Raw genomic sequence first — 136,418 nt, 5'->3', positions numbered from 1 at the left:
CTTTGCATTTATCCTCTTTTGGTGATTAGACTTGAGCCGGCATAAAGCTATTGATGTATCCTTTTGATATCCTCCTTTTTGGAGCCCAGTATCATTATGAGAAGGTTTAAGCCAGCCTCATAGAGAGACACACAAAGAGAGAAAGATGCCTGGCCAGCTTGCGTTTATTCTTCCAGTCCCAGCTGTGGTGTCTCCAACATGAGTGAGAGAAGAAGTTAACGGGATGTTCAGCAGCTTGAAATCACTCCGATGATCTTGTTAACTCTGCACACTCACAGAGAAGTAAGTCAGACTTACTTATTTTTCTCTTTATGCCATCATTATTTGGAACAATGTGTCACTATGTAGTCCATTGGCCTGGAAGTCATGATCTTCCTACTCCAGCCTCCCGAGTGACAGATTACCACAACTCCCGATTTTGAAAGCCACCAAGTCAGTCACCAAGCAACAGTTAATGGATCAGCATCTCTGTGTCTGACGGTCCAACTGAGCTGACAGTTTGTGACTCATTCCCTTTCATTAGTGGGACAGGCTAAAGGCATCGTACACTCTTTAGCTCAACCAATAATTTAATTTGTGGTGTTGGAGGGACTCCAACCTGTGCTGTGTAATCACAGAACGATAGCACTGGAAAGTCCTCAGCACTTATTCTGACTTCAAACCCCCTAGTTTAAAAAGTAAGGAAAAACAAAGCAGCCCCCTAAAAGCCCGTTAAAGCCTAGGAAGGTTAACCTGGGCAAACGAGTCATGTTCTGTGGGTGTCAACACGACACCATGTGGGTGTCAGTGGTTTTTAATACAGTTACGAAAGTAGAATGCTCTCGGCCACATCTGCACTATAGAGATAGTAGATCAGTATACAACATGACGTCGTTGTGCTTTTTCTGCTAAGGTTCATCTAAACTTCTAGATCCATAATTCCAGCCACAGTATGTGCTGATGACCAAGTTTTTGAGAGGAAAGGGGTGAATTTATCGATAGCATGTCCATAGATTCTCTCCTCATCAAAGTAGCAGCTGTGTTGGTAGTTGCTCCCCCAAAACTCTAGTAACCTCCAACTTGAGGGCTTTGTTTGTGTCATGGTGATACAGGGGACTGTGTACAGGCTTTCAGAGAACTCTCCTCTCTCCCTCTCCCTCTTGCCCTTCCCCTCCCCTGCTGCTCCCTCTCAGTCTCTGTGTGTGGATGCACGCATGCACGTGTGCTTGCCTGCCTGCCTGCCTGCCTGCCTGTCTGTCTCTGTCCATATCTTCCTTTCACTTTAGAATCACTATTATGATATACTATCGAGGTTTAAAATGCAATTTAATGTATAGTCATCAAAATGACTATAAATTTGAGGCAATAGGACAATAATGCCGTAAGACAACATTACACAAGTCTGTGTGTTTGCAAAGGTGCATAGAATCGGGGGTGAACATTTGCCTTGGCATGGAAGCACACATTTTGGAATATGTCACTAATCAAATTAGTTTCCATTCAGACGACTTCCTGTTTCCGACACTGCCTCCGTCCTAGTTCTCTCAGAGAGGTCTGCTGGCCAGCCTGTCACTGATAGTTTTTAGTGTGTTATTATTCTACCGATTTTTTTTTTGGATGAGGAAACTAAATTATGGAAACTTTTAAAAGATACACGACATGAAGAGATACTTTCTGTAATGTGAATTATATTAATAACAATGACTAAGAAATAAGTTCAAATCTTGACTAGTGATTTATGTATCATAATATAATGATACAGATCCAAAATGCAAGATAAAATATATTTTCCTATCATAAAACTTTCTGGACTAAACGATAAGTAAAATGTAAAATACAGATTCATATTTGATTTATTTTGGGGGTTAATAATTGTGAATTTGCAATTAAAATTTAAATTTATTCAACAGTATACAAAGTTCTAGTTTTATCCTTCAATATAAATACCACTATCTGTTATGAAAGTTTTATCTCCTTTATAAATATGTATTTCTTGGTTCCATTTATCCACAGACAATTCTTTTGTGTACTAGTTACATTATGTCTTACATTTAGATCTTTGTACAAAAGACAGAAGGAGAAGGCCGGTTCCTGATTGTCCTTCCTATGTCTTTGACTATGTATACATTGTCTATTTAACTTAATTAATTTATTATTTAATTATTTTTCACTGCGTGTTCATGATCATATGTGTGTGGTCACAGGTATGTTATAGGAGGTCAGAGGACAGTCGCGGGCTCCCGTTCTTGCCTTCTACGTTGATAGGATCTCTTGTTTGCTGTTGCATATGTAAGGCTGGCTGACCCACAAGTTTATTTTCCCCTCTCTGCCTGCTCTCTCATTGCAGGAGAGCTAGGATTACAGACACAAGCTACTGAGCCTGAATTTATAGGGGTCCGGGTAGTCTGAACGCAAGCCCTCAACTTGTGTGAAAAATGTTTTCCCCACAGAGCACCTATGTTTATTCCATTATTATGATTTGTGATCACAACTTTCTAAATGATTATCAGTAGTTTTCTTGTATGTGTGATGGAGCAACAAGACGTTGACTTACTTATATGGAGGCAGTCAGCTGTTGGAATTATAATTCTAAACTGTTACTGGGCGAGGTTCAAGAGGTGCCTAGGGAATAGTATAACCCTTTTTACTCAAAAGTTCAGCTGCTTAAAAAGTTAAAGTTTAATAAATACAAACAAATAAGTGATACAGAATTGTAAATGGGAGTTTGAAATATATAGTTTATATAATCACATCTGTGATAACATGTGACTTCACGCACACTTTCAGTACCCAGTTAGAGATCAAATAGGTGAACAAAACAGTGCAAATTATTAGAATGATGTTATTCTTAGTACTTCCCCATTCTAAAAATGAAGATGGAAAAAGTATGTGAAATAACTATTTTTTATAAGTTTTACCTTCTTTCCTTAAATGAAAAATAAAAACATTTCATTGCCAAAAATATATAGTCAAGATCAGTGTATATGGTTTTGTAACTAATAGATCTTGCTAGGAACTCTGGGTTTTTAAGATGGGAAAAACAAACTAACAAATCCCTGAAATTCAACCACAACATAAACAAAAGGGGAAGGGGCAGAACTCTTGAGTGTGCATTGGAGAAAACACCTAAGTCAGTGAGTTAATGAGAAGCAGCCACAGAATAGCTGTGCTATGCTGTCACAGCCACTTGTGAAGTCTTGAACATGGAATTAGAAATGCAGCTAACCTTCGATGAAACTTTTTGAAGTCATCTTTACAAAGAGGAAGTCTTAGGTAGAGAGCGCGTGTTTGGTCTGGGAGAAGAGCTTGGATACTCACCATGCAGTCATCATTTTCAGGGGAAAGTGCAGATGTGTCATGCACCAATTATAGCAGGTATGGGGTTTGGACCACACAAAAGTCTTTAGCATCCATGTCATTTGCTTGCTTACCATTATAGAAGCTTCAAAAATTCATCTTTAACGTACCCAGTGTCCTAGAAGGCAAGATCACATATGACTCTGTTATTGCTCTGTACCATACCATATATGCAGAGATCTTCCAGAAAGTTCTTTTATCCTGGAAAGGGTACATGAAAGTCTAAACCCTCACTCTGCCCAGACACCTCACCATGAAACAAAATAACAAACAAATCTTAGAGGAAGAAAACCAACACGGTTTAAGCAAATCCACTCTGTTGTTCCTCCCATCCAACTGCCCAAGTGCTCCTCACTGTGTGTCCCTCCCAACTTCACGTGTTCTGTGTTCTTTATTTTAAACCCATGAATCCAATTGGTGCTACTGATAGCTATATGGGTATAGGCCTATCCAATGAAGCATGGACAACTTACCCTAGGCTATAACCCTGAAAAATAGAAGCCAGTCATTCCTTATCTAGGAATGTTCACTGGCTTGATATTGTGTGGGTCTTGTGTGCAGTCATAGCCACAGTGAGTTCACATATACATTGGCCCTGTAATGTCTTCAAAACATTTTCCCCCAGCGATCCTCTACCCCCTGATGCTCTTTAAAAAGCTTTTTAAAAAAAGTTGTTCTTCTCTCATACATCTTGACCACAGTTTCCTCTCCCTCCTCCCCTCCTAGTCCCTCTTTCCCACTTCTCCCCACATCTACTCTCTCTCTATTTCTCTTCAGAATAGGGCAGGCCTCCCAGGGAAATCAACCAAGCATGATATATTAAGTTGCACTAAGACTAGGCATCTCCTCTTGCATTAAGGCTGGACAAGGCAACCCAGTAGGAGGGAAAAGTTCCCAAAAGCAGGCAAAAGAGTAAGAGACAGCTCCCACTCCCATTGTTAGGGGTACCACAAGAAGACCAAGTTACACAACTGTAACATATTTGCAGAGGGCCTACGTCAGACCCATGCCGGCTCCCTGGTTATCCATTCAATTTCTCTGCGCCTCTATGAGCCCAGATTCTATTAGTTTTCCTGTGGTGTCCTTGACCTGGCTCCTACAACCCTTCTTGCCTCTCTCTCGATAAGGATTCCCCAATCTCTGAGTGATGTCTGCCTGTGGATCTCTGCATCTGTTTCCATCAGTTGCTGAATGATGTCTGTCTGATGTCAATTAGGCTAGGCATCAGTCTAGGAGCATAGCAGAATCTCATTAGGAATCATTATCCTGAACCTGGTAGAAGGGAAAGTAGGGAATAGCCTTGAACACTTTGGCACAGGAGACAACTTCCTGAACAGGATGCATTAGTGCAGACACTAACATAGACAATTAGTAAATGGGACCTTATGAAACTGAAAAGCTTCTGTAAGGTAAAGGACACCTTCAATAGGACAAAATGGCAGCTTACAAATGGGAAAGGCTTTTCACTAATCTGACAAAGGGTAATTTCCAAAATAATTTTAAAAATGCAAGAAACTAAACGTCAACAAACCAAATAATCCAATTAAAAAAGGGACACAGATCTAATCAGAGCCTACTCAACAGAATAATCTCTAATGGCCAAGAAGCACTTAAAGAATGTTCAACCCCCTTAGTCATCAGGGAAACGCTAACCAAAAAGACTCTGAGATGGAGATCTTACCCCCATTAGAATGGCTAAAATCAGAAGCGTAAGTGATGGTACATGCTGCGGAGGATGTGGAGCAAAGGGAACACTGCCCCCACGGGTGGTGGGAGTGCAAACTGTATAGTCACTTTGGAAGTTGATACTGTGGTGTCTCAGAAAATTGGTCATCAGTCTAACTGAAGACCCAGCTATAATATTCCTGGGCATATACCCAAAGGGCGTTGGTCCATCCTACCATAAAGACACTTACTCAATTATGTCTATAGCAGCTTTTACTCATCATAACCAGAATCTGGAAACAACCTAGATGTTCCTCAACCACCTCGGGTTCTTACAATCTCTCTGCTCCCTCTTCCGAGTGGATCCTTGAGTGTTGAGGGGTGTGGATGTGGTATAAATGTCCTCTTTAGAGCTGAGCACTCCACAGTCTCCTCTTCTTTGCACAATGAACGGATGCAGGTCTCTGAATTAAGTGCCATCTACTACAAAACAAAACAAAACAACAACAAAACAACAATCAAAAAAGCAACCTTCTCTGATGAAGATGGAGAGATGCATGAACCTATGGTTAGCAAGACAAGTATTTGGAGAGCAGGTTGCTGTTGTGTCCATCTATCAACATGAGAGAAGTAGAGTCTCCCCTAGGACATGATCTTTATGATGGAAATGTTACGCAGTAAGGCAAAAGTACAACGGAAAATTTGGGAAGAGATACATAAGAGGGACCTAAGTGTATTCGTGGCTAAGCCTGATTTGAACCCCAGCTTGACCTCTTGGAGGCTTGAGATTCAATCTGAAAATTTAGGTTCATACGGTTGTTATCCCTGTAGGCCTACTGTGGGGTGGTGTGAGGCATCTGTACATTGGCTCCTTTGGTTCTTAAAAGGTTAGGATATTTTCAGCTTCTTGCTATTTATGCCCCTGATTTTATCGATGAAATGAACATTCGAATTTATAGTAATCCTGACGTTGAGTTGTAATTTTCAGAGTCTTTTTTTTTTTTTTGTTTTTTTTTTTGTTTTTTTTTTTTTTTTGCAATGTTAGATTTTATTTTTTTTTTCAAATGCTAATTCAGACTCAGGTTTATTATTGCTTCTTTTTTTTTTCTTTTTTTTTTATTAACTTGAGTATTTCTTATATACATTTCGAGTGTTATTCCCTTTCCCGGTTTCCGGGCAAACATCCCCCTCCCCCCTCCCCTTCCTTATGGGTGTTCCCCTCCCAACCCTCCCCCCATTGCCGCCCTCCCCCCATAGACTAGTTCACTGTGGGTTCAGTCTTAGCAGGACCCAGGGCTTCCCCTTCCACTGGTGCTCTTACTAGGATATTCATTGCTACCTATGGGGTCAGAGTCCAGGGTCAGTCCATGTATAGTCTTTAGGTAGTGGCTTAGTCCCTGGAAGCTCTGGTTGCTTGGCATTGTTGTACTTTTGGGGTCTCGAGCCCCTTCAAGCTCTTCCAGTTCTTTCTCTGATTCCTTCAATAGGGGACCTATTCTCAGTTCAGTGGTTTGCTGCTGGCATTCGCCTCTATATTTGCTGTATTCTGGCTGTGTCTCTCAGGAGCGATCTACATCCGGCTCCTGTCGGTCTGCACTTCTTTGCTTCATCCATCTTGTCTAATTGGGTGGCTGTATATGTATGGGCCACATGTGGGGCAGGCTCTGAATGGGTGTTCCTTCAGTCTCTGTTTTAATCTTTGCCTCTCCCTTCCCTGCCAAGGGTATTCTTTTTCCTCATTTAAAGAAGGAGTGAAGCATTCACATTTTGATCATCCGTCTTGAGTTTCGTTTGTTCTAGGGATCTAGGGTAATTCAAGCATTTGGGCTAATAGCCACTTATCAATGAGTGCATACCATATATGTCTTTCTGTGATTGGGTTAGCTCACTCAGGATGATATTTTCCAGTTCCAACCATTTGCCTACGAATTTCATAAACTCGTTGTTTTTGATAGCTGAGTAATATTCCATTGTGTAGATGTACCACATTTTCTGTATCCATTCCTCTGTTGAAGGGCATCTGGGTTCTTTCCAGCTTCTGGCTATTATAAAAAAGGCTGCGATGAACATAGTGGAGCACGTGTCTCTTTTATATGTTGAGGCATCTTTTGGGTATATGCCCAAGAGAGGTATAGCTGGATCCTCAGGCAGTTCAATGTCCAATTTTCTGAGGAACCTCCAGACTGATTTCCAGAATGGTTTTACCAGTCTGCAATCCCACCAACAATGGAGGAGTGTTCCTCTTTCTCCACATCCTCGCCAGCATCTGCTGTCACCTGAGTTTTTGATCTTAGCCAATCGCACTGGTGTGAGGTGAAATCTCAGGGTTGTTTTGATTTGCATTTCCCTTATGACTAAAGATGTTGAACATTTCTTTAGGTGTTTCTCAGCCATTCGGCATTCCTCAGCTGTGAATTCTTTGTTTAGCTCTGAACCCCATTTTTTAATAGGGTTATTTGTTTCCCTGCGGTCTAACTTCTTGAGTTCTTTGTATATTTTGGAAATAAGGCCTCTATCTGTTGTAGGATTGGTAAAGATCTTTTCCCAATCTGTTGGTTGCCGTTTTGTCCTAACCACAGTGTCCTTTGCCTTACAGAAGCTTTGCAGTTTTATGAGATCCCATTTGTCGATTCTTGATCTTAGAGCATAAGCCATTGGTGTTTTGTTCAGGAAATTTTTTCCAGTGCCCATGTGTTCCAGATGCTTCCCTAGTTTTTCTTCTATTAGTTTGAGTGTGTCTGGTTTGATGTGGAGGTCCTTGATCCACTTGGACTTAAGCTTTGTACAGGGTGATAAGGATGGATCGATCTGCATTCTTCTACATGTTGCCCTCCAGTTGAACCAGCACCATTTGCTGAAAATACTATCTTTTTTCCATTGGATGGTTTTGGCTCCTTTGTCAAAAATCAAGTGACCATAGGTGTGTGGGTTCATTTCTGGGTCTTCAATTCTATTCCATTGGTCTATCTGTCTGTCTCTGTACCAATACCATGCAGTTTTTATCACTATTGCTCTGTAATACTGCTTGAGTTCAGGGATAGTGATTCCCCCTGAAGTCCTTTTATTGTTGAGGATAGCTTTAGCTATCCTAGGTTTTTTGTTATTCCAGATGAATTTGCAAATTGTTCTGTCTAACTCTTTGAAGAATTGGATTGGTATTTTGATGGGGATTGCATTGAATCTGTAGATTGCTTTTGGTAAAATGGCCATTTTTACTATATTAATCCTGCCAATCCATGAGCATGGGAGATCTTTCCATCTTCTGAGGTCTTCTTCAATTTCTTTCCTCAGTGTCTTGAAGTTCTTATTGTACAGATCTTTTACTTGCTTGGTTAAAGTCACACCGAGGTACTTTATATTATTTGGGTCTATTATGAAGGGTGTCGTTTCCCTAATTTCTTTCTCGGCTTGTTTCTCTTTTGTATAGAGGAAGGCAACTGATTTATTTGAGTTAATTTTATACCCAGCCACTTTGCTGAAGTTGTTTATCAGCTTTAGTAGTTCTCTGGTGGAACTTTTGGGATCACTTAAATATACTATCATGTCATCTGCAAATAGTGATATTTTGACCTCTTCTTTTCCGATCTGTATCCCTTTGATCTCCTTTTGTTGTCTGATTGCTCTGGCTAGAACTTCAAGAACTATATTGAATAAGTAGGGAGAGAGTGGGCAGCCTTGTCTAGTCCCTGATTTTAGTGGGATTGCTTCAAGTTTCTCTCCATTTAGTTTAATGTTAGCAACTGGTTTGCTGTATATGGCTTTTACTATGTTTAGGTATGGGCCTTGAATTCCTATTCTTTCCAGGACTTTTATCATGAAGGGGTGTTGAATTTTGTCAAATGCTTTCTCAGCATCTAATGAAATGATCATGTGGTTCTGTTCTTTCAGTTTGTTTATATAATGGATCACGTTGATGGTTTTCCGTATATTAAACCATCCCTGCATGCCTGGGATGAAGCCTACTTGATCATGGTGGATGATTGTTTTGATGTGCTCTTGAATTCGGTTTGCCAGAATTTTATTGAGTATTTTTGCGTCGATATTCATAAGGGAAATTGGTCTGAAGTTCTCTTTCTTTGTTGTGTCTTTGTGTGGTTTAGGTATAAGAGTAATTGTGGCTTCATAGAAGGAATTCGGTAGGGCTCCATCTGTTTCAATTTTGTGGAATAGTTTGGATAATATTGGTATGAGGTCTTCTATGAAGGTTTGATAGAATTCTGCACTAAACCCATCTGGACCTGGGCTCTTTTTGGTTGGGAGACCTTTAATGACTGCTTCTATTTCCTTAGGAGTTATGGGGTTGTTTAACTGGTTTATCTGTTCCTGATTTAACTTCGATACCTGGTATCTGTCTAGAAAATTGTCCATTTCCTGAAGATTTTCAAATTTTGTTGAATATAGGTTTTTATAGTAAGATCTGATGATTTTTTGAATTTCCTCCGAATCTGTAGTTATGTCTCCCTTTTCATTTCTGATTTTGTTAATTTGGACACACTCTCTGTGTCCTCTCGTTAGTCTGGCTAAGGGTTTATCTATCTTGTTGATTTTCTCAAAGAACCAACTTTTGGTTCTGTTGATTCTTTCTATGGTCCTTTTTGTTTCTACTTGGTTGATTTCAGCTCTGAGTTTGATTATTTCCTGCCTTCTACTCCTCCTGGGTGTATTTGCTTCTTTTTGTTCTAGAGCTTTTAGGTGTGCTGTCAAGCTGCTGACATATGCTCTTTCCTGTTTCTTTCTGCAGGCACTCAGCGCTATGAGTTTTCCTCTTAGCACAGCTTTCATTGTGTCCCATAAGTTTGAGTATGTTGTATCTTCATTTTCATTAAATTCTAAAAAGTTTTTAATTTCTTTCTTTATTTCTTCCTTGACCAGGTTATCATTGAGTAGAGCATTGTTCAATTTCCACGTATATGTGGGCATTCTTCCCTTATTGTTATTGAACACCAGTTTTAGGCCGTGGTGGTCCGATAGCACGCATGGGATTATTTCTATCTTTCTGTACCTGTTGAGGCCCGTTTTTTGACCAATTATATGGTCAATTTTGGAGAAAGTACCATGAGGAGCTGAGAAGAAGGTATATCCTTTTGCTTTAGGATAGAATGTTCTATAAATATCCGTTAAGTCCATTTGGCTCATGACTTCTCTTAGTCTGTCTACATCACTGTTTAATTTCTGTTTCCATGATCTGTCCATTGATGAGAGTGGGGTGTTGAAATCTCCCACTATTATTGTGTGAGGTGCAATGTGTGTTTTGAGCTTTAGTAAGGTTTCTTTTACATATGTAGGTGCCCTTGTATTTGGGGCATAGATATTTAGGATTGAGAGTTCATCTTGGTTGATTTTTCCTTTGATGAATATGAAGTGTCCTTCCTTATCTTTTTTGATGGCTTTTAGTTGGAAATTGATTTTATTTGATATTAGAATGGCTACTCCAGCTTGCTTCTTCTGACCATTTGCTTGGAAAGTTGTTTTCCAGCCTTTCACTCTGAGGTAGTGTCTGTCTTTGTCTCTGAGGTGTGTTTCCTGTAGGCAGCAGAATGCAGGGTCCTCGTTGCGTATCCAGTTTGTTAATCTATGTCTTTTTATTGGGGAGTTGAGGCCATTGATATTGAGAGATATTAAGGAATAGTGATTATTGCTTCCTGTTATATTCATATTTGATGTGAGGTTATGTTTGTGTGCTTTCATTCTCTTTGTTTTGTTGCCAAGACGATTAGTTTCTTGCTTCTTCTAGGGTATAGCTTGCCTCCTTATGTTGGGCTTTACCATTTATTATCCTTTGTAGTGCTGGATTTGTAGAAAGATATTGTGTAAATTTGGTTTTGTCATGGAATATCTTGGTTTCTCCATCAATGTTAATTGAGAGTTTTGCTGGATACAGTAATCTGGGCTGGCATTTGTGTTCTCTTAGGGTCTGTATAACATCAGTCCAGGATCTTCTGGCCTTCATAGTTTCTGGCGAGAAGTCTGGTGTGATTCTGATAGGTCTCCCTTTATATGTTACTTGACCTTTTTCCCTTACTGCTTTTAATATTCTTTCTTTATTTTGTGCGTTTGGTGTTTTGACAATTATGTGACGGGAGGTGTTTCTTTTCTGGTCCAATCTATTTGGAGTTCTGTAGGCTTCCTGTATGTCTATGGGTATCTCTTTTTTTAGGTTAGGGAAGTTTTCTTCTATGATTTTGTTGAAGATATTTACTGGTCCTTTGAGCTGGGAGTCTTCACTCTCTTCTATACCTATTATCCTTAGGTTTGATCTTCTCATTGAGTCCTGGATTTCCTGTATGTTTTGGACCAGTAGCTTTTTCCGCTTTACATTATCTTTGACAGTTGAGTCAATGATTTCTATGGAATCTTCTGCTCCTGAGATTCTCTCTTCCATCTCTTGTATTCTGTTGGTGAAGCTTGTATCTACAGCTCCTTGTCTCTTCTTTTGGTTTTCTATATCCAGGGTTGTTTCCATGTGTTCTTTCTTGATTGCTTCTATTTCCATTTTTAATTCCTTCAACTGTTTGATTGTGTTTTCCTGGAATTCTTTCAGGGATTTTTGCGATTCCTCTCTGTAGGCTTTTACTTGTTTATTAATGTTTTCCTGTGCTTCCCTAAGTGTGTTCACGTCTTTCCTGAAGTCCTCCAGCATCATGATCAAATATGATTTTGAAACTAGATCTTGCTTTTCTGGTGTGTTTGGATATTCCATGTTTGTTTTGGTGGGAGAATTGGGCTCCGATGATGGCATGTAGTCTTGGTTTCTGTTGCTTGGGTTCCTGCGCTTGCCTCTCGCCATCAGATTATCTCTAGTGTTACTTTGTTCTGCTATTTCTGACAGTGGCTAGACTGTCCTATAAGCCTGTGTGTCAGGAGTGCTGTAGACCTGTTTTCCTCTCTTTCAGTCAGTTATGGGGACAGAGTGTTCTGCTTTCGGGCGTGTAGTTTTTCCTCTCTACAGGTCTTCAGCTGTTCCTGTGGGCCTGTGTCTTGAGTTCACCAGGCAGCTTTCTTGCAGCAGAAAATTTGGCCTTACCTGTGGTCCCGAGGCTCAGGTTTGCTCGTGGGGTGCTGTCCAGGGGCTCTCTGCAGCGGCAGCAACCAGGAAGACCTGTGCCGCCGTTTCCGGGAGCTTCAGTGCACCAGGGTTCCAGATGGTCTTTGGCTTTTTCCTCTGGCGTCCGAGATGTGTGTGTAGAGAGCAGTCTCTTCTGGTTTCCCAGGCTTGTCTGCCTCTCTGAAGGTTCAGCTCTCCCTCCCACGGGATTTGGGTGCAGAGAACTGTTTATCCGGTCTGTTTCCTTCTGGTTCTGGTGGTGTCTTAGGCACAGGGGTCCTGCCGCTCCTGGGCCCTCCCCCACGGGAGCCCAGAGGCCTTATACAGTTTCCTCTTGGGCCAGGGATGTGGGCAGGGGTGAGCAGTGTTGGTGGTCTCTTCCGCTCTGCAGCCTCAGGAGTGCCCACCTGACCAGGCGGTTGGGTCTCTCTCTCACCGGGTCTGGGAGCAGAGAGCTGCTGCGGGCCGGGATCCGCGGGTGTGGGACTTCCGGTAAACACAGACCGTGCCCGGTTCTAGAGAAATTCTGCTTCCGTGTGTCCCAAGCTCACCAGGCAGCTTTCTTGCAGCAGAAAATTTGGTCTTACCTGTGGTCTCGAGGCTCAAGTTCGCTCGTGGGGTGCTGCCCAGGGGCTCTCTGCAGCGGCAGCAACCAGGAAGACCTGTGCCGCCCCTTCCGGGAGCTTCAGTGCACCAGGGTTCCAGATGGTCTTTGGCTTTTTCCTCTGGCGTCCGAGATGTGTGTGCAGGGAGCAGTCTCTTCTGGTTTCCCAGGCCTGTCTGCCTCTCTGAAGGTTTAGCTCTCCCTCCCACGGGATTTGGGTGCAGAGAACTGTTTATCCGGTCTGTTTCCTTCAGGGTCCGGCGGTGTCTGTGGCAGGGGTCCTGCCGCTCCTGGGCCCTCCCCCACGGGAGCCTAGAGGCCTTATACAGTTTCCTCTTGGGCCAGGGATGTGGGCAGGGGTGAGCAGTGTTGGTGGTCTCTTCCGCTCTGCAGCCTCAGGAGTGCCCACCTGACCAGGCGGTTGGGTCTCTCTCTCACCGGGTCTGGGAGCAGAGAGCTGCTGCGGGCCGGGATCCGCGGGTGTGGGACTTCCGGTAAACACAGAACGTGCCCGGTTCTAGAGAAATTCTGCTTCCGTGTGTCCCAAGCTCACCAGGCAGCTTTCTTGCAGCAGAAAATTTGGTCTGACCTGTGGTCTCGAGGCTCAAGTTCGCTCGTGGGGTGCTGCCCAGGGGCTCTCTGCAGCGGCAGCAACCAGGAAGACCTGTGCCGCCCCTTCCGGGAGCTTCAGTGCACCAGGGTTCCAGATGGTCTTTGGCTTTTTCCTCTGGCGTCCGAGATGTGTGTGCAGGGAGCAGTCTCTTCTGGTTTCCCAGGCTTGTCTGCCTCTCTGAAGGTTTAGCTCTCCCTCCCACGGGATTTGGGTGCAGAGAACTGTTTATCCGGTCTGTTTCCTTCAGGGTCCGGCGGTGTCTGTGGCAGGGGTCCTGCCGCTCCTGGGCCCTCCCCCACGGGAGCCCAGAGGCCTTATACAGTTTCCTCTTGGGCCAGGGATGTGGGCAGGGGTGAGCAGTGTTGGTGGTCTCTTCCGCTCTGCAGCCTCAGGAGTGCCCACCTGACCAGGCGGTTGGGTCTCTCTCTCACCGGGTCTGGGAGCAGAGAGCTGCTCTTTCAGAGTCTTTTTAAAGATTCATTTATTTTATCTTAGGTGGGTTTTTTTTTAATCTGCAAATGTGTGTGTGCCGCATGTATGCAATGCCCACTAAAGTAAAACAAAAGGGCATCAGATCCCTTGAAAGTGAAATTACTAGTTTTGAACTTCTGTGGGGGTTGGGAATTGAACTTGTGTCCTCTAGGAGAGTAGCTAGTGTTCTTTACCATGCCACCATCTTTCTAGCCCTAGTTTTCAAATGTGTCAACAGACTTTAATCTGTGTTTGCCTTACAGAAACAAAAAAATCTGTTCCTTTCTTAACAAAAGTTTGGTGCTTTTTCTTCTGACTTGCTATTTAAATTAGACAGAGAATATGTCAAAAAATCTTCATTATGCCACTCTTTGAAGACGAAATCAAAATTAGTATACATAAGGTAATCTTGAGACAGAGGCTGCAGGATGGGAGTAAGAAATTAGAGGCAGAAGTCCAAGGTCTTTTCTTTGTTTCGTTTCTATTTTTGTTTTTGGTGTTGTTTGTTTTGTTTTGGTTTAACATGAGTAAAAGCAACACAGAGTAGTTTCGAATAGCTGGAGCTGGGAAGGAATTAAGACACCACTGACCTTAGTGCTCTGTTGCTGTAAAGAGACACCATGACCATGACAACTCCTATAAAAGAAAGCATTTAATTGGGATTTCCTTACAGTTTCAGTGGTTCAGTACATCATCAGTAAGGCAGAAGGCATGGCAGCATGTAGGCAAACATGGTGCTGGAGAGGTAACTAAGAGTGCTACATCTGGATCTGCAGGCAGCAGGAAGAGAGAGATTCTGGGATTGGCTTGGACTTTTGAAGCTCGAAGTCAACACCCAGTGACATGTGTCCTCAAAAAAGACCACACCTCCTAATTCATCTCAAGTGGCATCACTTCCTAATGAGGATGAGCCAATGGATGGGGTAATCCTACTCAATCACCACAACCTTTTACATATTCTCAGCCAAATCAAACAAGAATTGGAAATAATATTGCCAGTGTATTAAAACAAACCCAGGGAAATCTAAGGATATTGAAACATCAGCACGTGAGCAGAGGAAAAATCTCTTTGAAAGTTCTTTATTTATTAAGAGAAATGCCTGTGCAGAGAGATGGGGGCAGGGCAGTTAGTGTACAAACCAAAGTGAAGCTATTAACTTTGACCCTGAACTAGAAGATAATCAAGATAGTTTGGCTAGCACTCACAGGGTTCCTCCTCTTTCTATGGATCACCAATATATGGTGCCCTCCCCCACTCTGGTTAATATTTTGTCAATTTGACAGAAGCTAGAGAAAATACTTCCTTCACTTTGACCTGTAAACAAGGCTGTGGGGCATTTTAATGGTTAATGAAAGATGTAGGTGTGCCCAGTCCAGATGCAGGTATTGCCACTTCTGTGTTAAGTTGTCCTGGGATGTCTAACAAAGCAGGCTAGCAAGCTAGGAGAGCAAGCCAGGAAGCAGTGCTCCTCTAGGGCTTCTGGATCAGCTCCTGTGCCAGATGTGCTGCTTCGATACCCTGCCCTGCCCTGACATTCCTCATGATAGGCACAAACCATAAGCAAGCCTGTTCATCCCTTAAGTTGCTTTTGGTCTGTGTTGTATCACAGCAACAGAAATCATAACTAGGGCAGTAGAGAAGAAATTAAAAGTCAGCCCTCACCAATGTTTCTTGCTTTTACCCCATTGAAAAGGGTGAACAGCAGTTAAAGATGTTTTTATTGCAGTGTTGACAGCATCTCACAGGACGTGATTTAGACACATTGTGAGTAGACTACTAATTGGCCCAGAGGCCTTGAACCGTTCGTGGAGCATACACATGAAGTGAAATGTATAGCTGCCAATTCGTGCTGTGGTACATAGTTCTTCTACCTGTTGCCAAACAATCCATTCCCTGCCTCTGGCATCTTTCACAGACCTCCAATCTCGAGATTCCTGAGGTAGACCTGTTTCTAATAGTTCAGTGCTGCCCCTTAGTTCAAAGACCAGTGTTGCCCTCTGTGAAGTTGGAGAGTTGGGGGCTGCTCTTGGTCATTTTCCCACTCAGCACATGGACCACCGCCTCGAATCAGTTCTATGCTCTCTTACCTATTGTCCCTCAGGTTAATTTACTCACTCAGATGGCTATTGTTTCCCACGGGAATCAACTCAACTGGTACAGGCTACAGCCTTCTATGTAGAGCACAGCCACAGTAGAATTTTTAAAGTGCATATGTATGTGTGTGTGTGCGCATGTGTTTGTGTGTGTGTGTGTGTGTGTGTGTGTGTGTGTGTGTGTGTGTGTGTGTATCTTATAGTGCAAGAATACTGGTCAGAGAGAGAATAGGAGAATGTTTAATTCCTTTCTTTTACTAGGTGAGTCTCTGATATGGAATGCAGGTTGTCAGACTTGGAAGGATGTGTCTTTATCCACTGAGCTATCTTGCTAGCCCAGAGTGGAGGTTTTTCAAAAAGAAAACCTAGTGTATGGTGCTTCACAACTTAAATGTTATAATGGCTAGAACAGCACACTACAGACTAACTTTCTCAAGAATGTTGGCAAGGCTACAGACCTGACCCACATTCATCTCTTCAAACCCACTTCCTACAATTTTAGTTCTAAGAATGTTATGCAAACAATTGAAAAAAATCTGTATTATGTCATGCCTGATTCATTGCTTCAGTTTTATTTCTCTTTTGCATATATGCTGAGATAGAAAGGGATATCTTTAGACATGCATATGTACAAATACATTATTTATATATGTCTTCCTTTAACACAACCATTTTCTTTTATCATTTACTTATTTTTTCAAATTGTTAAACAATTATATCACTTCCCCCCTTCAATCTTTCTCATATACCAGTTCCTTCTTGAAATCATGGCTTCTTTATTTGTATACACACACCCACATCCACACCCACACATCCACACACACACCCACATCCACACCCACACATACACACACACACACACACACACACACACACACACACGTCCAGGAGTTGTGCTGTAGATGTATCTGTTGGGACCAGCTATTCTACAACCACTTGCCCTGTGCACTTTGACCCATCATGGTTTTTCTGTCTAGTCTAGCCTATAGATCAGTTACAGAGCTGACGTGAGTGCCACTACTGTAACTTAGCATTAGTATGCCATGCAGGTTGCCACTGGGGTGCATAGGCATCGTAACTGGTCAGGATTCTTGGTTGCTTCCTTCCCTTGGAAGCTTGTGTGGCATTTTCTGGTACTATGGGAAACATAACATCAGATACAAAGGAAGTTAGTTCTCAGGGAGGAGACTGATCTTGTGTCCAAAGTACACCATATCTTCAGTAATAGGTATTTGCACTCCATCTCTGGGAAGCAACCAGGGGCAACAACAATAGCCCATGTTGTTTGTGAAGTCTCTTGGTTGTGGGGTTTTTGCTAGAGTCTTTGATTCTTGGTGGAGTAGTATCAGCCCAAGTGGTAGGACTTCATTTAAGCTATAAATGTGTATGATAGACATTTATGTGTTATACCTAATTTTAGGCAAATAGTAATTGCTTGGGCTTTCCCAGACATATAGAGTGTTAATTCACCCTTCTCTTTCTCCTGCTCTATGGATATCCCTTCTCCCTTCCCAGGTACATCCCCCATTTTACCCACTTCCCTCTGCAAATCACTTTTACCCTGCTATTCCTCTCTATAGCACTCTCAAGTTCTCCCTTTTACTTTCCCAGGGTTTTGCTATTGCATTTAGCAGCTGTAATGCCATGAGGCATGATGATGCCCAGCCTGGCACAGGAGCTCTAAGGTACAATAGTGGCACTCTTATCAGCTCTGCAATTGGTATGAAGGCCAGCTCATCAAGAGATAAACCATTCCTACACCAGGTTGTATATCCGCATCTGAAGGTGTAGACTAAGAAGTACAGATGCAGCAGGGCAAGTGGCCTAGGTCTTTCTAGACCAGGGCTGCCACATTCATTATTACATCCCCCTGAGTTATCATCAGCATTAGTCAGAGATGTCATGTATACTAGTTCATTAGCAAGCTGGCATGAGTGTTCGCAATCTGAGAGCCATTAATATTCATTTATAGTCTGAGAGATGCAAAAATCAGAAAATTCTCTTCCAGAATAAATTATGACAAGATCTGAAATCAAAGAAGGTTGTGATTAGATGAGGTCTTCACCATTTCTGGTTTTTTTTTTTTTCAATACTCTAAGAATGTGTGCTTTATCCAACCTAATTCCTGGAAAGTAAGCCCCTCCCTCCAAACTACTCACAACTAAAATTAACAAGTTGTAGGCTATGCGTGCTCTGTTTTTAAGGGAAGAATATGAATGGACACAAGAGGCAACCATTAAGCCGACAGCTGATTGGGGTTCTTGTTCCCACTAAATAATTCAGTGTCTCTAATGGGAGTCCGATCCAATGTCTCCCCAACAGATGAGCGTTACCTAATATTCAGCTAGCTGAACAAGGCTTGCAGAGAATAACAGCAAAGTATAAGGTAAAAAAATATTTTAATGGTGGTATATTCTCCTGGGTGCTTTCTTGGCGTGAAGTCTCTAGCTTCCTGGCAGCTGTTGCCATTGTGAGGAGACAGGGAGAGTGAGAGTAGGAATGAAAATCAATATTTAAATGTGAAGCAGCCAAAAAGGTCAACAAGGGATGCGGGTATTAACACGTTTTGTGTAGGCATCTAGCCTTTCAAAAGTCCCTGCTTAAGAGGACAGAAGATACCCTGAGTAAACAAATCATTGGGAATCAAACAACCAGGTTTGCAGAGCTCAACATCAACTCACTAAATCCAAGGAAGTGAAGTCATGTGAGACTTCACCGAGAGATGTCTGCAACAGAATGAACTGTTGCATAAAGTGGTGTGTTGTTCTCCCTCTCTCTCCTTCATTCAAAACAGGAAGAGAATATTGATTTCCTAGTCTTGGCCACCAGCCCCACCTCCTCTCACCATAAGTACTGAGATGAATGAGATCGAGTCTCTCAAAGCACTAAGCGATGTTCAAGAGAGTACCGCTTTATAAATTGAGGAGGGAAAAAGAAGGAGAGAGAAAAGCTGTATTATTATGGGGTAGAAATGTTAGAGAGAAAGTTGGAGCCCTTATCAAAGGCTGTTGGTGCCCCAACATTTGCTGTCAGCTCTGAAAAGGTGGCTGTGAAACTCATTGTATCCAGTCCTGGTTGGCTTTGGGCCCAGCATACAGTGGGATTTCTGGCCAATGGCCCCTTACAGTGGAAAGGCTGGCGCCTGGCCCAGGGATTAGAGAACTTTCATTTCTTTGTCTCATTGATATTAGTCACAGAATCTCTCTTTTCATGCACAATCCAAACCCATGTGGGGCGGTGCAGGGGTTGGGGGGGGGGAATTGCAAACCGAGCTCTCCGGTTCCCTAGGACTAAGGGAAAATGTCTAGTTCTAACTTGCTTATTCAACATCTGTATCTATTTTGTTATGCACATTTATCAGGAAATGAATAGGATGGTTCTTAGGAGAAAAACGGTCTTATAGATATAAGAAACTATAAATCAATCTTGAATAAACAAAGAAGTCAGTATGTCTGGCCTTCTCCTCTCCCCTCTGACTCTGCTCTCCAAGTTTCTCTCTATCACATTCTCCTACTTTCAGGAATTAATGACTATCCTGATATTATATCTCCAAGAACAATTTGGTGAGGATAATTTATGGGCACATTTCCTTCAATGCCCCCCCTTGTCTTTTCCCCTGTGCCTTTGCAGCCACATGTAACTCATTTGTTGAGAGAGCTTTCGATTCCTTGCATGGCAGAATCCATCCATGTAATGATATCCTAGAGCCGCACTCCGTTTGAATCTTGGAAAATGCTGTGCTGCATATCATCAGATAAAGTTTGGTTTCAAATAATAATATGGTCTTAAATATTCATGACTAGTGGAAACTGAAAATTGTTTCCAAAATCAAACTGGGACGATGAATCACCAACCAGCAACTGATTTGGAAGTAAACCAGAGAGCCTCAGCAAACCATAACCAAATGACTATAGTTTGTATTTCTTTGCCTGGTTCCCCTAAACATGTTTGGGTACATGGAAAGGATTAATGACTTAAAGAACGTCAAAATTGAGTACACATCATAATCCTGCCTGTTTTTATTATATTGCAAAATTGCCATTAGCACATAACACCAATTTATTTGGGCATGGCATTTTCTGGCACCAGTGGAGAGGCAGAGGAAATTGCATAAGAATTCCCTAATAAAAAAAAATCAATTCCCTCCACGATTAAGTTACCACCATCCTCATTAGAAGATTTCACCTCGAGTTCCTGTGACATAGGGACAATGATGGTCATCCTCATACAGGTCACGGTGTGTGTTAGATGACAAATACATGGGAAAATTCTGCAAACATTGCTGCTGCACTTGAGGCTAGTTCTCAACCTTCCTAATGCTGTAACACTTTAATAGAGTTCCTCATGTCGTGCTGACCCCCAGTCATAAAATTGTTTTTATTGTTACTTCACATCTGTAATTTTGCCAGTTATGAATCATAATGTAAACATCTGATACTTCTGATGGTCTTAGGCGACCCCTGTTAAAGTGTTGTTTGACCCCCAAAAGGGGTCATGGCCCAGAGTTTGAGAAACACTGCTCTAGCTTATAAGGACTGACAGTAAAAGGGAGAGGTATTCTGTGGGCACATTCCTACACTCGGTGGAAAGGTTAAAAGCTGCCTGTCTCACCTGTCAGATCAAAACGAAGGCAGGGCCAGTGCTCTTTTACCCAAAGTCACAACATGTTCCAGCAGCGGGGCAAGGAGACCTGACTGCTCACCTTTGACCCTTTGTCCTGTGCCTGTGTTCCTTCTAACTGACAACCATTTGTTTGACTCAATAAATAATGATCTGGAAGAGAAGTGCTGTCGATGCTCAGGTTGCTCTATGGGCTGGGTCATCCTGGAAGCCTGCCATGGTGAATGAGGATTGGGCTGAAGTCAGTGAAGTACCTACGAAGACAGAGAACAGCAAGGGCAGACCTAGGAGCCCCCAGAAAGCATGCTGTGTTCAGAGGCCACAGAGAACTGTCACTGGCTTTGACAGAAACCACACACTGGGCTCTATAAAGAAATATGTGTCTCAGGACAGACTGGATGCTGTTTCAGATGCTGTTCTCCAAGTACGTTCTCCTGATGCTACAGAAGTTTAGATTCACAAGTGGAAGCCTGACAGCATAGCGGCCACTTTTTGCCTTTTCATCCTTTTAGGATGCTGTCTCCATGTTTCTACATATGCCCAAATTTGCCTTTCTACATATGATTTGCATTAAGTCAATCTGGAGCTTGGAGTGCTCCCATGGCTTTGTGCTATCAATAGCAAAGGCAATCTTAAGACGCACTGCAAAGTGGACTTCACGGTCCTTCCAACCCTCTGCTTGAGTGGACCCAGTCTCCTTTTGTTTATCCTAAGCTTTGGTAGTTTTTTCCTTCTAACTGATGGAGCTCTTCTTTTGCTTTAAACTCAAAAGCATTTGTTAGTAATGTTATCTGTGTCATCTTTCGGCAGACAGGGCCTGTCACTCTAGGTGAACAGGTGGAGACACAATCTATGCTGCTTAGGTTTTTTTTGGTTCTTTTTTTTTTTTCCGGAGCTGGGGACCGAACCCAGGGCCTTGCGCTTCCTAGGCAAGTGCTCTACCACTGAGCTAAATCCCCAACCCTTAGGTTTTTTGTTTTGTTTTAGTTGTTAGTGTCCTGTTTCGTCTGCTGGACAGAAAGCACGATAATTTGGGAAGAGAAAATTTCAATTGAGAAAAATGCCCCAATCAGATTGACCTGTGGCAAGTCTGTAGAGTTTTTTTTTATCAATTAGTGATTGATGTGGGAGGGTTGAGCCCACTGCAGTCATTGATACCACTGTGTAGGTGCTGGTGAATTGTATAAGAATTCAGGCTGGGTAAACAGTATTTCTCCATGGCCTCTGACTCATGGCTAAGCATTCCTCTGCCTCAGTTCCTACCTCCAGGTTCCTGCCTTGAGTTCCTGTGTGGCTTCCCTCAGAGAAGAGCTATGATATACACACTGAAACAAACCCGTCCCTCTTCCAAGCTGGCTTTGGTCGGGATTTAATCACGGAAACAGAGAACTAAACTCTAGTAACATCCTTCCTGGTTGACTGTCAATTCACTAGCTGTTAATGTTAGACATTAGAATCTAGTTCTTGAAATAAATGAATAAATAAAAGTGAATTGTTAGAGTGACACTGCTCCCTTTCGACATTATAGAGCACACAGTCTTGTTATGTTTTTGAAAGGGAATGTATGTCCTTAAAAATGAATTAACTCCAAAACAGGATGAATGAAAGGACACCAACACTTAGCACATGCACTGTGGCACAAGTGTTTGCTTAGGTTTGCCAGCTGGAACTGAGGAGAAGTGATTCAGAATTAGCAAATGGTCCATTTGGAAGTGGTGGCTATATAGGACATTTGTCAAAAGTCATCAAGCTGGGACGTTAAAATAGATTCACTTGACTCTTAAAGGATCTGTTACTTCATCATGTATGTTTTTTTCTTTACTCACACACTCTCCTGAATGCAGTGTTTTGCCCAGAATTTAATGTGATAATTAAAACAAACAAACAAACAAACCCACTACTCTCTATGGTAGTTAATCATGTACAGACAAATGAATCTATTTTAACTTTACAGCTTGATGACATTTTGAAAAATGTCTTATGTAGTCACCACATTGACAGACGATTTGCTATTCTGATCGTTTCTCCTCACTTTCAACTGCTAGGGCCAAGCAAACACGGATGTCTCTTGTAGCCACGTAGGTTAAAATTTCTTTTTTGTAGGGTATCAATATTAGAGTCACACAGTGTGTGTTAAGTGTTGGAATTCTTTCCATTCATTATGCGTTTAAAATCATTCCATTTCTTTGACTGTGTTAGCTGTTGTTTACTGTGGAATAATATTCAATAGCTGTGTGACATTTTAACAATACATCATCTGCTTCTTGTTTTGAGCTATGACGAATAAAGATGCTATGGACACCGATGCACAAATCTTTCTGTGTGAGCAGCTATCTAACAATGAAAAGTCTAATAATGTAAAAGCCTGGCTATATGCTAGATTCATGCTTAACTTATAAGAAGCTGCCATACTGTCTCTCAGAGTGGTCATGTTCTACGTCCCTGTCAACGCTTAGGGTTGGCAGTCTTCAAATGTTAGCTTAATTTATAAGAAGCTGCCATACTGTCTCTCAGAGTGGTTATGTTCTATGTTCCTATCAACGCTTAGGGTTGGCAGTCTTCAAATGTTAGCTCTTTGCTGGTGAGTGCAGTGAGTAGCTCATTAGAGCTTTAGTTTGTATTTCTGAGGTGGATCAAATAAAATTAGGTATTTTTCAGGAGCTTATGGGCATTCATCTATTTTCCCTCAAGAGCGTCCGAATCATTTGCCCAGTTTTCAGAGCATTGGCTGGCTTCTGATTATCAAGTTTTATGAGATATTTTAAAAATCCCAGGTTACAATTTTTTTTTGTCACACAGGCATTTTGAGAACATTTATTATCACTTCCAGAATTACTTTGTTATTTGAAGTGATCATTTTAAAAAGGATTCACTTATTTGTATTTAGTATGTGAGAGTATTTTGCCTGTATGTATGTACATATACTAGATGAATTAGTGACACCTACAAATGTCAGAAGACATCTGATTCTCTGACATTGGAGTTACAAAATGGTGGTGAGTCACAATTTAGGTGCTGGGAATTGAACCTAGATCTGCTGAAAGGCCAACAAGTGCAACTAACCACTCACTTTTTTCTTTAGTCCTCCCTCCCCCGTCCCCCGCCACCCCGTGATCTACTTTTAATAAAATTTTCTCTTGGGTATCAAATCATCTTTCTTTCCAGATATATATCCAGTTCTTCTTTTTGATTACACACACACACACACACACACACACACACACACACACACACACACACTATTAGGTCCAGTTGGTGCCACACATTTGTGCATAGCTATCGGGGTCATTCACCAGAGCACGGAATTCTGTTACCATCCACATCCCTTAAAGAAGACTGAATCTCTCTTCTTTAGAAACTGCCAACTGCTACTAGCTCCTCAGAGATTATCTACTCTATTGGTATGGGAATTTTGCCTGGCTTGTGCAGGTCATTGTAGTTGTCATTTTGAGTGCAATAGCCAGGCCATGGCTAGAAGACAACATTTTACACCATTCTAAACCTTAGGAATCGTACAAGGTATGTATCTCCCCTCTTCCATGATGTTACTTGAGTCATGGTGGTATATTTGATAATACAGGTGTCTCATTTAGAGCTGATTACCCAGTCTAGCGTTCTCTGCACTTTGAGGAACTGTGTCTCTATTGACTGGTTCTACAATTACCTAACCAGTGGGCATAACTTGCCTAGTAAATTGGTATAGCATATACTTAATCCTGCACTTTGTAGGACCATTGGTGTGTTTTTTTTCCCCCTGTAACTTGCATTTTACTGTGTAGTCATGACTGGTAACCAAAGGCAATGACAGTAGCCTTTGTCAGTGGAGACTTCTGGGGTCTTTCTGAAATCACCCTTGAATGACAGTGCATAAGTAAGAAGTGCTTCACCGAGAATGCTTTCTGCTTTCTGCCCACCATGAAAGGCAGTGACAGTTGCTTTACATTCACATGCTGAGCTGCTTGGCTCTTCTGTCCTTGCCGTGATGGATTAAAATCCCCCAAACCATGGGCCAAATAAACTTCTCCCCACATAAATTGCTCGTGTCCAGTACTTGGCCAATGCTGATGTGAAAAGCACATCACACAAATTTTGAATTTCACACAAAATCAAACCTTGCTATATAGTTTTATATGGTTTATAAATTGCCTACATTGATATGATGATATTTACTTTGTCTGTCTCATCCATGTTCATGGGGATGCTATTCTGTGGATTTTGTTGTCTTATCATGTGGAATCTAGGCCTTGGAGAGATGACTCAGCTGGGAAAATGTCTTCCTCAAGAGCACAAGGGCATAAGCACAAGGGGTGTTGGTGGTGCAGTCCTGTAACCCCAGCTGGGGGTGAGCAAAGAAAAATGGATCTGTGAAACTCATTGGCCAGAGGGCCTAGGGAGGTTGATAAGCTTCAGGTTTGTTGAGAGACATTGTTTCTAAAACTAAAGGTGGAGTGTGGTCAAGAGCAAACCCCTAACAGTGACCTTGGACCTTCACAGGAAAGCACTTCTGCCCATGCACATGTTAATATATCCACACTGACAAGAACATGTAGCACACACAATGATAAGGACAATGTGCACATGCACGTGCACATACACACACACACAGACAGACAGACACACACACACACAGACACACATACACACAGAGACACATACACACACACAGACACATACACAGACAGACAGACACACACACAGACACACACACACACACACACACACACACACACACACACACACAGGTGCACACACACTTTCTGGGTATTTTGGGCCTGATGTTTTCTGTTAGTCTGTGTGTTGTCCCTGATGACACTTGCACTTCTGTGTGACTTTGACAAACAAACCTGTTTGCCTACAGTTTTTAGTCAAGAAGGACCAATTCATCAGCAACTGACTGGTATGGTTTTAGTATGTGAAACATATAGACTAATTTTTTCTTAAGTAGTTAATTCCAGATATTTTTCATAGGGTGAAAGTCTGAGGAATATAGTCTGCTTACCTGGTCATGTTACCAAGTAGACAAAGCCAGCAAAGAGAAGAGGCAGGATTCAGGAGGCAACCAACCATACATGCTAAAATACATTTCTGTAGATGTGTTCCTGGGATTGTCTTTGAGCTGTGGTAACTTGACGAATTTCCTTTGCATTCTAGGGAGATGGGATAACTGAGGAGCTGAAACCGAGAATCCAAACACGACACCAAGCAGAATGTCCAGGAGATCTGCTGCCTCTGGTTTCTGTCACTAAGGACAGTGGCCTTGTTTTCCAAACAAGCGTAAGCCATGACGGTTTCCCTGGTTTCAAATCGCCTTCCATTAATTACATGTTAGCCTGGTAATGCACATGCCTGGGGTCATTAATTTCACCTGCAGAGGCTGAGCAGCACAGAGAAGCCAGTGCTGACAGGAGCTTTGAAGAGTGAAAACTTTTGGAGTTAGTTTCTCCTGGCAGCGGAGGGCAGGAGGAGGCATTTAGTCATGGAAGAATCGCAGAACCTCCTACTGGGGACCCTGGGTATATTCTTGCTCTTCTGTCCTGTGTCTGTACCCCAGCTAAGGGGACCCTATGAAACCAGTCAGGGTTTGTCATTCTTAGCGGCACCCGCACCATTTGGTGTAAACTTCAGTTGCTCACGTGGACACAGGCTCCCATGAGCTGAGTCTCTTACTGTTTGTTCTGCTAGCTCTCCAGCTGAGCCAGTTGGCGCCCTTTTGGCTTGGAGGCTCTTCTTGGTTGTTTACACGGCCATTTTCTTCAAGAATTTTAGGCTACCACTCAAATTTTAATTTCTGAAGTTTACTTCCTACATCAGCATATGTTTTCATGTCACTAAATCATATCATTTTCCCCTGATTTTAATTCGTTTAAACTGAGAACAAGCATAAGTTTTCTGCACACCAATATTTTAACATTTTTCTTCAGGGCTCTATCCAGTCAAATACTTAAATGCTCACCAGTGATAGTCAACTGAGAGAAATGAATAGAAATCTGGAATCAATATTCTCATGACATGTGGGCTTGAGGTCAGGCATCTCAGGATGCATTAATAGTGTTTTATTTAAGCCTTAGTGAGAATATTGAGTTGAATTAGATTGCAATGTATTGCCTTGTTATAGATTTCTACTTATGAAAGGAAATACTCTTTTTGTATTTTACATTTTCAAAATACCATGGAAAAAAATGTCATCAGTGCTTCTCAACCTTGACACTATTTATATTTTGGGACAAGGAATCTGTGTGTGAGTGAGTTTTGGTCGTATGTTAAGGCAGGCTCACATGTGCCTAAACCCACACACATACATATGTGCACGTATATGTGTGCATGAGGCTAGAAAATGATATCATGTGTCTCCCCTGATCCATCTCCCTGCTTTCTTTGCTGAACCTGGAGCTTACTGATTTGGTTAACTAATGTCTTCCAAGAAGTCCCTATTTCTGCTTCCCAAATGTTGGATGGGATTACAGGGTTGCAAGTTGACCACTAAGCCTGTCTGACTGTTTTGATGGGCCCTGGGGATTCAAATTCCAGTCCTATAATACTTGCATTGAAAACTCTGTATTCACTAGGCCATAGAGATGTGCCTGTAGGATGTTTTAGTGGCATTCTTTTTTCTTTTTCGTTTTATATTTATTTTTATTTATTATATATAAGTACACACCACAAGAGGGCATCGGATCTCATTACAGATGGTTGTGAGCCATCATGTGGTTGCTGGGATTTGAACTCAGGACCTCTGGAAGAGCAGTCAGTGCTCTTAACTGCTGAGCCACCTCTTCAGCCCTAAGTGGCATTCTTTACCTCTATTCACCAGAGGACTGATGGGATATGTCCTAGCTTCCCTCAAATGGTGATAACTGAAAATGTCTCCAGACATTGCCAACTGTCTCCTAGAGGATAAAATTGCTCCCATTTGAGAACCACTGCTGTAATTAATTTTTACACATACCTTTTTAGTTAAAATGTTACATGTTGACATGGCAAGTGAGATAGAGTTGACATCACGAGATGCTCATGCTTGCTTTACCAACATCATAATCAAGCACCATAATGAATCCAGCACGGTTCACGGAACTGGCAGTAGCAAATGTTAAAGACAAAGATAAAATTAAGGGGCAAAGAGGAAAAGGACAGTCTTTCTGTCCTGTTCTTAGAATTCCATCGTTGTGGAACTGTAGGACTGTTGAACCTCTCTTACAGTAAGGGGGCTGGCCAAAGAAAGCTTGTGAGTAATTCATGATGTGCACAGGTGAAACCGGATGCACACACATGCACTGCTTCATGGCACAGGTGAACTTTCAAACAGGGACGTGCACAGTCTGGGAATTGGTCTTGAGGAAGGTATGCGTGAAGAGGATAGTCTGTAAGGAAGACAGATCAGGTGTGCAAATGAATTTCCGCCGATTCTTTCCTTGGGGGACATGGGGAGGTGGAACAAACCAAGACTGATGGACTAAAAGCTCTACTCCTGCAGGGACACCTTTGTCTGGAGATGACTCTTGTGCACTGGCACAGGTATCAGTCAATAGAAGACCCGCAGTCCTTAAAACTGCTTGCCATAGACTAATGGTTCTAAATTTAGGAAAGGAGTGGTCTTGAGACCTGAGGGCTTAAAGCACCTATAGAATCCATAGGATCTACCAGTTGAGTTGACGAGATGTATCTTTGGGACGGTGAGAAAATTGGAGCCAGTTTTATAATTTGGACCTGTTTGGGTAAATTGGAGATTTACGCCATCTTTTCCCATCACTTTCTATGTGACACTCAATACTGGTCTGTCACTTTATGCTCTCCTTGGTTAAAGGAGAGGCAGATCTCAGAACGCCAGGAGTGTCCACCCTCTGAGTCTTAGAAAGCCCAGAGCTTGAGCCGCACTGATTATAACCCTGCGTTCTTTGCCAAGAGCATGTCAGTGTCACAAAATATGTGACCCCGGAGGCACCGAAGAAGCCAGGAATGGAAAAATCCCCTAAAGGAAAGTGACATTTAATTGGGAATGTTCAGAGATCTGTCACTCCTTGTGACAACCCAGAAAAAGTGCTTTGGGGCTTTGTGACTGTAGGTGAGCTGCAAGTAGCAACTGAAGTTAGCAGGGACTCCGGGCAGGGAGGCCTTTAGGGGTGGAGAGCAAGGGACAGCTGCCTTTGCACATCGCTCCCTCAAACCTGAATATCATGTTGTTGTTGTTGTTGTTGTTGTTTTCTTTTTAAGCGCCTGACCAAAACTGCAGTTTAAAATGCAATCAATTTTCCGATTAAGAAATTAAGATATCGGGGCTGGGGATTTAGCTCAGTGGTAGAGCGCTTACCTAGGAAGCGCAAGGCCCTGGGTTCGGTCCCCAGCTCCGGAAAAAAAAAAGAAAGAAAGAAAGAAAGAGAGAGAGAGAGAGAGAGAGAGAGAGAGAGAGAGAGAGAGAGAGAGAGAGAAAGAGAGAAAGAGAGAAAGAGAGAAAGAGAGAAAGAGAGAAAGAGAGAAAGAGAGAAAGAGAGAAAGAAAGAAAGAAATTAAGGTATCCAGATCGATAAGTCGAGGTGTGGACCCATGGGAGGGGGAAAAACCAGTGCTTGGGAGTTTGTACAAGAAATACCGTGCTGGGTGGATGCTAAGAACAAATGGTCTTATATCCCATGGTCTTTCTACGCAAATCCGTTTGGGGAAAGACTGCCCCCAGAGTAGCCGGCTTTTCATAAGCTTCCCAATCAGATTTCGGGGGCAAAGCACTCCCCCCTCCCTCGCACAGCCTGCTTCTTCTCTCTGCCCGCTCTCTTCCCTCCCATTCTCTATTTCCCTCCCCGGCAGGGTGTAATTGAGTGAAGGCAGGATCAGGTTCCCCGCCTTCCCGTCCAAAAATCCCGCCAAGGAAGCCCCAGAGCACAAGAAAATCCAAAGTGGAGAGAGGGGAAGAAAGAAAGCACTGAGTCATCCATCCAGAAGGGGGGAGAGCGCAGCCGCCCAGGCAGGAGCAGCAGCCAGCGATACCTGGAGTCCGTTGCAGAAACCTCGCCCTGCACTTTGCAACAAAGGCAGCCTGCTAGTCAGCAAGGACATCTGCAAGCCAAAGTAAGTGCAAGGCACCCTGTGGATTTCCCCCAAAGGGTCTCTGGTGGAGTGTGCCTACCCCAAAGCCACTTTTCCTGGCAGCCTGCAGTACGTGGGGGTTGGAACTGGAGAGAAGCTGCCTGGAGTCCGCTAAATAGGACTGCCTTTAAGAAACGGACTTGCTCCAGAAGGCAAACCAGCCGAACGGAAATTTGGGGGGACGAGTTCAGTAACCTAGCCTGTGCTTGGATGGGAAGAAGGAAAGCAGCTTTTGTGCTGAGGAGGGAGAGTGCATGGGGATGGCATTCCTGCTACCTGCTGGAGCATGCAAAGCGCGGGAGAGGGCACATTTGTGCTCTTTGTAAAGCCTGGAGCTTTTGGTGGGTGTGTCTGGCCCAGTCGGCGAGAGAGAAGGAAGGGTGTTCCAGCAGGCAGGTCTCATTTTCCTGCCTCCACTTCTCAGGTTGCCCTAGAGCTTGCCAACTGCCAACTGCTGCCCGCTCTAGGTGTGGTACATGCCTGGCAGCCTGCCCCTCCTGTGTCTGCTGATGGAGAAGCATCTCTCCAGAACAGCCTGCACTCCCTAGCTTGCCTGCCCGCCGGCCCAGGAATGCTTCTAGAAACAGTTCAGTCCAAAGTTTCAAAGACATGCCTTGGATTCTACCTTTGCTTGGTTGGGGTGCTAACTGGCACATGAGCACTTACATTTTCAGTTTTCGCCAAATAAACCAGGGATGTGGTAAAGACTAGTTTGGCAGACACACAGAATTTCTGAGGTGATATCCCAGTTGTTACCATAATGTATTTATGTATTTTGAGAACGTAGTCACTTCTTTTTTTTTGCGCATAAAACATAACCTTTCCTCTGTTCTAAAATGTGTGTGCGTGCACACACACACACACACACACACACACACACACATTTCTACAGAATATGATGTGGAACATAAATACAAGAGCACATGTGTAATTCGCACACAGATTGCTAACTAGTTCTTGTCTCCCTAGTAATAAGGACTTTGGAGCTGTAGGGGCAGAGTGAGACGGTGGAAGTAGAGTGGGTGCCTCAAGGAAGGAAAGAATGCTCACCTCAGGGGAGAACAAAGTAAGAGCATTCTAACGGGTCGACATCTTTCCTCTTGAAACTACCAGGCATAGTTTAAGAAAGTGTGTGTGTGTGTGTGTGTGTGTGTGTGTGTGTGTGTGTGTGTGTGTGTGTGTGTGTGTGTGTGTGTTGGAGGGAAGTGCCTGGGAGGCACTTCAGGAACTACCAAAGAAAAGCTTTTGAACTAACAACATAATGGAGCAATTTCACAGGCAAATGTGGAGCTGATGAAACGGTACAGCCCATTTTGGCCCTTTGATCATCTGGGAATGAATTGTTTTGTGAGAATATTAAAAGGTAATGAGAACGAAACAAAAGAGAAGTCGGCCAACACAGACTAGAAGGCTGGTCTTTTCCAGATTCATTATGTCCTTTTAAAGTAAATGATGTGCCTTCAAGGCCAAGCCATTAGAAACACTTATAGTCCAGTTCAATTCAAGGGAAACTAGGGTATCCTCCCACTCCTCTTTGGGACCTGTGTTATTTTAGACCACCAATAATGGTTATTTCTTATCAAAATGAAGTCACTTTATTTTAAAACCCCAATACCATGCTTTTGAACTATAAGAAACTTTAAAAAATTCTCTCATCAGAGTTAAAGTCTTTAGACGAAGGCAATCTTTCTCCTGCTGCTCACAGACCAGGTCTTTCTCACCTAGCAGACTGCCTTTATTTACAATGCCTTCTCCAGGCCCCACCCAGCTAGCTATAAACCCTAGCCCCTCTCTGGATCAAAGTGTTTCTTTGTGGCTCAAACACTTTATATTATCAGTGGTAGAGCTGTGAGAGAAACAGACCTACTGTTAACACGAAGTTTCGTCATCTGATTCCTAAATAATATCCCATGGGGGATGAGAATAGAATATTCTACATATTGTATTGTGTGTATTATATAGTATTTAATTGTAATCCAGAACCCCAATTTACCTCTTTAGTGAAAGTTTTATGTTTCTTTTTTCTTCATTTGTTTCTTTATTGTTTTCTTTGTTTCTTTTTTATTTTATTATTATTGTTCAAGATAGTTTCTCTATGTAGCCTTGGCTGTCCTGGAACTCACAATGTAGACCAGGTTGGTCCCTGACTCACAGAGATTTGCCTGCCTCTGCTTCTTCTGTTCCAGGATTAAAGGTATGCACCCTCACCTTCAGATAATTTCCATGTTTCTTATTTGGTCATTACAAACAACAGTCTGAAGCAAGATCTGAATTTTCTTTTTTGTAACCGGGTAATTGTTTCCTTGCAATTCAACGACATGGTTTGCATTTTCACAGAAACCTGTACACTGAAAATAACACAAGATCCCCAAATAGTTTGTTTCTATCAACAAAGTTAATCTTAGAAATCAAATATTTTAGGTTTTTAAGTTTTTATTTTCTCTTGCAGATATTTCTGATTTCTCATTTTAGTAGCAATCCCGCTTGGCATTCATGCTCTTATGCCTCTCTGTGTTCCCTGGAACACTCTAAATTTGCCCGAGCTGTTTGAGCTGCTGAGATGCTAACAATAGGCTGAAGTCAGAAGTAAGGTTACAAGTGGCAGCTCCCCAAACACTTGTGCTCTTAACATGGCAACATGGTAACAAGGGTCTTATCCTTGGCTCTTGTACTGATGATAAGGCCCAATTGAGACTACTCAGGGCAGTGGGGCAGCAAGGGTGCTCCACACCAAGGAGTTCCCCTGACTTCCTTTGAAGAGTGCTTTATACTGGCTCATCCACCAGGGCAGAGCTCTGTACGGCTTGTGACCCATGCTTTGTGGGGAAAGCTGGGCTGGGTGAGGACACCAGTCTCATGAGCAAACGGAAGAAGCACTTTTGTATCCTGTGGTACAGGCCGTGCTTTCTCCCTGGGAGTGAGGGTGAAGGAACATGTGGTTATGGGCTACTTCTTTGGGAGCTGGGTCTGTTTTTTCCATCCTGGGTCAATTGGCTTGAGGACAATTAGGGAAGTCTTCCAATTCTTGGTGATTAAGACTTGTCCAAGATACCATTGTGTTGGGCTATTTTTCTAGGCACTATGAGCCAGACTTGTAGATAGCAGTTTGCATGTTGCTACTACAATCTTTCTGGATCAGTAACTACAACAGGTCTTTCATGACTATGTGAGGTATTTGTTTAAAAGGGTAGCTATGAACAAACACCATTGAGGGCTTATACCTATGGCAACACTTGAAAATTTGATGATGCAGCTCACCTTTACTGTAATTCCTCATGGATTAAGGATAGGCAGGGATGGGCTGGAGAGATGGCTCAGCCATTTAAAGACTAGGCTGACGACCAAAAATATAAGGCTAGGCAGGGATAATGTAAACAATAGTTCATGCCTGAGACATTTTGAACAATAACGTTTAATCTTGAGCAATAAAGTTTAATTTTTCCTAGTGATGTTTGTGTTTAGAGTCATTTTATTGTACCGAGTTTAAATAAAGTCCCACCTCAAATAGAAAAAGAAAATACAGATTTTCTAAGAGTAGAATTCTTAAATTCTTAAACTTCACAAATATAATAATAACAACAAAAAGTGGCTACTTGGTATTAATCTTGAACAATGTGAGTCCTGGCAACAGACTCTGGCTTTTGAGAAGTTCTCTTAATAAATACCCAATCACAAACATACATGCCTCTACCCCTTTGCTCACATACTTGTTTGGAAAGCTATGTTAACTTGTGGGATTCCTTACTAGAAATTCATCTAAGACGAATTCTAGGAAACCACAGCTCAGTGGACTCCCACCTGTGTCTGGGGAGAATAATCCTTTAAAAGCTGTAGGGGACTCCGTCTGGCAGCCATTTCCTCCTTTTCCTTTGCCAACCATATAACAGTATTGCCTGCTAACCCTGCCTTGTCTTGATCATCATCTCTTGTGATCCCCATGGTGCATCGGTGTCTGACCTTTCCCCCAAACCTCTGTGCACACTCACCTTCTCACCTATTTGTTCATTTCTCCCCAAAGCTTCCAAATGGGCATTTGCTTTAAACTTTCCTCTCCCTTCATCCCAACTTCTAAGTGTCCCAGTGCTGCCACAGCCCTTTCTGATTCCACAGGAAAAGGCAACTGTCTCTGTTTTTCTCTAAACGGAGTTCTAGATTGCCATTTTTGTGGTGGTGGTTTTGATTTTGTCTTTTTCTAAGACAAGGGCTCACTGTGTAGCCAAGGCTGGTCCAACATTCATGCAATCTTCTTATCTTCCCTTTGTTCCGGGATTATAAGTATATACAGATTTAGATTCCCTTTTAAACTCTCCCTCAATCTCTTCTTCCCTCCCTTCCTCCCTCCTTTCCTCCATACATTCCTTCTTTCCTTTCTTCCTTCCATCCATGACTAAAAACTGAAGGGAATCATTGTGGCCCAATTCTATTTTGAAGAAAAACTTGATATAGAATTGAGTGTAGTTTTATTTCTAACAGACTTGTACAGCTTCTAAGTACCCCCATTGTCGTCAGATATTATGTTGTGTTTACAAAGACAAATGAATGCAACTTCATGAAGTTTATTATCTGTTTGATATGTACATAAGGCAGTTAGCCACAGCAGGCAATATAGCAGTTATGACTTTTATCCTAAGTGGTTCCGGTGAGAAATAAAAAAACAGAGCCCATGGTGGGCTTTATCACATTAGGCACATATTTCAAAAGCATCTTTGATTTAGGATGGAGGATAAATTAAACTCTCAATGCCTTCATGTTTTCATTTCATATTTGCTGCATACTGGGCCAGGAATACAAATGGATCTGATAGCTTAAGAATCCAGTCTGAGTTTATTTAGAATAAATATAATTTTAAAATATGATGCCTCACATTGGGTGTCCTCAGAAAGATTTATTCAGAAACAACATGATTGTACTCTAATGAAATGCATAGGTGGAGGAAAAGAAAGCAATCTGACCCCAGTTGTCACAAGTTAAAGCCACAAAAACTGGGCCAAGTCCAAATCCCCTCTATTTGATGCTTGATTCTTCTTCCCTTTCTTTCTGTGTCTCCATCACCCTTGTCAGAGAATAGCTCCTTTCCCATCAGAGTAGCCACTGGATTCAGCTGATTCCCAATCAGTAGTAGCTCCACTCAGCCAATCTCCACTTCTCACCCAAGACCCCTTAAAGGAAAGGCCAATCTTTCTTAACTCGAGAACCTTTCAGTTAGCAAAAGCCCATCAGGGGTGCTTCACAGAAGGCTGAGAAGTGAATAAAAGATAGACAACCCTGAAGACTAGCCATTTTCTTTGTTAATCATGATCCAATCCCACAATGTCTTTTCCTGATTCCTCTTTCCTCCCGACAAACATCATGCATTATTACTGATCTCCTCAGGCTTCTAGGGGAAATGTCTCCAAGTATCACTTTCCTGCTTTCATTTTGGGGATCCAGTTGACCTGTAGGGTCTAGTCCTCTACACCCCCACCTACCTTTATCCTTTACTTTGCCATGGTTTCTGACTCCTGATTGCTTTGAGAGTAAAGAGAGATTTCCTGCTCTTGTTTAACTAACTCAACATATTATTTTCTTTACAACACTGGCTATGAGGCTTTGACTCTTGAAATTTCAAAAAATTAATTCCTTACTTTATATCTGTAACAATATATTCTTGTATTCTGAACAGGGAGTGCTTAGAGGAAGCAATGTGGTACCTTTCAAGAATGCATATGCAACAGAACAAATCTTTAACTCCCTAGTTTGAATTTTTTTCCCTGTATCAAATATAACCATCTCTCTTTTGGGTCAATTAATTGAATGTTTCTCCCATTAGGCTCTCAAATCAAACCAAAAATCCAAAATATGAATAATGAGAAGTCAAAAAACCTAAAACAGCCTACTCTTCAGTGTTCATTGGATTAACTCAATGTGTGAGTATCCAGATGTCTGTCTGGTGCATATCTTCAGAGTTCCTGTCTTAATAGGAGGACTCAGAAGTCCAGAGTGTCTGATGAGAAGTCTGGAAATGGACAGCACGAGATGCAGGTGTCTCCTTCTACTGACTTTTTCCATCTTCTCATTGTTCGTGTTCTGCCCTCCAACACTCCCTACATGATACCTTCTGCCTTTTTCAAGAATGCTCCCTTTTATTTTCCTAGACCATTCTGCCTTTCATCAATAAATACAGTTTAAAATTAAGTATGCTCAAGGCCTGGGATATTTAGCAGGTGAGATCTCCAAAGATCTTGACTTTTCCCATCAAATTTTGGAGACCATTTTTCATAGAGGGAACTCCCAATCACAGGTAGAGCGGCCAATGGCTGGCATTAGCCATATGCATAATGAGTCCAAGTTCTTTCTGGGGACCTGCTGATGGAGGCTGCAGTGGAAATGAGAGACTAGAGGTGTAAAGTCAGAGACCAGCAGGTCAGGATGTTATAATGAGTGTGTTATTCGAGTTGTTTGAAAATTGGAAATTTGTTTTTTAAGTTCAGGTTTGGGAATGCTGATGACACTCCATTTCCTCTGTGGGTGTAATACTTACAGACTGTAAGCCATCCTGCTCAACATAGGCTCATATTATTAAATCCCACCTAAGTAGACTCTGTTTTTCTCATTTCCCATGACTGCTGCTGTCTTCGTTACTGTCACAGAATACCTAGAGATTGCTAAAGATGCTGGGAGGTATGTTTGACCTAGTGAAGTGAAGAGGAGGAGGAAGGATGTGTGGCAGGAAATAAGAAAAGGAAATCTGAATCACAGCTTAAAAAAAAGTGAGAAGACAATCCTAAAAAAGGCTAAACTTAAACTGGCATGACTTCTTTTATTAAATACCAGTGTTCTAGTTAAGCCCTTAAAAGTCTTAATGGACTTTTATGCACTGCGTTTTTTAATTGGCTATTATTGCCACATTTAGGTCTTTAGAGTTCTTGGCACCATACATGTACCACTGTGACTTTAGACAAGTTGTCCAGGAATTTCTCCCAAATGAAGGTTCAAATCTCCTAGGTCTCCCCGTGGACTGCATATACATGTCTGAAGATTACTGGTTGATGACAGTGTTTAAGGCTGGGGAACTCACTTTGAGTAACAAGACACCTAGGTTTGTGTGATAAGCCCTTCTTTTGTCATAACTTTCTACACATGACAATAGCTTAATAAAAATCATGAGGCTCCTTGGTGGAAACCGTCTTGCTACATGCAAAATGTATTCACACCTCTCTTTTCAGCGTTTGATTGCTTCTCAAAAACTTTTATATATCAACTATTGACTTGGCTTCTATAGTCCAAGTGACCTGGTCCCATGCACAGGGGTTCACTTGAGGAAGAAAAGGATTCCAAGTGTTGTCTCCTAAATTTTCCTTAAAAAATTACTAAACATGTTTGGTAGACTTTACTCTTAGTATTGAAGGTATATATAATAACAGATTTTCTTAGTGTTATTTGTGTCAGTATTATGACATCTACCATGCCTCCTGTTCTCTTCTGTGTCATAATAAAAACAGGGCAGAGATCCTCTTTCTGTGTGGTGCCCTAAGAGACTTTAGACAGTCCAGATTTAAACCAATAGTGAATATGACTTGGTAATAATCCCAGGAAACAGAGAAAATCTTTTAGTATAAAACAGAAATTATGCAAACATTTAGAACAAAGATTTTAAAATAGCCTGCCTCATATGCTGAGAATTTGGACTTTGCTGTATTCTCATCATAGGATTTTGCTTTGGTTGCAAGAACATTCTTGGGGTTTGACATATAGTGTCTGTAGATGTGAGCATAGTGAACAGCTGACCAGATGTGTCCTATAAGCCATGATTAGAATCTTTGGCTTAAAAATAAAAAACACCATAAACTCTGGAAAATCTGATTTAAATATTAATGTTCTTTAAACAGAAAGGAAGGAAAGAGGGAAGGAAGGAAGGAAGGGAGAAACCTACCATAAAAACACAACACAAACTTATTTTCTATGGGCATCCTATTTCTTTAGAAGTACTTCAATACGGAAGCTTTATGTTTCTGCAGGAAACAGGGTAAGTAATTCATTAATTTTAACCCAAAATGCATGTTTAAATTTTGGAAGGATACCACAGTCTTCCTTCCCATCCTCTTTATTTACCTTAAATATTTAATTGTTGAACACTGCCTGAGAATACGTGAATAGCACAGAGAGCTCAGTGTAGATCAGACTTGTAAGTTGATTAACTTAAATCATCTGAAATATTTTTTCACTATATTTCTTATCAGGAAAACATATATACTTGAAAAATATGTTTTTCGTGTTCTAGAAAAACACGTTGATGGTACAGTTTAATCAACTTTTATGAGAAAAACTTATATTCTTTGAATATACATTGTGTATTAACACTCACAAACTTTTACAGATTTTCTGGTATAACTTAACATTGGTTATGTGCATAATTGTGTTATATGCATAATTGTGTGACCTTCTTTTCTATCAACACTATAATTGACTCACGCAATATTTTAATAGACATACACACATTAACATGTACATTCATTTTCACCAAATGAGCTAATGAAGATGGAAATTCAATTTATTTAGCTTGATATGGGTAATTTGGAATCACAAAAATGCTTAGTAAGTTATGGATTCTTGATGGAAATAGGAAAATGCAAGCCAACATCCATTGCAACAAACAAGAAGAGTCTCTGTATCAGCAAAGAATAACGTCTTTAGATGGGAACAAGTTATCTTGAAGAATTAGTACATACCAGTTCAAGGACAAGCTGCACAAACAATGTGTTCCATTTTTACCCGAAGGACCCTTTCCATGGAGTCAAGAGAGAAAGTCTTCCCAGGGAAGACACAGCTGTGTGGTCCCTCCCAAGACCCATCTAATTCTTCCACCAGTCCCTGGGGCCTGGGAAATTTCTGAGCTGTTCCAGGGTTCCAGGGTGGGTCTAGCTCACTGCAGGTGGGTAAGCTCCAAGGCCAGCAGACCTCTTTGATGCCTGTCGCTCCAGGGCTTGGCAGCCTTCAGGGGAGTTATTTATTTGCTCTGTTATTATTTGGAGTGACTAATGTCCAATTGGCTCTAGTTGAAAGTGACTTGGATCAAATTGGGGTTTGACAACCACATTGTTGATCACAGAGGAGGGGAGAAAGTCAGATGCCTTTCTTGTCTATGCCAGTATTAGGATTCCCACCAACTTTAGCCCTAAGTATTTTTCACTCTTTTTAAGTAGACTGTTGTTCTGATGGTGAGAAGACTTCTGATATGTGATATCTGGGGATTTGGAAATGTACTTCAAGGCTGTTATGAATGAATTTGGTTTGGAAATGTGGATCAAAAACAGTTGAGCAGAATAAATGGATAGATGTGGATTTCTACTGATTTCTTTTGAAACAGACATTTCCCAAGAGTGAATTGGCTCTGTGGCTTCTAATGATTCATCCAGTGAGTTCTCTCGCAAGAGGTTAAACAGGAGCCATTGACTTCAGCGGCTGCACAAAAGAAGGGACAAAAAGAATGAAAGAAAAGTGAATTTGAGCAGAGGTCTTAAAGGAGCATACAGAAATGGGAGAGAGCCCAGCTTTATGCCTGTAAAGAGGAACTTTAGACCTCAGAAAAGTTCTGTTTAAACAGTGTTGAAGATTTTTCCTCCTCAGACAAATGGTCTAGGGCATGATGCTATGTCCTTTTGGTGGCTTTTGTTGGGAAATTTTTCTGGAAATTTCACTTTTTCAATCCCAGGCCTCTAGATACTTCTTGCCATCACAATTCCATGAAGCCAGACTCACACTTGGGAGCTACCCTGTCCCCTCCTTAAACTTCCCAGAGGGAGTCTTTGAAGACATAGTTGTGTCAGCTGCACTTGTAAAGTTTCGTGTCTCAACCAGGACATCCTAGATGCAGGACCCAGGGTTGAAGATTCATGGTCCGTGAAGCTGCTCCTCCTTGCATCCTTTTTATCCATCTATGTATCCCAGCCCTCAATAAAAAAATAATTAATTGAGAAAAGCATAGGGGTCTCCTTCCTGTGAAGGGGACACTTCAGGGCCCCCTCAGGGCCCTCTTCAGCTCAGTGCTCAGCTGTACACGGATCTATCATCTTCCTGACTTTGCTTTATGCCTTGACTTGTATGTACCAAGTGTAGTACACAATGCTAAACAGCTTCTTTTCACTGGGAACTTTATGCTTGGACAGTTTTGTCAAAACTTCACATATAATTATGAAAATCAAGCATGGCTCTCTTACCTTCTCATCTAAACTGCCTCCTTCCTCATTTGATATTCAAACTTATACCAAGGTGTGACCATTTTCATGATTACCATCCAGTGGACATTGAGTTGCACCAAGCAACTCAAGAGAGGTCCAGGAGAGAAGATGGGAGGTTTTTTGGTTTGTTTGTTTGTTTTGTTTTTCTTTTTTTGTTTTTGTTTTTTAACTCAATGAGTGTCAGCCTAAGAATTAGAGGTAGTTCTTCTCAAACAGGAATGGATTTTTGGTCTTGAAACTTGACATGGGATGGCTTATCTTGCCACTTGGTAGTATTTAAACAACATCACACTTTGCTGAGAATATTAGAATATTCTTACCTAGTCTGCATCATATTATAGCAGTTGTATTGAGGAATCTCTTAGATCTGAAAAAAAGCCCAAAATCTTTGGTGCTGGATACTTAGAGAAGCATGCATAGCTTAGGAAGGTTGTAAAGACCACTAGTAAAGTTTTCTCAGGGTGTAAATGGAGAAAGGATGAGACTGATTTATCAGGTATACCTGAGATTTATTGAAATGAGGAAAACCCAAAAAAGAGGGTCACATATAACTGAGAGTCATTCAAATTACACAGTATGAAAACCGAGCATAAAAGTGGGATTTATTTTATTTGATAAAATAAACCCCCTGATCTTGAAATATATCCCACAACATAATATCTAGCTGGAATAATCTCCTCTTGGAGGTTTTTCTATATGAAGCAGCTTCAATCATTAGGTCACTTCAGATACTGAGTATTTGTATTTACCGAGCACCAGTCACATTAGCTGTGGATTTTAAGGCTATGCTTCTTTATGTCCACCACATGATTAGCAATGTGTGTGGACCACTCTCAGTCTACTCCTGACTGAAGTAGAATGAAGTTGATGCTCAGTCCAAGCTTGTTATTGGACTTATATGGTTAACCTTTTCTGTAGCTTCTGTCTCTCCCATTCACTCCTCTCTAGGTCTCTACGCATCCTAACAAGTCAGAATATTAACTGGATGCTAAGCTGAAGACTGTGACAAGCATGCTTCTTTCCTTTCCTTTTTGTGTCTGCAATGTTTCTTTCCTGCTCTTAAGGGACAGTTCTAGTATCTATGCCATTCTCAGTCAGAGTGAAACCTCTTGCTACTAAATAAAGAAACGTTTTGTATCTGGCCTCCTCTCTGGCCATTGTCTCTCTACTTTCCTTGTTCTGCTCAGAGACCAGTGGTAGAAAGTAAACATGTAAGGTCTACCACTACCTTTGAGGCATTGCTCCTTAGCACTGCTAGGGCAGGAGTGGACTTTGTCCCTTACCATTAGATAATTCTCCTCTTTCTTTCTTTCTTTCTTTCTTTCTTTCTTTCTTTCTTTCTTTCTTTCTTTCTTTCTTTCTGTCATCTATCTATCTATCTATCTATCTATCTATCTATCTATCTATCTATTATGGAATCCTATTTAGCACCAGTGACAACAGGTAGTATTTACTGAGTGCTTTCTCTACAGTGGCTGGCATGTTATTAGATCTTCGCATTAAGGTCTCCAGTGTTGCAGTTAAATTCTTCCAATAACTCTGTGGGATAAAGACCATTCCCTTCCAAATAAAGGAACTGAATCTCAGGTTGGTCACAGGTCAGGTGGTAGGATGTGGCATTGACATTTTAGTCTAAGTTCATCTAAAACAAAGACATCCAATAACCCAGTCTTCTACTTCCGTCTCTCAGTCAATGACAAATGTTTGAAGTATTTTGGTTCAACATTCCCTTCTTCTGCATAGCCAGATCCAGTAGCAGATTCTCACACTGTTAATCTATTTCTAACTCATCGATATTTGCAGAATAAAGGGCTGAGTAATGAATGTTGCTGTCGGCTGAGACACCACCCACCCAGTTGCATATTATCACATACTGATTCGTTTCTAGCTGTTTTTTACCTGGCCTGGTAGTTTCAACATGATCGTGCTAAACAGAGGGCTCCTTCTGGGACTGTAGGCAAGAGCATGTTTAAGAGCTACTGTCTGATCCTCTGGCCTGCCATCACCTGACTCAATTGTTGGACTGCTGTATTCCAGGCCTGGGGGAGGCCACAATACTGTGTTTGTTTGTGTATGAGAGTCCCTGGCTTTGATTAGCAGCAAGCTACAGTGCAGCTGAACACACAATAGGGACCAAAGGATAGGGACAAAAAAAAAATCCTGCTACAGTTTCTCATTGGAAAGCATTCACTGTCGAGCTTGGACATCCAACAGTGGGGCACAGAGGAACAGAGGCTGGGAAAGGTTAGGTGATGGATTCTCCACGCCCTACAGCCTGTTCTGTGCAACAAGGTCACTCTGTTACAGGAAGCATTGAGCCTCTGTCCCTCATAATGTCTTTTATGGTTTGGCTTAGAGACTATTATTAATGAGCTTTGAAGAGGGGCAAAGCGTGCAGGGCTGGCAACTGTGAGGAAACCCCAGGATGACAGGAAAGAGGGCAAAGGCATTGAAAATGATATACCAGACACAAAGGGCAGGTCTGTGCAGTTAATGGTATCATTAGTCTGACTGCATGGAAGAGCTGAAAATAGCCAGAGCCTTAGCTCAATCAATAGAACAAGGAAATAGGAAATATCTGTAGATTAAAATTTATTTTTTGACTGAAATATAATACATAAAATTGTACACATACATGTATGTATGTATGCATATATATATGTACATATATATATATATATTGCTCTGTGTGATATTTTGGTTTATGGACGCATTATGTAATGTTGAAATCAGGTTAAACATACATAGCTTTTCAAATACCCTTTCTTTACAGTGAAAACACTCATGTTCCTTTATCCTCAGTTTTTGAAATATATAGCATATTGTTGTACTAGATCCTCACGCAATTGAACAGGAGCACATCAGAATGGAAAGTAAAAATGTTTGCTTCACACCATAGACAAAGTCAGTGGTTTCTAGTTCCAAATAACACTTGTATTTCCTTCTTCTGCATGGAATTAAGTCTTAAATCTACCATAAGCACCGCTTTCTTTCAGAAGGTATATAACCAATATCTGCTTGAAGGACAGAACTCTAGTTATTCTGAGAGGAACCCTATAGTAGATAGGATTTTTAACATATAGACTATTTGCCCAAGATATTGTCTTTGTTACAGCAAGACCTCACCTGTTATTATGGGCTGTGGATTCCTAGTGGAGACCTCCTAAGAGAAAAAGAATATTTGTGGCTAAAAAATAAAATCAGATAGCCATTCAGTTAAGGTTTTCAGAGGAGGAAGACCTACTTTCTTTGAGAGAAAAGAAAGCCAGGTCAGGGTTAAGCTTTAAAACAAAACCAGAGTTGGGTTGCCTACAATAGAAAGACAGGGAGAGAAGATGGAAATAACACCAAGTGTTAAGATTTGGTGTGAAATGTCCCCCACACTTGTGTGTTTGAACACTTGATCCTCAGCTGCTTGTACTGTTTTGAGGTTTGTGGAACCTTTGGGCTTAGGGTATCTCTGGTGGGCATAGGCCATTAGAGGTGGGCTTTTGGGACTTATAATATTGTTCCATCTCTAGTCTAGCCCTGTCCTCCCTGATCTGGAGTGGCGTGGGCCCCAGGTGAGCTCCATCATATCTTCTCATTATAGTGAACTAAAACCATAAGCCAAACCAAACATCCTCTTCTTTAAGTTGCTTCTGTTAGGCATTTTGTCACAGCAGTGAGGACAGTAAGTAACAGACCAAAGCACCAGGGGTTGTGGGTGAGGAGGAACGTGCCTGGTTTGGATAGGATAGCCAGGAATGGACACTAGAGTTGGGGAAAATGTTTAAAATAATAGTATGGCTTTTTAAGGTGCCTTGATTAGAGAGCAGGGAATCACTGAATATCCTTTAAAAGGGAGAAGAATCTTGGTCAAGTATAAATAGGAAAGATTATTCCTGAAGTTACAACTGAGGTAGAGAAGGTAAGTTGGGTTATGAAGGGGAATATTTTGTGGACCATCCCCCCTCCAAATCTTTGATCTTTGCAAGTTTATAAATATTGTTATACTTTAATCACTTGTCTAATTGCTATCTTTTCCATGAAAACTGTCTTTACTGCCCTGTATTTCTTAATTTTTTCTAAAAGTTTGTTTGTTTTCAGGTTGTCTATTGAATGTATATATATACATGAAAAATATATAAATCATCAAAATAGATCAAAGGTGGCTTCCAGAAGAGAGAGTCTTTTCATTTGTGATTGAAGAATACCGAGAGGAACATATTGTAAAGTGATGATGTGAATGCTTAATTCATTCTTGTCTGGAAATAATTACATTAATCGATACTCCCTACTTAGCTTGTCTTTTAAGGTTAATGTCTTTCATGATCAAAATTCAATGAGTAAGTTAATGGATAATGGAGCGAATTTCCAAGGTCTGGGTCTAAGTGGGAAGTTAGTAAGGATCCTTTCCCCAGGTACTTTTAAAACATAAAGAAAAAAAAATCTGGGATGTAAGTACCCTGATGGAATATAGGGAATTGAAGATGAGTAGAAGATGAGATGCTGAAAACAACCACTTGGGAGTTCTAGTGCTGTCATTAGAAAGGGGGTACATGTAGGGAGAGCTTATTTGGAGAAGTGAGTGTTCCTGGTCTAAAGGAATTACAAAAGGCAGGATTACCACTGGAACTGAGTGGGAGCTGGGCACCAGTCTTCCACATGTTTCTGAGTTTCACTGCATCCTTGATGCCTGGGAGTTATGAGAGGTACCAGCCTCAGACTTGCAATCTCTGGTTGGTGGTAATTTGGCTGCCACCTAGACTCTAATTTCCCAGGGTCATAACTGCAAATTCTGTAGGAGTTTTGAAAATAGTCTCTCTGAAATGTGATAAGACTGTACTAATGATTTTACTTTCTGGAAGATGTGTTGTGTGACGTTGCTCCTTATCTAGGGGTTCCTTGGATTCATGAACTTTTAGGAAAACCCTAAAGTCAGGTCAAGATATTCCAGATAAGTATGGAATCTTCCAAAAGAGGCCAGTTGACACAGAAGAGTCAACTTTTATTCCAGAGTCCACATTTCTTAAGCTCACTGAGTCAGTCATAGAGATGCCCGTGTTGTTCATTTTCCTGTGTCAGAGGAATGTTCTTCTGGTCATGTCAAGAATCATTACTTGTGCAACTAGTGGGAGAGATAGATCCACTCATGAAATTCAGCCCAGGAATGGCGGTGAAAGCCAGACGATAGGACTTAGTACACACTGACTACAATCCTCAGGATAGAGCCAGTTTAGGGTTGTAGTAAAAGGCAGATGCAGCCCCATTGCTCTTGCCTGAAGGGCTTCTGCCCTGGGAGAACCTCCAGCAACACAGTTCGAGTTTTATGGTAGACTTTTGCCCTTCCATGTGTCCTGCAGGGAGTCTAAGATGTTTCCTTCCTTTTCCCACTTTCTTCATCCCATTCCAGGTTCTTCCCTCTCACTGAGAGCAGGAAGATGAGGACACAGATCAATTTTATTTTTTCTTCCTTAAAATTTATTTGTCCAGCTTGGTTAAATGGAAAGAAAGCCCAGGAAGTAAAAGTTGTCTGGGTTCCAAGCCTCAATTTAATCATGATTCAGGAAGGGCAGGAAGTGTCCTGGGGGACCAGATTAGAAAAGACATTTTTAAAAAGAAAGCCACTTACTTGCAATCTGTTATATTTAGTGTGATTACAGATGAAAGCCTTTAGTTCACAATTTCCAGGGCGGTCAAATAATAGATTTCATTGAAGGTTTGTCTCCTTGGTTTCTTTGAATAAGGTAGGGTGAGTCCACTGTAGTGACCCATTTGATATGTTGAAAAGAATCTTACATTTTATTTAGACTTTTAAAAAATGATATCCATAACTAATAATAGTATACCATGTTTCTATCGAAAAAAATCATTTTTCTCCATCTACCTCATTATCACTCTTAAAAGATTCTATAAAACCAGTTGGATTATGATCCTCTTTTCTACACATTAGAATAGTGAAGTTCTGGGAGTAGACGTCTACATAGAGTTCCTATAAAAAAGAAGAGTGGAAGTTACCTCACTTGCCTTATAGGCTCTTCTGGAGATATTATTTATGATCCATAGAGAATATATGGCTCAAAACAGAGTATCTGGCTGACACAGTTCATTGTCTTTTTTCTTCTTTTTTTTCAGAGCTGGGGACTGAACCCAGGGCCTTGTGCTTGCTATGTAAGCGCTCTACCACTGAGCTAAATCCCCAACCCCGTCTTTTTATTTTTTAAATTTATTATTTGTTTGTATATATGTGCACGTGTAAGTCTCAGACAACTTTGCCAAGTTACTTTTTTCTGTCTACCCTTATTTGGGTTCCAGGGACCGACCTTAGGTTAGGTTTCCATTACCTGGTAGCAAATACCTTCACCCACAGAGACATCTTGTGGCCCAAAGCACTGTTTTAAAAGAGCAGTTCAGCTGGGAACGGTGGTGTACACCTTTAATCCCAGCACTCGGGAGACAGAGACAAAGGCAGGCAGATTTATCTGAGCTGTAGTCCAGTCTGTGTCTAAAACGGAGGGTCTCAAATTTGGTCCCTGGTTTGATGTTAGGTCACCTAGGAGCTCATTAGAAAGTCACACTCTCAGATACCATCCAACTCTCTGAAGGTAGGGTCAGAAAACTATGCTTTGGTAGTAATGGTGGCTTTAATTTGTGAGAAAGTTAGAGAACTAACGATTTGAACACTTGAGTCTGCCTAGCCAATGTCAGGGTACTATCCACAACTGCCCCGTTTGTCTTCCTAAATCTGTGAGTGAAGGTTTGTTGCTGTTTGTCTTACAGAAGGGCACAAAGAAAGTTTATCTTTCTTTCCTAAAAGTCACTTCCAATTCTAAGAACTGCGTTTCCTTGTTTCTAAAATAACTTGTTCCACATATACAAAGTACAAAGGTCACTTGGAAATTCTGACAGAGAAGCGACATTTTTAGTTACTGGCAATTTTCCCTTTTCTTGGATTCATTTCACAGCTGAAGTAATTGACATTAGGTGTCCAATAACATAAACCACACGTTAGTGTCTGAACCAAAAAGTAACATGGACAATCTTCCTAAGACAAATATGCTTTACAGTTACTGACCCGTCACATCCTTTCACTATTCATTCATAGTGGATCACTGCAGATCATTTATTCAATTAGGCACAGAACCCGAAGGATGTGGTATGCATGTCTCCTTATCTCCCAGGAGTAAACTCATAGTCCAATGAGTTTTCAGAAATGGGCAATCCAAAGAAATTGGCTAACAGAAAAAGAAGTGAAGACAAGAAAGAAGGGATTTAATGGGAGAGGAAACTCAAATCAAACGTAAATGGCATGAGACAAGTGTGAGAAACACTGACACTGTGTCTGTCTGAGAGATACTCTGTGTACAGCAAACACACTCCATCAAGACAGGAGGTAAACTAATCCATGTAAATGGGAGCACAGGCCTGACAAAAGAGAAGAGACTGTTCCCAACGGAATTGAAGCTCGCAACAGAATCACTTTAATGGGATTTTAAGGATCTGTTTTGCAGTAGTGAATGAGTGAAGAGTAGAATGTTGGAAGCTAGTCCAAACCTAGAATGGTGTCTGACATTTTCCAAGGAAGGAAAGGACAACTGTTACATGTTATACTTTTTCTACAAGACTGGGAGAATGAGCTGTTCAGGTCAATTCTGTTAAGTTTCCCCCAAATCTTCAAATCTCACTGTCTTTGTTTTATGACAGCATAGTAAATAAATATTGTATATATCTTAGTTTTTTTTTAACCATTTACAAACAGTAGTAAGGGGACCTTAGTGATTGCATGCAATTTTTAATAGGTAATTCTCCCAATTCATTGTTAGAGTTGCTTTCCAGGATTTCTGGTTAAATGATCATTTCTGCTGTCCCATAGAACCACGCAAATTTATAGCTTCTTAGAGTGGTCCTGTCCACATGTCACTCCTGAAGAGTAAAGAATTGAGTTAGGTGTTATAGATTTAAACTAGAGTTCAGAGGTCGAAGTAAAACACGTCCATCCATTTATCTATCCATAAACTATGGGATGCCCTTCCGTGTTTACAGAACACACAGGTAGAGAAATGGAAGGTACCTGCTTTCATTCTTTGTAGATTAAAGGCAAGCCACACAATCAGTCATTAGAAAGAACTGTGGAGAGAATGAACGAGAACACGGAGATAGGGGACCAGGGCACATGAGAGAAGGAGGTGGTGAGAACAGAGTGTGGAGAGGGTTCTGAGGCCCAGTCCAGTGTGTTTTCATTCCTGGGCTGAAGTAAAAGAAAACAAAACAAAATAAAACAAACAAACAAACAAACTACAAGTGTTAATCTCATATAACTTCAACACTGCAGCCCAAACTTCTTATTTTGAATTTTTATTAATAGATCTTTATAACAAATGAAAATCTATTAATATTCAACATATCATTTGATATTCAACATATCATTTCTTACTCTCCTATGGCTTATTTTGAGTAAAGCTTCAAGAAAACAATCAATTTACAAATGGAACCTTAAGACTATGATGTCTTTTTCATAACTTAAGCATGAGACAAAGTTTTATTTTGCTGTTTTCATATATTTAAATCTGGATCCCTGTGTTCTTTAACCAATGCCATGTTTGTAGTTCCACTAAGATGTGAATATTAAATACAACTGGGATGGGAAGAGAACTACGCTTTGATGTTGATAAAATAGAGGAAGGTCAAATAGACAAAGGTCAAATAGACAAAGGTCACTCATACTGTAGTCAATGTGCAAGGACGCAGCATTGGTACAGATAAATTATGAATTTGTATAGTGCAGGCCATCTTTTAGCCTCATCTATCTGAGAAGCTGGCGTCCATACTGAACACTAGCTATGTCAGCAGAAATTTCAGCACCACTAATTCATTTTATGGTTAGTAGCTGGATGCCAGGGAAGACGATGGGCTAACATTTCAGGCTATCATATATGTAATAGGACCTCCAAGGAGGTAAAACACATGCATTTTGCTGAAAAAGAAAAACAATAACAGCAACAGCAAAAACAATTTTAAAGCCACAGAGGAATCCATTCCACATTTGATTACAAAGACTTTATTCTAATAAAACAAACATCTCTTTGACTCTTAGCCAAGCTGTGAGCACGTCAAGAGGCCGGCCTTAAGAGACCTTGATAAATGGTATTAACCTCCAAGTTTGGAGCTGACAGCAGGAGGTGACCTCGAAGCTTCTTTGCTTGTTTAGCTGTGCTTAGCTGTGCATGGGTTATATAATTCACTACCACCGGGGAGCAGGAGAGCGTAGCTGACAATAAAGCAAGTAAGTCCTACCAGCTGTCGAGTCACCATCTTACCTGTCCATTAGCCCTGGTACTCTGAATGGGACACCAGTGGGCACAGAATGTACTGTGGGAATACTCATTAGAGCCTGAGCACATGCAGTCCACCTCAAAGTGAGCTTTGAGGCTGTGAAAGACAGGCAGAGCTCGTAACATGCAGAGTTCCCTGAGCCCAGCTTGCCCTGTAAGAATGACCATATCAGGGTGTGTGGGAAGGATAACAAGGTACCCTGTGGGCTGGCTCCACAGCGAGCCGCAAGATCATATAAAGCAGAGTGCTTGTTTGTGAATGGTCACTGCTGTTAGGATTGCAATTCAACCGACAGGCGAACGACAGAAAACCAATCGAAAGTTTCTAATGTGAGGTTGAAAATAAAAGAAAGCCCACAGAGGAGTTTGTTATTTATCTCTATGCAGTGTCCAGAGTTTTGTCTCTCCATGCTAGTACTCTTTTTCTATCTAAACACCTTTGAAGATGCTTCCTACCTTTTAGAACGTCTCTTAGCAATTTATTTACACTTGATTCAGTCCACGTGTTTCTAATCTCTGTCATTCAGAATACACTATGTATTGCTCGTATAAAGGGCAGGTGTGAATCTATAGGAGAAACCTGCAGTGCTCGATCCCCTAGGAGTGTGAAAAGGTACAGTGCAGCTGTAATATGGCCGATTGGGTAGTCAGAGCACACACTGCCCATTCAGGAGGTGACACTAAAATGTGATGTTTCATTTTACAATGTCACAGCCATGCTCCTTCTCCCTGGGCCTTTCACTGTTTCTCTTTTCTTTTTTTCTTCTTTGCTTTTATTTTCTTTTGCCTCTTACTGTTTCTAAATGACACGTGAGAAGCATGTTTTTTAGGGGAAGGAGTTCATGGGAGTGATTGGGTGAATTTCAGTGAATGATGGGGAGAAACAGAAAAGGTAAGATTGTTTTATCCCCTTATGGTATAAATCCCAGTGATAAAATTGAAGCTACTGAGTGTTTGTTTAAATATGAATGCATCACACTATGTTTTCTAAAGTAGCAGGAACGTCATAAGCATGTGAAGAATGTGGAAAGGGATTGTATAGCTAATAAAGGCGAGGCCATTGTTTTTTTTTCTTTGTTTTGTTTTATTTTGGTTTGGTTTGGTTCGGTTTGGTTTGATTTGGTTTGGTTTTTAAAAAAGTCACTGGACACAGACATGAAGTCTCTTTGGTAATGGAATGTGTTTAGATTGGGTAGACCAGAGAGGTCAGTAGTTCTGAAAGTAGACTGAACGGAGCCTAAACCACTCAACTTTGTATGTGACCCTTGGATGTCACAGGACCAGCTGTTTAAATGCTGCTGTGAATGTTGGCAGAACAGGTGCCTGCACACTGGGGAGCAGGCCACACACCTGGCTTATTTCAGCAACTGGGCTCAGGTCTTCTCTGTGGTCTTCCCCTCCCCTCAGCCACATTCATCAGCTCTGAGGAACGTGTTCTTATTCTTGTCTGTACAGGTGTCAATGCTCTTTGTAGACACCAAGAGACAGTCTGAGAATCAATTGGATTCTAATAAAATAAAATAAAATAAAAAACAAAACAAACAAAAAGCAAAAAACCCAAGATCCTATAGGGGAGAAATCCTGGATTTTTTTTAAAATACAGTTGTTATATATCCAGAGGGAAAACTCTCTCTCTCTCTCTCTCTCTCTCTCTCTCTCTCTCTCTCTCTCTCTGAGCAGAAAGAGGAGAGCACAGACACCTTGGGAAAATGACAGAAATGTTTGCTTTTAGCTTTTCAAAACACTTTGATTTAAAGTCAAGTTGTAAGTGCTGCCCCCCACAGATCTAAGTAATGCTGTCTTTGGAGTCTTAAGATTCTTAACAACCGATGGAAGGGAGTCAAGACCAACTTTTTGTAACATTGAACATCTGGATCAGAAACTCTGATCAATGTTCCACGTATCTTGTGAGTATATATTCATATATTAACTGATTCAGTTAATCCTTACAGGAACTCAGAAAGGTGTGAAGATTACTGGGCAGCATGTCAGAGATGAGGACATTAACACATAAGGGCATTAAGGAAACTGTAGGTCTTAAAAATACACAACCTACAGCTAGAGAGGAAATATTTGTATTGCTCCAGAACTCAAGTAGTTGTCTGTGATATCAAGTCAGAAGAAAGGGAGAGCTTAGCCATTATTGGGTTAAACTGTTGAGTGAAAAAATAGTGGTTAGGGCTGAAAGAGCAAGTTCATAGGAACATCAAAAGGATGACGCAGGGCATCAAAACCCAGAGAGCAAACAAGGAAATGTAGGTGCCATGGGGGAGCGCTTAACTCTCTTTGTTACCATATTAACTGCTCTTATGCACTTTATCTTACTCAGAACCTAACTGTTCTGTTTTACAAGGACTGCAAGGGGGGTTGTTTGTTGTTTGTTGTTGGTTGTTGTTGTGTTGTTGTTGTTTGCTCCATGCTTTTGTAAGTTAGACTCATTTCTCAAAATCTTCAGCCAGTGATTAGCAAAGACTAGAGTTGAATTCAAGTTATCTGTCTCTGAACTCCATGCCACTAACATCATCTTACCAAATGAAAGTCAACAGCTCTGGGGAGGGGCAAGTTCCCGCCACCCAGAAAAGCCTGTGACCATTTGTCCTTGCTCACTCACTATATATGATTTACATCTCTGAACAGCCAAGGAATTCAGTTTGTTGACCTAAAACTATATACGATGATGAGCTCAATGGATTCCCAAATGTCAGCATCTAGAGACACAGAGGTAACTACTACACGGAAGACAGTGGAGTATTCTATGTGACTTCCCTATTTTGGGAACTTTCTGGAATTGCTGCCTTACCATGGGGAGTAAAGGAAGGGTGGGTTACTTAACCACAGAGTCATCTTCTTACACCTCAGCCATGTGCCTTCTGCCACCACAGGCTTTCTGCCCAATCTCTTCAGGGATATCTTTACATGCTCTTTCCCCTGTAACATCTGAGTTTCCAGGACACCGACTGTTTCTTATCAGCCTTTGTGCACATGTCCTGTGGTAACCAGGGTCAGACTACATTTATTTTCTTCCTTCAAAGGTTGTAATTTATTTAATGCAAAGATTTTATTTCTTAAAAGTTGTTTTGAAAACTTTACTTTAAAACCTTTGCAAATAAAAATAACACCACACACAAATTAATCAGATGCAAAGTCTATATTCGTCTCAGTGGCCTTCCGTGCCTTCTGAGACTGTAGAGTTTCACAGCGGATTTTACCCTTTCAGAATGTTATTTCCTTCGCATCATAGTGCCCTTTGAGATTGCTTTGTTAATGTATTGAATGCTCCATATGTAATTATCTTTACTATATCTAATTAATATTTTGTTTCAAGAAGGTTCCGTGAAATCCACAAAGGGAAAAAACAAAAGAGCTGTCTACCTGTTAATGCCCGTGTTGATGTGGGACTGGCATATTTTGTGGTTTCTAAGATGAAAAGCAAGCAAGTAAAGTTTTTAGGTCTCCAGGATTTCCCCAATAGGGGTTCTTAGGTATGTGGGCAGATGATCTGATATCTGGGGATTACCGGACTACCCACATACTCATACCCACTGCTCAGCTAAGACACTTTTAAAGAAGAGGTTTGGAATTAAAAGTACCTGAAGATTTAAGAAGTCTTGTTGTTCAACTTTAAGTCAGGGAGCACATAGGGAAAAAAATCCAAAAACCTCAACCAACTATATTTTGATTCCTTCACTGGGTAAAGCAAAAGACAAAGACAGAATGACAAATGGCTGGAGGCTAGGAGAGGAGGGAAGCAGAGCCGGAGTTGAACACCTAGCTATTGCTTTCTCTCCTGCTTCCCCAGGTCCGTTCATCCTACCTCTCAGCCCTAGAGTATTCATCTGTGCCCTTAGAGCAGCTATAGGTGATGAATGTGCTTCCAATTAAGATTGTTGTACATGTGTGGAAATGGGGGTGGAGGGAAAAAGAGAGAGACCAACCCTCAACCTGAGAGCAGCCCCACATCCAACAGAGAGGCTTGGCTTGGGGACAGACAAAGCAGCTAATTGTGAGCAGTTCCACTAAAGAGCCTGGGAAACTCAAGCACAGAGGGGTGGCTGTGACCCATTTGGCACTAGCAGGGCTGGCCTTGCATATTTCAGCACCCTAGATGGTCAAACACCTGGAGTTTCTCATGAGTGCAGCCCTGTTCTTGGAGATTTATGACATTTACCAGATCTGGCAGCTGGCTAATCTGCAGGAAAGGTAATTCTTTAAGGGGCCCAGTCTGTAAGGCAGGGCTCCCCAGGAGGGCTCTGGTTCCCTTCTTAGTTCCATTCAAAGCTTGGGCAGTTTGGCTGCAGTGAAAATGCTGTGTGAAGCTGGAGGTTTGGGCTGTGTGGGTTAAGTGTCCGCTCTGCAAGCATGGGGACCTGAGTTTGAAAGACCAGCTCCTAAGTATAAAAGCCATTGCTATGATCCCAGCAGTATGACGTGGAGACAGGAGGATCCCTGAAACTTGCTGGCCTGCCAAGGCAGTCCAGCTGAAATGACAAAGCTCCAGACAGTGTCTCAAAAATAATCAGGTGGAAGAAGACATCTGACACTGGCCTCTACCCATATATTTATGTATCCAACACACAGGTATAACACAGAGGCTCGTGTGCCTCTAGATATGAGAAAGACCACACAGTACTTGTCCTTCTGAGCAACACACACACATACACACACACACACACACACACACACACACACACACACACACACACCCCTAAGCATTGCATTTAAATGTCCATATTCTTAGCCTGAAGTTACAAAATGATGGAGAGTCCTCTATGGTGAGTCTCTTGCTTTTCTTCTGTGGCTTGAGAGGAATTAGCTTGGGCTTATCACTCTTGCCTGTAAGGGTTCCATTGACCTAATAACCATCATTGCCCCAAACGGCTAAGGACACCTGCTATCAAGACATGCTCTTCCTTAGGCTGGGAATCACAGATACCCACAGGTGTGCATCTGTTTGATGGTGATGTCATCTCCTTGCATAATTGTTGGCATTCTCTTTTCTACTGGCAAATGGTCCTTCTCTCTGTTTTCAAGTCAAAAGAACAGCAGAACCTTTCACTAACTCCCCTCTCTGGGGGTCTAACTCCCGATCCGTTGCTAGCAACTGTTTGATTAGTACCAGCCAAGAAATAAATCTTATCATTCTAGCAGAGGATGAGCATACATTATAAAAAGCAATGTGCAAAGTTTTCAGTAGTATACACAATAAACATCGCCAGTGCTACCACTGAGAAATTGCAAAGTAGCATCATATATAGGATGGATTTGGACTTGAGATAATAACTTTCAAATAGGAAATAGATACACTATACCCTACAGGTATTTTGCTTTGGATTTTAAGCCTATTCAATATCCCAAGACAGATGGAATTCTTACAGCTCTTTTTACTTGACCATGTGTACCTTGAATTGCGGTATGAGTATTTTATTCATGTATACACTCTATTGAATGTATACATGGCACTGGAGGCTCTTGTTCACCTCTGCCCGCTGCCCCAGGGCCTATGAAAAAGGACCATAATACACGCAGAAAGCAGTAATGAGCCATGCTATTGCCGAATCTGCCTTAGTTAACAGAATACTTAATGCACAGCCTGCTCCAGGAGAGCTGGTCTTGGGCTTGTGTCATTTAGGGTATTATGTGGTCTCCTAAACATTTTGGTTATGATTCGTGGCTTAAAGCTGAGCTTCGTAGATATTTTATTTCTTCTTTTCTAATGAGATGCCTCCATCTTGCTCATCACCCGGCAGCTCGACAATAGACTGGAATAACACGCCAGACAAAAATAACGTAACAGCTAAAATAAGCGATAATTTCTCTCCTGCTACCCAAACGTGTTTCTTAGGCTTCTGCTCACAATTCAGACACCAACTGAAAGAGGCTGAGTACAAAGAGGGGCTCAGGCACAGCCCAAGGTGACTACACCGAGGTTATATCTCAGGAGAGTGTAGGTTCCCCTTGGGTCCCAGGGAGACTAAACAAAGCTTTTGCCCCAACAAACACTCCATCTGTAGCAATCAGATCTTACAACTTTGTTGGAGATGGAGAAAACCTTGTCGTAGCAATGATCAATATTTTTAACGTGGATAAGAACTGATGTTTCTTTCACCCTTGGCAATGAGGAGAAATTTGGTTGATAGCAGAGTTTTATAAGGGAAAATGTGAGAACAGACTAACTTTTAAAAGCTGCATACAGAAAAGTCCTCGATAGATAGTGCATCCTTGAGTGATAGAGTAGGGGGATGGAATAGTTCCTAGAATCATTGGTAGAGCTGAAGAAATGTATTCTAGCCTGGATATCTGGGGAAACTCAAAGAGAATGCAACGAAGAGCTGGGCCGTACAGGAAGAACTACATGTGCCACGGCCAGAAAGCCTCCCTTCAGGAAGATACACACGCAGCTGCTGGCTTCAGTAGATTGGCATTTTGTCAGGCCCCGGAAGGAATGTTTCTCAGAGTGAGTGACAAGGCCATGGACAGAACTGCTATCTACAGACCAGTTGGGTGTGCCTCAGCTCCTATCAACTGCCTTTGTCCCCTCAGTACTGGGTTCTCCAAGTCTTACAAGGACAACTGACTGGAGCTTGTCTCCATGATCACCTCCCAGATAGTCTGGGAAATACAGTCATTGCAATTTGTTTTTTGTTGTTTTCTTTTCTTGCCTCTTTTTACATCTGCTTCTGCCTGGAAGAGAGTTGGAATGGCTGAGTGGCCACTGCCAGGCTCTGTTGGAGTACAACCCCCCCCCCAAAGGGATTGTAGCTCACAGTTCCAGGGTGCAGTTTGCCATGATGGGCCCGCCTGTCATGGCTGCCGGAGCTTGAGATGCCTGGTCACAGTCTGCTTAGCTCACTTTTTCCTTTTTATGGAATTTTGTGGTCACATTTATTCTGGGTCTCTACAGTTCAGTGGACTAGATAATTTATCAAAGGCATGTCCAGCAACTTGATTTTTGGGGGTAATTTTTTAGATCCTAACAAATTGGCAGTCAATAGTAACCATCGCACTGGGGTTGGCTTAGCCAAGTGGAAGTCCAAGAGTTTTTTGGAGACAGGTTGGGATTGATAGCTGCCAAGATGGCCTGGTATCTACAAGATGGGTGAGGTAGTGGGAATCAAATGGAGTTTAAAAAGTGGTTTTTTCCTAAGTACAGCAGTGAAGCATCTCAAAGAATTTCTATGGTACACAGCATATTAAGTACCACTGCAAAATTATTTCTACAGCAATCTCATGTAAGAGGTTAAAAGGTAAAAAGCTTTAGTTTTAAAGGCTAATTCTTTCTCTATCCAATCCATGTATTTTATACATCTGTCTTACAGTAAGTTTTTATAAACTAGAAAATAACTATTGTAAAAATCAAGATTTATCTTTTTCTTTATTAAATGAAAGTAGAAGTTTCTAGCCTTCTGCTTGACTTTTTTTTTTGGTCTTCACTTAGACTGGATGTTAAAACTGAATCCAATGATTCATAGCTTCTATTTTTTATTAACTATGTGGGTGGGAGTGGTGGGAGAAATGATAAAAAATATACAGTAACAAAGTTCCAAAAGGTTGGTATTTAAACTGTATTTGAGATAAAGAAGCTTGGCCAGCAACTTAATCCAGCGCCAGGCAAAGGAGGCAGAGGGATGCCTAAGCCACCTGGGAAAAACATGGACACAGTCAGAATCCTTTGAGCCTCTCCCCCTCTGCGTGGTGGTGGTAAGTTTCCCATTTGCTTACCCTTATCTTTAAGCCTTGCTCATTGTCCTAGAAAGAAAAGCAAGTGAGGAACCTTCAAACAAAACTCCAAGCCACATGTGCTTTGGAGACTCCCAGAACACAGGGGCACAGAGTTACTTGGCTACACACTGTAATTTACATCTATTTTCATTGGGGAATGATTCAAACTGTTGACCACCAAAGAGACAATATCTTAGTTCTAAAGTTAGTATTTCCCATATTGGTTACCTGGAAGGGTTTGTAGATCCTTCCTCTTACTGCCTGTTATCTTATCAGAAAACAGTTGTTTACCTGCATAACCACTGTATTGCTATTCCTCCAGTGGACAAACCTTTCTGGTCTTGCCTGACAGGTCCATTCTGTAGCGTGTAGGATCTTGCACTGAATAAGACCATTGAAGCTTTTCTCCCTCGGCAGCAGTGCTATTTTAAAACAAGATCCCCCTTTCTGTGATAATGACATAAAGCAGTATCCCCGGGCATTCCAGACCTCTAGGATGTGAGAAACTGTAGAACATCTTCATTTTGTTCCCTGCTCCTGGCTCCATTTCAGTGTCTATTTTTGACTCCATTCTTCTTTCGTCCTCTCCCAGTCAGTCCCAGCTTTGTGTGGCTTTTTAATGGAAATGGTAAGGGAGCTTCCTAGCCCAACAGTGTTAACATGCGCCTCATCTGAGCCAGTCAGGTGTCAAAATATCGATGTCAGGATGAGGCAGTACATTTAGAGCCGTGAATGGATTAAGTCTTCTTGGGTATTCCGTCCTATGGTCTTTAGGACATTGTTTATGTATCAGGACACTTACTGAGAGTCATTGTGCTGACTCTCACAGATGAGAAATGAACCTGAGTCATCCCGTGCTTGGTTACCACGGGTTTGCCACAGAAGGCCTCATATTTACCTTTCCTTAGTGTAGTAGATGCTAATTCTGACCAGCTCAACCCAATCATGCTCTGCCTATAATTTCTTTTGTTTTTCCCTTTTCTTTTTAACTTTGGCTTACCGATCTTCAAATCCCAGCTCCTGGCAGCAGCCTGGCCCAAGCCATCATGAAAAAGAGATGAAGCAGATGATCAGTCCTTCATGGTGTTTTGGTGGGTCTAGGTCAGGTGATTTGAGAAAGTTCTCACTACCAGTAGGATGCATACATGATGCATATGTGTTTCGGTTTGCACATTCGGTGATTCTATGACACATTAATGTGAAATAGCAAGGTTGGGTCTGTGCAGAGTTTTCTTCTTTCTATTTGTCAGCAGTTTCTCTCACTTTTCTTGAGCAGCTAGGGGAAAAGATAATATAACCTTGAGAAGAGAGTGGTTATTGCCAAATGAGAATGAAATTCATGACTTTTAAATAGTAATAAATTTTGGAGCTTCCAAAGTTATGAGGACTCGGGGCATAAAATCCATGACAATAAACAATGAACTGGCTCAGTGAGAGCTCGCTCTTCCTCCTGGTGGACAAGATAAGATTTTTATAGGCTGTAGGAAAAGCAGGTCAGAGGGAGAAAAATTACAAAGGCATGGTTGGGTCCCAAAGTAAAGACCCTGCGACCCTCCTTGGGATATACCCTTCGACCCTCCTTGGGATATAAGGGGAAAGACTGTATAATCCTAGGGACTTTATATTCCACAGTTAGGTGAAGTTGCTTCCCCATCAAGCACACAGCAACAGTCTTCCACCCTAATTCACAGTAATCTGCATAGACTAGCCGGGTTAAATGCATAGGACTGGGGAGAGAAGTTCATGAACATGTTCCATCCCTGGCTCCGCTGTTCCACAGTGTCTTTGGCCTCTTTTTATTGGGCAATGTTGCTGTGTGTGGGGCATATATCCATGTGTACCATGAAGAGTATCTGAAGAGTGACAAGCCATGTTACACACAGAACACACCACACTGGGCCACCTACGTCAAGTGTACTTAACGTGGGTTCTAAATCAGGCAGTAATGAATTTTATTTTGTTGCTTCTAGTCAGAAATGTGAGGGAGAGGAAGAAAACTTGATAAAAAATATATTATCAGGGTAATTAAGTCAACTTTCCATCGAGGCTTTCTCAGAAAGGTTTTCTCTGTTTGTTTTGTTATTTATGTAAACACAGAAGTGCTCAGTGAGGCAGGCACCTAGCTTGAGAATCTAGCTAATGATGTATTTACTGCTGCATTATGAATAAAGGCCTTTCCAGTTCCCCAAAGAAATTTAAATTTGAGGAATTAAATGGCTCAGAAGCTCTACCCTGAAGCATTCAGTATGAGGCATGCCAAGGGGAAGGGATAAGATAAGGAATGAACCCGCACAGGGACTGAGACTCCCCACAAGGAAGGTATTTAAAACATGAAACTCTATCAAAGTTCACATTGAAGTCTGACACTCAAAATTGCTGACTTATGTGCCATTGATTCTTAGACTGAATTTCAGGTTGTCATCTGTGGGCTGACTGCTCGTGGCATGTATGGGAAAACTAGAATCAGTTATTACAGGCTTTCATTACTAGCGTTTGTCAAACCTATGTTTTCATGTGAGGAATTTAAGGTTCCAGAAAGCAAGATCCCCATCGAAGACATCATACCCGAGACTGGCCAAATTGAGAAGTGCATCTTCTCACTTCTCAATTTTGTGACTTTCCCCCATCATGTCCAGCCCTGGCTACAAAAATAACTGCTTACTGTTGGGACATTCCATCCAGTAATACGGTTTCTGAAACCATAAGCCAGATTTCCTTTTGAGGATGTATTAAGATGTCTGAACAATCTAGGAGTCGTGGAGCAAGAAATGCTTAGGCGGACACTAAGGAGGAGGTAAATAAATGGTGTATGCATTTCCAAATCCCCTGAAAGACAAAAGGTCAGCTACTTCTGTTATCCTTGGTGCAGATTTTCCTGCTTATATTAAAAAATAAAGAAGAGAAGCTAAGCTGTCTTGACTTTGGCATTGTTTTCAAAGGGGCTCTTTCATTTCCTAGAAGACCTCATTTATTCCTAGCTCTTGTTGCTCCCAGAGGACTGGAAACTCAGCCAGGGCATCTGATTTATGTAATTAGCCTTTCCTGAGTACGGATGGCCTCTCACTCCCACATAAAGTGAGGTGAATTTGAGGAAAAACACTCTGCCTTTATTTTGCATCCTACCCTCCCTCCCAACCCCAGTTCTCATTCTTAAGCAGTCTTAGCATGGGGAGTGATGATTCTGAAATCCAGCACAATCTCACCCTGTCAGAGCTTTCAGGGAAGAAGACTTAGAGCCCATCAATTTCATAATAATGAGCACTGAGGGTGCCTCTGGTAGTGCTCTCACCCAAATCCCCATTTAAAGGCTGCAAGGGAAGGACAAAGCCTAGTGTTTCAGGAAGGGCAGATTTAGGCTAGATCAGCTATGGAAATCAGCACTGACTCACACGTCCAGGACCTAATGAGAATCTGGCAGAGGCCCAAAAGGAATTGAGTCTTCTTGGCTGTGCATTTGAGTCCCCATTTTGATGTTTTTCATGGGAATCTGTAGAACAGAAGGAAAGAGCAGAGGAAGCAGTGCAGGCCGTGAGTAATCACAAGTCTTGGCTATATGTTCATCTCAGTTTCCTGAGTGGGAGACAATGGACAGAGCCTCTGATGGTTTCTTCTATCATGGGTTCTCCTACACACATGGCCCTGTTCCATTTTGTAATGTTTTGTGTGTTCAATTTCCCTGGCTTGACGGAGGTAAGTATATGTGTCCCCGGGAATTCAGGTCTCTACTGGAGTCCAGCTTTTGTGAATTCGCAAAGTTGACTGTCAGCCTCTTTATTTTTCTTCTCCTCCAATCACAACCCACCGCCTCTTTCATGTATATTCTTAGGCTTGGAATCTGACAGTTCTAGAAAATGTAGTCAGAAAAGTGTCAAGAGAGATGAAGGGGGAGAGGGAAGTGCAAACAGACAGTTAGGACCACTGCCAAATTTCCTGTGAAATAATTTTAGAATTCTATTTGAATGTGGCTGGAATACGTCAGTGAGGAGGCAGGGGGACATGTCTTTTGCAGACTTAGTCCCTCTCCACCCATCATGATGTAAGTGATGTCTTTTTGGTGTAAGCGAAATAGACTGAAAAGTGGTAAAAATACCTTCTTGCTGCAGCATATTTTATCTGAAGCCTGTGATGGTTACACTGACTCTCACAGAAGAAAAACTCCTTAGAGTATTTAAGACTTGAGAGCTGGCAATCATATGCTAAACAAGACAAACAGTCAAAACCCAGGCTTTTAGATACATAATGAATACATTAGGGAATATTTATATCATGTGGTGGAAGAACTATAGCCATAAGTGTATAATTATTGGACTTACCTAAATTTGAGTTTGAGCTGATGTCATGCTGGAGTCTTTACCCCATATAGATACTCTTAAACTGAAATGATATGCTTTGTGTATTTGTGAGTTCCTGTGCACAGCCGGTCATCTATCTGGACAGCCAGATTCAGGTGACTTTTGTCCAATCATTGTTTGGCTCAAGGCATACTGAAATGTTCAGCCACGCTGGGTGGCAGTCAGATTGCTCTTGCTACCGTAACTCGTGTTTGGATGTGTAGACGTCTAATATTGGACTTTCTTAGGTTCGTGCCCTGACTCTCTGTTACTGTATCTGCCAGTTCCCTGGCTTTACCTTCAGAGTGTTTCTGAAATGTATTGCTTTTTTCCCCTTGCTCTTGTAAAAGGAAGAGTGGGCCAAGTCACACGCCTTCCTGTTTGAAACTGCCTTCTCCTTACAGAGACATGGCTCGGGGAGTTTTCACTTTTGAGAATTTGCAATGTTCGCTGCTCACTAACCTCCTTACTTCTCTGACTCTCTTTCCCTGACTTCTCTTTTCGCCCTCCCTGAGCTTGCTTTTCAGCCAATAGACCATTCTTCTTCATCTCCTGCTTATTGATGAATGAGATTCATTCATCTTTCTCTCTCTCTTTGGGGGGTGGGGTGAGGTGGTCTGTGAATAGCTATAGACTCTGCCTGCTCCCATTTTTCCACTTTCCTATTCACTTCCATGGAAACAGAACTGTGGGGTGGGAGGCACCAGGGTCAAAGGTCAAGAGTGATCACCTTTTGAATTCAAGCCTCTGATTTCCACTAAGGATAACATATTGTAACCCAAAGAAACTGGGCAAATACTTGTCCCTCCGAAAGCAAAATACAAAGGAAGGGAGGGGAAAAAGAGAAAAAGATCAGAGAGAAGGGGAGGAACGCAAACGCCGGGGTCAGGTCCCACTCTCTGTAGTGGTTTTCAGATGGTCCATGGTGACTTTATATGGGAGGTATTGTGCTTGAAACACTACAGATCTTCTCAAGGGCCGGATTTGGCATATTTTGTTCATCCCATCCCATAAAGCTTTCCCATCTTAGAGACAACTTTATTTAAAGCATCACACATGGACAACTATTGTTCAGTCTTAAAGCTGTCTTGTGAGTTTATGCTGTGTGAGATTCTTCGTCACGTTACTTGTTAGTAATTATGTAAGACTCAGTGGCACTTGTCCCCAGGGTATAATATATTTGCATTTAAGCCTCCTGGTTTTGTGTCTCCTGGTTAAAATGCAAGAACTTTTATCAAAATAGCCAGAGAATGAAACATTCTTGCTTTTGTCTTGTGTGTGTGTGTGTGTGTGTCTGTGTGTGTGTGTGTGTGTGCTGTCTTAATATAATTTTGGCAAGAAATGAATTAGTAGTAAGATCAAAATACAGTTTTTCTAAAGACTTTTTAAATGCCTGGCTTCCATTTTACTTCTTTTTCTGTCATTAGCACAATGGTCTGTGTTGTCCATGTAGAAAGGTTCAATAATGAGCAGAATACATTTAAAATCCTTTTCTAGGCATCTTGATACTTTGTCTAATGAAGGGAACTATTTGGTTCCTTAAACATATTCCCAGTACAAATTGTTACTCAAGTAACAGTTAAGGGTAAACCCAAGTAGTTGCTTGTGCAGCCCAGGATGATACTGCAAGGCATTTTCATGGGACTTCCTACTGTTTGGAGAAAGATTTTTCATATTCACAATAAATTCCCAATCTAGTTCCTCCCTGAATACTCAATGACCCACCTGAGTCTAGGATGAAATAGAAGGATGATACGCCAATTAGCTGTTTTAAAGTCAAGTAGCTCATTAGAATTACCCGGGAAGCAGAATTCTCCCTTCATGGACCCCCACACTAGCTAACCAGAATATGAGTTATTTAAAAACAAACACCTGTGATCACAGGACAGAGAAATCCTAATCAAAGAGGGAATAGATCTTGCAAATAAATTCTCCAAGTCCAAAGCATTTAGGAGAATCATAGCCACAAACAACAAAATTCCACTCTAGTAGAACAATCACTTACAGCGTGGGCGTTATGAAACAATAGCCATTTCCATGCCCCGTGCAGCTGGCCTGGAGAAACACTGCCTTATTGACATCATTACAATAAACACAATGCAGTGAATAGGCACGGCCATCAAGCATTTTCTCACTGACGCCATACAGGCAATGGTTATTGTGTTGTGAAGGATCTAAACTGCAGAGTCTATTTGAAGAACTGGGAAAGCAGAACAGAGTGGATTCACTTCTGAGCTATTCTGGGTATTTTCTAAACGTGTAGGCCACCATTAAATAACAACTTATTTATTCTAAACTCCACCAAACAGTACGGTGAGATCATTATAGTGGGAGGCTCTTACAATTATAAAGGTACCAGCTAAGTACAAACTGGAGAACGGTATCGGATTCTACTTAACCAAGAGTCCTTATAGTAGCAGCAACAACATTGTTGGACGCTCCCTTGGGAATAACACTCGAAATGTAAATAAGAAATACTCAAGTTAAAAAAAATATAATAAAATAAAATAAGAAGTGTTAACCCAGGCTGGGCAGGATGGTGCTGCTGGCCCAGGCAGGCCTCAGCAGGTGTAGGTTAGTAGCAAGTTCAGTTGTCTGCCTCTACTTCTGACTGACTTCCTTCCCTCCCTCTGCTCCTTCTTTCTGTATTTTTCTCCAACTGAATTACACCTGACTGTTAAACCTGTTCATTTTGACTTGAAAAGCAACAGATGTTTCGCTCCTTCTAGCAGTTAAATACCGTGTTTCTACATAGGCAACATTCAAGCCACCTGGTAATTAAGAATTGGAGGACATGGATCGTCATTATCTGTGTCTGCTTCATGATGGCGTTCAGGGTCTTTGAGGATGAGAGTTTACCTCTCGAGAACGGGAATAATAAAAATCAGCCTGTTTGTGTCACAGAATCATTGGGGTCAAATATGAAAGCATGCACAATTTATGGCTATCTATGGTGAACCACAAAGTATAACTTCTAATACTTATATATAAACTCTTTTGTGTCCATGAGGTCTTTATTTTACCAGCAACATAACTGGTTTTTAAGCTAGGTGTAATGGTACATACATGTGATCCCAGCACAAAAGGATCAATGGTTTTTGGCCAGACTTGGATATGTAGTGAATGGGAGGCCATTTGTCTCTAAAACCAAAACAGAAGAAAACAATGAAAACATTAGAATTCATTTTTTTCAATGAATGGTTTAAATATTAAAAATGCAATCCATAACACAACAAACTACTAGAACACACACACACACACACACACACACACACACGCGCACATAAACACACACCACACCACACACACCACACACATACACACATACGTAGAAACTTTATAATTATTTTCCTGAATTACCTCTAATATGTTCATCTAGGAGTAAGGAGGTTTGAGGCTATCTCCACATTGCTAGATCAGACACCAACATGTGTCTGTTAATTATGACATGAAGTTTAAATCAAAGTCAAGCAAAGCATATCTCTGTTGAGTTTAAAGGACCAGAAATCTCTTAGCATCCTTCTTGTTCCTCTGAATTGAACCTCTAGAGTCCAGCTCACTCTGAACAGGACCACACTGGTACTTCTTGCGGACATCCAACATCAATGTTTTCATTACACACGGTGTTTGGCATCACATAGGCTGTCTGTATGTTCTGTTGTCTTCACACATACAATTCTCAGCCTGCCTTGACATCCTTGAGGGAAATATGACCCTTTCCTCCCTAGGGCTAGTCATGGAAACCAAGGGTCAGAGCAGATCCTCCACTGAAGATAAAAGTTGCAGATGTGGTGGGGTGATGTCTATACACAGGGCACAGCCGTGGCCACACTGACAAATATCAGTTTTTGCATTGGACATAATTGCTCATTATGTTTGGTCTCTTCAGCAATAGTGTGTGTGTGTGTGTGTGTGTGTGTGTACCTGTGCATGTATGCACCTATACACGTGTGCACTTGTATATGCACCTGGAGAACACAAATGACTGACATCCTTTGTTGTGCTCCACTTTCATTTTTAACAGAGCCTCTCACTTCACCTGGAGATCATTAGCCTGACTTGGCCAGAAAGTTCCAGGGATCAGCTTGCCTCTACTCCCTCCTATCCCCTCTACCCATGTGACTCAAGTCTTCAGACTACCACAGCATACATGTTATTATGCATCTCTCCAGTTCAGGAATGCTCCCCTTTGCCCAGCACACTGCCTGTCAGCACCTTATGTGTGATGGAGCACAGCGTAACTTCTGTGGTCAATTCTGGTGCTGTTTCTGACAGTCCTTCCACAAGAACACGATCTCTTAAACACTTAGCTCCGCTGTTTGTGAGTGAGCTTTAGCATTCACCTCTTAATGGGCTTCTTATAAAGATTAGGTGAAGTACAGGCATGCAAGCAAAACACTTAGCATTGACTGCACCCAAGAGAAAAAGAAAACAAAGAAAATCACAGCGGAAACTCAGTGACTGGCAGCGAATAGTAAGAGTGCAGTTAGAGGGTTTGTTAAAGTTTAAAGGCATGTAGAGTGAGCATTGACTGCCACACAGAATGGACCTAAAGAATGGAGGCTGTGCATACAGCTGCTGAACAGTGCCCTGGCCGAGAGCCCTCACAGGGAGGTGACAGAGCCCCATTGGAAACGTGCAGGAAAGCTCTCAAGAACTTTTCATTAACCTCAGGGCCAGGGAGTCCCCTTCTTGTTCTCAGAATTTAATGAGACACTGTTTAGACATCCCTAATTTCTTCTAAGGTGTCTGAAGCATAAACCTTTCCTAGAACTTGAACCTAGGAGGCTGTGTGCAGAAGAGATAGGGCTGCTCTACTGCCTTAGCTTGGGTGCTCCTAGCTAGGCTTGGAGCCCTGTCATTTCCCCGAATCCCTGGATATATTACTGATCCTGCCTTCTTTCTTTGCTCACAAGCGGAGTTCCGGATAACAAACACAACCAAAGGTTGTTTTGTTTTGTCCTTTTGCAAATTTCTTCAAGGAAACTCAAGTCCCTGCAGGGAGCTGTTGGAAAAAGCAGTGCAAGTGGAAGGATTTGGAAGGAGGGAAGAAGTTGGGAGCTTTCTGTTAAGCCAGGCAGGAAGGTCAAGAATAGTTTTCCTTTACAGCTGTGGGCCACAGGGCCAGCAAAGAGATAGGATCATTGTGCAACAATCTGTGCTCAACATGGTGTACTGAGCCGCCCAGAGGCTTGTTCCTAATTCCATCTAGGGGCTCTGTGTGTCTCAAGGTCCAGCTGTGGATTTTGAAACTTAAATTATAGTACAAAGTGTATTACTGTTTAATTACTAACGTTTTCTTATTAAACCCTCTGGAAGCATCAGAAAATGTGGGCAAACAAATCTCACACTTAAGAAACTTTAACAGAAGGGGCTCGGATATATTCTTAGCGGGTAATCAGACTCCGTAAGCTTTTGAACAATTCAGTTAGTAGATGGCTAAGGAAGAAAAAGAAACTCTAAACCCTATTTTGCCCAGATAACAAATATAGAGTTGAGGATCAGTTCAATCAAAATTTAAAGATTTGATTAGCCCAAATTGCAGAATTTTGGAAATTCAAATTTACAGACAGTGGCAATTTTCCTCTCTCTCTCTCTTTCTCTCTCTCTCTCTCTCTCTCTCTCTCTCTCTCTCTCTCTCTCTCTGTGTCTTTCTCATTCTCTGTGTGTGTGTGTCTCTCTCTCTCTCTGTCTCTCTCTCTTCTTTTGGGGTTTTGTTTGGTTTTTGTTTGTTTGTTTTGTTGAGGCATTTTTTCTCTGTGTAGTCCTGCCTGTCCTGAACTCACTGGGTAGACCGGGCTGGCCTTGTAGAGATCTACCTGTCTCTGCTGGGATTAAAGGTGTGTGCCTCCAGCACCTGGCTCTGTTGAGGAACTTTTATGCACTCAAAGCTGCTTGTGGGCTTTTGTCTTCATTATCTCTGTCTCTACAGTGTGAGCTTTCCATACTGAGGCATTGAGAGGTGGAGTCTCAGAGCATGCTTGGATGGTGTTTACCACCCTTGGCCCTTCTAGTCCATAGACCACCTGTTGATACAGCTTAGTTCTGCTCAGTGTATTCTGATGTATGCTAAGCTCTATACTTCTCTGTTCTGCTCTGAGAGCCAGGGGGTTGTAATTTACAGAAAAAAACGAGAACAGGTTCCTTTGCCATCTGGCTTCTGGTTGGTTTTGGGCAGTGGAGGCACTGGCAGGAGATAACGGAGGTTGGAAATAGGTGATTCTGAGCTCTACTTGCTTCCCTCAACATTAGTAACTTTCCAAGGTTCTTCTGGAGGCTGCTTTCTCCTTATGTCTCCTCTGTCTGGCATCTAACAATGTACAAACTTGCTTTCCACCTTAGACTAAAAGGCCATCAGACTGGGGTTGGGGATTTAGCTCAGTGGTAGAGCGCTTGCCTAGCAAGCGCAAGGTCCTGGGTTCGGTCCCCAGCTCCAAAAAAAAAAAAAAAAAAAGGCCATCAGACCTTTAGCTGTTGCTCAGCTCAGCCACTCACACATCTCTTCCCAGTGGTGCTTCATTCTCTTCACACAACACACCAGCCAAAAGCTAGTCAATTAATCCACTGGAATTCACCATCCACTCTCTGCCATGACCTTTCGCCCTAAGCTACCATTATCCAGGAAACTTGCAGCCAATTCAGACCAGTGGTTTATTCACAACTCTTAAAACATCTTGTGCTCTGGTTACCTTCACCTGTGCAATTCATGACTTTGCATCCCAGTATGCCATATTAAAGTCGGGCCTGACCATGACAACTGAAGGATATGATGCTGGATTCTTGGGGAGTGGGGTCTCTGGAACTGCACTGTCTTATAACTTATTTCATTTAAAGAATTATTTTTCCTTTTTGACATTTTTTAATATGGCTGTAACTTCTTTTACTTATTGGATATTTTTTACTTACATTTCAAATGTTATCTTCTCTCCTAGTTTCCCCCTCTAGAAAGCTCCTATCTAATCCCCTCTGCCTCTTCTTCTATGAGGGTGTTCCTCCACCGAACAACTCACCCCTTTCTGCCTCCCTGCCCTGATATTCCCCTACACTGAAGGGGGCGGGGTCAAGCCTTAGCAGGACCAAGGGTTTCTCCTCCCACTGGTGCCCAACAAGGCCATCCTCTGCTACATATCCAGCTGGAGCCATGGGTCTGTCCATGTGTAGTCTTTAGGTAGTGGTTTGGTCCCTGGGGGCACTGGTTGGTTGGTATTGTTGTTCTTATGGGGTTGCAAGTCCCTTCAGCTCCTTCAATTCTTTCTAACTCCTCCAATAAAGTTCAATGGTTGGCTGCTAGCATTCACCTCTGTATTTGTCATGCTCTGGAAGAGCGTCTCAGGACATTCTGTTTCTTTGGTGCATTTTAGACAGCAAAGAAACTGCTCAGCTTTCTATACTATAGCAAATGTCTTAGAGGATGACTAGCAGAACCAGAGCAGGACATTGAAGGGACTCTGATCTGCCTTGATTTCCAATGTTTGATGGAGGCCAGGAATGTTGGGATCAGCTCAGATGCTCAGGAGTGTCATTATGGGCTAAATGGTGTGGGACCTGGTATTGCTCAGCCAGAGGCTGTACAGAAACCCTCTGTTCAAAATCTCCAACATCCCTCCCACCCTCTGCCATCACAGAAACACTGAAACAATCGGCTACGGCACAAGCATGGTGGGACTTTAATTTATCAGTAGTGCTTTAATGACTCTCATAAGAGATTGTTTCATTGGACAAGGAGGTGGTATCAAAATAATGCCCAGGATCACTACAACTGAGATAGATGTAAAGGGCTAAGTCAAATTCCTCACTCCTTTTAAAAATATTTATTTATTTATTTTATGTATATGTATACTCTGTAGCCATCTTCAGACACACCAGAAAAGGTCATCAGATCTCATTACAGATGGTTGTGAGTCACCATGTGGTTGATGGGAATTGAACTTAGGACCTCTGGGAGAACAGTCAGTGCTCTTAACCACTGAGCTATCTCTCCAGCCACAACTTTCACTCTTTTTTACATGTCTACTACATGTCAAACTATTTAGAACTTACTTAACTTCTTTCTTTGCCAGCCTTACAGTCATTTTTATTAATATTCAATTTCTTCTTGAGCTATTGTTGGGTTTGAAATTTCTCCAGAATTATGGAATTTTGGTAACGTTCACCATGTTTTGATTGCTGTTGTGATGGTTATTATAAATGGTAATGGCAACAAGGTTCACAGGAGGTCATGGCTGCACATATTGACTTAGAAGCTACAGAACTCTCTGAAGCAGAGGGCACAGACTCTTTTTTTTACGTTTACATCTAAGGAGTTAGTAATTCAGCAGCGGTTTGGTTTTTGTTTTCTGCTGCTTTACTTTGTTTCTCTTCATGCTCAGTAAGGGAGAACTCTGTGAGCAAAGGGATCTGCTCACAGATCCTTTCCATTTAACCTCAGCCACCTTTCCATAGCATGATGCTACCTATCCTTGTAGCTCAAATACAACTGGCTTCTCTAGATCAGAAAAGAGGAGGGATGAGACAGGCTGGGTATCTTAGAATTCCTAGGTCCTTTCACTCATTTGCTTTATAGTTGTGTGTGTGTGTGTGTGTGTGTGTGTGTGTGTGTGTGTGTGTGTGAGTGCGTGCAACCTCCCTCACCAGTATGGGTAAAATACCAGTTGATTAGGAAAAAATTTACACATTCAATATAATTCCCATATATAACCTTGTTTTTTCTATAATCATACCCACACCATCCCCAAACAGGCAAAGTAACTTTGGTAACAGGTTGTAATATTTCACCATGGATTCAATATAAAAATAAAATATTTAAAATATCACTTTAGAGTTAATAATTATTGCAGAAAACACAAATACTCATAATCCAGTGATGCCATGTAACTCTTTCTTCTTTGATTTGATTTTAGGCATTCAAAATTGTGCTGATGGGTTCAATTCATGATCTTTTCCAAGTTTAAACTTCTTAAACTCAAAAGAATACAACTGAATACAATTGCAATTGTGTGTGTGTATGTGTGTGTGTGCGTGTGTATTCATAGTACTCATGTGAAAGGTCAAGTTTTATACAGGAAGAAACTTTGCATATTATCTCTTTGTTTTGAAGGAAAAACTGAATGTACTCAACTCTTCACCACAGCTGACCCTTGAATAAATGAGTTTGTTTATTGAATAAGTAACTGAATTTGAAGTATTTTCTACAGTCTCATTGGCTCTCATGGTCTTTACATTTAGTTTTATCTTGGTTACAGTTTTTACTACTTATTTTTGTGCACTAAATAGCTACAAGAGGCCAGTGACTACTGTGTGAGACAAGGTTACCACAAAAATCAACGTTAACCAACAGGTGAATGTCCCAGGGAGATTTCCTTTTCATTCCCTGCCAAATTCTTGACAAGATGTTGTAAACGTGTATTTTTATTTGCCACATATGCAAATGGACATTCCTGTCCCTAGAAGAGCTGAGAAGAATAAGTCAAGACACGATCAATAATGGACTTTTCAGCAATGTCAAGTTGGCTAGCTTTTTGATGTCTCAGGTAGGTGACAGGGAAACTCGAAAATAGGCCAAACTGTCTTGGTGGAGCACGAGATGTCCCAGTGGGAAAGAAGTTATCCTTAGTTGGCATTTGATGAAATACTTGACTGCCAAGTGAAGGAGCCAGCTATTCTCAGGAAAGTTAGTCTCAGGAACCCTGGTGGACACTGTGATTCAAAGGCACTCTACCCAAGCCAAGGGGAGAGGGCAAAGAAGTTTACAGCCAGTGCACCTGGAAGTGAGCTTGGATTTCCCCAGGGAGCGCTTCTCAAAGTTCTTGCCGTTACTACCCTTTAATACAGGTCCTCATGTTGTAGAGACCCTCAACCACAAAGTTGTTTTCATTGCTACTTCATTACTATAATTTGAGGCTATTATGAATCATAATATGAATATCTGTTTTATGGTGTTAGGAGACTTTTTTGAAAGGATCATTAGACTCCAAATGGGGAGAACCACTAGCTTGGAGGAAGAGAAACCACCTTAGACTCTGTACAGGTCATCTGCACGGGACTCAACAGTTCTCCTTAGAACCTAAGTAGATTGAGCTCAACTCCTCAGCTGAAGGGAAAAGGAACTCCCTCCACTGTGCTATGGATCCAAAGCAACAACAATGTAAAGACAAATGTGCAGCTAATCCAAGAAGCCTTCCTGCACCTCCATTAAATGCTTGCCTGAGTTTGGCTTCTTTCTAGGAAGTTAAAGTGAACAAGCAAGAAAAAAAATAAATACAGGATAGATAAATAAATAAATAAATAAATAAATAAATAAATAAATAAATAAATAAATAAATAAATAAATAAATACAGGAACAGGATTCTGACATATGTGCAAGTTGCTCAACATACATGATATGCCAAAACGTTTCCTTTAGTATCTTAGAGCAAATTTTCAGCATTTTATTATTTCCCTGTCAATGCTGAAAGCTTTTGAACAATTATAGCCTAAGTACCATTTTTTAGAATTAATTAAAAAGATTCAGTGTTTTGCTTGTTCTAACCATCATCTCATATCTATAACAAATTGTTTCACTAAAAACTCAGATCAGACAGAGCATAAAGATCTTTAGGGTGGTGAAACCATGCCATGGGACAATATAATGGTGGATACATGCTACCGTGAGTTTATCCAGATCATTATATGGCACAACACTAAGTGAATCCCAACAGAAACTGTAGGCTCTGGGTGATAATGATGTGTGGATGTAGGCTCACTGTTTGCAAGAAATGAACCTCTCTAGTGGAGGATGGAGATATGCTATGGGTATGCTATCTGGGAAGGGATATAGGTAGGATTCCTATACTTTCTCTTCTGTTTTACTGTAAGCCAGAACTTGTCCTAAAGAAATCATAAAAGAATAACCAAGGGCAGGCTATCACTCCACCATATGCCTCATTTGGGTTTGGGAGAATCATCCAAAACTTTACCACCCAGTAGGCATGTGTCTTTTTAACACCTCTCCACAACCATTCAACCCCAAAATATTAGCATCTTAAATTTTCTGGGTGGGAAACTTTGGTAGTTGCATGCGTATAAAACTACTTAGGGATGCTTACTCTCTGACCCCTCTTTAGGAGTTACACTGGTGGTGAGGGGAAGATGCTCACAGAAGCACAAACTCATACAAGGTCTCTGTTTCCGCTCCATCTAGTTCTAGGTACTTTCCTTTCTCTCTTATCCGTCATTTCTACTCCTTTGTTGGGTCCATCACAATGCCTACATTGTATTTTTACTATTTCCAAGCCTAGGCATAACTGTCATAAAAGAAGGCAGCCTTATACAAAGTAGAAAGAGCTCTGGACATACTGGTAGAGACAATAGCCTGCAGATAATGGCATTGCTTCTGACAACCTGACTTAACCACAAGGCTAGAACATTCGTTTTCAGAAAGTTGGTGCAATAAGGAGACAAAACTGACCTATCTAAATGGGATGTATTGCCAGAGTACTGCTTCTACCAGGGGTCTGCAGTGCCCTTTAGTGAGGTCATTATTACACCAAGACACTGAGGATACTTAACTTATCTTCAGTTCCCTGTTTGAGTGCCAACATGTCAAGCTCAAGCTCCGGGTAGGGGCCACTGCCTGAGGCAGGTGGATGTAAGAGCTCCCTTCCATACTAGCTCTGTGCTTCTAAGGCTGGACATACATAGACAACGTGATATGAAGACATAATAATTCAGTTATAGTTTGTCAGCTTCTGGAATTTTCTAAAATCTTTCCTCTTTAAACGTTTCAATGTCAAATCTTCTGTCTCATGCTCATCAATACTATTTAAGTGATAGGTCTATAGAAGATTCAATTTCTTGCATAGCCTATTCTACCAGGGAACTGCCATGAGTTTTATTCTTATTAACATCAGCTTTGCTAAAGAGTTGTTACATTATCTAAGCCCCAGCCTTCAGTGAGGGGCTCTTAAGAGCAAGGAATTCAAACATTAAGCATCTCAGAAACACAAGAAAAATTGTGTAGCAAATTTCCACCAAGGGCAGTGAGGGATCAGTCCAGGTCATCCGAGCTCTAGAACTTTGTCAAACAGGATGCTTGGTGGTGCCAATGTATCTGCTTGGTAGGCGTGTTCTAGAATATTAGCCTGCTGGTTGAGCCCAAGCAGTACCATACTTCATAACGTGCCCGTAATTTACTCTCTGCTATTCCACCTAGTTGTGAACATTATCCTGGTGTATTTTATGCAAACTTCTTCCTTGTTTCTCCTTTTTCTTTCTCAGGTCTATTTCCACATGTATTTTTGCGTATTTATTTTCTGTCTCGAGGATTTCGCAGGCATTTTGTTGTTGAGTGCTGTTACCGACTCACTGCAATTGCTCTTGCTTCAGCTTCCTAGCTTTCTTTTGCTTTCTGAAATTCCATGCACATGTTAGAATCACCTTGTGCTATTTCAATAAACACACAAATCAGCTAACTACAGATGACATAGAATTACTAAATAGTTTGGAGAGGACTGTCCTTCACAGTATTGAACATGTTAACTTATGGATATGAGGAGAGGTAGAGATAGCACTTGTATGTTCTTGGTTTTTCAATAATGTTCCTTATATTTCTTTACAGGATGTTTGAATAATGTTCATTAGCCTCTTTCCAAAGTATTGAAGTTGGTGATGAATGGTTTAGGTGTTAATTTCATTTTAACGATTCATTAATGGAATATTAAACTACTTTTTTTAAGTTGCAATTTTTTATTTTTAAATATCTTGTTTACCAAGTATTAAACTACTTTTAAACCTTATATGTTAATATCTTATTCAGCACACTTCAGAAGCTAAGTTATAATTTCTAACAGGACTTTGACAAGACTTAGATATTTTTACCTAGAATAGCATAGGTCTTCAAAAACTGCTACTTTATTTATAATTTTATTCTTGTTCATCATTTTAAATATTACTGAATTTAGTGTAAACTAGTGTTTTAAATTAAGTTTATAGAACTGAACATTCATCTATTCCTTTCTAACATTGGGAATAAAGTGGTTTTATTCTATAGATACCTCAGGTAAGTAAAATTCCAAAACACCTCAGGATTTCCTAATTCATATATACATACACCGTCTCCCATGATCTTATCAGACACAAACCCTGTTTAAAGCTCAGTTTCCCAAGAGATGCTTGCCTATTAACATTTTCCTATGAGTTTTATTCTCCCCCTTTTCTGTCAATGTAATAAAATAAATGTGCTTTTTAAATCTTTGCACTATTGAAATAAACTTCACTTGACTATAAAAACACAAATTAAGACACAAAAAAAAGAAGTGTGGGGAGATATTTCATGGCTTGTTACATTTTGAGAAGAGGAATGGAAGGTAGAATTATTGTTGACAGTTTTGTCAAAGCGCATAAGTGTGCATGTAAATTAAATACTGAAGTAACTGAATCATCTTGACAGGCCTAGACCAAAGGACTACTTTCTTAATTGTTCAAACTTTAAGATTGTTTTATTTCACATCTGGATGATCTTTTTTTTGTTGTTTTGGAAGATGATTACACTGTATCAAAATTACCCACCCACAGGCTCTAAATAGAACAGTTTTTAATCCATGACAACAGATAGCAGTAATAACATTCAGGTTTACTGTAACTGTTTAGGGCAGACTAAGGTTTTTCAGGCTTGTTGGGAATCCTAGTTTGGGACTTGAGACCAGAAAGATTGTAGAGAGTGAATGTCATAGAGATAGGTGCTTAAGCACATGGTCCTAGTAAGGTGGGCAACTTTGTAATTATGTCAAAAGGAATCAGAAGCATTTTTACCTCATTGCCGTTGGCTAGAAATGTAAAGGTGTCAGTGACTGACTGGACACTCTAGCAGCTTTATAGCCCTCAAGAGAAAATGATGGGCAATCGGACTTAGCTTTCTTCAGGAAGAGTTTGGGGGAAGATAGAGAAGACAAGGGTTTCCTTGGTCTTTCTTCAGTCACAGCATCCCTGATTAAGTCTGGGATGGCTGTTAGGTACACTAATTAGCGCTTGCCACTGAAGGCAAAGCAGGTGGTCAGGAACACTGAGAGAGCTGGAGCTTTGGTGAGGAACTGAGGGTGCTGAGCATAAAATGCCCAGGTTCCCGGCTGTGCTACTGAGAACACAGAGTGATTCTTATCGATAATAAGATGCTTACAGCGAATCTAATTTCCACCATCACAGAGACTCTTAGATATTTAATAGTAGCCCTTTTGTCTTTTGTCTGATACAGGACCTCGGGACAGTTTCGGCCCTGCCATTCTACAAAATAGAACCAAGTTCGGTGTCATTTACTTGACAATCCACGTTTTATAATAATGAAGAGTATAATTTGGGTTGGGGAGATTGATTAAATGTACATGCAGCTCTTCCAAGTCACCTGGGTTCGATTCTCAGCACCCACATGGCAGCTCACAACTATTTCTGAGAGATCCTATACCCTTTTTAGGTCTCTGTAGACACCGGACACAGAACACAGACAAAAAACATCCATACGCATTAATTTAAAAATTATTGTAAAATAATAAAATATTATAAGTATTCATTAAAATGCAGAAAATTTGTAGAAGTATTCAAAGAAAAATAAAATGCCCCACATTCTGTGGATGACTCTACATACATGTGTGTGAATGTGTATACAAGTGTACAACATTCTAAGATATATTGTTCTGCACTCATGGAATTCACACATTATCATCTTAATAAATATGAATTGTAAATATAATGTGGACAGCTATAGATTGTATTTTAATAGCTATGTGCAATTCCATTTCGAAGATGTTTGAACTGATTCCTTATTGGCAGTAGGAAGTTCTCCATGATATACCTTCAATTATTCTTGGAGCTTGTTTCAAACTTTAATAACATCAGTTTAAAATGTTCTACATCAGTAAACAATGTCTAATTGATGGGTTAAAAGCTTAAGGATCAATTTAAGACTACTTCTCTTTCTATACTCTTTGGGGAAAAACCATATACAGTCTGCTTGTTCTTAGATTAATTCTCAAATGACCCTAAGGAAGAAAAAGGGTCATCTCTATCTTATCTAGATACTCATTGGTAAGGTTTATATTAGTAATTAACTTGGGCTATGGGTTATATTGACTACGGTCTATGTCTAATCACTTTAAAAAGTCCTCTGGGAAGAGTAAGTTCAAAGAAGTGTGGTAAGTAGGGGAATTCTGAATGTGGAATTCCAAGAAGGTAGGTAGAAAAATTTTATGAGCAAAGCAACAAATTTTGCCCACCATTCAGGAGTCAAAATTAACTTATTCAATATATTACTTTGTGAATACATCTCCAGATTAGGATCATAATATATAAAGTGAGATAGCTGATATTTTCTTATCATGAAGCATGAGTATCAATACATCATAAATAACAATTATTAATTAGAACCCTAGTACATTAACTCCCCTTCTTCACTATTAGTGTATGGTTGAGTTTTTTCAATTTATGACATCTTCAATTTTATAGTTAGTTGACTAACTATTAGTAGTGCCTGCCATGTTTATCTCAGTGTTTGGAACTGAGCATGGTGAAATAAGACCATTTAATAAATAGACATAGCTATTGATCATTTGTTTCTGTGAAAATCAATTTTAAAAAGAAACAAAAACATATCTACGGAGTTTAAAATATATCAGTTCTTCCAATTTTTAAAACATTACCAGACTATACCTTCAAATACTTGTGTGTCTATTTTCTCAAGAGAGTCACAACAAATCTATATATTCATTACCCAGTGCACTAATTTAGTAAGCATTTATACTAGGGATTTGCTGATTATAAATGGCTTTGTGGGAAAAAAGACTTTTACTTTTGAATGATAGAAGGCTCCCTTTTGATTCCTCTGTGGGAATTTCATTTATTTACTTACAAATTGAGCATGATTTCATGTTACCACTCTAAGTTGTCGTGATCACTGACATGAGACTATGAATCTCTCTAAAGATCTCCATGTAGGCTGCTGTCAGATACCACAGGCCTACAGGAGCTGAGGCTTCAGCAACCATGGATGTTGGGGTTAGTGTAGTAAGCAGAGGGTTTTGTCTTTGAGTACTAAGGTTTTCAACAAGTTTATCATAGGTTTGGTTTTTTATAAATGTAGAGCGTGCATTCTTTCTTGTCCTGCCAGTTATACAACGGCTAATTGTGTCTCTTGAGGATGTCAGCTGACATAAGGGCTGCCGGTACTGTGAGGGTTGTAAACGTTGCCTTCAGGACAACTGGGTTATCAGGAGTTATATGTCTATCACTTTCAAGAATAATTTCCCTTTAATTTTATGTGGATACCAACATCCTTGGGTATAACATCTATTTTTCTTTGAATGTACTGCACTAGCTGTATTTAAATGTATTGAAAACTGTATAGCCAAACTACAGAATTTACACATGTAGTTCAAAAGATAAGGAGGAAGAGCCCTAGGGCCTCAGCAATGTGCTGCCGTTGCACTGGGTTTGGCTAGTCTTTCAAATGTCAGTGTCCCCAGTGATTGTCAGTTGATTAGGTGCTTTCCTGGCAATAAGAGTAGAAAGATTGTAAGGTTGCTTCTTACCTACACGCAGTCGCAAGGCTTATTGGCTACTACTTTAAAACAGCATTTCATGGTCGTAAGAAGATGCTAAGATCCAGGTTGGCAACTGTTACAGTTTAGAGCTGAGTTGGAATTAGTCTCTGCCTGCAGGGTGATCATCTCTCATCATCTCTCATCCATTAGCAGGTGCTTCCCTGCTCTCCTAGACACAGCAGACACATTATAATCAGAGTTAATTCTCTATCTGTCTTTCCATGACTTGCCAAGAAGTCAGCCTTATTCCTTTATGAAAACAGTAAATGAAAAGCTTAGCTTTCACTTTGACATAAAGAACTTCCTGCACCTCAGTAACGTCAGGGGCTGAATTGTCAGTCTGTTTTTGTTTTCCATTCATGTTTCCATTTGCATATACTAAGTGTGATCTCAAAAAACCCATCCCTGATCCTTATGAGTCTCCATAAATAAGTTGGTTGCAGGATTTCGTACTTATCTTGTTAGCTTCTGATTGATTTATTTCAGGTCAATGTTGTATACAATTCAGAATATTTTTATTCTCGAATCTGTTGCCAATGTGATTTCAGATTTATCCCAGTTTCAATTACCTGTACATTGAACCAGAATTCTTTTAATGTTGTCATTCCCATTATTAATAGCATTTTATAAGACAGATTAATCTCTATTAATCTTGTCAAGTTTAAGGTTTTCTAGAATGTAGTCATCTGTGCTCAATTGTTTTATATTATAATTATAAAATAAAGAATTAACCGTCACTCTCAGGTATATATGTTAAGAACACTGATCAAGTAATTTCCTCAAACCAAGGTACTCAGAAGTAATGATGTCATTGTTATTTTGAAGTTTTCTCACGAACTAAGCTTCATTTGGTTTGAATGAACCCTTTGATCTCCTTGTTATTCTTCACTAATTTACAATGGTCATTTTAGGCCTAAGCCTGATTATTTCTAAGGGGGAAGGGAGGTCAGTGAATGGGAACATTTGATGCTCCCAAAGTAAGAATGCTAAAGACTTAACCCCTTTCTTTAATGTGGAAACTGCCCATCTTCAGTTTCAGAGACAGAACCAAGAAGCAGCTGACTCCTCCATACCACATGAGGTCGAATGTTAATGCTCACTTTGGTTTACCAGCTCTGCACACAGAAGATTCTTTGGTGAAAGGAGACTGAGTATAGCTACACATGGGAGAGGGGAGGATGGTAGAAATGAGGACCGTGCGACCATGTACTCAGAAAGCAACAATTGGGTTTCTAAAGAATAGTGTGAGTAATTAGACTCACCATCCTTTAATTGTCCTGTCTCTGGTTTATAATGAGTCTCATTTCTATTCAACATACCTTCTTTTAGGGGCTACTTTTCTCTGCCATCACTGAAAGGGTAAAGGAATGCAGGGAATGTGGTAGCGATGATGGGTGGGGATCCATCACCCCTACCTAACTACTGAGACGACCCATTTTTAAACTGACCCATTGTACTCCTTGACTACAGATGTCAGTAGGTCCCTAATGAAGTAAGTTTGCCAGGTTTCTAACAAGATTTTCCTCTTTCCCAAAGCAACACTGCATAATCAATGAAGCCTTTCCTTGAATCCTGTTCTTCTTCTCCTCGTTCTTTATTTTTGTAGTCAATGAGCTCAGCCTTAAATGAAAGCTAGAGTTGTATGAACTGAATCAACTGGAAACAGCCGCTGAAAGGCGTGCAAATCAAGAATGGCAAGGTCCAGCTCTTCCGTTCCTGAAGCGGAGGCTAGTTTCGGTCCAAACAGCTCCCTGGGCAACTGTTCATTTATTCTAAGGTTTTGTTCCTGGTCTGGAAGCAGGCATTCATAAGCCAGTATTTGCCAGCTGAACCAAGGAAGTGCACATCTTATCCTTACCTTGTGGTGCCTCAGTAGCCATCTGGAACCTTCTTAGTACTGTGGAACCTCACTAGGAAGGGGTTTATAGCAATTTATAGTGACATAGAAGTGACTCAAGGTGGTCTTGACAAGAAGCATCTGCTTTGGTACCAACGGTAGCGTGTTCACAGATGTACCAATATAAATTCAACTCTCTCTCTCTGTCACACCTTTGTGTACACAAACACATACTTGGGTCTATAAAATTAATTATAATTTTTAATACCTCATTGGTCTTAGGTATGAAAATTTAGTTAAGATATATAGTTTGAAGAGCAAATATCTGTTTAACGAACCACTATTATATTAACATCCGTTCAGACAGGTGCTTCTTGACTGCTGAGTGCTGTTCTTGACACAGCAGGGTTTTGGTAGTAGTGGAACCTAAAGCACAATCAATGTGACATCAAGGAGGTCTTTGAGAATTGAAACGATGTAAGAGTCAAGAGGACCAAGTATCAACTAAGGGAGCTCATGTTATTAAAAGTAAAAGAAAACTCCAAGCCAGTCTTCTAGGAAGCACTAAAGAAAAGCATAAGACTTTTATCACAGTCGAATGAGATGAGAATGTCTCACTCTTTCTTCCAATGATTCAAAGAGGTCTAGGCATTAGATATATATGTCTATAAAGAGATTTTAAGAATGCTTGTAGGTCCATCAAGGTTGCTCAGTGGGTAGAAGTGCTTGCATGCAAACCCTGAAACTTCAGTTTGGTTCCTGGATCTCATAAAATGGCAGGAGAGAACCCTTTCTTTTCAGAGGAACTCTACATACTTATCTTGGCACTTACATGCTTTATTCATGTGACTGCACACACATGCAGACACACATTAATAAATAAATACTTAAAGGAAGTTTTGCTCAAAGCTTTTGGTCAAATGAAACAAATTACGAGGAACATTTCTGTCCAAGTCTTAGTGTGACCTCTTTGTGTTTTTAATAGGGAAATACAACGTTATTAGAGGACGTGGTTTACTGTTTATCTTGTAGATGTTTGTACATTCTAAGGAAAATTTTCTTTGCTAGCTCAGATAATGACTATGCATCAAGCTTATCACATCTATCTACATTCTAGAAGACTAAACACATCACCTAGATACTACAGTATCAACCAGGCTGCTCCAGATCAAACATCTATATGCATTATAAAATATAACTGTCTTACTCATACATGGGCACCGAAGGATGGCAGAAACTTAGAATGGCAAGCCAGTACCACAAAACTTGTGACACTTAGCCTTGTCTATGTGCATTTCATACTCTACTGCATCTGGGAGCCCCCTAGAGCCCACTCTACCTTCGATCTCATAGACAACTGAACTGCCATGGCTAATGTACTGCAGGGCCTTCTGTTCTAGGAAGGATGGGACCAGAGCCTGCCTCTTTTTGGTCATTTCTTGCTTGTATCAAATGTTGTATTCCCAGCTCATTTTATAGCTATCCTAGAACTATGAATGAGAAAGAATAAGTAAGACTTCCAAAGCCACCCAGGATCTTGAGGTCATACTTATTTACCTTTCTAAATTAATTGAATACTTTGTACCAGCTAACCAACACATTTAAGCTCCTTTGTAAAATTCTTCCCACATTGATCATTTTTAGTGGTTATTGATCTTGCAGCAGTTGCATGGGAGCTTTCCCTGTGCGTTGGAGCTTGCTGCTTCCCCGAGAACTCCCTACCTCACACACATCACTGAGATAAGATCCACAATATGTATCCTTAATCTTTCCCCCAAAGCAAGATAGTGTGTAGTGCTATTCCTTTGCTTAGCAGCATGCCAGTGAACTTGAAAATCTGCATGCTGTTTTGTTAATTATGTTTTTAATTGAGTCACTTTGCCTGAATGAGCAAAGTCACCAGCAATTAGAAATGTCGTCTGAACACAGTAGTTTGTAAAGCTGTAGTGAATTGTTTTTAGAATAACACGAAATCTTTTCCATTTGTAGTTGAAGTTATATAATTTGGGAGATGCTCTCTTACTCAGTTGGGCTGCATGAATACAAAGTCAAGTTTTCCATCAACCTAAAGAACATATTCAGGACTTGTTAATAAAAGCGGTTCTTGTGCCCAGATAATGATTCAGCTTGTCAACATTTTCCTTTGCTTTCAGTGTCTCAGATTAATAAAGGTCATACAAATTTCCCACAAGGAGACATTGCCAAGAACATTAAACTATATTTTTAAAATCATTGGCACATGATTTTAAAAAGCACGTTGATATCTCACAAACTGTGTCAGTTTAGTCACTGTCAGTCTCCCTGAGGTAGTTTAATCTCTATTGTGTGCTGCTACTAGACATGGTAACCACATTTCATGGCTGAATATTTTGCAAATGCTGTACTGACACAATGCTTATGTGGTGCTTCTGCCTCAGGTTCCCTCCATGTCCTTTCTTCTTCACGTAGAAAGTTGCAACTTTTATCTTTTTTTAAATTAATGTGTAAGCATGTAAATTAATAAGTAAAACATGTTCCAACTCTCTACCACCTTTCATCCTACAGAGAAACATGACTACTTGAGCCTATGTACTCACAGAGAACTGTTCATTCATTTACCACAAGGGAACAGCAGAATCATCCATTTCTCTTTTCTCCACACCTTGCAGGACTATTTTGGAGGAATCTCTTTCAAATCAGCTGTTCATATTCTTATGTAGCACACACCTATTTCATGTAGAGGCTATAAAAACTAGTGGACTAATGAAAGTGTCATAAAATATCACACTCTCTGGCAGGTGCATCTCTGGCATTGAAATAGTTTGGTCTGAGAGCTTTGTGTTTTTAGGATATGGGTCTGATCAAATTAAATTACTGCATCATTTTAACAGTCCAATCAATATGCACATAGTTACAGGGGGATTTGCTGCTAAACTCATCTCTATGCTGTGTGTTCTATACCCATCCTTAGGACACTTCCTTACAAGACTTAGTTTTGAATAAGTGAGTTCAAGAAGGCTGGAGTAAGTGATGACTTAGCAATATCATAAGCCAATTTATAAGACAGTATCACTCCAGGGAAATGGTTTGATCTTTTTACAATAGACCAGCGTGAAGTTAATAAAAAATATTAGAAAAGTAACCAAAGAATAAGGAAAACTACAGTCAAAACAATAAAAATCTCCTTTAGGAACAAATTTTCAACTGTAATATAGGAAGCAACAGAATGACCGTTCAGTAAATTTGTAAAGCATAAAGATAAAAGAAGGGTATTATATCTGTCTAACAGACCTTTGATATAGAATAAACCAGTCTTAACAAGGTCTGTACTTCCCATGAACTATGGGGGAAATAGATTTCATAGACTTTAAAATGAAATAAGATATATTTTTAGCTCCTCTTGCAGAAAAATGCTATGCTTTGCACACCCCCCTGGGATGTGTTCTTGTGAGTCCGGATCCTACTTCCAGACTTCAGTGTGACTTCAATATGTCATGATTCTACAAAGCTTTCCCTCTGGGCATAGATTTATAATTAGCAAACAAAAACAAAGCTTTAACAAGTTCATTTCTGTACTACAGAAAAACAAACCCCGGTGAGCATACAGGTGTGTGTATGTGTGTGTGTGTGTGTGTGCTTTAGATGCACAACTAGTTGCCACAATACCTAGCAGGTTTATTTTTCACCTTTTACTTTATCTATAAGCTGTATTCTGTTTGTCTAAATGTATTTCTCCCTAGATTGAACAGTCATGGGACCTCATGCCTGTTCTGCCTGTTTCATTTCACAGAATTTGTAACATGTGACTATGTCATTCAGGGGTTGTATGTGATCAGAGTATCTAGACTGGGCATGGACCAGTGTGTTCCAAAGCAAAAGAACCTAAGATAACTTAGGCAGAGGCTTCAGAGAGGATAAAATTGTTGGACTCAACCATGCTAGTTGATTGATTCCTCAGATTTGGGGAAGAATTTATTATATGGAATTGCAAAAATAGACAGAGGTGAATTAAAATATTGTAGAGTTAAAGAAGTACAATACTTCTTTCTGGATAAAGATACATTGATGGTAAGAGGAGAGATGATCATATGGCAGGGACACTTATACAAGAAGAAGCTTTTGATTGGGTCTGGGAAGCTTGGTTTCAGAGGAGGACATTGTAAAAGGAAACCAGAGAGGGAAGATGGTGGATCAGGAGACAGGGTAACATTCGCTGGTCATTATAGGAACAGACCACTGGCAACACTGGTTAAAGACAAACTGATGAGAGGGATGCAGTGTAACACAGAAGAATATAGAGAAGAAAAATACAATGGATATGTTGTGCTACATGTTGTGTGACTCTGTCTTTAGAGAGATGTGAGCAAATGTCTACTTAACCCCAGATAGAGAACCAACAACAAATCAAGAAAACAAGAAAAGCTCAATTTGGTGAACCAATGAGTCTGACTAGGGTTACTCACAAGAATATCAAGGCACCATCACTGTTAGGAGCAAAAAACATACTCAAAGATATCTGTATAACTGAAAAGTTCTCTATGAAAACTGGATTGCACTGTACATCTTCTACATAGCTTAATGGGCTTAAGAGGGTCCTTTCTAGGTATTTAGGTTGCTCTGTGCCTCTTCTAAGAAGCTTTTTCTGATTTACCTTGTCTTCTGGACAGCTTTGCTGGTCTTTTTCAAGTGACTTGGATGCTCTCAGAGTATGTCTCAGAAGTCCTTACTGCTTATAGTGACTTGGTGAGGGTGGAGCCTAGTGTGTTTGCTAGGTTTCAGGGACCTCCTGAAACTTTTGAATTGTTTACTGTCTGAGCTAAAGAATATTCTCTGCAGAATGAACTGTTTTATCTCCCTTTAGAACAGTGGTACTCAATCCTTAGGTTGTGACCCTTTTGGGAAATCATATATCAGCTATCCTATATATTAGATATTTACATTATGATTAATAACAGTAACAAAATTATAATTATGAAGTAGCAATGGAATAACTTTATGGTTGGTGGGTTACCACAACATGAGGAACTATATTAAAGGATCATAGCATTAAGGTAGTTGAGAACCATTGCTCTAAATTCTTAATGGTTCCTTTACCCAGTCAGAGTAGATAGACATTAAAATGGTCATGAAGAAATTAGAAGATTCTAAAAACTTAAAACTAAATCTTTACTTTGGGGATCACCTAATAAAGGGTAAAAGTAATAAAGGAGTAACACAAACAATTCAAGCTATTTAACTCATTTGATCCACCAGATAATTAACAAACATACATAGTTATGAGTCATATTATAAAATGAGTATCAAATATTACTTATCAAATGTACTCCTTTATTTTCAGTTATTGTTAGAGTTGACTTATTTTCCCTCCTTATTTTTGCATGCTTCTATGTACTTAGAACTAAGTTTGACAGACAGCAATTTTCAAGAAATGTACATACTTTGTAAAGACTAATAAAAGTCAGAGCTGAAAGGCTATATGGTTTTAGTCTAAATGAAATTCTCAGTATATTCCCAAATCAGAACACATGACAGAAATTTCTCTGGTATTTTATCTAAATAAGTACATGGATGCCCTAATTTTTCTTCTTTAGAAATGTAAACATCATTTAAATCTACAATATGTTTGGTTTGTTTTAATTTTGAACTTCTAATTTTTTTATGTTTGACTAGTTAACGACTAGTAAACTAATTAGTGGATGTTAAACTTAGGGAAATTGAGTAAATCAGAGATTTAATTAGCGCCAGGAGAACAAAGTCATAAAGGATGCATGGGTTGGGATTAGGGTTATCATTAGAGAGGATTGTTGAATCCTAGAATTCATTTTAGGAAGATTTCTATTTACAGTTTTTAATTCTCACCTGGATGGAAAAATATTGAATTGGACCTAAATCTATAATTACTAAAATTCAGAATCTGGGATATATTGACTAGATGGTTTGTATTTTCTAAGAATGTAAGAAGCAAGAACCAGAAGTCAATGACTAGCAGTCATATATGTTAAAAACAAGTCAAAAGGCATTCAGATATTTTAAATTAGGTAAGTTTAAAATATATTTAAATAAGCTCTCAAACAACAAATGGAAAGAATTTCTCTGTTAGTTACTTCCTGAAAGAAGAGCTGTATTTAGGACAAGGAACATGCAAAGTAATTGATGTTCTGGGAAAAGTGTTCTATTTTTATAAAGATTCATTCAAATACTCTGTGGTTTTGTATGATTTTCAATGTCTTATATTTTATTTTATAATTTATAAGATTTTCTATTTCTTAGAGGTTAAGCTAAATAAACCCACAAAGTATCTAGTATAATCTACGGCATGAATGGATACAGATGCATTTTTACCCATTTGATGGTCACTTTTCTTTACAAGTCTGGAGAGACCCGTGATTGTTTCTAGCACAGTGTCAATGTCTAAGATATTACTTTTAGTGTAAAAATTTACTCCTCTGCTTTAAGCTATATTTCTGTGACTTTTTTCAAGATCAAAGTTTTAGGAACAACTTCTAAGCACCGGGGGCTCCTTCTGTCTTAGATGCTTCAAATAAAAAGATGGGAGAGGAATATTTTTCCATGTAGAAAGGCATGGGGTATAATTGTAAACGGGTATTCTCCTCACTTCATGTAAATTCAACTGCATCCACACAGTTGCTAATTTTCAACACTGGGCTCTGAACTCAAAGGATACACTGTGAGTTAAGTTCCCTGAATTTTATTATGCTTCCAAAAAGTAAAGCAGGATGAATTAGGGTCCCCTGAAGGCTGAAGGAGCTACTAGCTGATTTTAATTAAATTATTTCTGTCTTGTGATATTTTGTTTGGTTTCGCTTTGATATAATATCAAAAACACCAAGTTCGATGCTTATAATATTTTTTTCAATTAAAAAGAGCATTTTTGTGTTAAACTTTTCAACACTGTGAAAGGCAGTTTAAATAGTTTAAAGAAAGAAGTATTTGTATTGGCTCACAGCTTCAGATGTTTTAATCTATGTTGGGTACTGCATTGTTTGGGGACCAAGGTAATACAGAAGCACGTTTGTTCATCTCCTAGAGGTGGGCAAACAGAGAGAAGTTGTACAAAGGGACTGGGTAAGATATGCCCTTCAAAGACCTGTTGACCTGCTGCCTCAACAGGGCTCCACTTTCTACAGCTCTACTGTCTCTTAATACTCTATTCAATCTTTTAATTTATCCATGGATTAAATTACTGATAAAAGCAGAATTATTCTAAAGGTCCACTCACTTCCTCAATGCCCTACTTGCTAGAGTTGGGGACCAAGTATCTAATTCATAAAGAACACTTTAAGTGCAAACCACAGAGCTGTAGAGGTAAGCTATGTTGGTAACGTGCTTCCTAATAATCTGGATTATCTCTGTCTGTCCTGCGGATTTTATGGGAAGTGCCTCTGGCAGTTGTTTTATTAGCAGTCCTACCACTTACTCTCAATATTTTGATATCAAAACCAGTTCAATTGGTTGTGATATTCTGATTTGTTCAAAGGCAATCTGAAAAAAAATACTGGTGAAATTAAATTTTGAATAAAGAGTTCTGCCTCCAGATGCTATGCTGCCTTTTATAAACAATTCACCAGGGACAGTGTCTGGCAACCTCGTCTATATTTACACCAGATATTGCCATCCTCAAAATCCTATATTACACTATCATGCTTTAGTACAGAGGATCTCTTACACATTCTAATCAGCCTTGTTTCAGAATAAGAGGTAAAAACGAATGCTTTTCTTCAATTAGTTCCTTTATTTGTCAGTGAGTTTCAGGCTTCGCTGAGATAACTCAACAGTCGATTACTGTGTCCCAGCATCCATTTACGGTATCCTTCAATTTGTTAGCCACAGTGAATTATGTTCGTCAGGTCAAATATAATAAAGATAGCAGAAGGTGGTAAGAAAGAAAGAAATTTCTCAAAAGAACTTGGCCAATTTAGTAAGTTTTATTCTTTCATTGTTTCTTTTTCTCAGTGTGAAAAGTAATTACCCACTTCCCTAATTGCTTTGTGTGTCTGAGGGGGACTTATTTTTCCTTTTGCAGTCATCTGGCACCCAGCATGTTGGAGAACAAGCAGAGTTAAGCTCTGTGCAGGGAAAGCTTTTGGTTTTATTTGATGCTGATGATAAATAGTCAGCTCTGCATATACCACATGCAAGCTGCTATCTGCATAATTACTCACATATCTATGGACCAGGAAGGTGCCAAAAGTTAATTGAGTATTGTTTAGAGCACTCAAATGGTATTACCATTAAGTAGTACTCTTGGGTGGACTTGGGTAATTTTAATCATTTCATTTCTTTTGCTCTTCTTTTAAACCTTTACTCTTTTAACACTCCCATAAAAGCTTAGGTAGTAAGATATTGACTTAGTCAGAATGACTTCTGATTTCATCACTGGCTACACTTATTAAGACTAAGGAAGATCATCACCCATGGCTTGTCAGAAAGTTTTCTCCAGAGTTGTGCTTTCTCAGTGGGAATTTTCAGATTCTCATAATAGTCTACATCATAACCTTATATTTAAGGTAGTTTTTATCCACAAAAGTGAAATCTAATTCGAAATAAAGTTGAAAAGCCATAAAGGACACCACAGTTAATTTGCCTTTTAAGAATTCTCAGAAGTTTCACTGCAGTGGTTAGGCACTAAAAGGTGCCTTTGGGGGAAAACATAATTTCTGGTTGGTGTTACACCTAATCATGTTAATGGTTTTTGAATATCATAGGAAAAAGAGCATCATATAGGTGCACAGGGGACTCATTTCTGAGCACTCTGACACGCTTGCAAATCAGTGAGTCCAGGCTGGCTTCTTATGTCTAGTCATGAGATGAGGACTTAGTTCAGATTTGCTAGGAGCATTTCAGTGAGACTGTCGTAAGAGTCCAGCATTAGGCAGAGCAAAACTGCCTATACCAGATGGTCAATGGAGATAGAAATGGTGCTGAGTAACTAAGCAGGGTTCATGTTAGTTAATTTTAGTTTCAGGTGAAAAAAGCTTACTCATACTATTGAATCCAGTCATTGATAGCAAAAGAGTATGATTCTATAAGTGATAATTCTAACACCATGGAAATGAATATGAACTTAGCAACCATGATCACACACACACACACACACACACACACACACACACACACACACACACTCACACACACTCACACACATACACAGTGTCTTGGGAAAATATGTCACATATTAACAATAACCAAAGATCATTTCTGCACTTTCATGTGACCTATAAAATACCATTAACACAGCAGATGGAGGTAAATGACTATCAAGCAAGTTTCTACGGTCAACTGATTCCTTGGGTATGTTTAGGCAAGGAGATCATCTTAACGGAGGGTTATCACACAGGTTTTTAAGTTTAACAGAGATCTCCCTAGTGTTGCCTAGGGATTTTGACTTATGTGAGATGAGAAGTATTTCATATATTGAGCAAGTGTAATCACTGTTCCCTAGATCTGAGGATTTAATAGGTCTTGAATAAGGTCAGTTTATAAATTGATAGTATCATATCATGCCAGCTCTATTCCTGTGTTTCACTTTAATGAATAATGGGATGGTAATACTATGTTAGAAGTCGTCATGGAAAGATATGGATCAGAGATACTGCTCATTGCCAAAGGTACTTAAAGATTAAAAAGAAAAGCCAGTCAGCCCAGCCCATGCTAACATAGGCCATCATTTACCATGGCCATTCTGACAACCCCTGCCCTCCACTGTGTACCATAAATGTTTCTAGGAACTGCCAGACTGCCTGAAAATGGTTGTATCTGTTATTACCAAGTGATGCAAGCAGCAAGATTGATTGAAGGGTTCTACTCAAGATTATGCCTCGAAATTCTCTTGCTTTGATAATTCCGTCGTCATAGCTAACAAATATCTATGGCATCTGATATGAAGAACGCTTCGATATTGTTAGAGACTATGTGACTTATTGCCGTTAACTGATTGATACGTCTTTTTTTTTTCTTTTAAAGTTAGTGTTCCAGAAGCTTCACACAGAGTGCTTCATCAAGGAGTGGGATCTTCATCCTGACTTAAGTAAGAAATCACCTTTTTCTCTTTCTCTTCACCCTCAGAAATGTCGTCCCAGCAATACCAGCAGCAACGTCGAAAATTTGCAGCTGCCTTCCTGGCCTTGATTTTCATCCTGGCAGCCGTGGACACTGCTGAGGCCGGGAAAAAAGAGAAACCAGGTAAGCGGTGGATTCAGAGAGAGATGCTTCACTGGGTGGTAGCCATGTAGCCCTGACTAGATGGTACCTATACAGACCAGCTCCCTGCCTCCTCCCTCCCACCACTTCTAACTTCCCTTTAATTATTTAGAGAAATGCTAAGCAAGGCTAGTCTTACGTTATCCTGTTATGCTGATGAGTGACTACGCCGGCCGCAGCCTGCTCATGAGTTGGCTGTGCAGCTTGGGACCTGCCTTAGTCTGTGACCTAGACCACATTTCTATTATGTCCTTTTACCTGCCACACAAAACCAGACATCTGTTTGCAATGAAACTGCTAGTCTGACAACTATTACTTAAAATAGACGCTTGCTCCTCTTTTTCGTAAACTACTTAGAACCTTTTTATCTTTACAGGAATATTTGTTTTTATAATATTTCACACTCTCAAAGTTTCCATCAGAGTCACACAAGTCTTCAAATTCCATCTGCTATGAGGGTGTTACTCAGCTGTTTGTTTCTGCATTCAAACACCTGAGGCGTGAACTTAAGAGGAAGAAGGCTTTCTTTCCCTCAGGGTTTCAGAGATGTCAGTCCATCACAGCTGTGGTAGCATGAACAGAGCAGCTCATGTCATGGTGTCCAGAAAGAGGTGAAGAGAGAGAGAGAGAGAGAGAGAGAGAGAGAGAGAGAGAGAGAGAGAGAGAGAATGCCTTGTTCACTCAGAAATAATTTATTTCTAAAAGCAAATATTAGTGAGTTACTTTGAACAATCTCTATCTAACACATGATTTAGTAGCCTTAGTTCTATCCCCAAACCCTTGTTATCTTTCTCTCTCTTATTTATACATTGATTTGATCATTGAGAAGATGCCTATCACATACCCACTGTCTTATGGGAGAATGCAGGTAGAGGTGAAAATCATAGATTCCACAATCGAGGTGCTGAGGAACGAGACTTAATCATGCCTAGGAGTTCAGAACAGTTCTGGATGGCGATTGCTTTTTGTTTCCTTCTTTGCAGAAAAAAAGGTGAAAAAATCTGACTGTGGAGAATGGCAATGGAGTGTGTGCGTGCCCACCAGCGGGGACTGTGGTCTAGGCACCCGGGAGGGCACTCGCACTGGTGCCGAGTGCAAACAAACCATGAAGACTCAGAGATGTAAGATCCCTTGCAACTGGAAGAAGCAGTTTGGAGGTCAGTCTCATCTGGAACATTTCTATCAAAATCTTTCCAAGGCCAGCTAATGTTTATATCAAATTAAATAAATAAATATATTTTCGTAGACTTCTGGTGACCAGACAGCTTGCTTCTCCAATTCAGCACTAATGATTTTGGGGGCTGGATTTGTGTGTGTGTGTGTGTGTGTGTGTGTGTGTGTGTGTGTGTGTGTTTCTTTTTGTCTTATACACTGTAGGGTAATTAGCAACATCTTTGGCATCCACAATTTTTTTATCATAATCCAACTTACTTTACCTGCCAATAAAACTGGCCAGATATCATTCAGATTCAAAATTGTTGTTAAGCACCATTGCTTATATGAGCATAAAATCTGCACTGGTCCTCACTCACCCAGTAATGGTCTCGTCCTAGGCCATCTAATTCCCCACTTCATTCTCTACTTCCCCTTCTTGTGCTCGTCCTCCTTCCTCATGTCCCTTGTGATTACTCTTCCCATCCTCCACATATGTTTATAGAGTCTCTCACTGACTCCACCAGGCCTTGTCACAGCCAATGCTAATAGCCTTTCCCCCACTAATTCTAGTTACTTTCATGCTGGTTTGGTCTGTTCACTTGAGAGAAGTTCTCTCAACACCTCCAATTTTAATTCAATAATCAACACTTCATCCTTAACCTATTATTCAACATTTTTTCATCTTTACCTGTATACACTCATCTACGTCAGTGACTCTCAACCTGCCAGTCTCTACTCCTTTCGCAGAGGTTGCCTAAAACCATCAGAAAACACAACCATAGAAAAATTACAGTTTTGAAGAAGCCACAAAAATAATTTTATGGTTGGAGAGGGTCACCACAACATAAGGAACTGTATGAAAGGGCGGCAGTATAACGAAGAGTGAAAACTATTGATCTACATACATGTGTGTGCTGTGTGTTGGGGAGTGTTAATTTCATGTGCACATGCATGTTTGTGAGTGCACATAGGTTTAGGTACACATGTGTGGTCACCAGAGGTTGGTGTGTGGAGGGGTCTTTCCTCTGTTGCTCTCCCCTTCTGCTTCTGAAGCCTGGTCTCTTGTTGAATCTGGAGCCCAGTGATTGCCCTAGTAAAGTTAGTAGGCCATCCGTGTCTCTGCTTCCAGAACACTGGGTTCACAGGCAGTTGGTTACCATACCTGCTCAGCTTCTTATGTAGGCTCTGGGGACCAAACTTTGACCCGTCATGTGAATGAGACAAGCCCCTTATCCCACAAGTCATCTCCTATCCCTTTAAGACAGTTCCTTATGTTGTGGTGACCTTTAACCATAAAGTTATTTTTGTTGTTACTTCATAACTGTAAATTTTCTACTGTTATGAATCATAATGCAAAAATCTGTGTTTTCTGATGGTCTTGGGTTATCACTCAGAAAGGGTTGTTCAACCCTCAAAGAGGTCAAGACCCACAGGTTGAGAACCACTGATATAGATGACTATATGGAATAGTGTTCCTATCCCAATCTAAAAATTTCAAATGGCTTTCCTTTTTATATCACATACTTTGTGGTATTTATCTTGGCCACCATGGAACATAATGGCCACAGTTCCCCACTTGTGCCATGTAGGACACACCATGGCCTAAATGTGTGTGAAGATGGAGAATGCCTATTCTACATGTAACCTGATTTCCTGTATGACTTGGAGTATAAATGGCAATAACTACCATAAAGGCCATAATGTTCTTATACATTAGGCACTAAGTAATATAAGGCACTGTTAAGATTCACTTATAAAATTTTTGTATGCTTGAGCATCTACAAAAGCCTCAAAAATCAATATGGAATCAAAGCAAACAAACAAACAATCCTAACCATCCAATAAGAGTTAGTAAGATATATCAACAGACATGTCTTTTGAGGAGAATATGTGGTAACAAATAGATCCTTGGAGAGATATTCAATTTCTCTGTCCAATTAAGAAAGCAGAGACTGACACTCCAGTGAGGTATTACTTACTATATGTCCACCAGAATGGTGGACCGAAATATTGTGATGCTGAAAGTCAGTGAAGAGGCAGAGATGTTTGTATAAAACTAAACATTAGTTGACTTTAGCATTCAGTTTCTTCAGCATTTTTTCCCTCAGAGAAAATAAAACATGTTTTTTGTTTTTGTTTTTGTTTTTTTTAAAACCCTGAGTATGAACCTACAGTGTTTGCATTTGTGTAAATATTCTAGCCAAAAGCTAGAAGCAATCTGGGCATCTTGAACCCGGTAAATGAATAAATCTATATATCTATATATCTATATCATAGAATGTTATTCCGTTGTATAAAAGCACATACCACTGATTTCTGCTACTTAAGTTGGTTGCCAGAAATTTATGCTAAGTAAAGAAATAGCATCTCTCAGAGCTGGAGAGATGGCTCGGTTGTGAGGAGCATGTGTTGTTCTTGTGGTAGACTGAGTTTGATTTTCATCACTCATAACTATGAGTACTCCAATTCAAGAGGATCACTCGCCATCTCCTGAACTTTGTGGGTAACAGAGTAGCCAGTCACAAACTTTCACATAGTTTTACATTTTCCTTTATAGAATGAAAAGTGCTGGAGAAGAGAGTTATGTTGTAAGGCATTTAGGCATAAGAAGGCTATGGCCGTATAAGGTGATGTCTGGGCCTCTTACACTTCAATCATGTGTATTGATGGTGTTGTCCATATGCCTTCACGCTGATAGAACTATAAAAGTTCATGCATATAAAACTGATAAGGTCCCACTACACTCTTGGAATATCCTTTTTCATATCTAGACATACGGCTATTCAAGATACCAAAATTAGGGGAAATTGGATGAAGAATGGATGGAATTTCTTTGTGTTATTTCTTATAACTTCATGTACAATGGCTTAAATACAACCACTTAACATCAAAACTGTGTCCCAGTGAGCTTTCTTAAGGATTTTCCTTTCCTTGTATTGTGCCTTTTAGCTGAGTGCAAATACCAGTTCCAGGCTTGGGGAGAATGTGACCTCAATACCGCCTTGAAGACCAGAACTGGCAGTCTGAAGAGAGCTCTGCACAATGCCGACTGTCAGAAAACTGTCACCATCTCCAAGCCCTGTGGCAAACTCACCAAGCCCAAGCCTCAAGGTAAGAAGCTGTCTTTCTGACAGTTTTAATAGACTGACAGGCTCACGCAAACCCCAAAGATTCTCGAAGAGAAAGTGAAGTGAGTTGCTTTAGGACAGTAATTGAGTAACAGCCATTGGCTGAGCACACTTTCAGGAAACAGTCTCCGAGTTCAAGTGGGAGTTCTCTGAACACATGAAAAGAATGAAATGCCTCAGCAAAGCACGGCAGTTAAGGTGGCTGTTGCTTGAAGAACGTCTGTTACTCTAAATTTTCAGTTGGGTCAAGATAAATAAACTTACATCATTTATAATGAAGAAAACCTTTCTCAGACTATTTACAATATAATTCTTACAGAGTCAGGAACAATATAATATACATTTTTTTTAATCTCCACTACATAAGATGGAAAGTTTTACATTTTTTTTTACTTAGTTCAGAGCCTTTATATGCTTGAGTTATTTCAACTTTGCAAGCTCATTCAACATAGAAGTCTAAAACTATACATATATATATATACATATATATGTATGTGTGTGTGTGTATGCTGAGAGAGAGAGAGAGACAGAGAGAGAGAGAGAGAGAGAGAGAGAGAGAGAGAGAGAGAGAGAAAGAATGAGAACTTGTTCCCAGAATTCCAGGTTCTGCAGTTATGCTGGAGATGGTGAAGCAAGACAAACATAGCCATAGGTGGTAAATCTTTTCATTTCATGAGTATGATGAACTGAATTCTTTGTCTTTCAAATCTCCATTTTTCAAGTCTAACCCTGACTAGTACCTCAGAATGTGACTATATTTATAAGTATGGACTTTCAAGAGATAACTAAGTTCAAATGAGGTCATAGGAGTGGGTCCAAATCCAATATGGTTGATTTTCTTATAAGAGGAGATTAGGAAGCAGACACCCATAGAGGGAGGGTCATCTGAGGACACAGGAGAAGTGCCAGCCACAGAGAGAAGTCTCACGAGAAACCAGGTCAGTCCAACACTTTGATCTCAGACTTACAGTCTCTAGAATTGTGAGGGAATGCATGCCTATTATCTTAGCTGCCCGTGCTGTGGTTTTTTGTGTAGCTCCCCTTGACAATTCATGGCATAAGCTTCAATGAAATCCAAATTAAAATACCCCCTTGACCTCTCCTTGTTCTTGACTCTCAAAATAAACTTGAAAATCCATCCGGTCAGATTCATTGTAAGGAGAAATTCAGATAAATGCTGGTGCTTCACCAAAATAAGAAAAAGAACTCCCCCAGAAGCTGAGGATGGCTGGTGGTTTGTACTGATGACAAGAGGGGGCTCCTTCCATATGCCAAGTGTTTCATCTTTTGATGGAGTTGGCAATGGAAATTTCCACATCCAATCTCAGGATGGCTGGGTACAGTGGGACCTCAGATGCTGGATCTGAAATCTTGGCTGCCTTCCTGGGGAGCGCTACCAACTTTCTAAGTGTTATATATCTAGCCACAACCAGCTGAAAACCAGGAGCCATTTTCAGAAATGGAAGAGTTCAGATCTTCACTCTTCAGTTTGACTTGTTTCAAAGCAGTAATTGAAGCAAAGTGGCACCAACAGAGAATTGAAAGGGAGTGGATGTAAGGGGTTCTCTGTTCTCCAGCATAGTGATTCTCCTGCCTGGGCTGTGTTCTAGAATTTTCCATGGGAACATAGAAAATTCCCACTGTCCAGACTTTAATCAGACCCACCAGATGTCCACTGGTTTTATAAGGATGAAGGACTCTTAGAAATTGTTATTACACTGCCAGAATTTAAAACTACTCCTGTTCTAGTATGAAATCCCCTGACCAGAGATGATATGCATATACGCACCATCTCTGTGGCAGTGGAGGAGAGGCGATGTAGATTGGTAAAAGAGGAGGAAAAGTCAGAAGGAGCCCAAGGTAATGGTGAGGTTGTTGAATGTAAAAGGTGTCAAAAAACTTAATAGATCACAGCTGGAAAAGAACCTTATGGATATTCCAAAACACAATAGAAGGAGGACTGTTGGATATTTTGCTTATTTTTATAACCTAGTGATAGTGACTCGATGGGTTTATAACATTCGGTTTTAAATATGGTGGTGAAAATATCGCAAGTGGACAGATGTTCTATAAGTTTTATTCATATTAAACAATGAAGGCTAGTAACTAATTTAAAATGGATTAGCCTGAGTGGACTTCACGTTCCAGAATTCCTCTTTAGGCATTTGATAGGTCATAGGCCATCCAGAGAGAAACTTCTCCTTGCCCTAATAGGTCCTTGTTAAAAGTAATCAATCTTTCCCATCTAAAACACTAAAAGATTTCATAAATGTCATTTTGGCACTACATAGTCTGTACAAAGAATAAATGTTACTGTATTAGAGGAGCTGGGGAGATGGGTCAGACTGGAGATTTTTTTAAAAATGAGATACACAAACATATTCTTTGATGTGATTTTCTTTGTTTAAATAAAATGCAACCAGTGACACTTGGGAATTATTTCTTTTCATACCCTTTCCCAAATAACGATCCATTGATACTGCAGCTACCTTTTCTGTATCTTGAGTCTTGCGAGAGCTCATTTTCTTAAGATGGTGGAAAAGCGATGCTATCAAGTCAGACCATCCATGGTCATTATCATGATTGTTTTCCCTCATGCACATTGATCTAGGCCCTGTACTGGTACCATCTCATAAGGTCCCGTGCAGCTTTATTAGACAAGAAACAGACAGACACTGGTTAATGTCCTTTCCCAGTGGTGTATCTCTCAGTAATAACAGAGTCAAGATTTGGCAAGCTCTACATTTATACTCCCCTTTTTACCCTGCCCATGCATTACTGAAATCATAGTAATATGAGCTCAGCTCTGAAGTTTAATTTTTGTTTTATCTAAGAGAGAGCAAGCATTGTAAATCCCCATGCCAGTGGACTGAATGGGAGAAAATATCTGTCCTCTCCACATACAGACATTATTTATAAGAGTTCTGGAAGACATCAGGTATAGGAAGAGTGTCAGGGGAATCAGGGCCTGGCCTATTCTGTTTATCTGTTCATCACTAGTGCCCAATGCAAGAAGTGTACATAGTAGATGGTTAATAAATATCCATGTGGGAAATAAATGCTAAAGTAGAGAAGGCTCTGCTCATGAAGCCCACCAGAGTGTTGTGGAAATATCAATATTTCTTTACCAAAGCACTTTCTAAAATGGCATAATATAAATGACTGTCTTCCTTCACTCAACAAAGCATAAGTCATCAGTCCTTTCTCTTATTTAACTTCCGTCTGGACAGAGGGCAGAGAGCAGTAAGAACTCACTAGTTTTAACTGGGGACTCAGATAGGAGCCCCTTCCTCATTTAATTGGAATCTCGAAGAAACTCTGAGTAATAGCATTTACTTATCCTAAGTTCTATGAGAATGCACATGCTCAGAGAGGTTCATTGACTGTGCCAGAGACTGCATAGCTTGTAAACCACAGACCGGACTCTTGGGTCATCTCCAGATGATATGGGAGATGCTGTCCTTGTTCTTGCTTCTTTAGGTGCACCATGCCACTTCCCATCTTGTCAACTCATGAAACTTTTATCATTTGAGGTATTTCGGTTTTCTGTCTACACTCATTAAGTGGCAGAGGAGCTTCTGAGAAGTTGCCTATTATCTGATCTATCCTCCATGTAACAAATGAATATAGCAAAAAATTTTGAGGGCTCAGCCATGGCCATCGTGTCTGGGGTCTAACAACAGAGCTGGAGTTCCTAGTTTTGTTCTTGTTTGTCTTCTGGACACATCTCATTTTCTTTTTTCATAGGATTTCTTTTTCAATTAGCAACAATTCCACCTTGGATAAACCTCATTGGCCTCATCCTGCCACTACACAAAGCTTGAAAGGGACTTTTTAATAATTTTCACACTTTTCAAAATAAATGGCATAAGATGATATGGTTTTGTGGAAAACTGGTGATCATTAAAACACATTTAATTAGTTCAAATAATTTCAAATATTTGAGCCTCTGAGATTATAGCCTCAGTCCCATCTCCTCCATCATTTGCTATTCCATCAAACAAGACTAAAGTCTGTTTGGTCTTGTTTTCATTTCTTTGTTTAGAGATCTCTTTTATTACTTCCTTAGCGTTTGGTTCATAAAATTCTCTTGGGTTAATGTGAAGACTATGTAATTAAATTTCAAAATGGAACATGGTTGTTGATAGGACTTTGAGCACTCACTATTAAGTAAGGAAAAACTGGACACTATCTTTGAGACTCGACCATTGCTAACAAGATAAAAGTTTAGACTATATGATCAGAAAAGAAAGGGACCTAGAATATCTTCCATCTAAACAGTTGCAAAACTGCTAATTATCGCATTCAGGCAACAATTGCATCAAAATTCATTCTAGTTCATTCTGGCAACCCAGTCTCTTAAAATGGAGAAAGGATGCTTGCTGCTGCTCTGTCAACATTATACAAATCCCGTCCTTCAGGCTCAGCCCACAATCTCAATGACACAGGGTATCTTCTTGAATCTTCTTATTTAAGGATTCCCGCATGCATGTGGGGAACTCACTTAACCCAAGGAGAACTTCATTATGGCATATCCAGAGGAAGAGCAACAAGGGGGTGTAAATGGTATATAAAATGGGTATCATTTTCCTGGGGCTCCATCCAGGCAGTGTTGCTCTGAGGACCTACAGAAATAACCGGAACTTGACTAATTATTACCAGCCTTGCAAGGATGACTCAGGGAATGAATGTATTGGAGATTTAGGAAAGAAAACCATTTTAATTAATGAAGCTTAATTTAATCAGGAAAACCATGTACCTGCCAGTGAATTTAGGTGCTTCAAGATCCACACCAGTTGGCTAAGCAGAAGGGAGATTTTTCAAGGGTATTATATAGTTCAAAGACTCTCCAGGAGACCATGGATCTGGCTTAGATAATGCAAGGCCAGTAACAATGCAGCCAAAGGCAACAGACCCAATGAAAATATCTAACCACCCCACATGGTGTTGTTGTAGCAAAAGCCTTCTGCTAAAATTAACCCCTTCTCAGGGCGTACAATGCAATGACTCCGAGCCTGAAAGCTCCTTCACAGCTCTCTCACCAAACCAGACCCTTCTGCCTCCTTTTTTGTGGAATAGCCAGTATCTTCTAATTTGGTCATGAGTTACTCATGTATACCTCCATATCTCATTTAAACACACCTGCTTGATACATATTAGGCCTAAATCAGAATCTTGCTGCAAGGGATTCTGGGAAATAGAGTTGGCTGTTCAGCTTATAACTATAAACAAAGAATGATGTGCTGCAAGAGTCTTGGATTAGTATTTCGTGGGCTGATCGTTCAGAGTGGGCACGAGTGTCACAGTGTGCTGGAGTCTAGCATCGTTCTCTGGATAGAGAAGGTATTGTTGCCATTTCATGGAGACAGCACCGCCTGGAGAGGTTCTACCCAAGACAATGGATATATTTGCAACAGAGTTAAGTCTCTCCTTCTTGAAACAATCATTGATTTTTCTCTCCTGGGGTGAATTGAGCCGTATTAACAGTGAAAAAAAATGGAGATCAAGTTCCCCCAGGCAGATGGCTTTGTAGAAAGAACCACAGCAAAGAGCTCAGATTTTTCTGAGTCTCTTTTCTCAAGGATCTCCTTAAATGATTGGATCATTGAGAAATTAGAAAATGAGCTGGACAAGCACGGGTTCTGGGAGGGATGGCGGTCCTCCTGTTTGCCTCATCTTTGTGAACGGTGAAGCCAGGAAACAGACATGATCCTTTAGCCAGCACAGGCATGATGGGGCTGGGACTGGAGCTTGTGTGAGAGCTCCAGGAAGCTGTGGGTCTTGTGTGTGGACTGTAAATGACATTGATTATCATTCTAGACCACTTGAATTATGCCATAGATAGCCATTTCCTGTTGTTGCTTTTAAATGAGATGCATTAGTAGTTTCTTGAAGTTCATTTAGACCTTGCTTAGGTGGCAGGGTAGGCACTGGCTTTTGAGTTTGTCTGGCATTATGGGCTCGTCCAAAACGTTACAGGGATGCTCCATGGTGGAACTATAAAGTCAGATGTCTATCCTGCAGGTGGTCGAGGAGATGAATGGAAGTGGGTCTGCCAGCTCTGCTACAAACCACAATCTGCTGCCAGGGTCTTTTTAAATTTCTCTACTTTTCTCGCCTCCCTCCCCCAGCTTCCAGCTTCCAGTTCTTTCTAAAAGTTTTCCATCACCTTGCTCTGTCTGGGACAGCTGCCTAGCTTTCTCTTAGGTTTGATGATTCATCTTTATAGATCAAAAGAATAGCCACTGTCTAAAAGCCAGGCTCCGCTGTGCACACTGTGCAGCTTTTGGCAGCTGACTAGTGAATGGGGAAATGGGTCAGTAAAGTGATATTCCCAGCATCCTCCATGCTCTCTGCTCTAAATAGAATTTTTTTTCAGCATGGTCTTTTGAAGATAAAAGAAGTTCCTCAACATCTTTTCCCATTTTACTTATTTATTTTTTTGGAGGGGGATGTTGTCATCCAGCAGGAAGAGGAATAGCTTCCCTGAGCATACAGACCTTCCTAGGCTCTGGGAGTTTTAACAGTGTGGAGGGAGTGTACAGTGTAAAGTGTCCATGCAGAATGACTCAGAGTCGCCTCTACCACCTACATGCTGACTGGAGAGGAAGGTGATGAAGACCACAGTCCTTCCATTGGGCAGCAGAAGAGGCAGTATTGTACTGTGGGACTTCAGTTCTTCTTGATCAGAGAGAAGCCCCCTTTCTCAGTTCAGTTCATGCTCAGATTTTCATTTTCCTATTCTGATTATGAAATCTTTCATGGCACCTATAGTTTTATTTACTACTTACAACACTATACCCAGTGCAACACTTGGTTTTGTTCCTTTCATGTCAACCTGAAATGCTTTGTCTTCCAAATGTTGATAGCCTTGTTGTTAAGATGAAATGATACATTGTACACATATGTGAAATCTGGAAAAGAAAAGGGAAAATATTATATTTAAAAAGACAAAATGAAAATGCAGACCCTAGGTGATATACTTGATAAAAGTGCAATAACTTTGAGATGATTTTTCTGTTCTCTGTTGATATAGGCATTTTTATGTGTGTGTGTATTTATTTATTTATTTATTTATTTATTTATTTATTTATTTTAAAGCAGCATGACTGCATAGGTCATACTGGCCTAGAACTCACTGTGTAGCTAGCTCAGTTTGCCCCTGAGTTCACAATCCTCTTGCCTTCCCCTCCTTAATGGTAGCATTGCATGGTGGTGCACCACCATAGACAACTTTAAGGTGGGTTTTTACCTCAAAATTTCTGATGTAAGAAGATCTGTGGTAATTGTAGTATTAGCAATAGCTATAAGTTACTCATGCAGTTCATAGCTCATAGTGTACTTGCCACTGAAGAGACACACAGTCCTAAAGTATATCCTGCAACTTCCAGTTGTACAGATATGGGAGCCAAAGCTTTAGGGATGTTAGGTACTTAGAACTGGATCCCATCATCCCAAGCAGAGCTGAGGAATTGCATATGTGGCAGTCTAGATCTCTTGTATTGCAAATGTCCCTTCCATGTGTAATGACCCTTCCATGTGTATATTCAATACAGATTCCAGACATATCCTAAATCTTTACCAGCCTTCACAAAAATCCTTCTGCCTAGACTTTTGCCCCTGATCTTTGCTGCACACCTCATCCATGTGCTCTGCACCAGTCAAGCCAATCTTCCTGACTTCAGGAGATGGATGAATGGGGCTTGACCACAGTGATTGCATGAAAAAATGGAGGATTTATCCAGCTATACTGTCTTGGCCTGGCTCACATAGGCATGCTGTTCATGAACCAACTTCCAGTCTCTGCTGAGACACCACTGCTCAAAGCTCGCCAGGAAGAAGTCTCTTGAGTGTTTAGATCTTGTCCTTACTCAAGAAATTTTGGTCCTACTTGCAAAGGGAGACCTAAGAACAAGCAACTATAAATATTTGTAGTGTTTACTCCACTCTATGTCTGCCTTCATCTCCCTGGATAAATTCCACACTTGGGAGGCTCATTAGCAGTGCACACAGAACATGATATAATAATTAGTATTAAGGAAGGCAGCATAATAGGACAGTGTTCACAGTAAAAACTTACTGCGCTGAGGATCCTGGGATTTTCCTCCCTTGAAGGTTTTTTTATTTCTTCCTTCTAATTTCTGAATCAAGAATTCATTCTTGTGAGCACTGTATCTTATCGTCGCTTCTTGAATATCATAAAAGTAGTTTAATTCATTGGATAATTGCTATATGACAGACTAATTCATTGGCATGTCTTGTCTTTCTTTGTCCTCACAGCAGCTCAAAGATGTTTTACCATATTTTACAGTCTCAGAGTTACAATTTGTTTTAAGTTTACCCTCTCAGTGAGTGGCTAAGCTTGAAACAAAAGTTGAGATTTCCACACCAACAACTCCTAGAAGAATTTTTTGAAATATAAAATTTATAAAAATAAAATCAACAATCTGGGTGGGCTTTTTTGTTCTTGTTTTGTTATAATTCAAAACAGTCAGGCACATAAATATATTTGGAACCATTTATGATTGAGTCCTGTTAGACTATTCCTGGCTTAAAGTTTCTCTTTGCATAGTAATTGCATTGAAGCCAAATGACCACTTTTAGTATTGTATTTATCCAACTGGAGGCCTACAATAAGGAATGGTAGATCAAGCCACCCCACCAAACCAGTGGCCTCCAAGGCAAGACCAGATCGTCTCTGCTCTGCTTTGAGATCTGAGTAGGCTCTGTTGCCTGTCGAGGATGTGAGGCACAGCTGTCCTGGTAACAAGTGCTGTCAGGAGGGACTCATCCATATTCCCAGCAGTTCCACTCAGCTCTGCACTGATGCGAAGCTGGCGGGGGCCTATGGGGAAATCAAAGTGGACTGGCTGGTGTTCAGGACACAGAAGCAGCGAAAGGAAAGAGAATAAACAAAGACTTTTTCTAGAAGAGTAAGCATTATTCACAGAAAAGCTCATCAGACATCCAAAGGCTGGAAGAAGGCAAAAGTGTTCCTGGGGTCCTACTGCTTCGACACACAGAACACATATTAAAGTATTCATAACATTCACTCTTATGAGACAATCTAAACTTATTTTCATTCTGAAAAAAAATAAAAGCTCCTATTTTGCAGACTTTCATCCAGACACACAGGAATAATAAATTCAGTATCTGTGAAGGGTGCTGTCAAGAGAATGTGAAAGATTCAGGGAGAGCGATTAAGGTCTAGTCTTCACTGTGCTACAGATGGGTACTGGAGTCTCATCTGCTCTGAATCAAGAGTGCCAGCATGGAGATGGCTGAACTAGAATAATGTCGTGTGTTTGTGTAACTATCATCACACACAAAACCTGACATTTTCTAGTGTTAATGTTGAGAGTTAAGTATGAAGGAATAGATTTGACTGTGATGTTTTCACACACGTAGCACTGTGATTGACTTATTCCACCTTCTGCTACTCTCCGTTGTCACCTTTCCTACCTCTTTCTTGTCACCTCCTGCCTTCAAATAGTCTCCCTTGTTTTCATGTCATATACCACATGCCTACATATATAGATCTGAATTCTACATATGACAGAGAACATGCAGTAGTTCTTATTCTCCCCTTCTGTATGCTTCTTTTTATTTTAATGTGTGTATGCATGCACATGCATATGTGTATACATGCATGTGTATGTGTGCATGTAATAGATGGGGGTTGGGGTTAGGTGTCTTTTTCATTAACTTCTCTACCTTGCTGTTGAGACAGGATCTCTCACTGGGTCAGCATCACCAGTTAGGCTAGGCTGGCTGGTCAGTGAACGTCTACGTTTCCTGTCTCTCCCTCATTACCTATGTTGGGGCTACAGACACACAGGGCAGAGCCCACCCTTGCAAGGCTCATCCAAGCTCAAGTCCTTGTACTCTTGCAACAAGCACTTTGTCTGCTGATTCAACTTTCCAGCACCAGACTTTCTTGTTCACAATACCAATTAGATACGTTTACAATAAATTTTCTTCTGTAAGACAAGTGAAAAAAAGTCAAGAAGCATATATATTCACCTTCTATAGCAGGTCTTAAGGATATACATACATTAGGTGGTCTGACACTAATTCAGTGGTGTATTAGTTTGCTAGAGTTGCTGTAACAAAGCATTCCAGACTCAGTACCTTAAACAACATACATACATTACTTCATGTTTCTTGAGGCTAGACTTAAGAGAGCGAGGTCTTTGTAGATTGGTGTCTTCTGACACCTCTCCATTTGGCTTGTAGATGGATGCTGTCCTTCTTTGTTCTCACTGTGCTTTTATTGTCTCTTATAACAAAACAAGTCACCAGATTCAGGCCACATTTTAATTGAATTTATCTTTCAGTCTCAGTCTCCAGATATATTGACGCCAAGAGGTATACAGATTAGGATTTTTAGCATAGATTTAGGGTAACACATGTAGCCCATAATACTTCATTTCATCGGTCTATAACTTTTTAAAATATATTTATTCTTCTCTTACATATTATATTCTAACCAAAGTTTCCCCTCCCTCATCTGCTCCAAGTCCCCCTTCACCTTCCACTCCCATACACTCCTCCTTTTTTCCGTGCATAAAAGTGAAGGCCTCCCATGGATATCAACTGAGCATGGCATATCGGTTTCAGTGAAAATAGCCACCTCCCCCCATTTTAAGGCTGGCCAAGGCAACTCAGTAGGAGGAAAACGGTCCCAAAAGGAGGCAAAAGAGTGAGGGACAGCCTCTGCTCCCAATGTTAGGAGTCCTACAAGAGCACCAAGCTACACAACTGTAACATATATGCAGAGGAACGAGGTCAGTCCCATGCAGGCTCCCTGGTTGTCAGCTCAGTCTCTGTGAGCCCCTGTTGTCCCAGGTTAATTGATTCTGTGGGTTTTCTTGTGGTGTCCTGGACCCTTCTGGCTCCTACAATCCTTCCTCTCTCTCTCTTGCACAAAATTCCATGTCTATAATCTTTTGAACCCCTAGAAAAATCCATTTGGAAGCAAACAAGGACCAATTATTCAGGTTATAAAAATTAGTATGCACATATCTTCATATCCTAAAGATTCAATTTAATTTTGTGAATCCTATATTTTTCTCCACTCATCATATTATACTGAAGTATCCCTAGTTATGGTAGTGGAAAACTGGGATGAGCTAATTGGAAATGAGGCATTTCTACCAGATCTCATCTATATAATCGCCTATCATCTATAATATGGTAAATGTTTCACCTGAGGCTTCATTTCAGAAGTAGGATATTAAATATTGACATGTCTCTACTATTGCCTTGGGGGAGAATTCAGTAGGGAAGCCACTGCTGAGTGTAAGACCATGATGGTGACCCGCAGACACAGGAAGGCAAAGAGACTTTTACTGAAATGGAGAAAGCCAAATATTTATTTCTCATCTCTGTGAGTAAGTAAGTGTGGTCAAGATAGGAGAATTATGCAAGACTATTAGTGAAATAGTAATTAAATGTGCACAATTTCTACCTGGAATATACAAGTGTCAAGTCAGTCCATGACCCTGACACACCAGTCTCTTGTGTCGACTGTGCATAGAAAATGCATTCTAAAATCACTGAGAAAGCAATGAAGACCTCATCTGCCCTGCCCCCAAAAGGATGTGGGAAGTTGGGAAGGCAAAGAGAGTGAGATGCTGTAGGAAGGAATCTTAAATTACACAAAGTAAACTTGGCTTTCAATATTTTATTTGTCACTATTATCAATTCACACTATTTTTTTTTTTTGCCATTTGCTTATTTCTTTACCATAGTTTACTGATCGGTGCCTGAGTTTTTTTGGTTAAATAACCTCTTTCTGGACTTTTATTAACTTGCCTCTACTTGTTTGCAATAAATAATCTTCTTGTACCACTCTGTACAGTATTTAATATGTTACACATCATCAATCATATTAACATAGCACACATTATTTACTATATTATTTATGATAATTTAATATCTAATATATTTTAGTATTTAACAATATTCATGTATAAATTTAAGTGGAACTATGTGAAGATTTAATGAAAGTCATCATTTTGGAGAGCCTGGGCACTAGAACCTGGGTCAAGATAGAGAAAAGGGTCATGCACTCATGATTCCACAAATCTCAGCATTAGTTTTGGGATGCAGTATGAGGAACCATACATTTCTTATGAATGAGGTAGTTCATTCTTAAGTGTCAGTGAGTTGTTTTAAATATGCCCATCAAGCATAGAAAGGATGTTGATGATAACCAGGTTCCTGGATGCACTTACACTATGATGTTTTGTATAGTGATGGACTTCTGTACCTTTGGTGGGTTCATTACTGAATCATGTTCACAAAGCAAACTCAGTATTCTCCTGAGCTCTTAATGGGTAGTGTGCACCTTTGGGTCTTTTATTTGATCTCTTTGGAGAGAATGACTTATTTCTATTCTTGTCATTGATTTCTCCCAGTGCTTTACTGAATCAAAGCTGCTTAGCTCAAGCCAACCAGAAACAGAGGCTGATATTTGACATCACTTCCTCTCATACATTTCCTGTTAGTTTTCTCTACAGACAGCAACCATGTGAGATAAAAGGACCATATAATATGGCTCATATTAACCCCTTTTCATTCTTCTCATGGCTAGTTGTAGGCCGTGCTCCACTGCTGTGAAGAGACACCATGATCACTGCAACTCTTGTAAGGAAAAGCATTTACTTGGAGATTACTTACAGATTCGGAGATTTAATCCATTGTCAACATGGCAGTGTGCAGACAGACATGGTGCTGGAGGAGCTGAGAGTTCTACATCTGGATCTACATGTTATACAAAGAGAAAGTCACTGTACCTGGCTTGAACGTGTGAAACCCCTAAGTTTATCCCCAGTGACACAGTTTCTCTAACAAGAACACACCTATTCCAACAAGGTCACATTTCCTAATCCTTGTGAAGAAGTATTTCTACTCCCTAGTAACCAAGCATTCAAATATATGAGTCTATGGAGGGGCATCCTTATTGAACCCACCACATGGTCTTTCTTCTTTCCTGTCATTTTTGCTAAGAAGCTGAGAGAAACCTGGTCCGGAATACTCACCTCTCTCACTCAGTGGGAAAGTATTGGTTCTTAAAGTCTTTAAATGGTTGTCATTTTCTCAGAGCTGCCTTCTGACCCCCTTTCTCTCAGATTTCCCTAATACAGAAAACAGATTAGAAGTTTCTTCTGCCAACTGCATAGCAGTTGTTCCTAAAGGACTGCGGAGAGAAGAGGAAGAGCTGATTTATGCCCTTTGAATACTCATCTTTGAGAAACAAACTCACTGTGATGGGATTACACAGAAACCACTGATAAGAATTTAGATTAGAGCTTACAAGCAGTAAAGTTGCCAATACAGAACTGGAGCTTTAAAATGCCCTATTGTTCTTTTTAACACATCATCTCCCAATAATCCATACTCAGACAAAAAATTAAATGCACCTTGGTTTGAAGGCAAAAATAACAAACTATGATGACAGCAATCCCAATGAACTAAAAAGGAGGAAATATTAAAAAAAAATTAGGGTACTTTATTTCATATCGGGAATACTACATAGTTATGTTTTAGAGTTTATACAAGTAGCCAAAAAGTAGATTCAATAGTTTTAGATTTATTTATTTTTATTTTATGTGTATGAGCATTCTGTCTACATGTCTTTCTGTGAACAATGAATGTGTCTGGTGTCCACAGTGGTCAGAAGAGAGCATCAGATCCCTGGAACTGGAGTTATGGGTGGTTGTGAACTAATATCTGGGTGCTGAGACCTGAACCTATGTCCACTGCAAGAGCAGCAAATACTTTGACCGCTGAACCATCTTTCTAGTACTCAACAACTTTCAGTGCCTTCCTAATAAAAACAGTAGGAAGAACTAGAAATGGAACTTACCAATAATCATGTTTCCATACTGTGAAATGATGGACAACTCCTGTCACCTCATAAATGCTTCTATATTGCTTATGTGCACTCATGCTTGGAAAAGGAAAGTTATTAATATTTCTAAGCAGGATGAAATAACTCAGAAGAAATTATTCTTTATTTTCACATTGTCCAGTATATATAAACATTTTTCTTCTTAGTAATTCATTTTCCTCGTGGAAACTCTTTCTTTTATAGCACAGGAATCTGCTGTGTATTTGCAATTAGCAAGAAAAATTGGCCTCAGTGCCATTGAAACAATGGCCTGATCATTAACATAATGATGTCTTTCCAATACTTAAAAAATTTGGAAGATACACACAGAGCGATCCGGAAACAGTTTTATTTTTATTTTTTAATTTCACAGCTGTGTTCCTTTCTCTATTGCATATGAAGGTGTCAAGCTACATCTGATCTATAGTCGAGATAGCATGCATATTTATTCCTCATTGGAAAAAAAATGAATGTTGGTTAGGCAGTTGTAGTGAAGTGGGATCTTAAAGGCCATCATCACATTCAGTACTCCCAATAGTCCTCAGTGAGGAGGCAGGTTTTATTTTTGCCAATTGGCAGGAAACAGATGCAAATTGACTCTTTCTCCAACACCGGGCTGATGTACATCAGGCTCTGACATGAACCAGCGCTGGAAGAGACCACTTGCTTCTTAGTCTGCTTTTAACAAAAGTCTCTATGTTTCTGCATGAATAAAAAGACAGCCCAGGATGGGTTGTGATATAGCTCATATTAAATCCTCCCCGTTTTTCTCATTTCCCTTGTCTTTCCCATTGGTAGTTGGTATACTTTTCAGTAATTCCATTGGTTCAGAGATCATGATAATGATAGGGTTTATACTTATGATTCATAGCAATGGGTGGTGTTTAAATTCTGATTTTGTTGGAAGGTCTTTAGACTTTATGAACACTTCCCAGCACGTTGTAAATGTGTGAACGTTAGCTCTTTTATAGAGCCACTATCTGTATCCCGGCTAAGGAAACCATCCTCTATGAACTTAAGGATCAGCTTAGGGATGGATGAAAGTTTGCAATCCCAGGAAGCTAAAATATCAGGGTGTAGCTGTGATGTGTGCCTGTTTTTGTACTGTCTGCATGAGCCCACATTAAATTTAAAATGTATGGAGCAGAGATGTCCCTTAGACATCACTGAAGGATCAGAACATGCCATTCACCAAGCAGGTAGCCCTTCCTCTCTCATCTTTCACAGTTGCTCATTTTCTTGCAAGCATTTCTGCCTCACAGTCTCAGTTCAGGTAGGGAAAAGCAACGTGGACCCTGGAGTGTGAATTAACATCTGGGGTGTCATGCCACTTGATTTGTGCAATGTGAACCAAGGTGCCCTACTGTTACACGTAAGAGTTTGGATCCTTCTGGCTCTCAATGCTCAGATGAGTAGCTACTGTGTGACCATGAAGAAGCAATGACTGGTGACCCTCATGCTCAAATCAATCCTTCTTCTTATGGTGGTCACCTTACAAGACTACTGAAACGAGACGGGCTTGACTCACAGAGTTTATTCAGGCCTTTAAGAAAACAATGTTAACCTTCCAAATGTGATCCACTATGTTCTCACATCAGGAAAAGACAGACAGTAAGAAGACTGAATAGAAAACAAAAAAGATGGAATCATTTGGCACAAGTCCTCCTGGGTTAGTGGATCTAGAATAAAGCAGGTTGATACCTTGCATGTGTTTTACCCAACTCTGTATGACCCTCTGGACAAAGCTCCATCAGACTACACACTCTGTGGTTCACAGTTCTCCTATAAAGAGATACCTGAGTGTATTATCAGTGGGTGAGACCCGGACTGGAAGCACTTTGGAACTGTTTGCTCAAAAGGAAAAAACAAGTGAAGGCTAATGACTATTTCAGCTGGAGGGACTATGAGAAGCAATGGAGCTAACAGGGATCCTGAAGCTTTCTATCAAGCAGAGGCCTGGTTTACTCCCAAGCGAGGCCAGCCTGCTGCATGTTTCTAAAAGAAACTTCATGCAATATTTGACATTCCAAATGGAGGCAGCCAGCAAGATACCAAGTGTGCTAAGCTATGCACATACGTAGGCTATAATCTTGCTTATTCTTATAGATACTTTTCTAGTTCACCTGTGTGCACACGCACATACACACACACACACACACACACACACACACACACACACACACACACACACGCACACACACTGGCAACTTACACAGAGCAAACACCTTGTTTGTTGATATTGGCAACAATAAGGAAATGACTTTCCTATCATGTTGATCAGTACCCTGACACTATTTTCTTTCTCTCTCTTTTTCTTTTAAATTGCAGCGGAATCAAAGAAGAAGAAAAAGGAAGGCAAGAAACAGGAGAAGATGCTGGATTAAAAGAGGCCACCTTTTGTGGACAAGGAAAAGGACATCAGCAAGCAGGATCAGTTAACTATTACATTTATACCTACTGTAGGCTTTTTATTCAACAGTTATCTGTAGCTTAAGTACATGATAGGCAAAAACAAAGAGAAAAGAAATGTTTTTGTAGTAGCATTTTTTTAATGTATACCATAGTACCAGTAGGGGTTTATAATAAAGGACTGTAATACTATTTAGGAAGTTGAGTTGTAGTACATGATAGATGGTAGGATTGAGGTAAGTTTTTTTTTTTGTTTTTGTTTTGTTTTGGTTTTGGTTTGTTTTGCTTTTCAAAGTTATGTGATATTTCACATTTAAATCTTTTTTTTTTACATTTCCAAACCTTGTGCATCAATTTAAATGTTACAACCATGTAAACTACTTCCCTTATTAGATAGATTTTCACCTAGACTTTTTTTTCCCAATTCAGAAGAAAATATACACTAAATAAAGCAGCAATAAGATATAATCATTCTATTGGAGAGATATGCATTGCTCTCTGCCAGTGGATGCTTTCTTTGAAAGTTAGAAAACCAGGAGAAGAAGAGAGGCAGAGCAACGGTGTAGTGAAATGTTGATTTTTTGTTTTTTTAAGAAAAGGATTAAAACATGAAATCCTTTCACTTCGGCAGAAAAAACCATTTGTTTTCTTGACAAAATTATTTTTACATCCGAGGAAAAAAATCTAGGAAAATAAATCAAAGTGATGCTGAATCAAGTGTGCTCTGTGTGCAATAATTTCATAATTAGCTCTCCTTTTCCATCCATGCTGTGAAAGTCCATATGCAGGTTAGTTACATTCCTCGTGGACATGAGTGTTACCCAAATGTTTTTCTTCCTTTTTCCTTTTTTTTTGTGTATGTGTGTTTTGGTAACCCATACAGACCAAGCACCCCTAAACACCAAATCTGACATGTTCCAAAGCCCAGACAGTTTTGTGCACAGACTTGACCTCACACGTGGAAAATCCCACCCTCCATCCCAGGGAGACTCAGAGTCAAAATGCATAGAATTGTATTGCACAAACCTGCCTGGAATTGTGTGGGGAAGGTGCATAAGAATCAAATCAAGTCAAGGTTTAGTGTCAGGTCCCATCCCTGAGACACCTCATTGTGTGCGGGCAGATTAAAATAAAATAAAATCCCAGTACACCTCATTCCAAGCATTTTAGATAAGGACTCCAGACTTGCATCTGTATTGAGTACTTGGTTACGGAATTCAACATATTTCAATAAAGTTCCAAACCTCTCTAGTGTTTAATGCAAGAGAAAGGAGTTCATCTCTTTGATGAGTTTGGGCTGGCAGGATACAGAACAAATCAAGATCATAGAAAATACAAACTGCTAGTTTACACTTAGTTTCCAGAAACCAAGAATTTCCTCTCTGTTATCTATCACAAATGCCAAAGAACTTTGGGGCTCCCTCCTCTTCAGACCTTAAAGTGGAGTCTTGAGTAAACAACACATAGGTCTGTGTTTAAGAGAAATGAAGTCCCTGAAAAGTTTCCGAGTGTGGCTACAGAGTTGTGACAGAGTCACCATTGATCCTTAGGTAATGAAATTCAAAGAGCAAATACCTGTATACCAAGATTCAGGCTCAGTTTTAGAGAAGGTCGCACTATGCGCACACACATACACACACACACACACACACACACACACACAGAGAGAGAGAGAGAGAGAGAGAGAGAGAGAGAGAGAGAGAGAGAGAACGTGGGAGAGCGGGAGAGCTCATTACTTTATGTCTGTGATGGTGCAGTCAAAGGTATCCACAGTTAAACTGTGCTGTCCATCTTGTCCAAGATGCCACCTGAGCTAGGAATGCTGGAAGGTCCATTTTTCCCCCAAGTCAAAGCTAGCTGCCAGTGGGGAATTTAAAAAGGATAAACTTGTAGGCATCTTAGGTATTGGTGCTTAATAAAATCAGAGCACCTTGTAAAGTGCAACTGACAGAAGCATGAATAGTGAATGTAGTCCTTTTATGTGCTGGCCTTAATAGGAAAAGGTACTCACGAGGATGGATGGGAAAGAGGTAGAAAAGCAGTATCTCAAGTGGGGTTTTGGCAGTAGAAAGGTAGGATGATGAAAGAATCTGCAACACATTTGTGTAGACTCCAGACTAATGTTGTCACTCATCATCATGTAAACAAAAGCATCAGGCCATGAATCAATAATGAATTAAGGTGAACAGGATCTCGCAGGGGAGATAGCATCCCTGTAAATAACCGTGGAGTGCTCCTTTAGCTGTAGGACAAGGTGGGTATCCAAGCAGAGAGAGTTCTTCTCTGCCATGTAATCCAGGGCCCTCGGGATACCCTATAACAGCTCCCTGACCCACTGCAAAAAAAGAAAAGATGGGATTACGATGCTAATCACCCACACACAGAGTATGACATTCAACTTCCCTTAAACTGAGAACTTGGCATTTCTTGTTAAGTTGCACAGAAGCACTGAACTGGTATAAGAAGATGTTGCCCAAATCAATGGTGTTCACAAGTAAGAAAGGAAAAGATAGTCACTTACTGCATACAGTGCCAAGAAAATGCCATCTCTCCGAGTGTCCACATTTTTTTATCAATGATATTTCCAAATTCATTGTTATTGAAATATGGAAAGAGAATTGTAAGGAAACCATTTTTATTTCCTCAAACTCTTAAACAAGTATCTCAAATCCTATAATTAGGAAGATACAAAGTAGCTTTGCCAGAACCCTGGTAAAAATACAACTTCCCATGAAACAGAAGGCTTCCCTGATCAGCGATGTTGTACAGATCCTCCAACTTTCTGAGTGATCCCAAACCTTTGATATTGTTACCCCCAGATGTGAAAAGAGTGATTATGAAAAACATGACAACTTTATACAGTCCCAGAATGATCTTACATCTTGTTATCTCTGTTGGAGAGGAACATAATAGTGAGTTTATCTCTGAGGTTTTCCCAAGGAAAGATTACTAAATAGGTAGGTGAAGAGACATGGGCTTTGGCTCTAACAAGAATTAAGTTCTTGGCACTTTTCAGGTTCTCTGTCTCTTTGTGTCTGTCTGTCTGTCTGTCTGTCTGTCTTTCTCTCTCTGAGCGTGTGTGTGTGTGTGTGTGTGTGTGTGTATGTGTGTGATTTTTATCATTGCCTTCCATATGCCCTCTCTCTTCGTGCATAGAGATGCAGATTGTCTTTGATTGTGAACTGCCCTCTGGATACACTGCTCCTTTGAGTATGACAGCTCTGGTGTGGTAAATCTTTAGCTGAAACAGAGAGAATGCTCTCAGACTCCAACACTTTACTTTGAATCTTCTATTTGGGACTTCTCTTGACATCTCTGCAATAATCTTTTTTGGGCACCTACATCTTCAATCATAACTGAATCTTCCTCGTCATGACAAGTATGAAATCTGCTTATACCAGATGAGGCTCCACCTTTTAATGAGAGAACTATTTGAACCTTCATTAAAGACACAGGTAAATAGGGAAGGTGGGGATCCCTAAGTGCTATACGTGTTGACATTAAAACACAAATGAGCTTGTTATATATCAAGCTCCCTTTTTAATGTCAGTGACATAAAACATCCAATTTAGTATTTACTTAGGGGGAATGTCACAAACTCCAGGTCTTGACTCAGGAAAACAGTGAAAAATGAATACAAACTTGAACATAAGAACGTATGAACAATTATTTATATATTGTCAGTTTCACTCACTATAACTGTATTACTAGGAGGTAAGTATACATGATTCTTATGTTCAAGGGCTCAGAATTATTGGACCTGTCCTTTAAAACTATCAACATCACAAAGTGAATGTTATTCCTAAGGACAGAGCATTGATCATCTTCCCAGAAGTCAGGTAGCACCTCATGAAACTCAAGTAAAGGGGACAGAGAGATGTGCTCGCGTTGTCTGTCTGTCTGTCTGTCTGTCTGTCTGTCTGTCTATCTACCATCATCTATCATATGCTCAAGTAAGTTCTACCTAATGATAATAAATTGTTATTCTTCAAAAACGTTCTTTGGAAAGAATACTGACAGTTTGTATATGAGGAGGACATTATTGGTGAAACATTGAGAGTTTATAAATAATAAACAATAGAGATCTACTAAGAATTATCTGTAGGCTGTGCTCCAGGTGGGAAGCTTTGTTTGACCTCAGTGGAAGAGAATGTACCTAGCTTCACAGAGACTTGATGTGCACTGGACTGGGTAGGGGATAACAAAGGGGATCCCACCTACTCAGTGGAGAACTGGACAGGAGATGGTGAAAGGGATTGTGGGGAGGGGTGACTGGGAGGGGGCAGTGAGCAGGATGTAGGGTGAATAAGTAAAATAAATAATAATAATAATGATAACAATAAAAATAATTTCAATAAAAATAGAACAACCTACTTTGCCCTACAGGGGAAAACGCCTTAACTTTTTGGCACATGTGACAGATAAGTTGTAACAACTGCTGTCAGGTAACACTCTTTTCTTACACACCTCTTTAGATTTGCACATTTATATCCCATGATGTACTGTATGCCAGTACTATGTGTTCTCCCAAACTGTGAATTCATATCAACTTGATTTTATAAATGTTGTAGACACCTCTAGTCTGTAGTGGTTGTGGGTATTGGTGACCTCATGAATGATACTGTAACACAGTCACAGTGTTGACATTTTTTATGCCCTGTGAAATAAAGTGCTATATTTAACAAGTAAAAGGAAACTTTCTTTATGGGCCAGCGAACTCGCCCAATAGCTTGCCTGCCCTTCGGCCTGAGAAATGGATGTTCTTTTCCTGCCGGGCTGGGGATGATTACTTCAACCAAAGCTCAAATCACAGTCTAGATTTCAAGTATTTTAGTTAAAGAGAGGAAAGCCTACAGTTGAATTTCTCCCTAGTTTATATTACATGTTTACCAATCATTTAATAAAGAAATTTAAAGTTGAATCCGTACTTTCAAATAAGTATATTCCAATCAAGAAATCTAACCATATCAAAAATGAGATTATCCTCTTTTAATACGTGAACTTCCAAAGTCTTCTGGAACAAATGAGAGTCTTTAATTATAATACGGATTAACTACTGAAAATATCCTTGGGCTATTTCTTCTGCTAAGCATGAATCAAACATTTCTTACCATAAGTAGGCTATTTTAACTCAATTTCTTTATGTAATCCATGCATTCATCTATTCTTTCTTTTTAGTGCTAAGCACTCTCACAGATGTTGGGAGTTCAGCAACAAACAAAATGACAAGCATCGTGATATTCAGGAAATCAATACTCCTCTGGGGAAAATACAACTGAGCGATTGCTGCACAGCAGAGTATTTGATAACACATTTGATAAGCCATTGTATAAGGTCATGGTTGCCCTCATTGATGAGACTTTTGTCCCAGGGGATGCTAACTTGAAGAACTGAATGTAATCATTGTTCACTTACGTACTTGTCAGAGACTCTAAGTGAAGTGCTGGATGTGTAGGCGCTCTCAGTACTAAAGCTCCACACATCACTCCCCTCAAAGGCATGGCCATCAGATAACTAGTCTTTATGTACATGGCCTTACGGGCACTCTGAAACACCCCAAAACTCAAAACTTAAAGCCACAAAGCCTTCAAAGGACTCAACCCAGGATCTAGACTAATGGTTGAATGAGAGAAGAACTCAAAAGGGAAGCCTATATTTTAATGACAGAACTATACAAGGAAGATAATCAAGAGTCATAGACTACTGGGGACATGTTTGTGGATGAAGCAGAAATACACACAGAAAACCATGCACACACACACACACACACACATATGTATGTATGTATGTATATGTATATATGACTATATACATATATACACACACACATATATGTATGTATGTATGTATATATATATGACTATATACATACACACACACACATATATATATATGTGTGTGTGTATATATATATATATATATATATATATATATATATATATATATATATATGACTCTTAGAGATGAGATTTTCTGGAGAAGCAAATAGCCTAGAGGGGGGATCAAATCTTACCATAACCTTGGGAAAGAATTGAACAAATACAGAGTAAGGGCAGTCGTGCAAAAACTCTTAGAAAGCAGTTTCTAGAAAATTCCAGAAGTAGTAAGGGGCCAGAAGATAAAGCAATGTAAACCAGAGGAGAAAGCTTAAGAGATTGGCAAAATTAATAACAATGAGCTGTGTACCAATGAGAATCAAGGACTGAAAGAATCATTAGGTTTCTCTTGTGAGAGACACTACTTCCTCAAGCAAGGGAGACAGAAGATGAACGTAGACAAGGGATTTTGTGGTTAGAGTTTGTTCAAGGGTTTCAGAGCTCAATTACAGAACTGGTCAGTATCTCATGCTCTATTTTTTTCCTCAAAGTTCATATAAGATAAGTGGCAAACACCCTCAGCTGACCTATTCTAGTTTAATAAGCTCCATTACACAATTCTTAATTTGATTCATTAATCAATGTTGTATGGCAACAAGTCAAAAAAATCTTTAGGGTTCAGTCACAGAAAAGCTCTGGAGGTAAAAGCATTAGCATTAAATATATCATTCTCCCATATTCTTATGAATTTCAGTCTCAGTATCCCAGGCAACCAAGTCAATAATTTTACCTCCTGATTCTCCAATATATATCACTAGTCTAATAGTAATGTTGATCTCATTATTTTTTAAGATCTTAGTGCAATAATAAATTCCCCATACTCTAGTGGTTCCCTGGAGGTTTGTAAGCACCGATTTCTGCAAAGTTAGAATTCATTAATCACAGGCAATGAAAACTATTGTTTTAAAATGGTCTGTGTGTGTGAAAAAATGTTAAGTACATTTATCAGCTCAGGGGATTGAGTTATAAAAGCCCAGAGAAAGAGAGAGGAATGAAAGAGTTGAAATAAACAGGATTCTGGGCATCTTAAAAGCTCTTCACACAATGTAGTTTCAATCAATTTAAGTCTCAGTGTGAAATGTTCCCTTTGGGACTTTTGATGGCCTAGCCAGGGTCATGGTCCTCTGATTGACAGCCCACCAGAATCACAGAGAAATAAAGTGGAAGCATTCTTCAAAGAAGGGCTCACTTCTTAGAAACATAAAGGAAATGTCAGAACTAAGTAAAATAATATCTATTTTAATTATTCCAAATATCAAAATAAAAATCAAAATAAATAAATTCTAGAAATATTTGCCTGAGTTCCAACCATATACAAATTGAAGTCAAAGAAAGGAGGTTGGTGAGCAATGAAGAGTCATTCGTAGTTCCAGTAGACTCCAAAATTAATGTTAGCCTTTCACCTATAAATGATTAATATCATCAGCTTGACCAGTGAAATAGTTAAGGTGGGGAATTAATGTGGCAAATCATGAAAATTTTGCAACTGTGACAAAAATGGTCATTTGGATCTGTCGTATATTTGTGTCTGTCTGCCCAATTATTCTTGCTCTTGATTTTTCCCACTCCTCTATCATTACTGCAATACTGCTTTCTTGTATCCCAAGAGATCTGATGTCACAGTACCCTACTGCTTCATGCATCAGGGGCCTGGTGTCACATAGAGTGACTACTCCCTAAACGGGGAAATGGATGTTCTGAGATAACTGGTTATCATATTTTAGGTTTTTTACCTTCACATCCCCACATTATCCTTAACATATCAAGTCCCATCAGACTTTGTAAACCATTCTCTACTCAGCTGTTTAATAGGACCTGGTAAAATAATAAAGTTGGGAACAAATTTATTTTGTTTTGCTCATGTACACACATTAAACCCAGGACCAGGAAACAGACCTGGGCTTTGATCCAGAGATTAAGCCTTAATTTACTTCAAAATTTCCCCTATCCTCAACTAATTGGTTTGCAGTCATCTCCGAATTGTAACCTCTTTAAGACAAGGTCTGTTTTCTTCTTTCTAACCACTTTCATCAGCACGCTATTAGCACCAGAAGTCCAGTCCTGTTCTGAATATCTTATGATAGCTGCACTGACTCCTGTGTGTAATCCCATTCTCCCATCCAGGATTCCACATTCCTCCTGGCTTCAGAACTGTGGTTTCCTTGTTCTCCATGTTTCCTGTTCATGTCTTCTCCATGCTGTTACTGGTTCTCCCTACTTTGTGCCTTTCTTACCCTCTGCAGCTGTTTCCTCTTCAAATATCGTCCTTCCTTTAGACATGTCTCATGCACTTATAATCTTTGTTCCTAGATGCAATCTTCTATAATCAGCATCCTTTATTTTCAAGTGGGCACTGAGAAATGGGAGTTAATTTTTAAAGAAACAAAACATACACAAGAGAGAGTAAAGGAATGGGGGGTGGGGTGGGCAATGATACAAAGTATAAAATCTTATTCCCTCTTGTAGTACTAGCAATTGCTTTAGGCACCAAGGTCATGAGAATCCTAGAAAAAGCTAATAGATGGGTCACTTAGAAGTTGTTGGGAAATATGGAAGAATGGAGGATGCTAAAAACAAATCTAACACAGAAAAATATTCTTAGTATTTAATTGAGTTTTGTAAACCTCTTTCTATCTTCTATCTTGGGAAACCTGTGTTCTTATCAGAATACTGTACATTAAACTCAAAATATATTTGATTATAAATGGATTCATTATATTTAAATGTTATTGCTATTATATTGAGAAAACATGGTTTTTGTTCCAAATTACTTTAAATTATTATTAACAAATTAAATGACTTTTTAGCAAGGAGTAGCCATGCATGGTAATGGCCCTTGTGCATATCTGCAGCAACTGTAATGTGGTAGGAGGCTGTACTTTCAGTCAATGGCAAGGCCACAAATATTGTCCATGCGACTGTGGTTTATCTTTCTTACAATGGGAGAACACACAAAAATATAAAATATGAAAGTGGGCTTCCCCCTAGCTAGGTCATAGAGCCTTGAAATTTTTATTACAGTAAGTATTAATCTCTAGTGTTTTGTTAGGTTAATGAGATAATTTTAGCATAGAAGGAGAAAATAGACTGCAACAGAGCTACAAACATGACAGTGTTACGGTGAAGAGTCTATTTTCTTTTGTAGAAATTTAATAATATAAAAGCATGTAAAGAAATATTTATATATCCAAAATATACAAAGAACTCACAAAGTTAGACTGCAGAGAGACAAATAACCCTATTAAAAATGGGGTTCAGAGCTAAACAAAGAATTCATAGCTGAGGAATGTCAAATGGCTGAGAAGCACCTAAAGGAATGTTCAACATCTTTAGTCATAAGGGAAATGCAAATCAAAACAAAACAACCCTGAGATTCCACCTCACACCAGTCAGAATGGCTAAGATCAAAAACTCAGGCGACAGCAGATGCTGGTGAGAAAGAGAAACACCCCTCCACTGTTGGTGGGATTGCAGACTGGTACAACCATTCTGGAAATCAGTCTGGAGGTTCCTCAGAAAATTGGACATTGAACTTCCTGAGGACCCAGCTATACCTCTCTTGGGCATATAACCAAAAGATGCTCCAACATATAACAAAGACACATGCTCCACTATGTTCATAGCAGCCTTATTTATAATAGCCAGAAACTGGAAAGAATCCAGATGCCCTTCAACAGAGGAATGGATACAGAAAATGTGGTACATCTACACAATGGATTATTACTCAGCTATCAAAAACAATGACTTTATGAAATTCATAGGCAAATGGATGGAACTGGAAAATACCATCCTGAGTGAGGTAACCCAATCACAGAAAAAACACACATGGTATGCACTCATTGATAAGTGGATATTAGCCCAAATGCTCGAATTACCCAAGATGCACAGAACACATGAAACTCAAGAAGGATGAGCAAAATGCGGATGCTTCACTCCTTCTTTAAAAGGGGAACAAGAATACCCTTGGCAGGGAATAGAGAGGCAAAGATTAAAACAGAGGCAGAAGGAACACCCATTCAGAGCCTGCCCCACATGTGGCCCATACATATACAGCCACCCAATTAGACAAGATGGATGAAGCAAAGAAGTGCAGACCGACAGGAGCCGGATGTAGATCGCTCCTGAGAGACACAGCCAGAATATGGCAAATACATAGGCGAATGCCAGGAGGAAATCACTGAACTGAGAACGGGACCTCCGTTGAAGGAATCAGAGAAAGGATTGACAGAGCTGAAGGGGCTTGAGACCCCATATGAACAACAATGCCAGCCAACCAGAGCTTCCAGGGACTAAGCCACTACCTAAAGACTATACATGGACTGACCCTGGGCTCCAACCTCATAGGTAGCAATGAATATCCTAGTAAGCGCACCAGTGGAAGGGGGATCCCTTGGTCCTGCCATGGCTGGACCTACAGTGAACGGGATTCTTGAGGAGGGGAAGGGGTTAGGGGGATGTTGTCCTGGAAACCGGGAAAGGGAATAACATTTGAAATGTAGATAAGAAATAGAAAGACATACATGGTATGCACTCATTGATAAGTGGCTATTAGCCCAAATGCTTGAATTACCCTAGATCCCTAGAACAAACGAAACTCAAGACAGATGATCAAAATGTGAATGCTTCACTCCTTCTTTAAATGAGGAAAAAGAATACCCTTGGCAGGGAAGGGAGAGGCAAAGATTAAAACAGAGACTGAAGGAACACCCATTCAGAGCCTGCCCCACATGTGGCCCATACATATACAGCCACCCAATTAGACAAGATGGATGAAGCAAAGAAGTGCAGACCGACAGGAGCTGGATGTAGATCGCTCCTGAGAGACACAGCCAGAATACCGCAAATACAGAGGCGAATGCCAGCAGCAAACCACTGAACTGAGAATAGGTCCCCTGTTGAAGGAATCAGAGAAAGAACTGGAAGAGCTTGAAGGGGTTCGAGACCCCATATGTACAACAATGCCAAGCAACCAGAGCTTCCAGGGACTAAGCCACTACTTAAAGACTATACATGGACTGACCCTGGACTCTGACCCCATAGGTAGCAATGAATATCCTAGTAAGAGCACCAGTGGAAGGGGAAGCCCTGGGTCCTGCTAAGACTGAACCCCCAGTGAACTAGTCTATGGGGGGAGGGCGGCAATGGGGGGAGGGTTGGGAGGGGAACACCCATAAGGAAGGGGAGGGGGGAGGGGGATGTTTGCCCGGAAACCGGGAAAGGGAATAACACTCGAAATGTATATAAGAAATACTCAAGTTAATAAAAAAAAAAGAAATACCCAATTTAATAAAGATGGGAAAAAAGTAATATTTAATAACTTTAAAAGTTCCTTGATTTAATTTGTGATAATACTTCATGCTTTCTTGCATGTGTTCGTCTCCGTGAATACATAGCTTGAGCAATGCTAAAGTAGGGGCTTTGATTGGAACTAAGTGGAATATTCTAGTGAGTGTAGGCAAGCTATTATTATGAAAGTATTTCCACACTCTAGATACGCATTCACCTTCTATGCTTCCCCATTATAGAAGGGCTCACAGTGTTAAATTTAATACTGCAGACCATTTCCTCAAATTTAGGATACATTTGACATCAAAACAATCAATAAAACACTGCATTTTAATAGACAACTTACTTACTGCACCCAACAGATGCAGCAGTGCCTGGAGCTGGTTAGTTCAGCTGAAGATGGCAAAGTGTTTTTAAAGAACAGAGCTAAAATATGAGAGCTTGGGGCACACATCTGTATAGTGTCAGCACTGTGTTCCAGAAGGTGTCAGGAACTAGAATTATCAATAAAAAGAATACAGGAGTCCCAGGTAAATTTCAATTCCAAGTAATGAGTTAACATTTCAGTATAAGTGTGTCCCAAATGAATCGTGGGACATTTAGATACAAACAAAGTATTTGTAGAGAAAATGAAAATTAAACTGCGTGCGTCTTGCATTCTGTGTGCCAGTCTTAGGGCACATTATGTGGATGGAAACATTGGTCTTCATATGGTTTTGTGCTTTGATAGTAGTCGAAGGAATTCACTGATCAGGTTTTCTGCTAGACAGGACATAAACATTAACACTTGATAAGCAAGGTTATGCTGTTGTTACTGTTGTTGTCACACATGATTTAACACCTTGGCAAGACTTTGGGATGGAAGGCCCTGTTAGAGGAGTATGAGCTCAGGGAATGCAAAGATTCACAGAACAGAGAAATAAAGTGGCTTGAGAGTTCAAATAAGAGGGTGAAGGAAAAGTATCAATCTTAAAGGAGTAGTAAATCTGGAGACCAAAAACTCCTCACAGGACTTTGCTGTACTGTGAACCCAGGAGCACACTAGTGGCTAAGGCTTACAGGCCATCAGGAATATACTGCCTCACTGAGAAATTCAGAGTGTGTTGGTACTTAAATGTCAACACCCAGGAACTTCAATTACCTTATAACCGTAAGGTTTGAGGGATGGCCAAATAGACTAGAATGCCAGAGAATTTACTCGATTGGTAATGGAACCCTTAGATTGGATATCTTTGCTAGGTAAAAAAATGAGCAGTAGACAAGGCAGCCAGTGACTATGACACTGAATATTTATAACTAAGGCAGAAACAGAAGAGTCCAGTGTTTGTCCCTTAAAATAGTTATAATTCGCTGCTCATGTTTTAATTCTGGGCTATATTTTCATATTTATATTCAAATTACTGAGAAGGTGTTGAGGCCACTTAAAGGAAGTCTTTACCTCAAGATGGCAATACAATGTGATAGTGGTCCTCACAGCTCTTTCCCACGTGATCTCTGGACATTTCATGGTTATTTTTCATAGAGAAAGGGGAATATATAAAGTTTGGAGAAAATACTGAACCAAATGCATGTTTGTTCATTAAGTCTTCATTAAGACTTGGAGATTCAAAGCACTGTCATGGTGCTCTGTTAAGTGGAGGACTACGGGAACACATAAGAAATGTGCCCTAGATAACATCCAGGTCACAGATGGCCAAGTCCATCTGCAGACCAGGCCATTCCCAAATAGTCTCCGTTCCAGAACGTTCAATTGGAATGGATATGCTTAGTGATTTGATTTTCTGCCAGGCTGGGCTGTTGGTAGAAAGTAAGAGCTATCACAAGGAACCCTTGAAGCTGATGGTCCAGTGAAATCCATACATTTAATTAAAGAGAGAAGCACTCCTTGGAGTTGAGTTGATGGTGGAGATCAGCACCAGCATTGTAAACCTAAGGAAGACTGCAAGAAGCTCCAGATGAAGACACTGTGCTAGCCTTAGCACCATTAATGCCGGGCTAATGGTGCCTATGGTACACTGTAGACAGCTATTGATTTGGTGAATGTATTTTTTATTCAATAAGAAAAAACCTACAGTTTATAGCATGGGTTATTTTTTGTGTTTTACCTCATTATTCACATTATCACATTCTCATATTATCTATATACATGTATGTATATATACACATACATACACACATATATATTCACATACCATGTATTTATAATACCACATACTACACATTTACATAATACATGTTACATATAATACAGAATTACACATAACACATAGTATGTGATACATATCTTTTAATATATAATTAAGACTTCATATTAACATATAAACATATATTAAAGAAGAGAATATACATTTTTAAGAGGAGAATGTTTCCTAGAAATCATAAAATAAATATACATGGAGAGATCATTTTAAAAAAAATAACTCTTAGATTAAAACCACTGAGTGGATAAAGACTCTTTTTATAAAGTTCAAACGTGGATGAGCCAGTAGAGACTACAAATTGGGAGATAAAGAAGATGGTGTGATAGCTAGTCCTCATCGTCCCTCTTACAAGAATTAACGACTCTTGTGCCAAGGAATATCTCTTCAGGCTTCTAGAAAAATTTAACTGAAGAGGAAAGAGCCACCTTAAATATGGGCAGTGCCACCTAATGGAGTGAAATACTAGAGTGGAAAACAAAATAAAAGATCTGAGAACTGAGAACCATCTGCTCCCCGACCAGAGACCAAATGCGACAAGTTGCCTTAGCCTTCCTCTCTAGTGAGACTCTACCCCTTATTAAACCATAACCCAAAATGATCCCTTTCTTCCGACAACTCTATTGGTCAGGCATTTGGTCACAGCTACAGAGATCTAGCATCAGAGCTAGGAGCTAAGAGATGAGAAAGGGTGGCAGGCACAGGGAGAAGACTGCAGTCACCCACATGGCAGTTCAAGTGTGAGTACACTCAGAGAAGCATAGTCCATATCATCCTGCTTAACATTACTGACCTCAAGGCAACTGGTGTCATGTTCAGGCATCTGCACAGGAAAAAAAATCGGTGGTATGCATCAAAGGAGACCAAATACAGCTAGTTACTTCCTTCTCCACAAATTAATTCACACATACTATGATTTTATGTTTCAGCCTTATATATGGTTAATGTGAGTCTACTCTGTCATAGTTGACTTTCATTGTGCCAACTGGGGGTCTGCGAGCCAAAGAACACTAGCCGGTGTCATGCTGCCCCGTTAGATAATTTCTAGTGTGCAGGCTGACCTTCCCAAGTGATACTTTTGTATTTTGTAACTGTTTTCAAAATTCCTACAGTTGATATTGAGTCATTAAAAAACTCTCAGAGTAGAAAATGTTCTGAATTGAATTATTTAAAGTATGATCCACTTTATAGTAACACTGCTCATTTTCATAGTAATATGTAGTTCTTCCCTCTGATACCCATTGGGATGAATAGAATTAAACCCAAGTTAGGAAGCATAGCAAAATTATATCACCAGGAAATCATATTCACAGCCAGTGGATTGCATAAGAAATTCAACCTTTTGAATGTAGCCACTTCTTATATTTTATGAGCTTGGTGAGAAAAGAATGACACCTAGATGCTGAGTATGGAGGGGAGAGTCTCTATACATCAAGAAATACCTCCAAGCCTGGAATGGCAGGCCTTCCAGAATTGCTGTGAATAACAGAGTTCACAGATACATGTACATGGAGAGAGTGTCATTTTGAAATACCCTACTATGCTCTTGCTGACCAAAAGGTCATTCTTGAGAAGATACATTTAAGAGGACAGAGAAGGAGAACATGTAAAAAAAAGATTTATTTTTTTGTCTCTCATCCTGTTGCATAGTAGAAACATTTTATATGATCCTCTGGTACATATTAACCGCAGTTACTATTACCGAGGAAGAAAATATCTGAGAAATGCAGAACATACACAAGAGACGCAAAGCTTCTCTCAACAGTTTGACTAGTTGGATAGAACTCACATAAAGTGAATTTATCATCTGGACTTTCTCCACAAATTCCTGACATTTGTTCCTATGCAAGAAATAAAATTGAGCTATCCTGCTCAAAATGTACTCACTTACTTTCTGCGTGAATAGCATCCTGACATATTGTCAAGTGTCGTGCCACCCCCACACCACACACTTTTAGCTGTTTCAAAGAACAAATGGTGACCTATGTTGCTCGGGCAGCAGTTGTTTAAGCTACCACAGTCTCGGTGGCTTAAACAACAGGCATCCATTCCTGACAGTTTTGAAAGGTGAGTGGTCTGCCATCGAGGGCCCAGGGAGTCCTGCCCTGCTGTTTTGTTTTCCTTTCCTGCAACTGAGGGTTTAATTCCTATGGCTAGTGTCTTGAACTCCATGACCTTGTTATTATGAGATGTACCCCCTTAACCTGACACAGCTGGGCACTGTGCCACAGCGATCCTAGTTCAGTTTACTCAGCACTCCATTTGATAATTGAGTCATGTAAGTCAACCATGTGTTCACCAAACGGAGATCTTCCTACCCATACAAATTAAGTAGGACTTCATTAGGCAGTCCACTTGTTAGAGTTCTAGGAAGTAAATGATCAATACCCCAAGCTTCTGCCACGGAGAACATTCCCACCACACCACTGATTTTGCTTTGACTTTCACAAGGGTGTTCATGCTCTTCTTGCGTTTGATACTTTAATGCTATTACATGGCCCTCAGCGTGTACTGCAATCAAGCTATCCATGTTCATAGAAGCAATTCCAGATGCCTAACCTGTCTATAGAGAAAATGGATAGGAGGTCAGGCTTCTCTCCTGACTACATTCAAGCATCCTTAAAGATCTATGCATTGACTGAGTCCAAACATGCATAGTAACTATGAATTCCAATTCGTAGAGCCAAGACTTAAATATCCATTTAATCTAATATTTATCATTTATTTACTTAATTTGGTTTACATGCCATCTGACAGGCACTCTTCTAAGTCTTAGGGAAAAGCAGTAAAGAAAGGAGACAAAGTGTCCTTGAAGAATTTATGTGACAAGGGACACATAAAATTCGAATGGTAAGTTAAGCCACATGCAGTTTCTAAACCAGGATTCTTTCAAGTGGTGATAATTTATAATCATTCAGATGTTCAATCATTGTCATAGGCTTTAATGTTAAATAATCTTGGGAGTGTTTCCAATAGTTGATCATGTTCCCAGGCACACTGATGCCAGCTTCACAAAAGAGAGCAGGGAGTCCACAAAGCAAGGCGAACAAAAGTTTTACAGGAGGGGTTGGGGAGATGGGTACGAGAGGCTCACAACCTCTTATATCTCCAACTCCAGGGGATCCAAAGCCATCTTGTGGCTCCTGCAAGCACTCATCCATAGAAGATAGTCACACATCAAAATAAATCTGTTTCTCAAATAAGTTAAACATTCCACAGCCTTTGGTATGGAAATCAATTTTTCATTAGTAATGGTCAAGTGGAAATCACTGGCTGAAGAATACTATGCATGTGCAGGAGTCTACTCATCACCAGAGGAAAGGATTCTTTTCTCCGTTGCTTTATTCCTAGCATATGGCATAAGGTATGCACATATGAATGGGTGGGGCAGACATATGTGAGTGTTTAAGTGAGGTGAATACTCACTTAAATGAGGAGTATTAAGTGAGACTGGGTATCACCTCTGTTAAACGAATGCTTCAATGAACTGCAGAACCCATCTTCTCTAGGTATCCACCCCACGTGCCTCAACCACCCCATCAAAGTCTGTTGGTTACTTATATTCCTGCATTCTAAAGGCCCATTTTAACCTCTAAGTCAGCACATTTAATTCAAACAAAGAATCATCACTACATAAAGTAAAAATGATGCATTCAAGTAACCAAGGAAAGATCCTGCTGCCTCTGTCTAATGTGTCTCGTGTATATGTGATTTTGTAATTGCTTGCACAACAATTGCCTCCAGAAGAGTCAAATAATGCGTAGAAATTCTACATCATTTAGAGAATTGCATATCCCTGCCTTATACCTTACATTAGGTGGACTAGCTTTCATGTGCAAATTATAGCATTGTGTGTGCAGTCCCCTCTTGTTAAGACCCCCTCTAATGTAGTAAAGTCTCTCTTACATCTGCATGCTATTCATGCATGAAACATAATGAAATGGGATAGGAAAAAGGAAAGAAAAAGTAAGTTAATACAAAATATCAATCCATCATATTTTTTTTAAAAAAACCAACACATCTGAAGTAGGGATCATACATCATTTAACCACCCGTCGGTCCGATGGTCAACTACAATAGCTGAGTTTGTCCATGACACAGTCACATCGCATCTTAACTGCTTCTCTTGCATTCAGTTCCAAAGAAGACTTGATAACTAGCCTGTTGAAGTTGAATTTCTGAGGAAATGTTGCACTGAAATACTGAACCTCCAGTGCTTAATAAGCACCATCTAGTTTCCTTCAACAAAAGCTCAGTATGATAGGACTCTTACATGAACCAGAAAAGCAAGTTACATGCAATTTCAAAATTTCTATTAACTGCTATTAAGAAATAACAAGCAAAACTGTATTTAATAATATACCTCAACTTAATATACTAAAAAACTTTTTGTGTGTATCAACACATAAATTCTTTTGTTTTTGTACATTATCTTTTTGGTGTTGAATTTTTGAAATCTCATGTGTTTTACACTTGACACAGAGACCATGCTAGAACTGGCGTTGGATAAAGAATCCCTGTTGGGTTCTTTATTGGAAAACAATGCTCTTGAGGTAAATTATTAAGAGTAGAGGACAAGAAGCAGAATAAGATATTATTTATTACGTAAGTCCTCTCTGTTAATTTTTATCTACTATCCTCAGAATTTCAATTGGACTAAAAAATAGAAAAGTAAGACTCAGAAGCAAAACACACTTGTGCAAATAAATAAAGAGAGACACAGAATGAGAGGGAGAGGGAGGGAAGGGGAAAGAAAGAGGGGGGAGGGAGGGAGGGGGAGAGAGAGAAGAAGGAGGAGGAGGAGAGAGGGAGGGAGAGAAAGACAGAGAGACAGAGACAGAGAGAGGCAGAGAGAGACAGAGAGAGAGAGAGAGAGAGAGAGAGAGAGAGAGAGAGAGAGAGATTGATTGAGAGATTGAGATTGATTGAGACTTGGGATATTCTGCTGCTCAGTGCAAGCACCTGGCAGCTCACAATGCTTGCGTCACAGCCACAGGTGCTGGATGGAGTCCAAGCGCAGAAGCTCAGCTTTTAACCAGGGGCTTTGACATATTGACAGCTGGTTAGAGACCCAAGCTTGAAACTGAGGCTAATAAGTCCTAGCACAGAACTTGAAGTTTGTTTTGTGGAGACAAGGCCACCATCCTGTGGAATCTCCAGGAACTGCAGGGAAGCAATCCCCTTGTGTGGTTAAGATGCAAAGGAGAGTTATCAGTGCATCCTCCCTGGGAGAAGGCTATAGGAAGACCTAATGAACCTGCCTAAGAAGTATGCAGAACATCCAGAAGAGACCTAGGGAAGGGTCAGAGAAGCATAATTCCTAGTAAAAGGCAGACTGATGTTACGAAAATATGTGTGATTAGATCAATGAAATCATAAAGTGTAAGATGAGGACTTATCTATACCTAGATTTGATAAAGCTAAGAATAAAGTCTCAAGCATGATATCCAAACCCACAGTTTTTTTCATTAGATATATTTCTTTACTTACATTTCAAATGTTAGTCCCTTTCCCGGTTTCCTGTCCATAAGCATCCCATCCCCTCCCCCTCCCCCATACAAGTATTCCCCCCATCCATCCCTCTTACTGCCCCCCCCATATTCCCCTGCCCTGGGTGTCTAACCTTGACAGGACCAAGGGCTTCCCCTTCCACTGGTGCTCTTACTAGGCTATTCTCTGCTACATATGCAGTTGGAGCCTAGGGTCAGTTCAGGTATAGTCTTTGGGTAGTGGTTTAGTCCCTGGGAGCTCTGGTTGGTTGGCATTGTTTTGTTGGGGGGGTTGCAAGCTCCTTCAACTCTTTCAATACTCCCTTTAATTCTCCCCACCAAGGAGGTCCTGTTCTCAGTTCAGTGGTTTGCTGCTAGCATTGACCTCTGTATTAGACATGCTCTGGATGTGTCTCTTAGGAGAGATCTATATCCGGTCCCTTTTAGCATGCATTTTTTAGCTTCATCAATCTTATCTAGTTTTGGTGGCTATATATATGTATGGGCCAAACGTGGGGCAGGCTCTGAATGGCCGTTTCTTCAGTCTCTGCTCTAAGCTTTGCTTCCATATCCTCTCCTATGGAAATGTTTTTCCCCTTTTAAGAAGAAGTGGGAACAAAACCCACAGTTTTTAAACAGGAAATACCTTTAAACCTCTTCACATAAGAGGAGACACAGTTTTTAAGTAAGCTAAATGGTATAAGATAATTAATTAATGTTTTTGTATAGTCAAGCCAATAAGGCCAATTATCAGGAATTTTGGAAGTGACAAATTGTCTTCAAAATGCCAAATTGTTTTGGCAATATTAAGAAACTCAGCCTGTTTCTATGGAAATTCCACACTTAAATACCTTCTGGTACCCAAACACTGTTACGTTGTTTACAACATAATGACAGCATTCCAAAATATTAGATATTCACAATGTTAGTACTTGGAAATATGAAGCTTATAAAATGGTCAGAATAAGTCTGCTAAGAGAAATGTACAATATTCAAAAAACACGTCTCCATGGATTTTTTATTTTAGAAAATAAAAAAAATTTCCCAAGTACACTGCTATGGGGTCCTTGTCACATGGATGAAACCAAGGATGAGTTATTAACCATTTTTTTAGACTCTGTAGCAAGGTTTATGTGGTTATTGATGGGGCAATATAGACCTTTGATTAATGATACATTAAAATATATTGATTTAAAGGATAGGGATGAAATGTTGGATGTAATGGCTTCTGCATGTCTCTTAATTCATGATTAATGATAGACTAAAAAATAGTCTGGGTTGGTGTGAGGGTTATCAAGCCACCACTCTAGAGTTAAGTTGCCCTTTCTGTTTGTTAAGGCATTTCTAACACAATATTGCTGACTTCTGTTTTTCTTGCTTTTTTATATTTTAGTCAATGGCATGACTAAGTGCTTAGAAAACATGGTTACTAAATTTGTGCATGATAGAAAATTGGACAGTACTTACATGACAAGTTTTAGAATGTAGCTTGAAAGTGATTGTGAGGAACCTAATTCAAAATAATGACACTTAATAAGGCTAAACTATCTTGTAATATAGGTAAAATAATGACATTTACAGCTGGATTGGAAAGACTGTTCTTTAAAAGAGTTTGCATAAAAGTACTCTGGAACTCTAGTTTAGTGTAAACAAAATTCTTTCACACAGACTTTAATTAAATGAAAGTTTGGATTCCTTAGTGAAATTTGGTGGCAGATTGTAAGGGGAAGACATGAGGACACCAAAACAGAGCAGATGAGAAGAGGCCCTCCATGAGTCAGGGTCTGCCAATCTGATGAGATTTCTTTCAACCCACCTTTCATTTTCCTACTTTTTTGAAATGAAATCCAGAACAAGGAAGGGATTTATTTACCTGCGGGAATTTCCATCTCCTAGATTTTATTCTGGCTTTCTATACATTTTTCTTTTTCATCAACTCATTCTGAACTTCTTTGTTCTCACTTTTTGTACATTAATATTTCTAGGGAGGAGGAGGGGAGGAGGAAAGCCTTAGCAGGCTTCCTTTATGCAGAGTATTTTTCCTTCCCTACAGCCTTGAGGGCGGACTGGGGTTGAAAATCATTTTATAAAACAGCAGTTTCTTCTAGTTCTGTGATAATAAAGTAACCTCTGTTTCCGGTGTGAGGTTTATGCATTCATGTTGACTCTACCTTGGTTGCTTATTTCTCTCTGCAAAGAAGACACACACACACACACACACACACACACACACACACACACACACACACACACAGGCATCCTCTGACAGCCAAACAGAATTACCATAGAATCAGTGTGTTGCTGTTAAAAACATGGCTTCTACCTAAACCATCTCTTGTCCCAAATCACAGGTTTTATTTTCCCTCTTCTGTCTTTGACTGCAGAGTCCATTCTACATTCCGTGCATGAAGTGCCTAGGTAATGAAAATGTATAATCAGTCACTGGCTGGAAGGAGATGAGGAGATCCTGCAGGAAGAGCTGGCTAACCCCTAAGGTAAGGCTGCAAGGAGACTGGGGCTGACCAAAGAGACACTCTGTACTGAGCAGAAAACAGGAGGACACATCTTTCTCCTCATCTGGGTCATACCACCAGTTTTAATTTGGATCCTGGGCTAAGATTATGAGAGGCAGGTGATAAAGAATCTGACACTAGATAGTCCGGGGACTTAGGGTAAAACAAATACTCTGCTCCTACTAAAACAGTGTAGTAATGAAATGACTCCTAATGACCTTCTACTATACTCATATGTCAGGGCCTTACTTAGGCCATCAAAGAAATTTTCTTCTGCAGTGGAGAGAAGCTAACACAAAGACCCATAGAGAGATAGCTAGAGATTACACAGACACTGAGAGAACTTGGAACACTCAGCCATAAATTGGAAAATTCTATCAAATCCCTTCCCTTAGGGCTAAGGAAAGCCTGTGGAAGAGGAGGCAGAAAAGAGTATAGGAGACAGAAGGGATGGAGATCACCAAGGTAACAAGGCCTTCTAAACAGAACAGGTCTGAGGTACATATGAACTCATAGAGACAGAGGCAGCATGTACAGGGACTGCATAGGTCTGTGACAGATAGGTTCTTTCAATGATGAGTTGAAAGAAGTACACAGATGCCCCATCCCTGTCCCAGAAGGTAAGTCTAATAGATATTTACTAGCAGATGAAAATTTAGTTTTCTCTAAGGAAGACTCAATGGGAAAATTACTTGTATGGGTAGGTTGCATGCCTAGCAGTAAATGGCCAACACACTATGAACTGAACGACTTCTTGCATATATATATTCATTCTTTCTTTTTTGCTCTATAATTCCTTTGGACATTTACTATGTCTCTAAGAATAGTGTTCTTATAGTATTTCTGAGTGCATGAATAGGTGGGTTTTTGCAACTGTATAGTTTTTGTATCCTTTGTCGGACTCTTTTCCTTCTGTTTGTTTTGTCCTATTCCGAGGTGTTACCTTTTGTTTTATCTTGCTGTAGTATTATCTCTCAGAGGCTGGTTTGTTTTCTAATGAGAGATGAGTGGATCTGGGTATCAGGGGGTGGGGAAGAACTGGGAGTAGAAGGAGGAAAAACCACAATCAAGATCTGGTATGTAAAAAACACAAAACTATTTTCAATAAAAGAAAAAATGGTAAGATTTATTTAGTAGTTATTTTATTTCTAAAGTGTTTTTGATTATTTTTTTAAGGCTTGGTGAAATCTAGATTTTTTCCAAGTTATTAATGCTTACTCATGATAATCTTTACTTTGTTTATCAAAAGGTTTGTTTGTTAAAGTATATTTATAATTACTCTCTGTTAAACTATCGAACATAGAAATAATTTTTTTGAGATATGGTATTACTATAGTTCAGGTAAGACTCAAACTCATCAGTCTCTTGTCTCAGACTCACCCAGGTCTTTCAGTACAGGAGCTCCATAATGCCCATAGAATCAAGGACTCTTGTATTTTTATTTTATGATATTGTAACTATATTATTTCCCCATTCCTTTTCTTTCTTCCAAACTCTCCCATATACTCCTTCCTACTTGTATTTGTGTATAATAAAATTACTTGGGGGTTTCTACTCCACCTTTGATCATTCATTTCCCAAATAAAAGACACAAAATGTTTATATTTATATAAAGCTTTAAAGCATTAGACTTGGGTAGATATTATCCCTCTAAGCTATTTTGTCTACTTCCTTGTTAATAACTCCATGATAAAACTTGCTTCATTTTGCCTGGGCTGATTTTACTCCAACTGGCCAACCCTTATGGCCATGTTCTCATGACTGACTTATCTCATGGCTTCTCCTCTCTCTCCATCTCTCTACTTCTCATGGTCTCAGTCTCAGACCTCAAGTCTGGGAACCAAAGTACCACCTACCTCTATTCTGCCCAGCTAAAGGCTGTAGGCATCTTTATTGAACCATAGTTTTAAATTAGGGTGAAAGGTTACATAGCTTTACTTGGTGTATGTGAGGAATCCTGGATCCTGAGGAAACAGGGCCAATATTTAACATTACAATACATAACCACAGATCAACCCTCAACAATTCTCCTTTTTTTATCTAAATAAAAAAGGTTCTCTCTCTTATAATAATAAACAATACACAGTAGGAACAATTATGAAGCAATTATGAAAATTAATAGGTACGAGTTATATTCAAAAAGTTTAGTCTGTATTTGGCAACTCAGAAGAAGGTATTTTATTATCTATTCTTTCTTGGTGAGTTTAGAGGTTTTTATCTAAATAATTTTCTATCCTAACTTGAATTTACATCCTAAAAACATCTTTTCATACCTAGAACATCTTTTTACATCCTAAACAACTTAAGCTTACAGTAAGACTTTGAATATCTAGTCTTCAACCCCATTAGAGACCTGAGAAGGTATAAATATTACCAGAAAGCTCAGGGATTCCGATTCCAAAATGTATAGAAAGGACAGTTACAGCTGACTGCCTGGACAGTCCCTCACAGTCTTTAAAATATCAAAGAACTATCTTTAGCCTTCTGGCCCAGAATATCTGACAGAACTTATGTAAAGCAGGCATTATTACGAACTTGCTTACCTTTACTTGGCAGAGTTTGGCAGGCAACTTCCCTGCATCTATTTGTCCTTTTGAACAGCATTTTGTCTGCAGATAAAGTTAGGGCATTTTCTTTACCCAGTGGCTAGTTTGCCACAATCAAACCAACTTCATGTGGAAGTTTTTGATGTTCATCATCTTCTTTCAAATGAAATGGGGGACTGCCAGGAATTGACATATTTCAATGTCAAAAAAGCCCTAAATTAAAAACAAATTAAATGCCATATTCTGTGTGAGTCTCTGAAGGTTTTAAAGACCATCCATCTATTTATAACACCTATGAACAAGCAAACATTGCTTATCTTCAGTTACTTATCTGTTCAATTCGTGATGCATATCTTGGCTCTGAGCTTTTTCTTCTTTGAAACTCAAGTTGAGATATGACTCCAGTTGTGCTGGCATTAGAATACAAGCAGCCAATCATCAATGAACTAATTAACTGCACAGATAATTCTCAAAAGAAGACCAGTAAATATTTTTAAACAGCATTCAACATCCTTACCAGCTAGGAAAGGAATATTAAAACTACTTTACAATCCCATCTCATCTCTCTCAGAGTGGCCATACTCAAGAATAGCAAGGAGAGCAGGTGATGAAGAGGATGTGGGGCAGGGGACTTTGCATACTGCTGGTGGGAAGGGAAAGTAATAATTGCTTTGAAAAATAGCCTGGAAATATCTCAAAAAAGTTGAAGTAGAACTTCCAGATGATCCAGCTCCTGGGCAAATACCCAAAAAATTCTGTAGCCTACAACACAGACATTTGTACAACCATGTTCAGTGCTGTTCTATTCACAGTAAATAGGAAATTGAATCAGTATAAACATCCATCAACAGATGAAAGAACAATGCAAATGTTGTACTATTTATAGTGTAACTTAATTCGAATGATAAAATCATAAAATATTGTTGGAAGTAGGAAAATTATATTGAGCAAGATACCCCAAGTCTAATAAATCAAATATCACATGTTCTTTCTTATAGATGGCTTCTAAGCTATAATACATACATGGTTTTATGTGAGTAAAGACTGTAACTAAGTGACCAAGATAGGGTGACAGTAGTTGCTAAGGAAGGGCAGGCAGAGAGCAAAAGGATACAAGGAACATGAACTTGGCACTAGGGAAGAGGTTACAGGGGACCTAGAAGACTGGTGATAAGGGAGGTGGTGGCTGGGGGTAGTAAAACCATGATTTGTTTAAAATGCCACAGTGATGTCTAATTCCTCATGTGATAATTTTACACCAATTGTAAATTTAATAGGGGCTGGTAAACAGTATTAATATCTTTCTTCTGAGAGAGCGTCTGTTGTAAGGAAACTGTTGTTTAAGAAGGCAACTCTGCTGTCTCGTTCCATTTTGGTTTTCTGGGTACATCAGATCCCCCTGATATCCTGTTGACCGAATGATAGTCCCATGTTCTTATGTTTCTCAGCCTCTACAGCTGGAAGCCAAACAATAAACTTCTCTCCTTATAAACCACCAGGCATTGAGTAGTTTTGATTTATCAACAGAACACAAAAGCATCCAGAACACCCATACTGCAATGCTTGTCTTCAGGCTGAATTTCCAATATTCTTTTCTTCTTTTCATATTTAGCTGTGTCCTTTTACTCGACCAACTTCACCTTATCTAATATCCACTGACTTTGTTTTTCTTGATTTTTCTAACACCTCTGTTGCAGGCCACTACGATGAGTACAGCCAGATTTATTCCTTTGGACAAAGCCAGCTTTTCCCACTTTTACCTTTTATTTTTGGTGAGTTGGGCTTTTTTTTTTGAGTATATAAGCATTTCTCTTTTATGCTCATAAGAAAATTCTTATGGATTGAAGTGTTGGTTTATTTTCATAAAGCTATCCTTGATATATATTAGTCTAGGTCTACTTTCATTCAAGTTTTCCTACTCAATTCTTAGCTTAGAAATGTCCTTTCCTAGCTCAGTGTTACTTTTGCATTATTTTATACTTTGCTTAATTATGAGTGACTGGAACTCTTATCCTGCATCCTGTTTATTTTTTCTAATTTTCTATTATAGTTCTTATTTTCTCTTTGTCTTATAGAGTCTTTCTCAGATTCGTCTGAATGTCATCAATTCCTCTTTCCTTATAGCCAAAGAACATTTATAGTTTTCACTTTGTTACTTTGACAGTGTCTATGAAGAGGTCCTTTATCTCCCTCAGCCCTCAGCCCTCATCCCTC

At 40.1% G+C, this 136,418-nt stretch overlaps 1 protein-coding gene across 4 annotated transcripts; it reads left to right on the top strand.

Annotated features, from left to right (window-relative positions):
• Positions 1-29,158: 29,158 nt before the first annotated feature.
• Positions 29,159-111,009, top strand: Ptn (pleiotrophin). Of its 4 annotated transcripts, none has more exons than XM_039107077.2 (5): positions 29,159-29,505; positions 89,540-89,689; positions 90,691-90,864; positions 93,812-93,973; positions 110,216-111,009. In XM_039107077.2, the coding sequence occupies exons 2-5, from the start codon at positions 89,575-89,577 to the stop codon at positions 110,269-110,271; spliced, it is 507 nt and encodes a 168-aa protein (XP_038963005.1). In that variant the 5' UTR covers positions 29,159-29,505; positions 89,540-89,574; the 3' UTR covers positions 110,272-111,009. The 4 variants fall into 4 exon arrangements, with proteins under 4 accessions (XP_038963005.1, NP_058762.1, XP_017447964.1 ...); NM_017066.3 differs by having other exon boundaries at positions 29,441-29,505; positions 89,573-89,689; XM_017592475.3 differs by lacking the exon at positions 29,159-29,505 and adding an exon at positions 53,125-53,254 and having other exon boundaries at positions 89,573-89,689.
• Positions 111,010-136,418: the final 25,409 nt, after the last annotated feature.

This window comes from Rattus norvegicus, chromosome 4 (assembly GCF_036323735.1).
Source record: "Rattus norvegicus strain BN/NHsdMcwi chromosome 4, GRCr8, whole genome shotgun sequence".
NCBI lineage: Eukaryota > Metazoa > Chordata > Mammalia > Rodentia > Muridae > Rattus > Rattus norvegicus.
This window is presented reverse-complemented; position numbering and strand designations above follow the sequence as displayed.

Bases quoted from the DNA above. Each gene is read 5' to 3' on its own strand.
- Ptn (XM_063285568.1), top strand. From the start codon at position 60,244: ATGTTTTTCATGGGAATCTGTAGAACAGAAGGAAAGAGCAGAGGAAGC. The intron at 60,302-89,572 runs GTGAGTAATCAC...CTTCACCCTCAG, and splicing joins CAGAGGAAGCAGTGCAGGCC to AAATGTCGTCCCAGCAATAC. The intron at 93,974-110,215 runs GTAAGAAGCTGT...TTTAAATTGCAG, and splicing joins CACCAAGCCCAAGCCTCAAG to CGGAATCAAAGAAGAAGAAA.